Source organism: Meles meles, chromosome 2, assembly GCF_922984935.1.
Source record: "Meles meles chromosome 2, mMelMel3.1 paternal haplotype, whole genome shotgun sequence".
Taxonomy (NCBI): domain Eukaryota; kingdom Metazoa; phylum Chordata; class Mammalia; order Carnivora; family Mustelidae; genus Meles; species Meles meles.
Genome location: NC_060067.1, coordinates 158,300,990 through 158,434,197, shown reverse-complemented (window position 1 = coordinate 158,434,197; position 133,208 = coordinate 158,300,990). Strand labels below are relative to the sequence as shown.

The 133,208-nt window shown below is 43.4% G+C and overlaps 2 protein-coding genes and 1 long non-coding RNA gene across 4 annotated transcripts; 1 reads left to right on the top strand and 2 right to left on the bottom strand.

Moving 5' to 3' along the window:
- Window positions 1-14,887: 14,887 nt before the first annotated feature.
- On the bottom strand, window positions 14,888-53,168 carry LOC123937094. 2 transcript variants are annotated; one of them, XR_006817410.1, is made up of 5 exons: window positions 52,840-53,168; window positions 19,901-20,058; window positions 17,723-17,777; window positions 15,710-15,757; window positions 14,888-15,144 (listed from the first exon to the last, which is right to left on the bottom strand). It is a non-coding gene; the product is annotated as an uncharacterized LOC123937094 (long non-coding RNA). The 2 variants fall into 2 exon arrangements; XR_006817411.1 differs by lacking the exon at window positions 17,723-17,777.
- Window positions 53,169-61,255: 8,087 nt separating this feature from the next.
- HAND2 (heart and neural crest derivatives expressed 2) lies at window positions 61,256-63,537 on the bottom strand. The gene is made up of 2 exons (XM_045998299.1): window positions 62,970-63,537; window positions 61,256-61,598 (listed from the first exon to the last, which is right to left on the bottom strand). Exons 1-2 carry the CDS (start codon window positions 63,522-63,524, stop codon window positions 61,500-61,502), a joined length of 654 nt encoding a protein of 217 aa, XP_045854255.1. The 5' UTR covers window positions 63,525-63,537; the 3' UTR covers window positions 61,256-61,499.
- Window positions 63,538-64,448: 911 nt separating this feature from the next.
- Window positions 64,449-95,236, top strand: LOC123936926. Its single transcript, XM_045997428.1, has 7 exons — window positions 64,449-64,478; window positions 64,959-65,120; window positions 65,211-65,322; window positions 71,120-71,243; window positions 71,645-71,685; window positions 72,367-72,645; window positions 94,051-95,236. Exons 1-7 carry the CDS (start codon window positions 64,449-64,451, stop codon window positions 94,110-94,112), a joined length of 810 nt encoding a protein of 269 aa, XP_045853384.1. The 3' UTR covers window positions 94,113-95,236.
- Window positions 95,237-133,208: the final 37,972 nt, after the last annotated feature.

Sequence of the window (133,208 nt, the reverse complement as noted above, 5' to 3'; positions counted from 1 at the left end):
GCTTATAAACACATTACACTTGTCACAGAACATATACTTGTTGTAGACCTTCCAAAGGGGAATGAATAACACTTACCTAATGAGAAGGCAGATGTCAAGTGCACCAAGTTCCATAATTGAAGCAATATCATGATTGGCAATCTTTTCATAGGAAATCCCCTGCCCCTTGGCCACCTGGGATGTGTGGGCCACTGTTTGGGAACCACTGAACTTGGCAAAGGAGCAGTGATCCCTATGGCCTTATTCAGACCCATCATTAAACTGTTCCCTGAAAGTGAGACTGGAAGTTTTCACAACTAGTGACCAATATAAGACATCGAAACGAACTGGAGTACTATTGAGGGCTCATGTCAAGAAAAGCAGTCTGTCGTGGCACCTGGGTGGCTCAGGGGTTAAAGCCTCTGCCTTTGGCTCAGGTCATGATCCCAGGATCCTGGAATCGAGTCCCGCATCGGATTCTGCTCAGCAGGGAGCCTGCTTCCTCCACCCCTCTGCCTGCTGCTCTATTTGCGATCTCTGTCAAATAAATAAATACAATCTTTAAAAAAAAAGAGAAAGAAAGAAAAGCAGTTTATCATAAGTGAAAAAAGCCATCAAAGTGCCGAATTTTTGACAGAAAATTACTAAACCCAAAGCATTGTGTCTGACTGTGGATACCACACTTGGGGAGGAATATAAGCCAAAAAATGTGATAAATCACAAGAGATACATTCAACCAGGCTTGTGAGGGGACACAAAACCACGCCACATTTGGAATAAACAAAGAAAGAGGATTCATTTGGATGGGAGAAGACTCGAGAGAACATGCTAACACAGATACTCAAATATTCCTCAAATACTCTGAAGGTTGTCAAGAAGAAGGTTCTCCCAGGGGCACGGGAGGTAGACACCAGTGATTAAGGGGAAAGGCCATGAAAACAGATTTCAGGTTAAAAAAAATGGGAGATAAAAGGGGTGTACTTTCTGATAGAGATCTTCAAAAATGGACTGGATAATTTGGTAGATACTAAGTCCTCTACCATTTGAGACATTAACTGACTGAGCTATGTAGATGTCCTGGCCATGTTAAAGTAATAAAATGGGAAAATTGGGCTGCTTGGGTGGCTCAGTTGTTAAAGGTCTGCCTTCTGCTCAGGTCATGATCTCAGGGTCCTGGGATCAAGCCCCACATCGGGCTCTCTGCTCAGTAGGGTGACTGCTTCCCCCTCTCTGTCTCCCTGCCTCTCTGCCTACTTGTGATCTCTTTCTCTCTGTCAAATAAATAAATAAAATCTTTATTTAAAAAAAGAGTTTCTCATAGTTCAAAAGACTCAGGGGAGTGAGCCAATTCCTTATGTTTCTTTGTGATTATAGGAAGAAATATATATATTACTTTTGAGTTGAGTTTGTCTCTGGTTTTCACGGAGAGACAAAACATTGTGTAACCATCCTTATGCATTAAAAACATAACGAGGATACCTGGGTGGCTCAGTCGTTAAGCATCTGCCTTTGGCTCAGGTCATGATCCTGAAGTCCTGGGATGGAGTCTCGCATTAGGCTCCCTTCTCAGTGGGGAGTCTGCTTCTCCCTCTGCCTCTCTCTCTCTCTCTCTCTCTCACACACACACACACACACACACACACACACACACCTTAACTAAAATCTTTTTTTTAAAAGATTTTATTTATTTATTTGACAGACAGAAATCACAAGTAGGCAGAGAGGCAGGCAGAGAGAGAGGAAGGGAAGCAGGCTCCCTGTAGAGCAGAGAGCCCAATGCGGAGCTTGATCTCAGGACCCTGAGATCATGACCTGAGCCAAAGGCAGAGGCTTTAACCCACTGAGCCACCCAGGCACCCCTAAATAAAATAATTTTTTAAAAAAGTCATAATGATCCTTGGGTCCTGACCTATAGACCGTCTCCCCCTCTCTTCCCAGTTGAGGTGTCAGTCCTCCCAGTGGGGACCAGCAAGACTTGACACCTGTTACTCAATATTCTTTCAGTACTCCACCTTTAACCCAGGACTTATCTATGAGACCCTGCCATTCACAGTATCATGGGCATATATGCATGCTTAAAAAATAATCCTCCTCTTGTAGTAGTTAAGGAGTGTTTGATTCACAGGTTCTGCTCATCCTGTTTTTGCATCCCATTGTCCAGCCACAGAGGAATGGCCGAGCAAAATGTATGCACATACATTGGGGCACTATTCAGTCTTTAAAAGGAGCAGAATTCAGATATATGCTACAACACGGGCAAACCTTGAAAACATGCTGAATGAAATATGCCAGAGACAAAAGACAAATACTGTACAATGCCATTTAGACGACGTACCGAAATAGTGGAATTCGTAGAGACAGAAAGTTACCAGGAGATGGAGGGAGAGGAGAATGGGCAGTTCTTGTTTAATGGGTAACGAGCTTCAGTTTGGGAAGGAGAAAACGTTCTAGGGAGGGATGGTGGTGGTGGTTGCACAGCAATGGGGACGTACTTCATATCACTGAACTGCACACTCAAGGACATGGAAATAGTGAATGTTATGCAATGTATGCTTTACATAGTTTATATACTGGGGAGTGTGTGTGTGTGTATACTCAATGCACACAATGTCCTGAGTTACTTTTTTGTGCGTGGGACAAATGGTCTGTCTTCCCCAGCCCCGCAGACTCCTTTTGAACAGGGAGGAAAGTTAGCAATAGGGGAAGATTGTCACTAGCTTAGAGCCAGGCCCATTTCCCCTTTATTTAAACAACATTTAAGGATGAAATGGCCAATCTGAAGTTAAGAAACAAAAAAAAAACAGGGTGGGAGAGACAGGCTAAAAAAAGAAGAGGAAGGAAAAGGAGGAGAAAAATCTTGTGAAACTTCAGGGTGCTTATACTTGTGGTCGAATGGAACAAGTTTCTTTTTCCTTTGGTACGTAAACTTGTCCTAAGCAATGTACTCAAAGGGAAAAATTCCCCAGCAGCAGTGCTGGGCTGGGAGTCATTTGTCAAGTTAATCATGATATATTTTCTTGCTTTGAATGGCGTCAACATGAATCTGTTCCATTCCATCCTCGTACAGGAATCCAAGTGAGCAATTCCCAACAATTTTTCAGTCTACAGAGAGCAAAAACCTCATTAGTGTTGACCACATTTTTTCCACGATCTTCCAGGTGGGGAGACACAGTCAAATGGGAAAATGAGGACTGGAACCTTATAGAGAGTTTTGGAACCAACACAGTGTTGGGGTTAGAAGAGACGAAGATTCCAATCAGAAGGCAGTGCCGGGTTTGGTACAAGATAGTCACTTAGGAAGAATGGAAAAACTAGTAATTCGGGCCTGATAAATATTTGACACAAATTTAAAGAGTCCAAATGCTTACTTAATTCAGTCTCTTTTCAAGTACTTGAAACTAGTGGATCGTCTAATATTGACGTTTTAGCATTCAGCCATGTAATATTTGACAAAACAATGGAGTTAGTATGCCATCTGCAAAAAATTAGTTGATTATTGAGCTGAAATCAATTTGAAGACTCCAACTGATTTAAAATGTAAAAATCTATAATTCTGAGATGTTATGTTCATTTACTTCACTTGAAGAAAAATATGCCAATATTCCATTTGACTCAGAAAACTTGATATAGCCACCTTACCCGAGAATATCCACAGGAATAAAAAATAAGCTTGGCTGGAAACTAGTTTCCGTAGTTTCTGAATGTTCAGCTATGAGTTCTTCCCTCCCTCCTCCAAATTTAGGCTTAATATTACTACAATAGGGGATGTGGTATCTAGATATGAAAAGTAGGAAGCTGGGGATTCTCCAAATCATTTGGATTAAAAAAGCATTTCTCATGGAATATACGATGAATTAAAGCAATATTTTTAAAGAAAATGTATTTTTGGGGGCACCTGGGTGGCTCGGTCGGTTAACCTTCAGCCTTTGGCTCAAGTCATGATCCCAGGACCATGGGATCATGCCCCACATCCCTCTCCTGCTCAGCAGGAAGCCTGTTTCTCCCCTTCCTAGTCACTTGTTCTCTTTCTCAAATAAATAGACAAAATCTTTAAAGAAATGTATTTTTCTTAAGTACAATTTACCAAGTTAATTTCCTCTCTTCTCCCTTGTTTGAATGTCAGTAAATACTGATGAAAGCTATTTTCCTATGGTACTAAAATTTTTTTTTTTAAATATAGGTTTTGGGGGCACCTGGGTGGCTCAATCGTTAAGCGTCTGCCTTCAGTTCAGGTCATGATCCCAGAGTCCCAGGATCAAGTCCTGCACAGGCTCCTTGCTCAGCAGGGAACGTGCTTCTCCCTCTGCCTGCCGCTCCCCCTGCTTGTGCTCTCTTTCTGACAAATAAATAAAATCTTAAAAAAAATAATAAAAATAAAAACCCAGGGGTTTTTTTTGGCATTTGTCTAGAGTCTAGACATCTTCTATATTATGTAAACAGAATTACGAGAATTTAACCTAAGTGACTACTTGACATCTAGATTAAAGTGAATGAACCCACCCAAGAGACAAGCAAGCAAATGAGCAGAGCAGTCAACTCTTGACATATTGTTGCCATTTGAGCTCATGTGAATGTGGGGAGAGTGGAAAAGAGTGCATTTGTTGACAAAAATTGCTGGTCACCCAAGGCCAGATTTTTTTGCCTTGGATTGTTTTAGGAGAACATTGCCAACAATTTGGGAAAGATGATAAGTTAGACACTTGTCTGTGACTCGTATAGCCTCCCAGCTGGGGCTGACTATCAACATTAAAACACTCATGCTAAAAATGGTCCTCTGAGGTTTAGTATCTCCAGGATAACTTAATCTGCTTCCAGTTCCAGTTCACCTGAATCCTAAAAGCTACACGTGTTCTTATATTCCACGGATATTGAGTCGTACTGGGTCAGTCAAACCAGCAAGCTTTGGGAGTTGGAGGAGGAAAACATTTTGAAAGAGTCTTAACAGAACATGCTTTTTAATTATAAAGGGGTGGGAAGTGAGGAGATTTTTCTCCAAGTAATTGAACCCAAATGAAGACAAGGCTTTGCAAGAATGGAATTATTGAAAAATATCAGTTACAGTGATGTCTAGGTATTAAGTCAAACATTGGCTTCTTACATATTTTAGTTCACCTAGGTCCGCAAAATCCACCCATTTATCCATCCACTGGTGAAAACTTTTCCTGTCTGCTTACTGTGTGCGCCAAGGCCATGGCTGAGTCTTAGACAACACGTGATGTCTTCAGGGAAATAAGCAAAAGTCCCCCCCGGTTCTGCGAGGAGTGCCATTCTCAGGGATGACCGACTTATGGCATCTAGTCTACCACAGACATTTTCTCCCAATGCAGAAGGAGGAGATGGCAATTCAGACAGTCTTTCGAGACATTTCATTAATCTCCCCTTTTGCAATTGACCATCATCAGGACGGAGAGGCAAATCCATTAATGACACAAAGAATGGCTTGTAAGTGAACTCATCCATGTTTTGAAACCCAGTGAGAAAAGGAAACGTTTTGTCTTTACAGACACAAGGCACAATGACATCACAGTTCAAGAACCTATTCCAACAAAGACCATCCGTTCAGGACATGAGCCTGATTCACTTTTGTATTTTCAGCACTGTTTTGTTCAAGAAGGGGCTCAAAAACTCTTATGCTCTAAAGTGAAGGTAGTAGAAGCCTTCTGCCCCACAGCATGCATAGTAGAGGCCTGGAAGTGTCCCCTGTGCAGTGATCCATGTAACTTAATTTTGCCACCGTGTATAAACAAAGACTGCCCTGAGGTATTTTCATTTCATTTATTTTGGAAGTCGCTCAAGGCAGAGTTCAGAATTAAGAAACTGGATATTATCTTGGATACTGGTGATGGGCCATGAAAAATAAATTAGGTCCTTTAAATAGTAAGTATAACAAAACTTAGGAATTAGCCAGAGGGGGGAAAAAAAAACGAGAAAGCAAATTTTAAATAAATTTTTTTCTGTAACCAATTGAATCTTTTTAGAATTCAGACAATATAATGGACTCAGAACTTTGCCATAAAAATAAAATTGCCAAAATAATGATATGAAATAATGTAGAACACTTCATTTTTATGAATTTGTTTTTCAAAAGAAAACAGAGACTCTGCCAATTTATCCCTCAGTAACCTTCCAACTGTGTAAAGCATTAAAATAATATATGCTATTTAAAAAATTTTAGGGGTCCATTAAATTGGCAAGATCTCAGATTTCATGTATTGAGGGTTTTGCTTTGGTGGGAAGCAAATGCTATAAACTCCCTATTGGAATGAGATATTTTTGGATGTGAGTAGCAGTTTTCTTCTCACTGGAGGGGAAAATTCTGTATAAATAAGAGTGAATAGTCCAATTTCAACTGCCGACTTCTCCCTGCATCAGACAATAATGAAAGAAACTGCAGGAAGGATGAAGAAACCATCCACCCATCATGGATTCTTTCAGAGGATTTAGATACGCCAAGGGGAAGAACTGTTCTCCAGTGACTTCTAAGTTGATGGCTGCCTTCGGGGAGCCTTGTTACTGCTGGCTTTATTGCCTGCATGAGGCCACTGATTCTATAGGTGGCATAGCACATCACATACTACTATTCCGTAACTACCCAGGCTCTGCGCATGCGCACACATCTCTCCCGCCAAGGAATGAATAAATAGCCTTTCTGGGGTCTTACCTTCTGTTGGGAGGCTGAGCATCTGACCCTGCCCAGGTGGGGAACTCAGAGTCAGGAACAAGGATGTAATTCCTATCAGTGGTCTGCCCCCTCCATATCCCTTTCCCGCCTCCCATTCTCTCTCTTTCTCTCTCTCTCTCTTCCTCTCTTTTTCACTTATCATTGGTAAGCACCACAATAGATGTCTACCGGGTGGTATAAACTATTATAGAAACAGAAGGTAGTAAGACTTTTCATTGGTGTGGAAACCTATATTGGGCATCTCATAAGCATTCACCACCAATGTCATAAAGGATAGGCAAGATGAACAAGGCATAATCCCTACCTCTTGGAGTTTACAGTCTAAATGACTGACATCAGCTCCCAGGTGACTTGGTGTTTCCCTCATACTGATTTGTCCAATAGTCTCTGGTTGCTCAGAAGTAGTCGAAAAGACAGCAGGGGGAAAAATTCACCCTTCCACTGAAGCAAATTAAGCAACGAAGACCCAAACTGGAATCCTTACCGTTTTCTGATTTAAAGGCACTTTATATGAACATTTGCCTACTTAGATGAGTTTTTGTTTTATATACTATTAAAGAAGCCATATAGCTTTTTTCTTTATTTCTTTTTATTTTTTTCCTATTTCTTTTTAACACAGTTCAATGAAGTTATCTGCGTTTGATGCCTTGATTTGTTTTTTTTTAGCATTGTGAGACTCTCAGAAACAGTCATCCTAACTAAAAGCAGTGAAATATAAGTTTTATTTAATAGTTTTTAAAAGTTAGATATGTTCATAGTTTAGTACCCAAAGATGAATAAAATGAACAAATCTTATGAAATAACAGTGGGCTCTAGGAAATAAGACATTAAAAAAAAAATAAACCCTTTGTGAGCAATAGCCTTTAAATACATTTTCCCCAAAGATCAAAGAGTAAGAATTAAGAAGAAATAAGGAACGTCTTATCATTTTTAACCTTTGAAGTTTAAGTATTTATGAAGAAATAAAAACTGAAGTTGTTATATATTTTTTGAACATTAGAAGAAGCATAGTGGGGCGCCTGGGTGGCTCAGTGGGTTAAAGCCTCTGCCTTCAGCTCAGGTCATGATCTCAGAGTTCTGGGATCGAACCCCGCATCGGGTTCTGTCCTCGGTGGGGAGCCTGCTTCCCTGTCTCTCTCTGCCTGCCTCTCTGACTACTTGTGATCTCTCTGTGTGTCAAATAAAGAAATAAATAAATCTAAAAAAAAGAGAGAGAGCAGCATAGCAACTGGGTTATGTGATGAAATAATATTGGCTATGCACAAAGAGTTTTTAAAGTCCATTAACCCTGGATACTGAGCTTAGAAATGCAGTACAGAGTTAGAAAAAAGAAATCGCTTGGTAGATTGATGAGAATAAATGTCAAGTCTATTTGAAGACAAAGAATTGAAGTCGCCCTGTATAATGGCAACACAAAGTAGGTTCCTGATAAATACTGAGTGCATTTGGGAGAAAACAGTGCATTTTTGGCTTGGAGGGTTAAGAAAGTCTTCTAGACTCTTTGTAGGTTCTTCGTTGTGGTTAGCTTCCACAGAGCTTCACACACGGACTGCACTCTGGGTGAGAATCCCCCATCCCTGGGGCAGCTCAGTATAGAAATTGGCATAGTCCCCTTCTTAGGGGTCTTCCAACACTTTGCACACACACACACACACACACACACACACACACTCTCTTTTAAACTCAAATGCACATTTAATTCAATTTTTAAAAATTAAAATTTTGAAACAACCATTTCCAAGTAAAAATCAAACCAACAAACTGGGCAAACCAGTTTTTGGAGTGGATTGCCTCATCAAAATCATGAAATGGTCACTCTGGTAGCCTTTTGTAGCCCCCAGTCATGAAAGAGCACTAACTACTGAAGAAGGGGGGCGGGGTGGGCAATGAGTTCTGAGAGTAAGCATCACACTGACCTCTTACCACCTCTGCTTCTTCCTTTTCTTACCCTGTTGCTCCCTTGATTGTGGCACAAAGCTTTCCGCTGTCATATTTACCATGAAAGCCTTTATTTCTCATGGGATAAACTTGCTTTTTAAAAAAAGAAAACAAAGAAAAATAAAATTCAATATCTAACACGTGGCCATGCAGTAACTAATAATATGCAAGATGTGTTTACATATATTTTACCTTTATCGCGTACTATTTCCTTCACTGGTTGCATCTCCGGTACATTAACTTTAGAAGTATTATTTTTTATGGGAAACTTTATGATACTTCATGGCTGAACTTGACAAAATTAGATTTCCTTTTACACTTTCATTTTATAGAAATAGGCATCTCATATACATAGAAAGATATTTAGTATAATGGACTGGCTAACATGATTATGGAGGCTGAGAATTCACAAAATCTGCCATCAGCTCGCTGAGAACCGGGATAACTGATGGTGTAGTTCCAGTTGGAATCGGAAGGGCTGAGAACCAGGAACGTCGATAGTATATAGTTCTAGACTGAAAACCGAAGGCTTGAGACCCACGAAGAGCCAATGTTTCCATCTGAGTCCGAAGGAAGGAGAAAATTGGTGTTCCAGCTCAAAGGCATCAGACAAGGAAGAGTTCCCTCTCACTCGTGGGATCAGCCTTTCTGTTCTATTGCTCATCAGTTGATTAGATGAAGCCACACACACGAAGGGGGCAATTTGCTTTACTCAGTCTGCTGAATTAAAATGTGACTGTCACCATAACCCCCCTCATAGACATACCCAGAATAATGTTTGACCAAATGTCTGGGCTCCTTGTGGCCCAGTCAAGTTGACACAGAAAATTAACTACCACACCAAGTAAGATTCAATTATCTTACTAAAGATGGCTGATAGATTTACATGTATAAAATTATGTTTTATTTGTAAGTTCAAGCATTTGATTATAGAACATTTGAAGAACTTGAGGGTGCCTGGGTGGCTCAGTTAGTTAACTGTCTGCCTTTGGCTTGGGCCATGATCCCAGAGTCCTGGGATCGAATCCTGGGTCAGGCTTCTTGCTTCTCTCTGCCCCTCCCACCCATTCGTGCTTTCTCTCTCAAATAAATAATAAAGATAAAATCTTTGCGAAAAAAAGAACATTGGAAGACTTGAGTAGACATACTAAGGAGAAATTAGCCTTTATAGGATTATCTGCAAAGCTATTGTTTGAACAAAAACTCTTCTAAAACTATTAGGCACTATTTAATTAGTTCATTTATTCATCTGTCAATCATGTATGTGTTGGACAAACTTCCTTCGAGTATCTACTACGTGCCGCACATGGTACCAGGCAAGGCATTCAGACGCCAAAGGAGAGGAACTTGCTTCCTGTCAGCCAGGAACGAAATAAATTAGGAAATAAAGTAGGTTATTTATTTGTTTTCTAAATTGAGATATGATTGACCTATAGCATTCGGTTTCAGATAGAAAACATAATGATTCAATACACATATGTATGAAGTGTCAATGGTGGGAGAACCACACATTCTACCAGCCCAGAGCAGTCCCCCTTTACATCTGTTGTTGAGAAATACTACTTAAGAGCTCCCTGTTATTTAGGGCGCCTGGGGGCTCAGTGGGTTAAGCCTCTGCCTTCGGCTCAGGTCGTGATCTCAGGGTCCTGGGATCAAGCCTCGCATCGGGCTCTGCTCAGCAGGGAGCCTGCTTCCCCCTCTTTCTCTGCCTGACTCTCTGCCTAGTTGTGATCTTTCTCTCTGTCAAATAAATAAATAAAGTCTTAAAAAAAAAAAAAGAGCTCCCTGTTATTCGCAGAAGTGTCCTAACTTGGGCAATAAATTATGCGGCCACCCAGCTCTCGGATAGGTGATAGAAGTTTCCATGAAATGGGTGATGCCCATGAGGGACAGGCTGAGCTACCTGGTGAAGTGCAGGGAAGGAAAGTTCTCAACAGACCTTGGGATTGATCCTGATAAATGAGGATGGGTGTTTGTTGGACAAAGGGAGGAAGGGAAAGAAAGCTCTGGGCAGAACGGGCAAGAGTCTGGAATCAGTCGCCAGTGTAGGACCACTGTAAATATTTTGACAGATCTGGGACGGTAGGAGCCAGGGATTGGGAGGAGGCAGCAAGTCTGCAGGAGTCCACAGTAGCTCAACCTTGAAGTCCCCTCCGGGTTGTGCTGAGGGGTCTGAACACATTCTCTTGCTGAGGAGGACACACTGGCAGGGTCACGACAGATAACGGTTTAGGCACATTTGTAATTTTGAAAATAAACATGTCTGTTAAAAGTTGACTTTCTGGGAAAAAAAAGTTGACTGAGTATGTATCACATTGAACCAACTTTTGAAAACTGAGGTATTGGAATTCATGGCATCCTTGTCTTCACCATCACAATTTAGAGCTTTTTCTCAGATGATTATCAAGTTGTAGGCATTAGCTAAACAGGTGACATACACTGCTTCCATTAATCCCCACATCCTTACCTTTTGAGGTGAATGTTAGATCCCATTCCCCTTACCTCCCCAGGGAGAGTCGTGAAGAAATGCTCACCCTTTCAGAATATATAAGCAGTCATTTCAGGTTTACACTTTTGATAATGTTTCTAGAAACATGTTTACTTTCTCACTGATCATTCAGAACCACTAGCAGGATCCAGAAGAACGAGAGCGAGACTTCTTAGTTTCACGTCAGACCCCTCTCAGACAGCTGCCCCCTGTGTGTGGTCACCAGGGTTATGATATTCTGAGTGTGCTCCATGAATTCCCATGCTTCTTGAGGGACCATTTATTTTTAAATTTTAGATGAAACCATCAGGAGGAAATGTCATTTAGTAAATCAAGATCCCAGAGGAAAAAGAAGACGGGAAGGAAACTTTCCTGTTTCTGGTGCAGTGACTATTTTTCTGACTATTTTTTCCGAGAAAGCTCTAAGTCACACCTCTGTATAAAGAGCTCAACCTCCAGACCACACCTGTGTTTTGGACAGTGATTTACTCAGGGGCTCACCACAGCTGGGTCTCACCTTGGAAGCTGCAAGAGGTATGGACACAAGATAAGAGAGGAACAGGCATTGGACTGCAATCATCATTGCCCTTGCTGAAGGGACCTTGGCCCAAAGAGCCAAAGGAGGCAGGGCCCCAAGCTTGCACCTTGTACCTCCTATTCTTTTCAGTAAACTTACTTACCTGCGGGGATGCCCTCTTCCACTTCAAATTCTGACAGATGGGACAGCCGATTTCTTCCCTCTGGTCCAGGTAAAATAAAGAATCAAGAGACAAGGCATCACCCAAAGATGCGAACTGAAGTCGCGGATGATGGAGATTCTCACACAAGTGAACACTTAGCCCATTCCACTTCCAAAGTGGAAGGCCCCAAGTGACCCCAAGTGGATAGCCTTTAGAGGGCTGGAAGGAATGTCAGGATGGCTCTTCCTGTCAGGCTGGAGATTCAGTGTACAAGAAATGGAACTTCATGATGTGGCTACAATTCTATTTCAAGCCATGGTTTGGTCAACTCAGGAGCTGTCTTTGTCCCTAGTGTCACCTATGAATTCTGAGATGGCTAACAGAGCCAAGGCATTTGAGCTCATCTAGTTACTGGGTCATATGGTAATTCTGTTTAATTTTTGAGGAACTGCCATGTTGTTTCCACAGTGGCTGCACCATTTCACCTTTCCACCAGCCATACACAAGGGCTCCCGTTTCCCAGTATTCTTGTCCACTGGTGAGTTTTATAATGGCTGCTCTTGGTACTTGGGGTCAGATCTTCCTCCTTATGCAGGATTGCCCCACTCCTTGCAGAATGGTGGGCATCCCTGGCCCCATCCACTGTTCGCACATAAGCAATAATGTTTCCCAGTTGTTATATCACCCCTCACTACACTTTCAAATGTCCCCAAAGGGACCTAAGGGGTGGGAGGAAGATGCCCCCCTTGAAGCCCCTGGTCTATGCCTTTAATGTTTTTTTTTTCTTTTCTTTCATTTAAATTCAATTCTCCAACTTATAGTAGTACATCATTATTTTCAGATGTAGTGTTCAATAAATTGTCAGTTACATATAACACCCAGTGCTCATCACATCATACGACTTGAATGTTTTCTGACGCCTTAAGGCCTTGTCTTTGTAAACTCAAAGTCCTGGAAGAGGCCCCCTTTTTTCTCTGTCTTGCTGTCACATTACTTCCTTGATTCAATAAACAAAGAAAGGCCTAGTTTAATTAAATGGAGGGGGCAGTAAGGCGGGGGGAGGGATGAGAGAGAGAGAGAGAGAAAGAGAGAAAGAGAAAGGTTAATATTTCAAAATATGAACTCACCACAGAAGGCTTTCTCATCTGTTCACTTTCTTCTTTTGAGTAACTCTGAGTTACTCTGTCATTTTTATTTTCTTGTCAGACAAATTTAGATTTTCTAAAAAGGCCTAGATTCTAAACACACACATCCTTCTAAACACACACATCCTTCTGAAAAGCATATGAACTATATTAACAAAGTGAATGCAGTGACAAATAGCATTCTTGCCCCTGAAGGAGAAACACCTCTGTGTGTCTCTCTCTGACTCTCACACTCCTCTAACTCAGCCGCCTCACTGCTGACCCCCACACATCAAGCAATGCTGTGATTCCAGCCAGGCATCTTGCAAGTGAGCTCAACTCCAACACCTCTACCCAGAGAAAGCATCACATTCCACAGGTTAAGGACTCAGTCCCACAACACTGCCCCTTGCCTCACCATTTCAGATGCCACGGAAAGTCCAGGTTGTCACCTGTGTTCCTGAACAATTGGCTATAAGTTGGTGGTGCCCATGACCATCCCCTCCTTGGGTTTGATTAATCTGCTAGAGTGGCTCACAGAACTCAGAGAAAGTTTCTTTACCAGACCACCAGATCATACATAACTCAGGGACTGCTAGATGGAAGACATGTACACGGCAAGGTGTGGGGAAAGTTTGCGGAGCTTCCTTGCCCTCCCAGAGCCAACCTCTCTCCCTACAGCCCCATGCCTCCAACTCAAAAGCTCTCAAAACTCCTTCCTTTTGGTTTTCATGGAGGCTCCACTACATACGCATGATTGATTCAATCATTGATCGGCCACTGGGCCACTGGTAATTGATTCAACTTCCAGCCCCTCTCCCTTCCCCTGAGGTTGAGGGTTAGGACTGAAAGTTTCCCGGGAAACCAGTCACCATCATGAGGCAGATAGAGCTGAAGGGATTGAATTTGTGACCAGGAACAACCAGGTTGATGGGCAACTCAGTGTCCCTTAGTGGCTGGATAACATGGAGAACTTGTTTTTTTTTTTTTTTTTTTTTTAATTTGACAGAGAGAAATCACAAGCAGGCAGAGAGGCAGGCAGAGAGAGAGGAGGAAGCAGGCTCCCTGCGGGAGCTCGATGCGGGAGCACCGATGCGGTGCTCAATCCCAGGACCCTGAGATCATGACTTGAGCCGAAGGCAGAGGCTTTAACCCACTGAGCCACCCAGGCACCCCAGAGAACTTGTTTTTGTTTTTCTGTAAAGGAATGATGCTAAACTCTACTGACTGGATTTGGCTCCCCCAAACACTTGGATTTTAGTATCTGAAAATTGAAGCTAATTAGAAAAATAGAATTCCTACTTATTATAGCTTTCATCTGCTGCTATCCATTTAATATGATTATTCCCAGTGTTAATTTCAAGTTCTTAATATAGTTTCATGTCAGAGTTGGCTCACACAGCATCTCATCTCTCCCTTTTATGAATTCTACTGCAGATAAGTATTCCCTGGGCTACTCAGGCAAATTCCTGTAATCCTGGGCATGTGGTCCTTAAGTAACTAACCTCTTGCTGGAGAAAATACTACTCCTGGTCTTTGTCACATTTCTATACTCTACCAAGTCTAGGTTTGGGCAATTTCCAGTTTTCTTGTGTCTGGAGACTTCAGCTGCCTGTAAGACTTCTGATTTTTCTTGTTTTCCTCCCATGCCTGCTGGGGAGGTTCTCACAGTTTTAACTCTCTCTCTCTCGCTTGCTCTTGCTCTCTCTTTCCCCTCTCACCCTGGGAATTGAAGGTATGTGCTTTGCAGTCTCGGTAACGTTGGCTTTTAGTGAGACCACAGTACAAAATAATAAATGAGATTTTAAACAGTGTTTGAAGTGGGTGCGAGCCATGTTGTACGTTTCAAGACTGATATTTTTGCAGAAGCCATTGTGGAAGATGACGAAAGGCAAATGACTCACAGATGAGGGTGAAACAAAACCAATGAAACAAGGAAAATGAGCAGACACAGATTTTAGAATTTTTTTTTTTAATTCCTCATTAGGCTTGATACCACCATATTTGGTTACTGGTATGTTTTCACTCCCGTCTTCTGACCTTCTTAAAATAGGAAACAAAGAAGTTACTCCAAGGGACCAACATTTCAATTTCGATGTGAGGCACAGTTAGTTCATGGTAAGAGTCTAGTAGCCATCATACCTTCAGCCAATGCTCAGCTTCTTGGTACAGTGGGTGCTGCTGGGATCCCATTGCCTTACTCCTGGCAACATGACATTCATTTCCATAACACTACATAGTTCCATTTCTAACCTGGCATGTAATGATCATAAAATAAAATGAGTGAATAGGAGAACGACAATACATAACCCTGATAACCCACTAATGCCCGATTTACTAGCCCAGATGTGCATAACTATTATAAGCCAAAATGGTACCCAAGATGACAAAGATATGAACAGAGAATTTCATAATTTTAGGTTGAAAATACCCAGCTAAGTGAAAACTCTGAAAAACTGGGTAAAATTCTTTATAAAAACTAAAAGCACAATGAGTTATGTTTTATAAAACAGCACTGGGTGTGGTGCATAAGCAATGAATCTTAGAACACTGAAAAAAAATAAAATTAAAACAAACAAACAAACAGCAGCAGCAGCAACAACCTAACTTTAGGGAACTGAAGTTTTCATGGAGCCAAACTACCACCCCCCAGATACACTTGCTGACTGACGAAGAGAAAAATGCATCTTACTAGTGAGAAGAGCTGTGCTTGCCATCACATTAACTCAATGATCAAAGCTGATGTCCCCAACAGTGGGGCAACCAGACTTAATGCACGGCTGATGTCATGCACTATGAAGCAGGCACTCTCACTTACGGAATATTCTTCAAAATGTGTAACTGGAATCTCATCAAGACTTCAGATCTAAGGGATAGGCAGAAGATGGAAGAGCAAAAGAATCAAAAGTCCAGAATTGGGGCATTCGATAAGACAACTGACCTTTAAAAAGTCAACATAGGGGGCACCTGGGTGGCTCAGTGGGTTAAGCCTCTGCCTTCAGCTCAGGTCATGATCTTGGGGTCCTGGGATCCAGCAGCCCGCATCAGGCTCTCTCCTCAGCAGGGAACCTGCTTCCTGCCCACCCCCCACCCCGCCACTACCCACCTCTCTACCTACTTGTGATCTCTGTCTGTCAAATAAATAAAATCTTAAAAAAAAAAAAAGTCAACAAGACTGTGAAAAGGTATGTGTGTGCTATTCCAGTTAAAAAGACCAAAGACATAATAATTGTTGTATGTCCAATTTAAATATGGACCAGGTATTACATGATCCTAGGGAATTAATATTAATTTATTAAGTCAGATATATTAGAATTTGATTATGTAAAAAGATGTGCTCAGGGTGTTTAAAATAGTCCAACAACAGCAACAGAACATACAAAGCAAAGATGGCAAGATGATTATAACTATTGATTAAAGGTATTGGGTCGTGAGTACGCATTGTACTATTTTTTCTATTTCTCAGCATATTTGAACATTTTTATGATAAAAAGAAAAAACTTACTTTTATTAGTCTGAAAGTTGGACGTTTAAACTAGTTTCTGTCCATCTATGTGAACCAGATAAACTTGCCAATTTCACTAAAACAATTAAAGTAAATGAATATATAGATACTAATCATTTTTTAAAAATGTATTGTGTGGAACACTGGCTATGGTGCATAAACAATGAATCTTGGAAAACTGGAAAAATAAAATTAAATTAAAAAATAAAAAATAGATAAAAATTCAAAAAAAAATTAATAATACCTGCAGCCCTCACATGAAAAGTCATCTACTGGCAACAAAAAACAAAAAGACAATTATTTATTTATTTAAAGATTTTATTTATTTATTTGCCAGAGAGAAAGATCACAAGTAAACAGAGAGGCAGGCAGAGAGATGGAAGCAGGCTGCCCGCCGAGCAGAGAGCCCGATGCAGGACTCGATCCCAGGACCCTGAGATCATGACCTGAGCCGAAGGCAGAGGCTTAACCCACTGAGCCACCCAGGCACCCCACAAAAGGCAATAATTTAAACTAAACCACATCACTTTTCCTTTAGTTAACTTTATCTTATGAGGAAAAAAACAAAAACTTGAAAGGGCAACTGTCTGGTTTTTATGTAAGTTAAAAGCAGTGGAATTGATGACTTGTTGTTCTTGTTAATGAATGACTTTTAAGTAGATGGTTTAAAAGTGAAAACAAGCTGAGGGTTTCGGAGGGGAGGGGGTGGGGGTAGTAAGGAGGGCATGTGTTGCATGGAGCACTGGGTGTGATGCATAAACAATGAATTTTGGAACACTGAAAAAAATTAAATTAAATTAAATTTTTAAAAAAGTGAAAACAAGGGACGCCTGGGTGGCTCAGTTGGTTAAGCGGCTGCCTTCGGCTCAGGTCATGATCCTAGCGTCCTGGGATCGAGTCCCACATCGGGCTCCTTGCTCGGCAGGGAGCCTGCTTCACCCTCTGCCTCTGCCTGTGCTCTCTTTCTCTCTCTCTGACTAATAAATAAATAAAATCTAAAAAAAAAAAATTTTATCTAAAAAAAAAATGAAAACAAGTTTGCTCATCACAAAGCATCCATTGTAATCAATTTTTCAGTAAGAGTTACTTGAAGCATAGAGAGTACCTGTCAGTAAAAAGAGAGCCAGACTTCAGGAAATGCCCATAATTTAGAAATAACTGGAAACTCTGCCTGTTTGCATATTAACTAAATAATTTAGTCCTCATATATATTTTAATTATATATTTAATTATATATTTAACCGGCCTACTTTCCTATCTGAATGTATGTACAGAATATGCAAATTAAACAAAACATTCATATTTCCCTGCATACATTTGACTTACATTATCCTGATTGGGTAGTCAAATGGCCATTTATAACATTGCTGAAATCCATTCCCTGTAATAATAAGGTGATCAGAGATTGGCATAATGAAAACGGCACAGGATTGGTATTATAACACATACGTAGTAGCACACTTACGGGCATGTATACTAATACTACAGAAATAACTGTTGGACTCCGGGCAAGTGTTTTGGGGCTTTAATTTCCTTATTTAAATATGCAATGGTTAGAAGAGATTAAAGGCCCTTAACTTGGGTTGGAAGGATCCATGGATCCCCTGAATTAAAATATTTATGTATAGAAGCATTTTTGTGAGGAGACATAGGATAGGGTAGATTGGGTATATGAATTGCGGTACCTCTCGCCTAAAGGTATTTCCTATTTCCTGACCTTTGATCTGAAGTGGCCTTGTGACTTGCTCTGACCCAAAAGAATGAGACAAAAGGCTGGAAGCCTTGATCTTGCAGCTTCTGCTGTGTGTGGAGGGGGTCTCTCAGAATGCTGCCCTCACTATGTCCGCTCTTCCTAGGGAGACACGTGACTCAGCTGACAGCCAGCAACAGCCACCAAACATGTGACTAAGGCCATCTTGGGCCATCTAGCCCAAGCTAAGCTATACATGACCGAAGCCACCTAAGTGATCCCAGACAAAACCAGCGGGAGAACCACCCAGAGGGACACATGAAAACAGCTGAATTGTGAATGAGTTAATAGTAGTTATTTGGAGCCACTAAGTTTTGGAATAGTTTGTTTTACTATAATATCCAACTATTTCAAAAGTGTATTTAACTATTATCTAACTCTGAAGGTTTGCAAACTTCTGAATTCAAATTATTTAAAATTTTACCATGCCTTGTCTCTAGTCTCTTCATGAACTATGTCATAGGTAGGATTTTTTAAAATTTAAATTCAATTAGCCAACATATAGTACATCGTTAGTTTTTGAGATAGTGTTCAACGATTCATTAGTTGCGTATAACGCCCAGTGCTCATCACATCATGTGCCCTCCTTAATGCCTGTCACCCAGCTGCCCCACCCCTCCACCCACGTCTCCTTCTGCAACCCTCAGTTTATTTCCCAGAGTCAAGAGTCTGTCATTGTCTCCCTCTCTGATTTCTTCCCATTCAGTTTTATGGGTAGGATTTAACTTGGCAAGTCTTACATTCAAACTGCACTTAAAAGTAAATTCTAGGATTTTTGAACTGAAGAATCAACAGGACTTTGGGTCTATAATCCAAATAATTTTTCTACTTTCGTCTTGAAAAAATGAGTGGTTCAGTGGTTTAAGCCTCTGCCTTCGGCTCCGAAAATGATCCCAGGGTCCTGGGATGAAGCCCCACACGGGGCTCCCTGCTCCATGGGGAGCCTTCTTCTCCCTCTCCTGCTCCCCCTGCTTATGCACACGCTCTCTCTCTCCCTTTCTCTTTGTCAAATAAATAAATAAAACCTTTTTTAAAAATGTGGGACAGCGTTCAGTTACTTCTTTCATTTTCCATATGTTTTTTCCTTTTCTTTTTTTTCATTCTCCATATTTTTTAAAGATGAAAGCCATTTCATTTGAAAATTCTGATAATACTCTGGTCTGTTATTTCCAGCATTTGAATTTATTTAGGACAGCTAGCATTTGCTCCTAAGTGATCTTATTTCTCAATTCCTGCTTCCCAAACTTCGTTCTGCCCTTCCTCATCTAAAGAGTAAAATGGAGTCTGAGGGCGTAGCCACCTTATCTTTTCACCGTTGAAATAACCTCCACCTAACACCATCACAGCCCTGCGTGGATTCTACGCTTGCTTGCTTTTTTTCAAACAGCCCTCTTCATCATCTAGAATGTTATCCTCCTCCTGGATTTAATCTTTCTGACTTTTTCACATATTCCTGACAGAGTTTTTGCATCCATGCTTGTTTTTCTAGCTCATCTTTCACATGTTACATATACCATTTAAAAATATATCTGCTCTCAGCAGACGGCTTCCTGCATGAAGACACTAAATCTTTTTGGCTACCTCCTTCCTTTTTCTCTTCTCCTTCCCCCCGCCCCGCTGTCTAGGACCATTTACAGTAGTAGCATCCAAATTTTATTTTGAGGACTCTCCCCTGCTTCATTTTGGAATCTCAGATGGGGCAGTCAAAGTCAAGCTTTTATAATTTCCTGAGATATTTTAAAACTCCAACTAACCAAGTGTGTCTGGCAGTGACCACATCCCTCTGGAATTTTCTGATGGCCAGGTGGCTCTCTTCCAGGATTCCTGTCACTTCTGATTTTCCATGCAAGGCCTCCGAGTTGGCCAGAATTAGAAGCAGGGTGTTAATCCTCTTCATCACTTCCTCTCCCTTCTGAAAGATGAAATTATCATGTGGGTTAGTGATTCCCAACCTGGCTGCACATTCAAATCACTTGGAGGCACTTAAAAAAGAAGTCTGGGGGCCTACCCTGAAAGATTCTGCTTTAATTAGAAGGGTGGGGCCTGCTTATCTATCCGTCTATCTATCTACCTTTTTTTTTTTTTTAATTCTGGGATTATTCTAGGGTGCAGCCAGGACTGAGAACCTTAAGTGAGGCAAATTGTGGATTTATCAGATGTTCTGAGTTTAGAAATTGAGACATCTGGCAAATGCCTGGAGAGTGGAAGCTCCCATCATTAAGATTCTGGATGCTTTTCTTCTCTAGTCCATTAAGTTTTAACACAGGCAATCTAGTTCTAGCGTGTCTAAACAGGATAATGACAACCAGAACCATGATATTACTTTCTGATCGTTGATATTACTTTCTGATCGTTGATATTAATCTCAACACAGCTCTAACATCTTTAAACAAGATGAAGTTCACAGCAAAAGGTCCTTTGAAAAGTTCCGAAGACAGTTTGGGACATTGGCTTTTCTGAAATCCCAAATGAAGATGAACTAACTACGTTGCCCTTGATGGTTTCCCTAATTAATTAAGGGAGTCACTTGACAAAGAAAGTATACTTAAAATGACAAAATGAAACACAATTTTTTTTTTCTCCTTCTTTGGTCAGTTTTCAAGATGCCAGTTCTCGGTTAGTCAAAAGACAATTGAGATGTCAAATACATTAGATTTTTGAAAAATCTCCCCTTACCACACATCACACACAGCGCGCCTTTGGGCTTTTTTACATCTTCAATTCTAACTGTTAATTATGATCCCCGAGTTGCAAGTGCAATTTTCCATGAAGCAGACTATTCTTTCACCACGGAAATAGCTTTGTTTCTGGTTAGTGGCAGGGCTGATTTTAGTGTCATTCTCAGAGGTAGGCTAAATGTCAGCCAAACTGGGACATTTAAGAGTGAGCAACAAATCAGCCCCGAGGCTGCATGACTTGAGTGAGCATCTCCTCAGAGGTCCTACGGATGGCACGGCTGCATCCTGGCAACGACCGCACACGTGGGGAGTGGACACGCATAATTGTGCAACTTGGTAGACTGTGCCTGGCACTCTGGGCATGCGCGGGAATTCAGCGTCCCAGGAATTAGAGGTGACCGTGGGAGAACATGAGGATGCAATTTTCCTTAATGCTTGCTCAAGAAATAAAAGCCATAGGGTGTCCTAAAACTCTAGCTCTAATCTGTTCTGAGTTAGCTGTGTAGAAACGGCTATCTGGGGACACTGGAGGTCCAGAGGTATGTTCTATAGCAATCTAAAGACAGATAGACAACAGAAAGGATAAGCCACATTCTCATGTTGAAACACCGCAACTGCTTTCAATTAAGCAGGCCCCTTTGGAATCACATGCATTTCGTCAATAATTCAGTTTTGCAAATGTTTGGCAATATAGTTTCATCTGACAAATTCTCAATAACGTATTTTTCCACTTTCTAAAGAAAGGCACATGTAAAAAAGAGTGTCGAGTAACGTTAACGAGCGCGTTTCGAGACCGTGGACGCTAAGAAAACTAGTGTTCGTCCTCTCCAATTCTAACTCATGCCATCTTGAGCCAGGATTATAGAAATCTAAAAACAATTCATGAGAAGATGGTGGAATGAAACCGAATGCCTGCCAAAAGGAGACAGAGCTAACGGCGGAGCGAACGCAACTGACGCAGGATATCTTAAGATCGGAGGGTTTAACTCCAAGAGTTACTTTCATGTCTCTCTCATTTTATTGAGATAGATGACACCTAACACGCACGCACACATATTTCATCACCCATGCTCCAATATCGACGGTGAAAACAGTGTATACCCCACAAATTGCATATTCATGCACCAGTGTTTACAGAAGTTTAGAAAACAATCCAGTTACATTTCTGCTCCTACCAAAATTGTGCAATCTCTCTAAACAACTCTGTTGACTTTCCTGGAGGAAAGAGAAGAGTCCCACTGCTTCAAATTAAGGTTCACATATTAGCAGAGGAATTACTGGTTATGACTGATGGAAAACAGATTGGGTATTCTTTCAGTTAGAAGTAAGTACATTCATTTTATAAATGGTTTTCCTCAGGAAAGCAGGCAAGTTCAGAACTCAGGTGTACATTGTTGTTTACTCCTTCCGCTCTTTCCAAAGAAATGCAGTAAAAACCACACCTAGTACTTCGAATGTTTTGGTTTTGCAAGCAACACTGTCTCCGGATTTCATCCTAAGCTAATTGGCTGCTTTGGTACAGTTCAACGAGAACTGCACAAAGGACCAGGACCAAAGAAGACAGTCTACCTCTTCATTTGAACGGAGTCAGTGTGAATTAATTTAAGATGTCAGACTTGATTTCTTTAAAACAGGCTTGAAAAACAATACTGTTTGGTTAAGAAAGAGGTTAATGAGGAAAATATAATCCCCACTTGAATGCCATTGGAATGCAAAGCCACATTTATTTGCATGTGTGGTATCTGTAAAAGGTCCAAGGAATTTTGTTTTTGGTGTTTTGAATTGTTTATAATGTATTCTTTTTTTATTCCATCTACTAACAATTCCCAGAAATGATGGAAATCAAAAGTTGGAAAAATATAAATGCATTTGGCTTCTAAGAAAATTACCAGTTGCGACATTAGCTCCAGCCACAGTTCATAAAGCAGGTGATTATGGGGACAATAAAGAAAAATGTTATTAAATCAGTAAAAAAAGAAAATCCTCTAATCTTGCCAATTCTGTGATAGCGCCTTAAAGTCTGACACTCCAAAACAGTCCATGCCAAAATTTGCAACAGAATTTCACTAATAGTGATGCCCATTTGCAAGGATGTAGTTTAGATAGTTCAGGCTGCAGGGCACAAAACACACTGGCTAATTTCTTTGACCTTGTTGTGTTTTATTACAGCATTTACCAAAGTGTCAAATAAAACAAATCTATTATTTTAAAATCAACATTGGAAAGTTCACTGACTTTTCAATAGACCAGTTTTTCATCACACTTTCAGATGATTTTCTTGCACATTTCAGGGTCCGGATCTGCTTCATTAAGAACACTGAGTTTCAAAACAAGTCTTTTTCCCCTCAGGCCCAGCAGCCAGAGCAGAGCACTGTGCTAGGAGCCACAGGCCATCAATTAACAATGAGTCAAGCCCTTGGAGCAAGGGATGTCTTGACAGAAAGTCCGTCTTACTAACCTTCAAGCCTTGGTTCTCATTTACCACGGAGTTGCTTTCCTATCTCAGCTATGTGCTAATAAATCACCTCTATTTAATGTAACCATTAGGATTACCATTATCTAAACTTCTTTCAATGCCTTGATCTGTCACTTGGATGTTTCCCCCTGGCTTTCAAATATGCAAGAATAAAAATGAGACAAAAATTAACATCTTTATGGCCTCTCCTGGTATTTCTATTTCTGGCAAATTCTTTTAGATACGTGGAGTGATAAAATTCTACAGTAACAAAATCCCTTCAGAAACCTCTAGTTCCCTTGCCTAAAGTTTTCCTTTGGCACATCCCCTCCAGCCCCTGTGGGGGAGGAAGGGTGATTTGATTGGTGCCCTGGGAAGAAAGACCTGAGCATGCCCAGTCCAGGCCTTTGGGACCAAACTCTGGCCAGGACAAGATGTGTGATCTATTAGGTTTCTAGAATGCCAATTACTTCACAGAAATAAATTAACAAGTCCAGAATTCATATAGAAACATTAAGTTTGGGGCACCTGCGTGGCTCAGTGGGTTAAAGCCTCTGCCTTCGGCTCAGGTCATGATCCCAGGGTCCTGGGATCGAGCCCCACATCGGGCTCTCTGCTCCGCGGGGAGCCTGCTTCCTCCTCTCTCTCTGCCTGCCTCTCTGCCTAGTTGTGATTTCTCTCTGTCAAATAAATAAAATATTAAAAAACAAACAAACAAACAAACAAAAAACCATTAAGGTTTAGCAACGTGTCCACTCTGGATTCTGACAGCCCTGCTCCACTTTCTTTGCTCAGGGGCCCCAGGCTGAAGTCACCTGTATGTATCAACGTCATTGCTGACATGCAGACCAAAGACAGTCATTTCCACTCAGACATCATCGGTCATGGCCAGTCTCACGTGACCACTGCTGCAAGCCAGAGTGGGGATGTGCGTACCTCCTGCAGGGGGCAGTACCATGCGTTTGTGAACAAGGACACAGTGACAAGAGCAATCAGTTTCTTCTGAACAAAAATTAATTAATGACATATATTTGGTGTTGTCCCTGCTCCGGAAGAATTGATGAGTCAATGAATCAGCTCCTGCAGGTGCAAGGCCCTAAGCTAGGGTTTAGGCAACAAGGTGGGCAGAGGGGACAGCCCTACTCCCTGGGCTGTAGCAGAAATTTGCAACATCCACTCAAGTCCTAGATCACATTGAGTGAAGCTGACTTGCCCAAGTAACTCATCATTCATTCTCAGGCTGGAAATAGAAAAGTCACTCTCTTCCGTTAAATTGGTGATAACCTCATCAAGGAGTGAGTGCCCAGATATGAGAGCATAGCACAGGACAGTGAAAGTCAAATATCAAAATGGGCAGAGCAGACAGTCATTGAGCCTTAGTAAAAATGTTTGCCTGAAAGCTCAAAAAATTGCTGTTTTTCTTGCTTTACTGTGAAAATCAGAAGGGGGTGCCAGCAGAAGTGAGGCTTTCCTGCGAGAGGCAGAACAAGATGATAGCGGTTCAGCACGCTCATCTCTTTGCCCTCCCGATTTCTGGATGGCAGGCAGGCGTGCTGGGATCTGGCTTGGTGCACCCAAGTTGCCACCAGCTGAGGACAGTCATCTCACCACATGCAGGGTCTCTACTACACTCTCCGTCCACACTAATCCCAACCTCGGGTATAAAGCTCCCAAACAACCTTGTTCCCTGGATCAGTCAGGGTTTAATACAGAAAACAGAAGACAATCTAGATCTTTCGAGCTCAGGGGGATTTAATGCTAGTTATCGAGTGGAAGGGTTGGAGGAATAGAGATGGGGGAAGCCGTCAGAGCCCCCATAAGCACAAGGCTAGTGACTAGACAGTGGACCATGGAATGCAGCCACTGACCACACTCATGCCTTCCAGAGTCTTCTTGTGCACCCACAAGCTAAAGGAAGAGAGCGTGCTTGTCTTTTTGGCCTTTTAGTCCTATGTGATTGCATTTCAATTTCAGAACCTTGAATTCTAGCTGCAAAGGTGACTAGGAATTGGATTTTACGCTCCTAGGCCCCGTATTATAAGGAGGTAGAGAAACTTCAGAGTGGCGATCGCGTAGGCAGTAACTGGCAGTCCTACGGGGACTGTACAATGAATCACTTTACTTCGTGGTCTGTCCAAGAATAAGGTGCCCTGAACCCATACTCTCCTGAATCCCCCTCAAGATGTAGCATCCCCAAACTAACCATGAGAGTTGGCGTTGTTGCTGGAGTCAGCCTCCTCTGGATCTGATCCCCTGGCAGCCTTGGGTGTTGGGGGTTTGGCTTGTGGTAGGGTGTGGGGTTCATGGGATTAAGATGCCGTTAGGGTCCAAAACTCAGGAGTGTTTTCATCTTGCCCTGCTAGTCACCTTTCTACTCCACACCCTTCTCAGAATTTCATGGAGCAGTGGTTCTCAGGGTCTGGTCCTGGGGCAGCAGCAGCAGCACTTGTGAACTTGCTAGAAAGACAAATTCTCAAACCCCACCCTAGACCTGGTAAATCAAAACTGGGTATGGCACCCAGCTATGGGTGGTTCAACAAGCCTCCCAGGTGACTCTGATGCGTGCTAAGGTTTGAGAACAACTGCTATAGGGACATTCAGACATTTCTGAAACAACAAGAAATGGAAAACAATGGCTACTTGATTACTAGAGGCAAAAATGGCCTATGTCTCAGCACAGAGCTCTAGTCATGCTGCATGGAACCTGTGGTAGATCCATCTCCTCTGAAGTCCAAACCAACATCTCCTTTCCCTCTGGCTGACCATGGGATGCAGGAACCCAAAGCCACAACCAGCAGGTTTCCAGGTGAACAGAGAATAGGATCTTGGCTCAGCTAACTAGCCCTGGTATTTGGAGTGGGAAAAGGATGTCAACCCTTAGAGGTCATCCCTTAGGGCAGGCTGTACCTAATAGGTCCACTTACCAGGAACTAGGAGAAAGAGCCAAAGGGAACCATTGCCTTTAAACACAACATGACCTGGCTTCTAGTCAATATGGTCCAATCTGCGCCCTAAACCAGGGACAGTAAGTAGTACCTGCTCCTCTTCAACACTGAGACTGGGAAGAAGTGGAAGGACACTTACCCCTCCCCCCAACATCAATCATTGAGCTCCTAACTCCCTTCTCATGGTTCAAGGTTATTCTACCTGCTCCTGTTAAGATAATGTGTTCCCTTACCAAAGTATGTGACTCCAGTCACCCCTCTGGTAGGAGAGACAGACCACCCTCTCACACCCGGTTAGAATAAGGAGGTTAATGCTTTGTTTGGTCTTTGCTCCAGAGTTCCTGTAATACTCTTCCTTTCTGAGGCCGGGGCTCCCTGTCTTTCTTGCTGGTCTTTTCCCTGGGGCCCTAAGCCTGAGATCTCTTTTATCCAGTGTAACATTCAAAACCAGAAAAGAACCCACCATGATGAGATTTTTAAAACTGAATACCCTTGGGGGAGGGTTGGCGAGGTGATGGCTCGGTCAAGTACAGCATGTGACTCTTGATTGCCCAGTTGTGAGTTCAGCTCCACACTGGGTTTAGAGATTATTTAAAAAATAAAATAAAATAAATTTTTAATTAAAAACCACAGCTTTCAAACTCCTTTTCTTTTCTTTTCTTTTTTTCCCTCATTTTATTTACTTATTTGACAAGGAGAGAGAGAACACAAGTAGGCAGAGAGGCAGGCAAAGAGAGAGGGGGAAGCAGGCCCCCTGCTGAACAGAAAGCCTGATGAGGGGCTGGATCCCAGGATCCTGAGATCATGAGCTGAGCCAAAGGCAAAGGTTTAAGTCACTGAGTCACCCAGGCGCCCTTCAGACTCCTTTTCAAATGTAAACCATGATAAGAAAGACATTTTACCCTGTGATCTAGGACATATGTATACAAAAATGGGGAGAAAAAAAAAAAAAACGATTTGTGAAAGAGGATTTATTCTTACATCGTTCTGATATTTTTCATTATTTTCTATTTCATTAAAAAAAAATACTGCTCCAATCCCAGAGGGTCGATTTCATGGGTTACTAATGGTTGGCAACCTGCAGTTTAAAAAACACAGCCCTGGAGCACACACTGCAATAAACACACCACCAGCACCATATAAAAAGCAGCATTAATAGCACACCATCATCATTACTGATGTTGCTGAGTGCTCTATGTGTTTGTATGGATGTTACTGTCATTTCAATTAAAATCTTAAAATTGCTATAGGCCATAATACCAACTCTACTCTTAGTGCTCCAGGGAATTAAACAACAACAACAACAACAACAACAACAACAACAACACCCCTTACTTTTATTGAATTCATCTTCAAATTCGGTGATGATTTGCAAGAGCCACATGCTAAGGCTAAATTTTCAGTTACCAGATTAGTAGTTATTTTGTGAGTTTCAACAAACATCTTTTTATTCAGTGATGTTTGGCTTAGATGAAGTAAATCGATGTGCTCATATAATGGAGTTTCTCCCTTCTTCCTGTTAAATAACAGTAGCTCAAAGACTGGAAACATTTCAAGGATAAAAAATGGGGTTTGAAAATTGAAACGTGTGCCTTCCATAATAGATTCAGACCCTCAGCTGTCATAGGAGGGAACCTCAAAGCCCTCTCTTCACAGCTGGGAGGATTTCTACTTTTTTTTTTTTTTTTTTTAAATAAACACGCACCTACTCTGTTATAGGAGTAGGTAGGCCATCACAAACGACCCCCCGAGACCTGCTCCTGCACCCACGGCTCTGCGCACAGCCAGGCGCAACAAGCGTCATCTGCCGCACAGACAGATACAGGATGCTGGCAGATTGCAACCGGCCTTAACCTCTCCTCGCTCTCCTTCCCCAAATCAAAACCCACTGTAAACACCGCGAAGAGCCAGGAAACCTCTTGGCTTTAATTATTTCCGTTCCCCAAGCTCCATGTGGCACACAGGACACCTCGTTTCCCTTTGGGCTTGCCGTCATCCTGCGAGGCGCACGGAGAAAAGAAAAGCACATGTTCCTTTATGCAGAGCGGAGGGCGCAGAGCGAAAGCGCCCGTCTGGGGCCGGGCTCTTCTTCCATCTCTCCTTGCCACTCCGCGAGGACTGGAGGATCTGCCGGCTCTCGCAGGGGTTGAGAGTTGGCGCCACCTGGCTTTTTAAAGAAGAACGGGATCGGCAGGCGGCTGAGGTCGAAGAAGTACCGTCGCGCTCCTCTGCACCGCGGGCCGGGTTGGTGTTTAGCAAGCCTTGGGGCGCTCTGCACTTCAAAGCCCCCGGGGCAGCCGGGCAGCTGGCAACTGCGCTCTGCGGAAGAAGAGGCAATTACCCTGCTGGGAACTGGACAAAACCGGGAACTGATGTGAGAAGAGCGGATTCCACACTTAAGGCCGGTCCAATGTACAGAAATAACTGTGGCAACTCAAAGCGTTAGACATAAACACGGCTCAGTTTACACCTTGGTCAGCTGTGGCTCGTTTGCAGCAATCACTTATTCTGTGCAAACTTCCTACACTGACCCATGGAAAAAGAAAGAAGACAGGAGAAACGGCATCCGAGGGTTCTGATCTCCACCCGGCTGCGACACTGGAAAGAGGGCAGGTTGTTAAAGAAGTCTTCCGTGTCCCCGTTTGTTCACATGCAAGACGAGGAAAACAACGCCATCCGTCACTGCTTCAAGTGACCCATGTAAAAATAAAATAAGCTGGCGGGAAAGTGTTTCAGTGTTACCGTTGGAGTAGGAAGGTACAATAATAGTCGTAGTAAAAATAGTAATGGGCTGTAATTACCCGTTCAGTGCTCTATAAATTTGCACTGTTTGTGTATGTGTGTTTGGATATAATGATTCCACAGAATGGCTGCTAATTGGAGGACACTGCTACAAACTGCTTTATCCAGAACCTGGACTAGTTATCAAAAGTATTTATCCACCTATTGAGCAAGTCTTTCAAAGGCTAGAATCTAGAGAAAGGTATGTTTGGAAATTGTTTGTAAAGGTTCTGCAAAACTGTATGTTTTTCCATGTAACCATGCAGGTAAACAACACAGACATATGGATGCATACAATAGGTGCACATTAAGTGCACGAATGAAAACATATACATGCGCTGGAAATGTGGGTCTGTACTTGTAACAACTACTGAGGTACAGCACTACACAGTTTACAGAAGACTTGCATTCACTTTTCATTTAATCCTCACAATATTAGGGGATATTCTTAGTCCCCATCTTACAGATGAGAAGACTGAGGCTCAGAAAAATAACTTCCCCCAATTTTGATGATATGAAGCTACAGAACCAGTCATTTAATTCTGGGTCATTCTTATATTCAGCAAACATGTGATAAACACCTACTGTGGGCCAGGCATGAAAGCCTTGTGGCCACAAAGATTAAAGATTTATTCCACTGCCCTCAAGGAACTCACACCTAGTGGAGAAGAGAAAGCAATTATAATCCTGTAAAACTCAGGAGAAAAACCCTGTAATCAGCCTGAGGCTTAGTGAAGGCTTCCAATAAGAGAACATACAGGCTGAATTTTGAAGGGCAAGCAGCAGGAGTCTGATGAAGGAGGGACCTGGGTACCAGGCGAAAGACAACATGTGCAAAGACATGAAGGCAAAAACAAAAACAAAGCAAAAACAAAAACACAACCCACAAAGAAACTCAGTGTTGGGGCGCCTGGGTGGCTCAGTGAGTTAAGCCTCTGCCTTCAGCTCTGGTCATGATCTCAGGGTCCTGGGATTGAGCCCCGCATCAGGCTCTCTGCTCGGGCGGGGAGCCTGCTTCCCCTCTTTCTCTGCCTGCCTCTCTGCCTACTTGTGATCTCTCTATCAAATAAATAAAGTCTTTAAAAAAAAGAAAGAATAAGAAACTCAGTGTAGTTCAATAGAGCCACACAGGTGTGAAGGGAAAGTGGTGAGAAAAGAGGCTATAAAGAGCATTATACACTCAGCATTTGGGTTTTCCTGCCGTCTGTGGGGAATGCATAAAAGATTTAAAGTAGAGCAATGACATGATCAAATTGCATTGCATAAAGATCACTCCCGCTGCTGTGAGGACAGACTGGAGAGTATAATGTAGGGGAAATGATGAAATGGTAACAGGCAAAAAACTCGCTGTTTGTCATCACTAGGCAGGAGGTCCTGTGTGGATTTGAGCTATTTAGGAGCACCTGGTGACAGTTCCCAGGTCGCTGGCCTGAGCTCCTGACTGGTGGTGGTGTGGTCACGGAGACTAGGAGAACAGGCTCTGAGTGTGCAGCAGGAACTAGAAATCCAATCTGTTTTGAGCATAGTGGGTCTTACAAATAGAAGTCCATCTACATGTAAATGACCTCCAGTACAGGGTTGGACATTCAGGTCTAGCAAGCCCAGAAAAGATCTGAATTGTAGACAAATATGTCCTTACCACCAAATGAAATCATAGAACAGTTAATAATAATTGCTAAAATGCACTGAGTACTTGCTATGTATCTGGCACCAGGGAAAGCATTTTTAGTAGATTTTCTCATTTAATCTCCATCATGACCTCAGGAAGTCAGTATTATGATTATTGCTCAGGGAGAGGTTTTCATATAAGCAAAGGCCCAAAGCAGGATCCTGAGGATGATAAGAGGATCTCTTTCTACAATATTGCACAGCTATAGCCAGAGAGAACAATTTACATTACCAGCCAGATTTATTTATTAATTAAATATTTTATTCATTTATTTTTTTATTTGTCAGAGAGAGAGACGGCACAAGCAGGGAGTGCAGCAGGCAGAAGGAGAAGCCAAGCAAGGAGTCCAATGTGGGACTCGACCCCAGAACCCTGGAATCACACCCCCAGCTGAAGGCAGAGGCTTAACTATCTGAGCTACCCAGGTGTCCCTATCAGCCAGATTTAAACACAAGAGGCAACATGTCAACTTCCAGTTGGCTGAATTTTCAGCTCCATCCTTTCTCTGCATGCCTAGGACAACATCCTAGAGTGGCTGTCTGGGCTGGGCAAACCAATTCCACATGCCTAAGTCCCTGCTCAGGGAGATTCCCTCAAACCTGGTGCTATGTGGGGTTCTTTTAGCCCCCAAGTCATCAAGGTCCCAAGCAGGAAGGTGATAGAGGAAAAGTCAGTTTCAGTGCAGAGAAGCTTTCTGTCTCACTCCATACCCAGGGAAAACACATCACAACTGCTCCTTGAAACACTCTGGATTCCAACCAGGCAGCATCAGGCTAGTCAAGGTCAACCAGGGCCAGGCAGACAGGAGAAAGTGCCCTAGACTTGATTTTTCAATGTGGCAGACAGTCCTCAAGTTATTTTATCATCAAGAAAGTGCTCTCCCCAAACAAGCAAGAACAGCATCATCGTCTTATTCTTAACGTTGGATAATTTGTTAGCTCCTCTCGCAACTCACCCCAGACATTGATAATTTGGGAGTTTGTTGTGTGAGGGGAAAGGATCAGTTGAATATAAATATGAACATTGGCCTTATTCTATTATTTTGCTTCATTATTAAATTTGACTAGGGTTTATGTTGGATCTGAGACTCTAAAAACAAGTTAAGACCAGCTCCTATACTCCTCATTAGAGGAACCCTAACCTTTGTCCCAATGGGCCATGAGAGCTCAAAGTCTCCTGCAACAGAGCTGATCAACTTAAAGAACCACTGCCCAAGTAAAATGGTACTGACTTCCAGTTCTGCTTTAAATTCACTGTCCTGAACCCAAAACTATTATGCTCTAGCTAAGTTATTCCTGGTTTGAATGAGAAAGTGGGGGCAAGGAATGTGGATAAATGGGTAGTAGAAGGAAGCATCCTAAAGAATTGACCCATGCTAGAAGGCAGCCAGCAGCAGAGCTGGATGGCTCAGTCAGTACAGCATGCAACTCTTGATCTCAGGGTTGTGAGTGTGAGCCCCACTTTGGGAGCAGAGATTGCTTAAAAATAAGAAATTTTAAAAAATCTTTAAGAAAATTTTTTTAAAGAACCTAATTGATCCAGGCTCATTTAAACCTGTCATGGAGACTGGTGGACACCCCCCCCCCCCATTTGCAGTAACTTTCTTCAGGAAGTAGGAACTCTCTTCCTGAGCAGGAAGCTAACTTGAGCTCTCCAGCTGTACAATATCAGCATGGGGAAATCAGCTCTCAGCTCCAGAATGAAGGGGCAGAAGCATCTCTAAAGCACTTCACTAGTTTAATATTCACTCAGTACTAATGCAAGAATAAGAAGAGTTCTAGTGTTGACTCTTGTTTTTCCATCTGGAATGGGTAAGGTGTTCACTGTATGTTGATACATCAGAGATACAAGAATTGGATTTATGAACAGATTACCTAGATTAAAAATTAATATATATGTGTATGTATTATTGACACATAACACACACATACACGTGAGTGTATGTATATATATATGTGTGTGTGTGCATACATGACAGAGAGAGAGAAATAGATCCAGCAAAATTGATTGACTGGTCAAGATATGCAGCAGGTTGATGGTAAAAAGCCAGGTTTAAAGTCCAGATTTTTGAACTACTTGTCAGGTAATTTGCCCACTGCTCTCTCTGTATAAGTCGTATAAGGCATCAGAACACGGGAAGATACGATAAGATTCATGTTTAATCAGCTCCATGTGCGATGTATTTCATTCCCCCACCATCATTAATATTGCATTAGAAAAAGCTGAAGTTCTGGCGACAGCATGGTTCTTCTTTTAAATGGGAGCCCCAAGAATTTACCCCTGCTTTTAATACTTACCCTACATGTAAATTTGCTGAAGGAGAATATCATTTTTCAGAGGTGATGACAGGAATCCATTTAATAGGAGAAGCTAAAAGAGAGGAAATTATCCAGCCTTCAGGGTAATGTGAGGTAGTGAGCCCTGCAGGCACTAGGCAAGGGAAAGAGGGCTCTTTCCCAGCTCCCTCCCAGCTGTGTGCCCTGAACAAGTAACCACCTTTCTGGGTCTCAGTTCATCTTCAGAGAAATTCAGAAGTTGAACTAGATCAGATGAATGACCCTGACATTCTGAGATTTCTTCTCGAAAAATTCCTGAAGCAAACTGCCTGAACTTTCAGCCAGCTGTTTCCTGCCTCTCTCTGCTAAATACATAAGAAAAAAACTAGGATAGTGGTCTACATAGTAGTAATAGCAGCAGCAGCAGTAGTAATAGCAGCAAGTTAAAGAAGAAGAGGAACTTTGCAACTAACTCTTGTTTAAACTGAAGTTAAAAAAAAAAAAAAAGCAGTTTGCAGGCTATTGCCTTCATTTAGTACATTCAACATTCGTTCAATAAATATTTAAGTGCCCCCTGTTCGAGCACTGTACTAAGGCCTGGGGATTCAGCCAGTGTAACTTGACCACATTAAGGAAGCACTAACAGGAAAACGTGCTTTTTCAGATATAATGCCAAAAGCGACCTACAGCCTCTGCATCTGATAAGGCCTCACTCTGCACTGCCGGCTCTGGGTCCTGGTCGAGTCAAGGCCTCCCCAGCCTGGCTCCTGCAGCCGGCCGGCCCATCTTCAAGGTTCCTGTCCAGGGCTACACTCAGTTCCTGAAAGGCTTCATTGATCACCTCCGCAGAGCCGCCAACTGCCTCCTGTAAATGCTACACGTCCTAGGTAACCCGAGCCCACGGCTCCCTCCCATTTGGGGAGAAAAAAACAAAAAACAAAAAAAGATGGGGGTGGTGGGATCGAAAAAGGAAAGGAGAAAAATACTGAGAAACATGTTTTGGCAGGCAAGGCCTTCGGAGACTACCATATGTGCTCCATATTGAGCAGCCCCTGGTCTTTGATGTTTTTTCTGAAAGTAAAGACATTATTCTTTCTCAAACTGTGCCTAAGTACTACAGACATTAAAACAATGAGGCCAGAACGGGCGGACCGGGCCCTAAGTGTTTAATTCGTCCTTCGCCCAAGTGCTCGCCACCGATTCGCTCCCCAGAGTGCACCCCGGCAACCGGCAGGGCTGCCACCCCGACCTGGCCTCATCCCCCGTTCAGACCCCCGTTTGTTTGGATCCTAGAACACCTTCGCGCCAAGTTCGGAAGTAAGTAGTTTCCCAAACGCCCGGCGCAAATACCCAGATGTTTCCTGCATCACGGAAACGAGCCCAGGTTGGATCTGAAGCATTCTTACGACGGCGGGTCACGGGGCCCGCCCGGCGCCCGCGAGCCCGGCTCCCCCGCGAGCAGCGGGGTGCGCCCGGGGCCTCCCGCCCTCCCCGCGTTCGCGCCCACTGCGGCTCGCTGGGGCAAGGCCAACAAAGCGGGACGCTGGAGGGGTGGACCTCTTATTACTTGCAAAATTGTGAATCGCGAGGGAAGATGCCTGGTAAATTTACACTCTGACCTATCGGGAGCTTACGAGTCACTCAGGCGCCGACTGTAAATTGCTCCTCCTCTGTGCCTCCCTCTACCACCGCCGGACACAACGGGACCTTAAACGAGGGGCCTAAACCCACTCGCGGTTCTTCCGGGAACGGGGAGGCCCGGGCGCGCCAACAGTGAGATACCCAGAGGCGGGAAATTCCACACCGCGTGGCAAGAGGGTGACGCGAACCCGGGACCAGCTATCGCGCGACGCGAGGCTTCGAAAACTGGGGTCCCTCAAAGGTGGGCGGGACGAAGAGGGCTCCCACGCGGGCAGAGCAGCGCCCGCGCTCCCACTGCTTCCGGGTCTCGGGAAGCGCTTCCGGGGTGCGCGCCACGCGGCAGCTTTCTGCTCTTACGAATGATTACTAAAGGCAACGGGCAATATAACGCAGGAAGGGAACAGCAACGGCCGTGGCCGAATATGACGCCGGTTTGGATGACTTCAGGGCCCCTCTGAAGAGTCGTAGTCAAGCCCTAGTGCTCCAGCACGTCCACATCTGCTCTCCACCGACCACAGAAGGGGATTCCTAGGGGCTCGGAATGTCCCAGGCTTGCGTGAAGCGGGGAACCAGAGCGCCTGCCTCGGCATTTGCAGCCCCACCCGTGGTCGCAGGGACTCGGACACGGCCCGGGGTGCCACTTTACCCAGAGTAAATTCACTGGGTGCACGAGGAATGGCCTTTCTGTGCTCTGGCCTCCAGGAAGGTCTCAGCTCCTGGACATCTGGATTGAGTCTGACTCAGTCATGTGGGCTCAGCTTACCTTGACCCTCGAGGGTGAGGAAAGGAGCATTGCCAAGCAGAGGTCACAGGGGCGCGTGTCTGCAAATGGGGTCGCTGGAAGAGGCTCTCTCGATGGCAAGATTAGAGTTATCCAGGGGAAATCGGCTTGTGTTGGGGCGCTGGGTTGAGATGTAAGAGGAGATCCTCGAGGTAATCTTGTATGTGAGCCCGAAATTAATTGAATGGGCACAGGCGCGCTTTTACTTAGACTTGCTCTCAAATAATTGCCACCTTCCAAGCATCCGTTTTGTCAACCAGGATCTCTTGTCTGAGGTCCTGCTGTGTGCTCAATACCTTTACCAGACTCCGTGGGAGATACAAGGCCACAGGAGGCTACGTTCTGGCTCATGAACCTGGCTCAGAACTGGGAATTAGCGAAAGAAAGGGAGTTTGCCCATTAAAATTACTTCTTGTGCTGCACCTTTTTTTTTTTTTTTTTTTCTGAAATGATTCAAAGGCACCCAGAGGAGAATATAATAATGTATGCTTGGACTTCAGGCTCAGCTTCCTTTTTCTGACCCTTTTTCAACCCGGCCTTCCCTCCTCAAAAGATTTGGAATTCCCCTTAAGGAGGGTGGGTGGGGAAACTGCCAGCCCAGGTAAGTATGGGAGCCACATGGTCTCCTGAATGCAAAAAAAGAAAATCATCTCCAAATGCATCCGGGCTGGTGGGGGTAGATCAAATCTGAAAGGGAATGGGAAATCTGAATAACCCTCAAGGCAGCAGACTCAGTACCCAATAGTGAGGTGTGAGAAACAGTCAGCATTTGGAGCAGTGGAGTCTGAAGGGTTTTGGCAGCTGTTAGATAACTTCCTGATTCACAATAAAGTTCATGCAATGGAGAGGATGTTTTCTGCAATCCCGTTGCCTGGCTACCTTCCTCTCTCTCCAAGTCTGCAAGTTTAAGAGATTTTTCTGGGTCCCAGTTGAATGGTGGTGCTGGCTGAATGCACGCCCTGGAGGGGGGTCCTGGCAGACAGCATCTGCTCAGGTTGGACAGGTGCAGTCCAGGTCTCACTGATTTGTTGCCTCCCCAGCTCTCACCTGCAAGGTGACAGAGGCCCCTGTTTTGGAATGGGGAATCCAGGTGACCCCCCCCCCCCTGCCCCATTTCCAGCCCTGGGATCTATTTGTTCCGGACCCTACTCAGATCCTGCAAACTAAAGGTTTGTTTTTGTTTCCTATGTAAAGTCCCAAGTGCCTTACTCTGCCCCAGGGTCCTCAGGCCACAACAGCCAAGTTTCTGCAAGGCCATCTTCTATAATTATTAGTGCCTGACCACTGTGGAAATAGACCCAAGACATTTACTTTCTTAACTGAAAAAAAATGTGAAGGGAGCCCATGAGCTCTTCAAGACTCCATGGGAAGCATTGTGCATTGGGAGGGACCCAGACACGCGTACCTTGAACCTTCCTCTGCCTGGGCAAAGGGTGGGAGAAGGGGTAGTGGAAGGAAGGCCCATGAGACTTCCCACAGCCCAAATTCTCAGGTTCATCCTAGCAAAGGATCCTGCACCACCAGTGGGGGTGTTGCCCCTGGGTCCCTGTGACCAGCTAGTCCTCACATCCTTCCCATTCCCAGAACACCTAGTCATACACATGTGGACTGGCCTGCCCCACCCCCAGGCTGGAAGGCAGGGGGCAGTGCTCTTCTGGCATCAAAGGTCTGAATTTTTGCAGGGGGTTCTGGCCTGCTTTGAGGGACCATCTTTTGGGTCTGTTGAATATGGGCTTTCTGGAAGTATAGCTGGAGGTTATTAGAACTAACGAAAGAGTGATAAAGAGAATGCAAAAAATCAAACCTTGTCACTAGAGTCATAGAATGTAAACAGGGGCAAGATGTAGAATGCACTGGTGAGATGCAGAGGGAAGGACTTGAAAATTTCCGAGTTGCTAGTAGCTGGTGGTGGGTGGGGGAGAGGGAGCCTAGCAAGCCATACCTCCTGTGGGAAAGGGAACTGTTTTGTTACATTTCTGGAGTTTCTATAAAGAAAATGCATCTTCCCTCCCCCTCCCCCACCCAGGATGAATAAACATATGCACGACCTTGAGGACCGCCAGGGCTAGGAATGGCACTTTCAAACCCCTTATTGGGCAAATGTCCTGGTTTTCCAAACGCAGAAACAAACTCTGTGAGACAAAGATGCTAGCTGGAGATCACAAAACCAGTAAGTCCAGAAGCCAGGACCCAACCCAGCTGTACCTGGCCACAAAATGCACAAAGCACTTGCCTCTGACATGTCAAGAGGGATTTAGAGACTTAATTCTCCAGGAGTCCATGATCTGTCCAAACTCCTGATGGATGTTGGGGGTGGGGTTGGTCATCCTTAATGAAGGAGAAACTTACCTTAAACATACTGCTGAGGAGGAATTTGACGTAGTAAGTCTTAAGTATGCCAGGAGTGCACCCCATTTTCTGCCAGCCGTAAGCAGGCATAGTCTAGTTGTTTCCTATAACTGCCTTCCACCCCCATACAACTACAAAGCCTGGAGCTCAGAGCCCACCTGCATGTACCTCCTAGCCTGGCAGGGAGTGGATGCTGAAGATGCAGCTAGGGACTTGGTCAGTGGTGCAATCCCCTGGCTCACGGCCATCATACCGAATCCAAGCTGCCCTGGTTTCTTCATTTGGATCCATTTCTTTTTGGTCTTGGCTTTAAAAATCAGTCTGGTCATTAATAACTGTAATAAGAGCACTCTGGCTCAAGTCACCTGGGGTGACCTGGAGCCCAGAGGCTCCCCGGGGGTGCTGGGTGGCAACTGCTAGTGCCCTTCTGTATGGGTGGGGAGGGCCTCCACCTGACATACCCCACTTCACAGGGCTTTTCTCACCTCACTCCCTGCTGCCACCTCCCGCTGTCCCTACTCACCACCAGTGGATAGAGTCCTGCTGGACACCAAACCTACTTGAATGTGCCCTTCCCAGGCAAAAGTCCCCAGAAATACTGAGAGCAAGGGAACTGGGTTTGAGAAGCCAGTGGAGAAACCCAATGGAGACAAACAAGCTTTAGCTTCGGTCATTGGAAATTCAGGCAGAATTCCAAACACCCTCCCAATTTTGTGTAGGAATATTTTCCTATTCTATTCCCTCCCTTCCTACAGTTCCCTGTTCTTTCAATATCGCTCTCGAGTATATTGATTGATTTTTTTTTTTTTTTTAAGAGTTTCCAGACTGCCAGTGTCTCTGAGAGGAGAGATTTTACACCTGAGTCATGCCATTCTGGTCAAAGGAGGGAAAACCAAGTTCAGTTCAAACTGGCAAACTAGTCCTAGTCTCAAGGTCAGCCTCTTCCAGTTGGTGTTCCTAAAGTCCAGTGAGGTGCCACTAGCCATAAGCAGCAGCAGAAACTATGGCAGAGTGTGCTAGAGGAGAAATATGCATATGCGGTATAGCTTTCTTTCTTTCTTTTTCTTTCTTTCTTTCTGTTTTAGATTTTTTAAAAATTTATTTGACAGAGATCACAAGTAGGCAGAGAGACAGGCAGAGAAGAGGAAGCAGGCTCCCCGCTAAGCAGAGAGCCCGACGTGGGGTCATGACCTGAGCTGAAGGCAGAGGCTTTAACACTCTGAGCCACCCAGGCACCCCAGCGGTATAGCTTTCTTAACTTGATTTGTACTAGTTTGCCATCTGCCTTGTTTGTCACCACTGAGCTAGATAATCAATAGCTGTAAAATAAAACCATGGGGCGGAGGCAGAGAGACTTAACTAGTTGGCACTTAGGAAGTCACCATTGTTTCTCCCTCTCCCACCACACCACTCACAATAAAGTGAGTTAATATTCCCTGGTAGTTTTGTTTTGTTTTGTTTTGTTTTTTTAGTCCTATTCAATGACCACCCATTTAGCTGCCTCCAGGTTTGCAAGAGTGCTCCAGGGGCAATTAGGGTCCAGAGGTCCTAGATTAACCAGAAATTCAGGAAATGCCCTGATACCCCAGAAATTACCTTCCATGCTCAGTGGGAACAGGGCTCAACAGGATGGATATAGCTTTAGGGACTATTCACAACAATTTGTCCTCAATACCTACCTGGAATCTGTGTCCCATGCAGCAACTGACCAAAAGAGAAAAATGTGGATATCTTGCTCTGTAATTCTCCTCAGCCAGGCCCAACATAAGGAGAGTAAAGAAGAAGGAAAATGGGAAAGTACGTAGACAATGGAGAGAATCTAGACTAGGACTGTATCTGTGTAGGAGAAGAAACAAAAAAGTTTCCCTAATCAACTCCCAAATCACAGTCTCCTGCCCGCCCACCGCCAGGCCTGTACACTCTCCTTCCTTGCTTTCTGGCTTTGCCTGTTCTGTCTCACCCCTCCTACCTTCCGAGAATGCCTCAGATCCAAAGTCTAAGGCATTTTCGAGTGTGAGCAAACAGTCATCAGAAACCTCTCTGCAGATGGAAAGTCCGTGACACCAAGAAGCAAATACTGAACCAGTGCTGAGAGGTGGGTGCGCCAATAAAAATGTCTGGGTGGTGGAGCTCCTAGGGTTTCACTGGTAAAAGTTGAACCATGGGTGTCCAGAGCCCACACTTAGTCCTCCCCCAGCTTACGGGTAGGTGGTCTCTTTTTTTCCCTGGACAAACTCTGGTCCTGACAAGTGGAGAAAGGTCTAAGGTATCACTTGGAAGTTAGGAACCAAGGTAATTCCTTTGTTGGTCTCCCCAGGCTTCAAAGCCCCAGGCTGAAGGGGAGTGCTTTGGGACCAGTTTAATTGTTATTGGCAAGAACAGAAAGTCAGATCCAGTGAATCTGAGTTTAAGTCTTCTCAATGCTGGTGTGATGGAGCAAGAGAAGTGACAGTGAGGGACATGTGTATAACAGACTCTGGACTCCTCTGGGTGCGTAAGAGATTCCTGCTAACTTGGACATTGTCATGAATATTTTGGAGGAATAGGTATAAAGGTGTTACAGCTTAGAATGGTGTTCAAAGCTTCAACTCCTTAGGTCTGGATTTTCCATCACTTAAATCACTCCCTGAGAATGTATATGAGAAGCTCATGGAAGGCAGCTCATCTCCCTCTTCAAGGGCAACAAGAGACCTGGCCCAGGCTGCAGGACCCCTCATGGTGTCATCAACTCTCAAGACATTGCTAGAAGCAAGAACCTGGTAGTAAGGAAGCCCTGAGTTTGTTTGGATGCACAGATCTATGGCTCTGGCCAAGTCCTCCCTCTCTGCACCTCAGTTTCCTGGCAGGCGCACAAGGTGTCGAAATACTCCTCGTATGGTTTGTGAAGATTAAACATTATACAGCCTATAAAATGCTTGACACTTAATAGGCTCTCATTAAAAGTAGTTCTTTCTCCCATGTTCTAAATGTAGGAGCAGGCAGATTTCAAAAAAAAAATTTTTTTTTGAAGATTTTGTTTATTTATTTGACAGAGAGAGAGAGGAGAGATCACAAGTGGGGAGGAGGGGGGAGCAGGGTCCCCACTGAGCAGAGAGCGCAATGCAGGCTCGGGCTCTCCATCCCAGGACCCTGAGATCATGACCCTGAAAGCAAAGGCCCAACCCACTGAGCCACCCAGGCACCTCCCACCAAAATTTAAAAAAAAAAAATTTTTTTTTAAATCAAGTAGGCTCTATACCCAAGGTGGGGCTTGAACTCACTACCCCAAGATCAAGAGTCACCTACTGTATGGACCGAGCCAGCCAGTCACCCCTACCCCTCTTTTCTTGATAATAGAACTGAGGAGAGGTCCTGGAAGAATAGCAGAGAACCACCCTTAACTTCCCTGACTTTTTAGATTAAGCTCACAGCCACTGGCCTCACTCCTGCTGTGGTGGCAGATTCTCAGTCCCTCCCCGCAGGCGCCTTCTAGGAGGCCAGAACCAAGCCTAGGCAAGCCCCCAGCAAGCGGTCCCTAGTGCACCAAATGGAGCACAGTCTGCTGTAACCGGTCTCTGAAAGCGGCGGGTGGAGGTCTCGGCGTGAGTGACTCCAATTCATTTGACAGCCGAAGGGCAAGCAACTCTTGGTGTGAAGGGTGGTGACTTCCCCTGGCCAACCTTGCTACTTTGTGCTCTCCTCAAGAACGTTCCTTACACCGACAGGCTGCAGGGGTCTAATTTAATTTCCCCCACCCCACCCCCACCCCGGGCCCAGATTTATGGGGCAACCCCAGATTCTCAGAGCTGCTGAAGGCTGCCGGAGGGCGTGGGGTGGGGAGAGCATTGCGATTTGCTGTCTCAGAATCCCTTAATGTCCAAATGCTACCCGTTGGGCCCGGAGCTCCAGAACCGAAGGCGAAGAGGTGGTGCTTATTACACGGGACAGGACTTCGTCCTCGCTTAAGGCCAACAGGCAGGCCTTGGTTTTTAAAGAATCGCCAATCTAGCCTCACACAAGTACCAAAAGACAAAAGAGTCCTCAAATCTCCAACTCCTCCCCCCCACACACACACCTGAGGGCTTCCAACCAGGGGCCACCACCAGCACCACCTTACCAGGGTGTGGAGGTAGATCCCAGAGAGCCGAGAAGAGGCCGACTACTCCCCGCAAGATGAGAGAGCGATATCCGTTCCCATTACCGGTGAAGGTGGATGATCTGGACCGGTCGCGGGAGGGCTGGCTTGGTGCATGGAAGTATTTAGTAGGTCCAGTGCTATTACTGCCTAACAGGGTGTGAAAAGTAATATGAATGTGAAATAGTGTGGGAAAATGGAGAGGTTCCAAAGCAGGAGGCGAGGCCCTTCCGCCATCTGGCCTGGAAGGCTCGGAGTCCCTGCTCCCTCATGCGTGGCGCCAGGAGGCGCTGCTACCGGCCAGAGACCACGGAGGGAACTTGTGCGGGAGGCATAAGGACTGAACGAGGGGGCAGGGCGCACAAAGACTACTACGGAAGGGGTGGGGGTGTTGGGGGCCAAGCTGGCAGCATAGAGGAGAAACCCCAGTAAGAAATGCCTTGAGGGCTCTCCGTTCGTGGCAGCCGAGGTTGACACTAGGCATCTTCTCGGAACTTCACCACCTCTCTACTATTTATGCACCTATAAAGACCGACTTTTTACTTATTTTTTACTCGTTTTATGAAACAACCTATCAATCAACTAAGTAAAGCTGACAAGAGGTATGTGAAAGCTTTCCGCAGGAGGTGGGAGCGGAGGTGAAGCAACAAGGTCCTAGTTGATGGAAATTTCTCCAATCGATTCCAGATAGAAAACGCACAAACCCAACAAGCATCCCCACACACACCTTGTCCTGAAGACAAGGACTCCTGTTCGTGGTCTGACAATAATCCCCCCACCCTGGCACACGGAGGGATTGACTTTTTTCTCCGTCCCAGGTCTCAGCAATCCCTAATTGCAGGACGCCCAAACCACAGACCGGCGACAGGGGGAGACAGACCACAGGCCGAGCCCCCGCGTTAGGTTGGTGCCCAAGCACTTCGTCCTGGGCGATGGCTGCGCCCTCCAAGAAGGCACTAGAGGAGAGAAGGCCTGGGTCCAGGGTCTCCCCAGTACAGCATCGAACTACCTCTCAACCCCCACTCCAACCTCCATCCCCGGGAGCCAGGCTCTGGGCCGTCGCCAGGTGTCCTCCAGGCGCGAACCCTCTTTACTGCCATCAAGCAATGACCGCACGCAGGGCCCGTCTGGCTGGAGTAGCACTCGCGGCCCGGGAGGCCGAGGGGCGAATGCTTCACTTTGGGATAGGTGCCACTGCATTTGCTGGGCGCACTGTCAATTTGGAAACACGTTTGGCTGCAGTCTCACATTTTCTGCATTCAGGGCCTGGTGCCGGAGAGATAGCCGGCCTCCCTGTTGTGGACGTTTCCCCAGACCAGACTGTATGGAGCAGTTCGGTGACGGTGTAGTTGGCTACATATGGTACTAGATTTGGAACAGACCCCCGGAATATCCTAATTCACTAGTACTAAGGCGCATTCAAGAATTGGTGACCGCGGTTAGCCGGGTTTTCTCATGCAAATCCCAGTCGACGTTCTAATTGTAAAATCGAAGTTCCAGGACCTGGTTTTGAGAGGGGCGCTTATGAAAGAGAAGAGTAGGTAGGGGTGTGTGTGTGTCTGAGAGAGAGAGAGAGAGAGAGAGAGAGAGCGTGAGCGAGCGAGCGAGCGAGCGCAGGGACAAATGGAAGCAAACGCTCACACAGCGGGAGGGTGAGGAGACACCGGGATGGGGTCCTCGTCCATTCGCATAAAGCCCTCGCAAGTCTCCAGCCTCAGGTTTTTAGCTTGAACCTTCCAAGTCGGGCCCCGCGTCCTTCGTTCCCGGGAGCGGGAAGGACAGAATGTGCGGCTCCAGGTGGAGTCTTTGCCCTCGGCCCCAGCACTTGGAAAAGCCAGCCTCTGCCCCGGGCCTCCTCCGAGGGCGCGGGTGGTGAGACCTGATCCCGCAGCTCCTCCCCCGGGCTCCGCACGCCCCAGCCCTGCGCCTCGGGCCTGACGGCTGCCGGCCGAATCGCCCTTCTTTCCTGCCTTACCCCGTGAGCTCACTTCCTCCCGGTGCGGCTCCCTTGCGTCAGCCGGAACCGGCTCCTGGGCCCGCAGCAGCCGCGGAGCGCAAGGACTCGCGCGCACGGGACTCGGGCCGCCGTGCCTTCTACGCGCCCCTGGACTTTTCTTGGGGCGACGTCCGTGAGGGGAGAGAAGTCCTACTAGCAGGAAAGGAGTGGTTGGAACTTCTGCGAAGACAGGAAGTGGCTTGATTCATGGCCAAACTTAGAGCGCGAGCAGGAGCGCAGTGAGAGCGAGGCCGGGCGGGGAGATCCAGTATGATAACCCTTTGACTCCGGCCCAGCAGCCTCCGTCTCTCTGCTTTCCTTTTTTCTCTCCCTCTCCTTGTCCCCTTGTTTCTCCTTTAGTTTTGACATGTGTTAAAAAATTCATATGCCGGCACGTTTAAAAAGCAATTTCGCATTTTAAAGTCGGCAGGAGCAGAGGGAGAATTACAAATAGGATTGGATTTAATTAGCTGGTAATTCTCCTCTCATGCCCCCATAATTAAACAGAGATTCTAGAGCTGCTTCAGGGCTCACAAGTGATTATTACAAGCATATTTTACTTTTACATTAAAGTGCTGTCCCCGGGGTGTAATCCAAGATCTGGCTCCATTTATTCGGTTTTCGAACCTGAGCGCTGAAGCCAGAACGTTGCTCTCCAGCTATGTTGTGGGATGACTTGTGGGGGCTGTTGTTTAGTTTCCTTGGCTGATTTTTAATTTTGTTCAGTTCTGTTTCCGGGGCGTAAGGAGAGAAGGCTGGGGGAGCCCTCAACCTCAGATCCCACGGAGAACTCACGCCAAAAGTATTAAAAAAAAAAAAAACCAACCTTTTAAAAGTGTGAAATTGTGCAAAGCTCAGAGCCACCTTGGTGGTTACCCACCACGCACAGAGAGGGCACATCCAACCCAAGTACGCACGATCTTCAGCCCCAACAGCGGACCCGATCTGGTCACCCTATATGGGTGGACTCTTATTTCCCTGTAGAGATCCGGAAGTCCCGTTTCGTGACTATTCAATGTCTAATGTCTCTACTCCCGCGATCTCTTCTCCACCGTTTCATCTTTTTCTGTCGGGGCCATGTACCAATCTTCCTTCTAAGCGATACCCTGTGAATCGTCGTTAGTTCTCTAACCGAGCCACAGCCTCTGTCCTGGGATACAGCCCTCCCCGAACTCCAAAAAGGTACTGGAGAGGGCCTGGGACCTCAGTCTCACTACTACGGTGTAGAACTACCACCACCAACCACCCCTCACCCCACCCCCACCCCCGCCACACGCCAATGCAGCCTTCGAGCGCTCACCTTGGGACGCCGCGGTGCTAGCTGTCCCCCACCCCGCCTCCACCGCCTGACAGTTTCCAGGCTCCAAGCGAAGCGCGTGTCCGTGTTGTCACCAGATCCACGAAGGCTTTTGATGAGAGCTGCTTCCCTTTTGAAAACACCATTCCCTTTCCCCAAGAGAGAGGGATCTGTTCTCCTGGACTGGTTTAAACACACACATACGAAAAGTATCTGTGGTGAAAACATCAGTCTTTAATAATTGTCTTGGAGTCAAGTAAAGGCTTTCAGGAAATGATGGAGATAGGCCTGCTCAAGTAACCCATCCCCCAGATTGTCGTTTCTCTGGCTACCTCTTCTCTGGCCTGGCCCACTACATCATTTTTTCTTTTCTGAAAAGCTATTCTTAAGCGACCTCCTTCTTATTTATGCCTTTATTTTAAGAAAAAGATCCCTGAAAATAACAATCTAACCAGAGGAGAGGAACTCACCACTCCCAGTGTCACGAATTAGTGGCCATGTTGGCTAGGTACAAGGAGCATCTTTGAGCCCGAATCTTCTCATCTGGAAAAAAAAAATGGCTAGAACAGATAAACTCTAAAGGTCTATTTCCAGTCTTAAACTCAATACTTTCAAGACAAAAACTTTTCTCCTTACTTCTGAACAGTGTGTGTGTGTGCCTGTATGTGTATTTCCAGTAAGTGGTCTGTCCAAGATGCAGATGAAGAGGACATTTTAAACTTCTAATGTGCCCTCTTTGGCTGGTTCCTCCCAACCCAGCCTTTCTCGCTGGGCGTGGAAAGAGAACCGGAGGGATAGATCTTCAGAACACAGTCCACTTATGGTCACATGATTCATTAAGAACCTTAATCCTCATCTGACCTGGCCAATTCATGCACCGCCAGTGAAACCTCATAAACCCAGCCAAGAGGCTGGCCAACATATGCATGCTCTAATTAGAGTTATTGTGGGCCTTTGGCTTGTAGTCTGATGAACAGCTCCAGGGCTTCAGGGGGCAGAGGGTTGGAGGTCCTTTTCACCAACCAATGCCCTTTGGTCCTAAAAGGGCATCAGTTGAATTCAGTGGGTGATCTGAAAGCTAGCCCCCTGAAAGCTAACCACAGCCACTACTGACTGAAAGCTGTCAGTGGGTCCCTAAGAGACAGGCAAGAATCTGTCCAAAGGAGGTAAAAAGGGTATCAGCAGTGAGCTTTTCTTATTATTAGTGCATCTAGTTTTACTATGAGAGAGAGGAAGGAGAAGCCCAAAGTGAAAGAAGAGAAATTTTTAACATTTATACACTTAGCAACCCTTTCCCTGAACACACACACACTCAGAGTAATGACTACCATTTATTATAAAAAAAAGAAGTTGAAGATGCTTTCCAACCCCATTTACAAGGATAAGGGAAGGCGTGGTGAGGAGGCGCATGCGGGCTTGAGCCAATTTAGCAACCACAGTTCTGGCCAGGTACCAGAAAGTCACAGAGCACCCTAGATAGCAGAACTGGCTCCATCCCTGGCGGGGGACCTTGTGCAAGGTACTTTTTCTTTTCTTTTCTTTTTTTTTTAAAGATTTTATTTATTTATTTGACAGACAGAGATCACAAGTAGGCAGAGAGGCAGGCAGAGAGAGAGGAGGAAGCAGGCTCCCTGCTGAGCAGAGAGCCCGATGTGGGGCTCGATCCCAGGACCCTGAGATCATGACCTGAGCCGAAGGCAGAGGCTTTAACCCACTGAGCCACCCAGGCGCCCCGCAAGGTACTTTTTCTACAAAGGGTGTCACGGAGGATGGTCAAGGTCAGTCACTGCCAGCCATCAAGACCTTTGAGTCTCTCTCAGAACTGCTCTGATGTAACTGAAGGTATTTTGTATAGGGAGCAATCAACTCTGGCTTTATCTTCATCTCTCGTTGAACTGTAAAGGACAAAATACCTAAGGTCTCTCAGGTTTACATATGCTTACTTATTACATTACCAAACTTATCTGTTGTTTTATAATACCCGTGCATATCCCAAACCCTTTCCCTATTATTTATAACCCATTCAAGATATCTGCAGGCTAGAACATTGCAAAACCTCCCTTACAGTAGGAGAGAATTTGTTACTTATTTGATGCATAACAATGTAGTACTTTCCAATGTGTCCCAATGTGTTTGCTTCAAAAGATGAAGAACCATACCAAAAAAAAAAAAAAAAAAAAAAGGAGAGAAGCCACATCCCCACAACTCTAGAATGTTACAACCTCACTCTTTCTGCTTGCTTTCCTTCCTTCCCTTCTTCCCTGTTTCTTTATTCTTTGGACACAGCCACAGAGAAAAAAAACAACCCAGTTTGGAGCTTTAGAAATCGTGTGTTCTGCATGTGCCCTGTCTTCTTTTTCCCAGATACTTTTAATTACAATCAGGAGGCATCTTACACCCTGGCCAGATTGTATTTGGTGAGAGCCTCTTTTAAAATTCTTCAAAGCTTCCAGGAATCCCCCCCCCCCCAAACCCTCTGGACCAGCAAAATGGAGACAAAAGGAGTAATTTGCATCACTTTAGATTCATAGAAATTATGTTCCTATTGGCTTTTCTATGCTTAGGAAGCTTGGGAAGGATGTTCAAGAAATGAACAGTGGGAGAAGCACCTGGACAGATAATGAAAGAGAGACTATTCACACGTACATTTTGTAGATTTTTGAACCATGAGAATTACTGCCTATTCATTAGAATTAATTTGATCAGGATGTATATGAGAGATGTTAGATGCTAACTGTATTTAGAGATAATATCACCCATTAGGGAGGAGGAGCTAAAAGAGATCTAGAAAAAAACATGAAATAATCTTTGTTTGCTTAATTGGTCATAAGCTAGAACTATGATTAGAAAATAATATTTTATGCAGATTTATGCAGAAGTATAAAACTTCAGGTGAGGCAAAATGCACACGACTCCTCTCTTCCAATATCTCTCTCCTATTCCCCAAGGTGAATATATGTCAGTTTAAAGCTATTTGCTACTCAAGTTAAGTCAGGTATTACTGGGAACACAGACTGGCTGAGCCCTCAGTCCTAAGCAGAAAGGTTAAGCTAGAACACAACTGTAAAGGACTGATGTTTCCTAATAGACATTTGAAAATGGACAATTTTCCTCTTTGTATGAGGAGGACAAGATCCTTTCCTAGAAATGACTGCCCCTCTACACATATCCTTTCACTCCTCTGAGGGTGGGCTAAACACTTGGCCCTAGGACGTCTGCCCCTTTCCCTAAACTTTAACCAGGTGTAAAAAGTTTTTATTAGGCAAATTCTACTTAGGAAACAATGTTTTAAGTCTAAATTTTAAAAGGGGGGGTATAAATTCCTTTAGGGATGTTAATACAATCAACCCAATTCCCCAGCACCCCGAGGTCATTAGATACCCTTGAATGCCAAAAAGACTTGGAGGTTCAAACTGCTATGCCCTTTAAAAAGTAAGCAAACAACTCCACCCTACCAGGGGAGGCAGCTCTTCAGCTAACACTAGTGTTTACATCTCCTGCAGTTTTTCCTGTTGCGTAGTCCCTGCTAGTAAACAACCTAAACCGATCTCATGGCAAAGGTCAAATTGCAAAATTATAGGGACTTTCATATTTAAAGGTATGCTTTATATAGAAAACCACATGGGGGAATAATCTCAGTTCTACCCACTTGTGTTAATAAACGAATCCTCCCAAACACAAAATCAGATCACCTTTTTCTGAAAACAGGTGGTTAACTACGTGATTTCCAAAGATGTACTCTATATTGGAAAGTAGGAGAGATTTAAGAAGACGGACCAGAAAAGAGAACTGGCCAATGTTTGTGAAACCCCAAAAGGTGACATTTGGGGAAAAGGGGAAGGCAGGAAGGAATAGGAAGGGAGTTGAAAGAGCCCTTGGTTTCCCCAGCTGCTTGCAGAAGTTGGAACATATGGAGCCAGGGTTTTCCAAAGATGACAAGGGATAGAAGAAAAAAATTATTTTTTCCCCAAGGCATGCCTTCCCCCAAATAAAGATACACCTCCAGGCTGGAGACATTTTTTTCCTTCCAGAGGGAATGAGCAGAGGTCACTTAGAATGAATTGTCATCATTTAGTGAAAATAACAGTGATTATGGAAGCAACAGAAAGAGTCAAGGTGTTTGTGCTAAAAAAAACTTCAAGATCAGGCCTGGCCCAGAGTGGGGATATCCAAACAGGTTCTTCATATTTCACGTTTTATAGACAGAATTTTCCCTAAAGGATATACTTTCATTAGGTCATAAATGCACCAACAGAGAAGCGGGGAGAGAGAGGGGGAGAAAGGGTAGGAGGGGTGTGTGTATGTACCTGCATGCACATGCGACTGGCACGGGAGCGCCGGCGTTCGAGTACCTCCAGGGTGAGAGGTAGGGTCTAGGGACAGAGGTGTGTGCCACCCCAAGGGCAGAGTTCAGGGACGGTTGAGACCAACCTCGTTGAGGCTTCCTAGGGCTTCTGCTTTGCCTTTTTAGTTCTTAGATTTCCTTTGGGTTTCACCGAAGTGCCTAATTGCCCCACGTCCAAGTACTTACTTGCCTAAAGGCCACAAGAAGGGGGCTGGGGGAGAGAAACGTGTTTTTTCAAAAGTTTATTAACAATTTAACTCAGGGAAAACTTTTAGTTGGGGCCTCAGTACCTGAGCCTAGATGTCAGGGAAAGGGGTTGTTTGAAGACTTTCGGGACCCCATTCCTGGAATGGAGAAGTTTACCTCTCTCAATACCCAAGGGATGCGACTTAGTGCTCTCAAAGGCCAGTGCTCACTGTGTCTGGGCTCCCTGTTGATGCCAGGAGAGAAGGCTGCAGACCCGGAATCGCCCTGCCCCAGCTAGATAAGCCACGTTTGGCTTCTTTCAGCGCATTTCTTAAAAGTGAGTTGGAGTTGTGCAACCAGCATAGTTAGCCTCTACCGAGTCATGGAGAATATTTAAACCCGCGGCGCTGATTTCACACCTAGAAGTCGGTAGCAGTTTCGAAATTACTATAAAACACGGCGGGGATGATATATTGTCTGTCTAGGCCAGGTTAGCAAGACGCCCGCGCATACTCGACTGTTTAGATCACACGCTGAAAATGCGGAGATGTTTCTATAGGGATTTACACGTGACACAGAAAAACTGAACAATTCACTATTTCTCTTTTTTGATTATCTGTTTCTAAAGAAAGCATTGGCATCAAGGACGAGTTAGGTAATGTGAACTAAAAGGCACACGGATCGCCCAATTACAGTTCGTTGTAGTTCAAGGAAAACTGTTTTTAATTGACACCGTGTATATTCCTCTGTTCCTCTCGAGCTGCCCCCAAGAGTATTTATTCCTAGGGCTGGAAACAAAACTAACCCGGTCTGCCGCGTAAGAGAGCGCTCCAAGATGGACTGCCGGAGAACGGCATTTTGACCCCGATGGAAATCAGTCATATTGACAGACGCCCAGGGAAGGTAAATTACCCAGCGCGCTGACGTTATGCAGAAGCGCGCCCCGTTGCGACTCTGCTGCGGCGCCCAGGGGCCAGAGGCTCCCTGTTGGTTTCCCCAGATTCCGACAAAGCCCATCTTTGCTTCTCTGGGCCTGGGATTTCAGCATGAAGGCACGGAGAGAGCTGTAAAAAGGTGCTAGAGAGGAACAGGGCCAGAGAAAACCAGGAAAATTAGTGGGAAAGAGAAGTGCTGCGCCATAGCGCAGGCGAGCTGCTCGGAAGCTGCTCAGAAGAAAACGAGCAAAATACGCAGGGGAGGGAGTGAGGGAGGAGGCGGGAGTGGGGGGGGGGGTTGCGGAGAGGACCGAGCTGCTCCGGGCTCCCAGGTCCGCCACTTGGGAGGTCTCGGCCCCAACGCAGGCCGGGCCTTATGTCCCCCCGGGAGGCTCGCCGCTCGGGCGGGGTCACAATTACACCTCGGCTCCAGGCGAAGACTTAAAAACCAAGTGGTGGGGGCTGCAGTCTGGAAGCAAGGCCCTGCGGTCATCAGAGGGGGGCCGGGCCAGCTCGAAGGAACTTTTTACAAGGCATGTGGGTACAAGGGGGGGGGGGGGGATCAAAATAAACCACTTTCATCCAGCGTGGGCCATGAAAATAAAAGCTGCCTTATAAAGGGGGCGAGCGGGAGTTTTGAAATTTAGTGTGTGTTTTGCTTTTATATAAAGAGTTTTGTGGTTTTACCTGATAACTAAGGGGGAACTGTGGGGGAAATAACTGCTAGGTTTTTGTGGGGTTTTTTGTTTGTTTGTTTGTTTGTTTTTTCTGGAAGAGAGCTGCAATAGAAATTCACAGGTTTCTCCCAAATCAGCTTGTGTCCCAGGACTGCAAACAACTGCGCACATCCATATAGATCATTACAAACTGTGGACAATACGTGCCTGACCGGTTTATTGTTGACGCAAAGTGGGATCCAGTGGTCCCACCTTCATTTTAAAAGTGAGTCCTTAAAACTGAGTCTGCAGAGGAGGAGGAATGGAAAGGGTCAAATAGTGTAACATCTCATTTTATCAGCGACTGGACAGGAAGGCTTCTCTAAGAGTAACCGGCTCAGGGCGCAAAGACCAGGCGAAATTCGCCCGGCCGCTGCAGTGAGGGCGTCCAGCCAAGCCGGTGCCCTCAGCTCAAAGGAAGGGAACCCACGGTGGCCCCTCGAGGGCAGGGCAGGCCTGGGGGGAGGTGGCTCTGGCCTCCTGGACTGGGGCCTCCTGTCTGCGGTATTTTTAGCTTTTCTTTCTGCTCCCTAGATGCTCTTTTGTAAGCCGAATGGAGGCTCTCCAAACGGTCCTCACTGGGAGGGGGTGTGGGAGTAGGTGGAGGCGACTGCACCGGGATGTTGAAAGAAAAAAAAAAATTACTTGCGTTTAAATTAAAGCAAAACTCTCTAGGTTTTTGTCCTTACTGTCTTTTCTCTCTTTCGTTTCCTCGACCCTTGCCCCAGCCCAAGTCCGTGGGAACACGCCAAGTTCCATAATTAAGTAGACCATCGGGGTAAGGATGGGTGGGATCTAGATATAAGAGCAGAATCAGAGTGTCGGGTGCCTTCCTTTCTGCCTTTCATCCCCGCTCTCCCGGCCACGACTGCTCCCCTGGAGCCGGCCATCCCTCCGGAAGGGATGGGAGGAGGGGAGGAATCTCCGTTGCCTTCGAGGAAGCAGGGACACGCGGCATTTGTTTATTTTTTTTAAATAGAGCCTTAAGATAAGTCCAAATGTTTTTGCAACGGAGTTTCGAACCCAGTGTATGCGAACCAGGGATGCGAAACGGGACCCAGAGTCACAAATGAACAGAAGTTTCTTGCATAGAAAGCCGGGTCTCACTGCGCCCCCTCTCACCTGGGAGATGCCCTAGCGTAGCTTCCCGGCTGAGGCCGCAGCCAGGAGGACTTTCCCCATCCCGCTTCTCCCCATCCTGGACCGGGCTGGGCCCCGCTGGCTCCCGTGGCTCGCCTTCACCCCACTTCCCGATGCCCGAACGCAGCCCCCGAACACACCCCCACCCCCTTCTCAGGCTCGGCGCTGCCGCTCGAAATTGCCCAGACTGGGTGGATGGCGCGGCGCTGCGGAAAACGGGAGAGAAGCGCCAGCCCAGCGCCGGTGCTCTCTGCTTTCGCCTCGGGTTCAATCCTCTCTCCCCCCATCTCAAACCCGCCCCACTGGGAGAGTTGGGCCTTGCGATCCACCCCAGCTGCCTGGGGTGCTCCGCGTTGCCCCCGCATCCCGGACGCCGTGCCTCTACCCACCGGATTGCCTTCCCGGCCCCTCGGTGCTCTGTAGACGCCGCGGCGCTGTGGGTCGCGCGAACAGGAACCGCCAGGCCCGCCAGGTCCGCGCTCTTAGCAGCCGGGTAGCCCAGCGAGTCGAAGATGCTCAGAGGAGGAGGAAGTGCGGAGAAAAAAAAGGAGAGGAAGGAAAGGGGGGGTGGGGTTGGGACCTGACACACACACACAAGCACGCAAAACCAGCTTTGGTGATGGACTTTTTCAGTTTCACACGAAGCGACCTGTAGTATCTGGAGAAGGTTTTTGAAGACGTTTAGGAGGGAGGGTGAGTTTTCTGCTGAGAAACTCAATCTGCCATACAGTAGCGGCCCCATCTGGGATCTGTCACTGCTGACAGCACCACAGGGCACAGACGTGATCTTCTGCACAGCCTGCACTCCCCGAAATACCCTCCTTAATCAAAGGATGTCTGCGCGCCGGAGCTCAGCTGACCGCGCCGGGAGCAGAACGGCCAGAGAATTCCACCCCCGCCCCGCCCGCGCGCCCCCTCCCCACGGACACAGCCGTGGCCCCTCTCCTCTAACCAGCACATTAATTAAAAGCGGAAAAGAGACAGAGGGTGATGTCATTGCTCTCAGAAGATCATAAACGTAAAAGAGTCATCCTGTGAGAATCCCTGAAAATGACTTTAATGAATAATTTCAGAGACAGTTATGGCTTTGGGTAATTACTGAGCGGGAATATGAAAACCAGATTTGCAAAGCGAAGGCGATGGTCAGGCGGCCTGGGGGCCACTTTCTCCCATTAAAACTGCACCAGCTTTTCTTCACCGCCAAATTCTAGTTACAGATTTTGGATGTATTTTTTTCCTTAAAAATAAAAGCAACAACCACACGTTTTTCTTTTTCCTGTGTTTCTGCCTTATCCTAAAGACAAAACTGTCAGCTCAAAGCATCAACAGCCCACTTTAACTGGAAGTCAACCATGCACGGGCTTTAGTGGCCATTGGCTTCCATCTTTTCCGGAAGGAGATATTATAATGGTCACTTTGATTTAGAATGATGTCTTTTTTGGCCTCTTCTTGAGACAATGTACTTAATAAAGGTTGAAAACTCTTTCTGCCTCCTAAGAAATTGTTTGTTTTAAATCCTTTCCGCTGGTGAAGGAGCAAACAAGTGAACAGTGAATGACCCCACTTCTTACAGGAAAAAAATCTGCAGGTCTCCTTCACTCTAGTTCTTGTTCCCCACCATGATTTGGTTCTACAAAAAAGGAAAGATATTTTGAAATACTCCATCTGGTCACAGGGAAGCATCAGCTTGGGTCTGGCTGTTCATAATTAGTGGTGCACTAAATATACTATTTGAGAAAACTGGATTACAGACAGGAGGTTGCTGAGTACCCCATCTTTTATATGAACGGCTTAGCTGCTTGCAAGCCTATCTCCTTTGCTTGGAAATATTAACTGGGATTCTCAGATGTGTGGCCCATATGGATTCATTCCCTCTAATTCAAGTTAAAATTCATTTATGCCATATGCATGAAAGTATTGATAAAAAGTAATGTAGCAATGTGGGGTTTTGTTGTTGTTAGTTTTGAGTCTGTGTCATTTGGAAAACTGCCTTTTTGCCCAAGTAGACTCCATTATTAAGGAAGATCATGGAGAAGTCACTTACCAGCACTGTGGGAAACTACATCCTGCAGCTATTACCTGCCCCTCCTCCCCAAAAGCAGAGTTAGGCCCCTCCTTCTCCAGTCATCAGAGTCAGCTGTCTAAAGCCTTCTCTATTCCTAGCCCCCAAGCCCTCTCCACTGTTCCAGCTCAATTTTTCTTTCCCCTTCTGCTAGGGATAAAGGGTGGGTAAAAGAGGGAGTCAAGCTCTCTCAAATGTGACATTTTCACTGACTTGGGAGGAAATGATCCTCATCCGTTCTAGATTACATGAAGACACTTTGGAATTTGGAGTTTTGAGTTGCCTTAAAAACTGAAGAGAGGGGCGCCTGGGTGGCTCAGTGGGTTAAAGCCTCTGCCTTCGGCTCAGGTCATGATCTCAGGGTCCTGGGATCGAGCCCTGCATCGGGCTCTCTGCTCAGTGGGGAGCCTGCTTCCTCCTCTCTCTCTGCCTGCCTCTCTGACTACTTGTGATCTCTGTCTCTCTCTGTCAAATAAATAAATAAAATATTTTTTAAAAAACTGAAGAGAGGTGAACATTTGGGAAATTTTCTTCACTGGATTTCCTGTTTATTTTTGATATCTCAGGCCCCCCAAATAGATCTTCTAGTCGCTACTTTCAAATCACAGGCCACGAATTCTTTTCCCTCTAGTTAAAGTCACTGTAAATGCTGGCTTGGGCTTTGCAACCTGTGTGGAAGTAAATAGTTTTTTCCGAGTTTGTTTTGAGTCCTTGCATTGCCCAGTTAAATTGAGGTGTAGGACTGATTCGTGGGATGGTCACTTTTCTCCCTGTAGAGACTTTAAATAATGTAGGCCTTGCCCTACCTCTCCTCCATCCTTGATAAAACCATCCTCACCCTAGGGTCCAGTGTTCCACAGCAGGGGTTGACAGAGTGCCAAGAATGTAGGATCAGCTGAGGTGGGTGTGTGTGGCCTCAGGCAGTGGTTCCTAAATCTTGGGGTGGGAGGGCCAGCTTTTGAAAATTGAAGATTTCGTTTCTCCTACCTGACCTGCTGAACCAGGATTTCTCATAAATGGGTCGAAATGAGGAGTGAATTTTTAATTTTGTCAATTTCTTCAGAGATTTTGCATAACTAATGTGGTAACCTCCAACCCAAAGTATTCTGGAGTTGGACTCATCCCAGAGACCAGAACAGCGTCCCAGGACGCCAAAGTCGGAGGTCTAGAGTGTTCTCTTCTGGTCCAGGAATTACACAAATATATCTAGCCTCTGTTCTGGGCAATGAGATATAGTAGGGGACAAGAGGATGCCAGTCATTCTTGTTTCAGCCAAAGAGCACTCCCACTGGGGAAAGGGGGAGGATAAACAGAAGAAGGTCTAGCGCCTCCGTTCCTAAGGTCCATTGGGCTTTAATAGCAGGTGCAAGACAGAGCCTCCGAGAGAGGCCTATTCTGTAATAAGCGTCTGCCCGGCCATCTCATTAGGCAGAAACTCCCACTGTTGCTGCTCGAGGGCTGTGGGGGCCAGGCAAGGAGTGTGCGGGAAGGGCAGCCCTTAGCGCCGCCTCTCTTCCCTCTCCCTGCACGGGCACCGCGGCAAGGGCTGCAGCTGTTGGTGTAGGAGAGCAGCACGCCGGCGCTGGGGTAGAGGAGCGCCCGCAGGTCAGTCAGGGCCGGCTGTGGGAGGCTTTTCCAGGCTGAATGCACCAGGCGCAGCGAGTTGGAAAATTTAAAGTGAGGAGGGGGCCAACAGAAACTTTAACCGGCCCCGCCTTACCTCAAGCAAGAAAAACAAAAACGTCTTCTGGGCTAAAAATACATATTTAGAAAGTCCCTGTGCGCAAGCAGGCGGCGCGTTCCAGCTGCCGGCCTGGCCCGAGGAGGACTTGGCCGCACGGCAGCCGATTACACCCAACTCGGCTGGGATGGCTCCGAGCCGTCTGCCCTGACGTCAGCGAGGCTCCGGGCCCCGCCGCGGCGAGATAGGCAGAGCGGCCGGGCGCGGGCGCGGCGCTAATCACTCCCAGATGTCCCTAATAGCGGAGATAAAGACGGACGGAGCGGCCGGGAATAAATTTGTAATCAGGGCTCTACCATCTGATCATCAAAGCGGTCCAAATGCCGGGAGAATTTGAAGGGAATGTGTGTGTGTGTGGGGGGGGGGGGTGGTCACGTTTAGGGGAGAGGCGGGGGACTCGATCCTCGAAGGAAGCTGACTTGGGCAGGGTGGAGCGAGAACAGGGAGAGAAGTCTAACTTCTGTGCGCGTGAGTCAGATACGCAGTGCACTTTAACTTCCACTAGACTGGCCGAAGCCGCTGAGGTGTTACCGGCCACTTAGAGCCCGGCAGACTGTGGCTGTGCGGAGAGTACTCGGCGGGTAGAAGCTGGATGGTGAAGCTATGCGCTCGGAGCTGTCAGTCCCCTGGAAACGTCGGGCTGTTTCCTCTCCTGGAGTAACCCCTTCTCTCGTCCTGCCCTTTCTAAACAGTTAAAAAATACTTAGTTCTCCCACCTTCCCACCGCCTTCCTGCCACCCCGTAGACGTGAACCCTACAGCACCGCTGAGCTTCCTCAGGAAGGGGGCTACTGGCACCTCGAGCAGGGGTCTTGGGCCCCAGTCTGAGGGCGGCTTCAAGGTCTTTCTCTCCGAGGGATCCGCGGGCTGCGACAGGGCAGGAGTCCAGTGCGTCGCGGAGACTTGTCAGTGCCTCTTCTTCACGCAGGGGTCTGGACGCTAGGATTTGGGTTGGGTGGAGGGAAGGCGTTCCCTCAGGTCAGCAGATCCTGAAAAGACAGAGCCCAGGGTCTAGGTTCGGCCCTTTACGAGGAGGACGCCACAAGCCTCCTTTGCAGATCATCTCGGCTTGGCACCTACCACCAGTTCCTTTTCCAAATCCAGGCGCGTGGGTGGGACTCGCGCGCAGAGAGAACGAAAGGCGGCTGTGGAAGAGAAAATTGCGAGCCGCACAGGCAGCGTTAGACACAGCATTTCTTTAAAGCTACAGGAATAGCGGAGAGGTTTCCCGCGCTTTGTCAGACCCGCAGTACAAATGCAGTTCCAGCTGTTGTGGCATCCTTGGGCCAGTGTATTGTCCCCTGCACGCACAACTCAAGCGCTCGCAACTGGCTCAGGTTCTCTCTCCCAAGTAGCTCACAAGCCTGCCTCCTGCCGCTCCCTGGGGCTTTGATTTTGAGCTCACTCTCATCCTAGGCACCCCTTCCAGCGAAATCGGCGGCACGCAATTCACCCTTCCGCTTCCTTAACAATCCGTGGGATACCAGCTCTGTGATCCTCACCAGCAGCAGGCAGCGGCCAGCAGAGGCACAGGCCAGGGGGAAGGGATCTCGCTACCCTCCACGCCGACTCAGGCCCACTTGCTATCCTTCCTGGCGCCACCGCTGTCCCCACCGCTATCCCCACCTCATCGCAGGGACGGCCAGGCCACCTGGTCCTGAGAAGGGCAGCCTAGGCCGGGAGGCCCACCCTTCCTAGGTGCCCGGAGGGTTCTCTAGCCCACTGGGATGCTGGAGCTTCCCACCAAGCCTCCAGAGGGTGAGGCGGGATTTAAAAGGCAGGAAGAACCCCTAGTGATCTTGCTCTCTTCTTCTCATAGTTTTGACCTGAAAAAAAAATATCTTAAAGCTGTCGTTAGTGTCCCAGCTAGGGGTGAAAATCCTGGAAAATTGTGATTGGGAGCAAGGAGTGTGCTCTGTCCCGCTCTCTTGAGCTTTCCAGGTTACTTCCCAAGAAGCTGAGAATGGGTAGGTAGGAAGGAACACACACACACATATACACACACACACAGCGGCCAAGCCCTCTCCCCGCCGGTGTTTCGGGGTTATCAGGCCCTGGGCCTGTGCGGCGGTCTGGGGCCGGGGCACTGACAGCCAGATCTACCATCAATTTACCTTCCGCCGCCCCAGCTTCCCATTTAGCTTTTAACGTCAAATCCTGCATTTTTGTCGGCTCCGGCCTGTCTAGAGAGCTTGTGATTTCGCTGCAGGAGTGATTGCTTTTAACAAAATGGCAGCAACCACATTATCCGAGCAATTAAAACAGAGGCCTTTTAGCTGCTCCCGCAAGGCAAGAGGTTGGAAATTTTTTTTTTTTTTTTTTGAGCAAAGAAGAAAGGGAGTTAAAAGAAAAATAAATGTGTATTAGAGGCAAGCATGGAAGCTCAGAAGAAATGCCAGCCCAGCACACCACTCACTTCCTGGGAGCCGACAACTTGTGGCAGGGATGTTGGGTGGCTTCGAATGTTCAGAAGGTTGGGAAGTCCCCCGTGACCATAGAGATGCATAATCTAGGGTGTCTTATTCCTTAGGGTGTGCATCCAGTTAGGAGTCCGGCCCCCTGGGGTGTCAGGTCTGCTGGATGTCTGGCCAGTTGGGCTTTCACACAGGTTGGAATGATGAGATGGTTGAGGCCTCGGCCTGGTGCTGCTGGGCCAGAGGAAGTGGCTTGGCGGACAGGCAGGAGAGAAGGCAGGCAGAGCCTGGCCCTGGCCAGACAAAGAGGACGAATTTCTGCAGCGTGGGTTTTAAAGCATGTGTAGCCACAAGCCGCCCCATAGCGATGTTGCAGCTAGGCTCTTCGGGATCTCCTCTGCTGGTGTCTAGTAAACCAAAAAAGGGTTAGACCAGCAAGAGTGCATTAAGGCCGGGATGGTAAAGAAGACCAGCTACGAAGGCAAGCCCAGGCCCACAAGCATGATGTGGATTACTCCTCTTCAGTTCCTGGTTGTAAAACCTCACCCCTGCCACCACCATTCTCTCTATTATTTCAGTAAGCTGTTTTCTTCTACCACTGGGATAGGAAGTCTTTCTGCCGATGGGATTAAAGTAAGGATGCAAAAGGATGTTGGAGGCAGGAAAGGGAGAGAGCCACTCAGTCCAACCGACAGGAATCCCAAGAGTAATAGAAAATCAGGGCGCGCCTCCCTAAGCCCCCCAGTGCTATAAACAAAGGCAAGTGTCTGTAAACACAGCTCGCGCCCACCACGACGGCCCAGCGCCGCCTGACCCGAGGGGAGAAAGTTCAGATCGCTTTGGCCTAGTTGTTCTAACCCCTCGCCCTCGCGTTGTCAGCTGCCCGCAGAAGAAACCCGCAGAGCCACTCTCCCGTCTCTCCTCCAGCGCTTGCGAATTTGCCCGCTGCAGGCGGCAGGCTCAGTGTGGGCACCCGCGAACCGTGGGAACCCCTGGGGTATGGGGGAGGGTCTGTGCCTGGAGTCGAGGTGCGAACATCACCCCGAGGATGGGTTCCAAGATGGAAACCCTCTGGCAAGCCTCCCTAACACCAGATTTATATACCTGGTGTTTCATGAAACAAACCGCTTTTTAATACGTTTCACCTTTCTTCCTCCCACCCCCTCCACGCCATCTCTCCCCCTCCTCCTCACCCCCTCCCCGGCCTGCCGAGTCCTTTATGGCACTTCAGTTTCTCTGGTTCCTAGAGCAGAGATTCCGGCTCTAGCCAAGACTACGGGCAAAGGAGGCCTCCGGGACTTCCTTTCGGGATGTGCTGGGACTTGAGGAGACCAAACCTCAGGCGGGGTGAAGTCCCCAGCGGCTAGTAGCCTGGGAGGGAGCCGCTCGCTGGGCTGGGCTGGCCTGGGGCAGGGAAGACTTCAGACACTGCACAGTTAATATTGAGTTCCCTGTAACTCCTTGTAAATCTCTCCCCCCTTCACCCCCCCTTTAAATCCTTGGTTGTGTTCTCGATTTCTTACTTGAAGTAAAATTCCTTGACCTAATCATGGACTTTTCCCCAAAAGCTCTCCCCCGACTCCAAGGCCGGTTCTGATGAGAATCCCCCTGATGGATTACAAACAAAAAAGTCATCTTTTCCTCTTTTTCTTTTTCCGAACAAAAGCCCTACATTTTGAATTAAAAACTATAGACTATTTCCTGTGGCTGCAATAACTCCTGGGATCCTCCTCAAATCTCCTCCACCTAAAACACATTCCCCAAACAAAACCCAAAGTCCCCCCACAGAATGAAATCCGGTTGATTTCTGGAAAACAAGAACACCTTTCCACCTTTCTAGTGAACTGCCAAGCCCTTTCTCTGGCCCAGGTCCTCCTAATACTGACTCCTGGGCCTACTCCGGGGCAGGGGGTAGGGACAAGAGCGGGGAGAAGACAGAACTCCGATAGAACCCAGGTCCTTTAGCAGGATTTTCACCAAGGACACTTCCCTGTGGGGGCTGGAGCTCACCGTGAGGACTGATCCGAACTACTGACTCTTTAAAATAAAGTTAGAGGCAATCACGATAATTTAGTTTACTTCTGAATATTTTAAATATTATGAAAACAAGTATAACAGTTTTGTTTTCAAAACTCTTTTGAGGTATCAACTATTAAAAGATTTTTTTTTGTAAAAAAAAACACAGTGGTTTATTGAATACTTACAACGTTTACACCTTCAATATTAATTAAATTCCACTTAGTTTTAGAGGACGGAAGTGCACAAAACAAGTAGCTGTTGGAAACATCTTCGAATAGGGAACGACCACAGATGATAAGACAGCACTAGATACCGACCCCAACGGAAATGTTAGTGGCCCCGTTTTCTGCTTTGAAATAAAACTTTATAATCCCCAGGAATATTTATATCCAAAGGCCAAGTATTAAAGATACACTTCACATACACACTATTGTCCGCTGTCTTTATCTGGAAGGGGTTGGGTAAGTGGGGAGGGGGCAACGCTGGTGCCTACACAGCCGTGAGGGAACATTCACACACACAGAATCTACGAGACGACGGGATCCCTTACCACGCAGGAGTGTCCTCTTCATATTAAAATATGGAATGCTTTTCTTCAAATATCCACTCTTTTTTTTTTTTTGGAGGGGGAGGTGGGGAGCGGATGCCTCAAAGGGGGGCAAAGAGAGGGGAGGCAAATTGCACATAAATAAACCGGATGATTCCAAATGCAAGAAGTCCTCAGAGCGGAGCCTGGAGAGCTTGCCCGGAGTCCTGGGTCTGCTTCCTGCTCCTGGGCCCTGGCTCACTCGCGCTCTCCTCCTCCTCCTCCTCCTCACTGCTTGAGCTCCAGGGCCCAGACGTGCTGCGGCCAGCCCGTCCGGCCTTTGGTTTTCTTGTCGTTGCTGCTCACTGTGCTTTTCAAGATTTCATTCTGGGCAAAGGAGAGGCGAAAGGGAGAAAAGTGCAAAGAGAAATTCAGAAGGGAGACCTGGTTCCACGCCACCCCCTCACTTTTCCGGCGAGAAAAGGAGACAGTGAGAGAAGGAAAGCAAGAGATTAGAGGTGGGACATTTTAAGTCCTAGCTTCTGTAGAAAAATCATGAAGATTTGCGCAGCCCTAGCTACCCGGCCGGCCAGGCCTCTGCGCGCCTGCAAAGCTCAACTACCGGATAGGCAAGCTTATAAACAACCAGCCATTTCCAAGTCATTTATGGAGGAGCTGGGGGCCTTTTCTCTGACTCCAGATGTAGGGGCGCGAGCGGGGGGGTGGGCGCTAAATCTGGTTTCTCTGTTTTCAATGGCAGTCCCAGGTTCGCGCTCTGGGGAAAATGGGGATAACTTCCCTCTGCCTTGGCCTGGGCTGGGGGCTATTGGCCCCCAACGCATCCGTGCCTCTCCTCCGAGGCCTCTGAGATCCCTAGTTATTCGGAAGGTCACTAGATTATGCATAGACTAAAGCGCCACAGGCCCCAAAGAAGAAAAATGAGACGAATGGTATTATTTTCCAGGCCCTCCATGGCAACAGCCTTGCTCCGACCACCACCAACCTATGGGCACTTGGTAGGAACTTGAGATAACTAATTTTCAGTTATCCCATGTTACTGTTAATAATAACAATGGCCATATTAGTATTTACTGTTTCTCTTAAAATGCTCATGCAAATAAAACAAGAAATACCCAGAAAGTTCACTAATTCAGGAAGTTACGGTTTAACCTCATCGCCAAAGAGAAACTAGAGGTGCATTCTGAAGTTAAAAGTACTGATTTTATGTTTACCTTTACGTCTTCAGACCATTGTAATAACAACCACAAAACTCTCTTAGAATCTGTACTGGCCTGGTTCTCCAGAGAGGGATAGGGATCAATAGTGAAATAATTGCTAACTAGCGCTTCTGGGCGATTTATTTTAGAACCACCTGACAGCAAGAGAGGACTGGAGGCCAAATGAAGGCTCTAAGAGACGTAGAACACTTGGGCCAGGGCAATCGGAAGATCAGTGGGGACCCTGAAGTCCGCAAAGCTCGGCCGAAGTGCGGGTGGGAACAGCGATAACCCGGAGGGAAGATCAAGCGCGCGAAGCATCCCTCTTAACCTCCTCCTCCTCCCGTAGCTGCTGACATCCTCCCCCATCTCCTCAGCTTCTTGAGGACACCATCCTTTCCAGAACCTGGTTCAAACAACTGTGGCTTAAGATGCAGCCAAAGAACAAGGGATGTCATTGCTCAGCCCAATTGGAAAGAGTCCGGTAGCACGGGTCCCACGAACCCCACACCCCTTCTGGCCCCTGCCCCTTGGTACTGACCAGCTCCTTCTTCCTCTTCTCTTCTTTCACATCTGTCTTCTTGATCTCCGCCTTGAAGGCCTCCGCTTCGCCATTCTGGTCGTCCTTGGCCAGCAGGTCCATGAGGTAGGCGATGTAGCTGGTGGCCAGGCGCAGCGTCTTGATCTTGGAGAGTTTGGTGTCGGCGGGCACGTTGGGGATACACTCGCGCAGTTCGGCGAAGGCGCTGTTGATGCTCTGAGTCCTGCGCCGCTCCTTGCGGTTAGCGGTGCCCCGGCGCTTCACCGGGCGCGGCCCCCCTAGGCCCGGGGGCCCGGCGCCCGGCGGCACCCCCCCGTAATGGGAGTGGTCCAGGCCGGCGGCGCCGCTGGCGTACTCCGGGCTGTAGGACAGGGCCATGCTATAGTCGGGGGGCGACATCTCGGGGTGGCCGATGAGCCAGCCATGGAAGTAGGGGTTCTCCTCGTGGCTGCAGCGGCTGGCGGCGGCCGCAGCGGCGGCGGCGGCGGCAGCGGCGAACGGATAGCCCTCATGGTGCACCACCGGGTGGTGGGGGAAGCCCCCCACCAGACTCATATCGCCCTCTGCGCCCCTCCACGCGCCCCAGCGTGCGCGTAGCCCCGCCGCGCCCTCGGCCGGGGCCCTTGCTTCGGCGCTGGGCGGCCTCCCCCACCCCCCACCCCCCAGCCCTCGGGCGCCCGGGCCGGCCCGGCAGCCGCAGAGAGGGCTGCTGCAGCCCGGGCCGGGATCCCCCGCCTGTCCCGCGGGGCCCGCCTCAGCAGCACTTCGGCCGCCGGCTCCCCATAGGGTGCGGCGAGCTGGTCCCGGCACCGTGCGCCCCTGGCCGCAGCCGCCGGCTCCCTCCTTGCTCCTCGGCCCGCGCGCCGGCTCCTGCTTCCCGGGCAGCTGCAGGGAGGCAGAATCCTCTGGTGCTCATGCAAAGGTGCCGGGGCTCCCGCGAGGCTGCTCTGCGGAGTCGCCGGGCTCCACCGCGGCCGCGATCCTGACACCGAAGCTAACTCGGGAGTCCCAGGACGAGTCCGAGCCGCGGTTGGGAGAGCCGGCCCGGCTCTGCAGGGAGGCGGCGGGGTCGACTGCTCACTGTGAAGCTACCTCCATGCGACCCTCCCCTTCCCGCCCCTTCCCCTCCCCCCCACTAGCCCGATCTGGGTTCTTGGGCGCTTATTGTTTTAATGAAATTTTTGGTTGTTGTTTTGGTCCTTGAATGTGATTTTAGCAGCGAGTAACGTGTCCTCACTCCTCTCGGGCTCCCTCGGAGGGTTTTCAGAGAGGTCTCAGTGCATCCATTTTCTCAGATCCTTTCCTTCTTTCAGGGGAAGGATCTGGGGCCCTGCAGGCGCCTCGGAGCGCGAAGGCGGCGGCTCGGCTTCTCGGAGGGGTCTGCACGGTGGCCGAGGGAGCTCCCGGGTGGCAGCCGCGGCTGTTCTCCTGGGCTGGACGCCGTGAGGGGAGTAAGCGGATTTTCCCAGCAAGATCTCCATGTACAGCTACATCTTTAGGGCTGCTCGGGTTAATATATGTCGTCAGAGGCTCCTCACGCCAATCCCGGGGCGGCAGGGGCGGTGCCTCTCGCTCTCCGCAATAAAACTTTTTGATGTTCTCGTTGCTAATTGTCGAAGTCCTCTTCCAGGATTGGCTGCCCCTTCATAGCCATGAGATAATTAAAACGAGGGGGGGGTAGGGTTAAAAAAAAACTTTTTTTTTTTTTATCAGCCAGAGGTTAATGCAAGTATTTAGCAGATGCTTTACTATTAAATTATTTTTCCCAAGTCTCAAATCTTGAAGAATCCCAAACCAGGTATAGTATCACTCTGTTTTCTTTTCTCGTTAAAAAAAAAAAAAAAGGAGGGGACGCAGATATCTCTTTTCGAAGTGTTTTTATAAGTATCCGAGGCTAGAAAGTAAGCAGGCAGCCTCGTGCCATTTTTGTTTGGTGGGGGGGAGGGGAGGCGGGTAGCAAAGGCAGCACGCGGCGGGGCCCCCGCATAGGGGCTGCTGGGAGCCGGAGCTGTCTCCTGGCCCCAGCGGGCGGCGGGCGCGGCGGGGGAAGACTGCTGTTTTGACCTGGGCACAGGCTGGACATGCCCGTCTAGAGGTCTCTTTACTTACCCAGCACATTTTCCTGGCCGGGGCTGTCTGAGTTGGCTCCTGGTACCGTGACCGCTTTTGAAGATCCTGGTTGAGACCGCCCGGACGAACGGTCAAGCCGATTGTAAATACTCTTATTTCCATATTCTTCAGGGACAGCAGCCACGACGACGACCTTGGGCGAATTCAAAGCGCAGGCACCTTGATTCCCCGAATTTGTGGTGTGGCCGGTATCGGTGTTCTCCTGGTTTAACTAGTCTGTTTGGTAAGTAACTGAATATTTTTTACAGCGTGTTCAGAGCTTATTTTCCAGTTTTTATGAACAAACATATAAATATATCTCTGCATTCCTGCTTCTCCTATAAAAGCGGGCATCTGTGGAAAGCAGGTTTAGTTATCGGAGGGGAACCATTAAACGGCAGTTTAAGAGGCAGACCCGGAGGACGGCTCGTGGATGTTTAGACTGCTGGCCTTAGTGATCTTGAACGCATTATAACGGAAAATGGATCTCCATTTGTAAGTCACCGGGCCGCAGGGCACCGGGGCCATGGCGCCCAAGTGGCGTGAGCATTTTGAGAAAGTCGAAAGAGAGGTTGGGGCAGGGGATGGACAGTGGCAGGAGCTGGAATTTCCCCGGGGATTGGTTGGGAGTGGGGAAGGGAGACTGATGAGTAGATGAGGAGTCGGCCTGACGGAGTCTGGTGTGGAAAAAGTGTCAGCCAGGACCCTGCTAGCGGTAAATTAGTGGAAGCCCAGGGCAGAGAGTGCATAAGATTGGGTGAGGTGTGTGGGTCTGGGACTCATCCCTGGCCCTGGCTGGGCTCACCCAGAGGAGACCTTTGCCTTCACCTTGGGTATTGTCGTTTGGAAGCAGGCAGGGTCAGGCCCCAGGTCTCAAAGGGAGTCCCACCCCACAAACGGAGACCCACCCCAAGGGCTCTGTGAAGACAGTCCTTTCTCAGCCCCCTGGATGCTTTCCGTGGGGTCCAGAGTTGGGGTTGGAAGGCAAGGTCAGTGAGAATGGGGGCACCCAACTCCTCTGCAGCAGGGTTCCAGGCCCGGCTCCACCGGCCACTACAGCCCTAGGCAGCAGCACTGAGAAATAGTTTTTAGGTTTGAGGTGGCTGGGCGATAGGAGAGGGGAAAGAACTGAGAGGGGCTCGAAATAGGCTCACAAACCCAGTGTGGTGGTCTATTCAGGGCCCATCTGTCCCCTAGGCAAGGGGTCAGTTTCCCTGCATGCCCACAGCATAGCATCTTAAGGCAGAGAACAGGGTGTAGGGAGAAGCTGAAATTGTATTTGTTGGTAAAGTGCCATTTGGGCATGGAACAAAATAGTGACCTAGAGCTTTCAACCCCCAACTTGGATGGATCTGCGATTTTAGCACGAGTGGAATGTTTTAGAGCCCTCGTTCTTCAGGGAAAGAATATGGTAGTGTGGTGGGGTTCTGTTTACATTTTCACCAGGGAGGCAACCCCTGAATGTGTAAATACTGGTAGTTCAATCCTCTGACATTTGATACTTAAAAAAAAAAAAAGTCTGTTTATAAGAGCACATCTAGGCCTTGGAAGCAGGTAGACAAAGTTAAGCCCGTTGCACCCTAGCTGGAAACAGATAACAATTCAGGGGAAGGAGTTGGTAGGTTGCTTTCAGACCCAGAGGGGGTTTTGGGAATGGAAAGGAAGAAGACGCCAGGCAAAAGGCTGAGTGGGGGTCTGGGATGCTGTGTCCACCAGAGGCGAGTGGCCTCAGTGTTGAGGCCATCAGAATTAGCCACTTTCCATCTTCCTCATGTTCTTTTAATTGAAACAAAAAATGGGCAAATCGCTTCATGGTTCCAGATTTCATGGCATGTGATAAAGGAGATGGAGAACATGGAACAGAAAAAAGTCATAAAAGATTCTAATCTGAACATCAGTCCTCACTGACAGTGTCATTATCAGTTAATTACTGCTGTGTGAGGGTCCAGGGCTTCGTACAGCTCAGAAAGTCAAGCCCTGAGACTATACAGCCTTAGAAAGGCAGCTTGGAGGCAGGGGACAAATGGGTGAACTCTCGTGTTCTCAGCTGTAGTTGGTGACTGGCAGAGATCAGACTGGCTGCAGGCCACTCTGAATGCATAGCCAAAGGAGTCCCCTTTTTTCTGTCAATGTCCTCTTTTGTACATTTTGCTGCTGCGGTCTAGTGTGATGCTGGGTTAGTCTCTGCTTTGGAAGGCTGGGAGGCAGATGCCGTCTCTGGTTTGCCCCCAGTTTAGATGTCCTGTGCCTTCTGGGGGTGGGTGGGTGTGGGGTGGGGTGGATGATGAATGAGGGAAAAGAAAAGGGGGGAGATGAGTTTCCCACCTTCCATGTCAGCCCAGGGACTGTCCTAGTGTGGACTCTAGTGTGCTGCCCCCTAAGGAGACTTCGTCTGAGTATTCCAAGGGCCCAAGCAGCTGCTGAGATGATACAGGCTGTAGGCCACCCTGGGCGCCCGTAGGAGGGATCCTGGTGAGCGCATAACTAACTTGCCTCTCCTTTTCCAATGCCCTGTGTTGTAGAAATGCTCTGATTCAATGTCCGGTCTTCACTGTAGTTGGTGGTATACCCACTGTAGGGCGCATGACCTCTGCCTCCAGCTAAAGAGACCTAACCAGGTTCAACAATTTATTTTGCGCCCATGTCTCTTGGCTCTTTCCCTTCACTCCCACCCTTTCCCCTGGAAAAGACTCAAAGAGCACGGGAGAGGCTGAGCACTCCCTAGCAAACATTTTGGTCTTGTGAGATATTCCTTTTAAAATCAATCTAGTTTAAACTAAATATTTTTTAAAAAAACTTCAGTCTGTTTTTTAGGGAAAATACAGATCTTTTTGAGGTATTTATTATCACAAAGGCAAGGGCAGTTTGTATCTCGTGTTTTGCTCACAAGAACTCAAAATAAACTGGACCTGAAAAGAACCAGGCCAGAGGGCCATAAACACACATTTTATGTTTACAGGAATTATGGCTCAATTCCCTTCATCGTTTTTCAAGTCTCGTTTTACCTTATTTTTCTAACCAACTAAGTAGAAGTGACCCAGCATTCCTGTACATATCTATGACGCTCTTACATAAGGTGAGCCTGAGAATGTTTGCTAAGAACTCCAGAAAGAACATCAAACCCAGAAGGTAACAGAAAAAGCAACATGTTCCTGAAGGTGTAACCGTAGCCCCCCACCTGCTCCAAGATAGGTGCTTCTTATGACACCTTGATAGCTTTGCATTTTGTCTGTCTTGGGTTGGGACTGAGTCACTTTATATGCTCATCACTTGGTCCCAGAACTTTTAGGACATACAGAACAAGGCACATTGTCTGAGTGGTGGCAAGGATCTCCTTCAGACTCAGGGTCTGTAGTCCCTTCCTTTCTGGTTTGCCTTTTGGGGAATAGTTGTCCAGAGACAGGGCAAGTGACAGTGGTTCCAGAAACGTGGTGGTGCTCAAAGTGCATACACTTCTACAAAGCAGACTCAAGTTTGGTTGAACATCTTATGTCTGTTTCAAAAATGAAGAACTGGAATAGTGGTCTTGGGCACTGAGGAGGTTTTATTTGTTCTGAGCATTTTCCGTTTGCATTTTGGGGTGGGGGTGGGGTATTTGGTGAGTGATCCCTCTTCCCTCCTCTTTCCCATCAGAGCAGATCTGTGGAGATGGGGGCAGGGAGGGGCTGACCCAACTGCATTGACTATAGAGGGGCTGATTGCTTATGACTCCATCAGTCCAGTTTTTTTTTTTCTTTTTCCCCAGTCCAGCTTTGATGAGGAAACACTTAAGTAGGGGGAGAAAATTGGGACTTGCTTGATGCCTCCCTCCCCACCCCATTTAGCCTTTCTCGCCCCTTTCTTTTCTCCCAGACGTTCCTTTTTTCCCTCTCTCCCTCCATCCCCCCACCTTCTAATTTGCCTTTGAGCAATGCTTGGATTTTTGAGGTTTCTGATGTCATTGAACATGAAACTGAAGAATAAGACTTAAGAATAAGAATAAGAAACTGAAGAATAAGATACTAGTTTATCTTTTGTCTTTAATATATATATATATTTTTAGAAATTGAGATATAATTAACATATCACATTGCGCAAGTTTAAGACGCACAAAGTATAAGAAAAATCTTAATATCCGGTACTACAAGCAGTGGAAATTTGCATTTTCTTCTAATAATCAATGACTGGATCTTCATCTTAGCTGGCAGATGTGCTGTTGGTCTGGAGGGTTTTCACTGATGAGGAAGAATGAGATACTTTGCCAAGTATCCAAGCCAGTCTGTAAAGGTAAAATACGTATTCAGACTAAAGAGAACAAAAGGTAATGTACACGAAAGGGCCACTCTAGAGATAGCAGGGTGTGTACATGGGAGATGTTATTAAGGTTGTTATAATGGTCTTTAGAAGTAAGGTAGATCTGATCATTCCTACTTTCTAGTAAAATATAGATAGAGCTTAGAGCAAAAGCGGCATGAGAAAACACATCTCACAGGATTTCTGTTAAGTACTTTGTTTGAAGCAAATTACATACACACTGACAACATTTTCTTCCAAACCAAAAAGAAAGCATTCAGCATTCTGATGAGGAAGTAATTATAATTTTGCATACACGGTGTATGAGAAAATAAGTAGTAGTTAACTTTGACTAGTCTGCAATACAGTCGGGTTCAGAATAAAATACAAAAGCAAATGGCAACTTAAAATGTGAAACTTTGGACAAGCCTTAAATTTAAGTGACTGAAGGTTTTGTTTGTGACTTGAGGCCCCTGTAAATTCCCAGTTCTAACTGCGGGGTTGCTCACATTCCTAGGAAGTCCTGTTCTGAAGCCTCCTTTGCAAATTCGTGTAGATTTTTTTCTCTTTTTTTAAAGCCCTGGCAATTTCTTCCAAATCTTTTCTAACTTTATTCTAGGGCCTTTGCTTCTAGACATGGGACTTGAGGCAGGATGGTTAGGTTTCAGGTTAACAAAAAGAAACCCTTTTATTGTCAATATTAATGGCAAACCTCGATTTTTACAAGGCTTAGGTTTAGCAGCATGAGTAGATCAAAAGCAGCTTGGTTTGATTTCTCAATATTCTCTGGAGCTTAGACAATTAGCTGCAATTTTGCTTCTAACGAAACAACACAAAAATGTTAGTTACAAAAATGTGAAAGTTCGCCTTTCAGCAAGAGTTTTACCTGTGTACAACATGTCAGATTCTAATAAATATGTCCAGTGAACCTGAGTTGAGTTTTGGAGGAAACCTCCTTAAGAAAATGCGTGAGCAGAGTGTCTTCATTTGCAACGCCACAAGCCTGCTTCAGTGTGTGCATTCCACACTTGCCTTTCTGGCTGGGTAAGGATCCGGCAGACTGAGGTCCCCCCTGGTAATTTGGGTACACCGAGTCTCCAGTTAATGATAGATAATCAGCCTTTGGGTCATTCGGTCATTCTCTTATTACAAACCCCTCCTGCTCTCTCTGATCTCCTTTCAAACTAAATTTCACACAAACAAATAAAGCAAGACAGGGACAAGTTCTTTAAAAAAAGAGGGAGAAATATTAGAAACTCCTGATACAGAACTCTAAACAAGGAAAGGCAAGCTAAAAGAGGATAGGAAAGAACATCTTATCAAAATGAACATGTTGTGTACAAAACATTAGAAGAAAAGGCTCTGGTTTCTGTTAAAGTGACAGAAAATTAAAATAAAAATAATTGCAGACAGAGAAGTTATAATATAAACAGAGAAGGCAGGATGCTTGCTGGAAATGCGCAGCACAAGGAGGCTAATTTGTTGTTAGAGATTATATATCTGCACCGTGATAGGAGAGGCGCTACTTTGTTCTATTTTCCAGAAAAGAATGGCTTTCTTTTTAGTACTTGTATGAGTGCCCACTTAAGTTAACACAGGCCAAAACCTCTAGGAACAAAAAAATGGAATTGCGTTCTGCTTGTGAAGCATCCAACTTCAAAAGAAGGAATTGGTTGCATACAGGGGGAAAAAAAGCAGAATTCCATTCAGAACACAGTTAGAGGGTTCACTAAATCCGTATGACTGATGCTTTTTTGCTTTGCTGACAGGAGGTGCAGATCATTCTCGGGGAAGTACAACTGAAACCAGTCCTCCCCTGCCCTCTGGGGGTCTTCCTTTTCCCAGCCTGCATCTGCTCCTGACTCCAGAAAGACAGATTTCAGATTGGCCAAGGTACATCTCTGAGCAGATCCCTCTAAGCAAAACTCAGCACTGTGTGGCCCTCATTGTTCAGAACTCTGGTGAGAACATCCCCAGTGCCCCATTTCAGCCCTGTCTTTGACAATCGCTTTTGGCTCAAGTCCAGGGCTCCGGAAGGGTCAAGGTCTAGCTGCTGGTGTCTCTCCCCAAGCCTTAAATTTTCAGTCTTAAAAGAGATTGGAACTTTGGCTCAGGGCTTGATCAACCCATAGTTCTCCCAGTTAGAGGGGCAGTCAGGAGATGGCAGCAGGTGGTGAAAGTGTGACTCCCAGATTGTCCCCAGCCGTCTGTCATTCCTTGATTTGCCAGCAAAGCTGGCAAACGATCCATCTCTCTCTCTTCTTAAAGAATCCACACTTCTTTGTTTCTTCTAGGCCCAGTTTGAACTGCCGCCTCCTCCAGGAAGCCTTTCCAGGTATTGCTTTTCTTCTCTCTGATAGACCTTCTCTCTCCCCCAAATCCTCTTTCTGGTGTACCCCCTCATATTCTCTCTGCTGGAGGCGGCACATACCTTTAACCTCTGGTAACTCTGGGTTCCTTGAGCCCCCAATCAACCTACCCAGTAGGGGATTAAAGAGCTTGTGTAAGAAGTATGGCTTAGAGAAAACGGGTAAATTTCGCACACCCCAATTGCAACTATTTTGAAAGCGACTAGACCTAGTAGAGGAGGTGGACGGCTCATTAGGGTACAGACCTTCATCTCCAAGCCCTCCGGAGAACCAGGGAAAACTTCCTCGGGATGGATCCCGCTGGCGATGGGTCAGCGTCAGCCGGCCTTGGCTCGGAGAATGGAAAACCCAGCCGAGGCCAGGCCTCTCCGGGTGACAACCTAAGCTCCGGAGTCAGAGCTGGGTAGGGCGAACTCTCGGGCACCAAATACTCACTACCTGAGCTTGGACAAGATTGGCCACGTCTCTAAGCCTTAGTTTCTTCGTCTGAACAATGGGTTAATGACACCAACCTCGAGGGTGTGTAGGAGAGATTAAATGAAATCAAGATGCACGCGAGAGCAAGACGCCTGACAGACAGGCTGCGTTCAATATATATTTATGTATTTTCTCTTCCTGCCTCTTTCGTTTCTTCTCCTCCCTTACAGCCTGCTGGAGACCCAGCCCGACGGCGATGGCCCGGGTGGCGGCGGAGCGCACGCACCGCTTGCCTCAGTGCTCTGAGCCAAGAGCAACCGCGGCTCCGCGGGGGATCGCAAGGGCCTCAAGCCTCGCAGGACCTCAGTCGTCGGAGAGTGAGATGCGAGACTGCAGCGGTTCTCTGGGATGGTTTGGGAGCAGGGGGCGCGGCCAGAGCCGCCACCCCGGATTTAGGCCGCCGGCCCTCCGGCCGCTGCGTTGGCTGCTGGGCCGCCCCCTCCATCCTGGTTAAGTGTCCTTTTGATCCCCATCCCCCCTCTCGGCGTCCGCAACCAAGGAGGCCGGTTCCCCGCAGCTCAGGGCGGGGGAGGTCACCGCTCCGGGGCGGGATGGACCCCCCAACTTCCCCAGCTGGTGTCCGAGGACTTTTCGCCCGAGGCGGGCAGGAAGGGGTTAACCGCGCCCTTTCCCGCCCCCTCGCCCCCCCGCCCCCCACCCATTCCCGAACCCTCTGAGGCGGGCGGGCGAAGGCCGCGGCTTCCCTCCTGAGGTCTCATTAGGGAAACCCTCACCGCTATTTTCAACATTTCCTCAATCAAGTGCCTTTAAATAGAGCTGCACAAACAAATTGGCGGCAAAAGCGTAGATCTTGTCACGATTGAGACCAATCCAATATTTCAGCCTTGTTTGCTTTGCAATTACTGGTTGGCTTGTGGCTGCGGTGCCACCGGGGCAAATCTGCAGCCGCCCGCTTTCTCCTCTGCCCCCTCGGCGGGTGGAGGAAGCGACCCGCAGAGCCACTGGCGGGAGGAAGCAGGGGGGTGGGGGGCGGCGCTGGAGGAGGGGACGCGAGGGGGAGGCGGGCGGCGGAGCCCTTCCTCAACACGCGTGCGGAGGGCGCGGGTGATGTTAAAGGAGAGGGATTTCTCAGGTTCCCTGGCGAGCCCCTGAGATGTGTGCAGTAATAATAAAATGTGTGGTGCACATGCCGACCTCGATGTCGTGTCCTTATCCAGCTCCTTTTCTCCTCTCTTCTTTTCCCCTCACTTCTATCTCCATGACGTTTTTCTTCAGGATTTGTTAGCGGGGACTGGGTTCCCCTTCTTTCTTGCTGTTAAACTGCTAGCATGATTTGTTACGTTTTCCATAGCTTCTGCTTCTTGTTTGACTTTTTATGCAAAGTCACTTTAAATCGGCCGCAGGAAGACTAAAGCATACCCCTTTGGATGGGCTCCTGCCGGCGAGTGCAGGCCCCCCTGCCCTCCCTCAGTTCTTGCGGGACTGCTCTTTTGTGTGAGCCTGCCGCTGGGTGCGTGGGGCCACCGCGCAGGCCGACCGCGTTTGTGTCGGCAGAACAGTAGTGAACTCGAATCAGGTCCTAAGCCTTGTATTTCACAGACAATTAAATCTTGGCTGCTGTTTAACAAAATTGTAATACTTACTCTGCTCTGTACTGAGGAGCACTTTTAAAGTAAAAAACAAATACATTTCAAAAAGAAAATATGATAATAAATCTCTTTTTATGGATTTTCTCTGCAGAAGTGGAATCAACATGATTTAAATCCCGACGCCCTCAGCCCCTCTCAGCCCCCTCTCAGGCACAGCTGAGTAGATACAGTCTTTCAAAAGACATTCTTCATGCTTGGTTGGGGGTGGGGTGGAGGGAGGCACCTGCATTTGTTACATTCAGTTTAGTTTCTAAGATTTCACACCCCACCCTAACTCCCATCCGCAAAAAGCAGCAAGGATTTTGGAATAATTAGGTCTAGGATGTGAACGTTATTTTCATGTTGATTCAAGAAAGGTGAACATGACTTGGGTCATTATTTTACGATTTCATATTAACTTATAAATGACTACTCATTTTCCTCTCATGTTGACTTCAAGTTGAGGCAGAGAAATATTTTTGAGGCCCCCCGGGGGGGACATATTAAAATATACTTCTTTATTATTTAAAAATGTGTAAGATATGGATGGACCTACATTTGTATGCTGGTGGTCATAAAATAAATTCATAGCTGTTCTAGTCAATTAGCAATCTCTTTCAAGCTTTACGTTTTTTTGGTTTATAATCCCACCTGGATTGTAGCTTCATTCTTCTGGATCGCATTCCTATTGTAACATTTTGGTGTTCAGTTTTATTTAAAGCAAACCTCAGAAATAATGGTTTCATAAAACTATGCAATGTCAAAACCACAGCATAGTATTTCAAGTTCATATGTCATGCACACTCATGTATATCTCTCAAGAAATAGGAAGCAGTAGCTAGAAAGGGTACCATTTCATGAGAATTCTCTCTTCACCAGAAAAATTGGTCTGGCATATTATTCAATGCACAAATTGTAATGTTACTTTCATGTGTGTTAATCTGTTTAGTATTAAAACTGCTAGTGTCTTAATCATTAACATGTTTTACCACACTGCTTTCAAATGGGTGATCTCAGATAATTATGAAGATTTTGATGTTAATCCCATGTTAAGTGAACAACTATGAAAATAACCTTAAAGCATTATTATTATTCTATAAATGCCAACAAACACAATTGTGGAGGGAACATGGTTACTTTTTATCTGGCATTATCCTATAAGGATATGGCTACATTCATTTCTCTTAAAATCCGGGCAGTTTTCAACTACTTTTTTAACAGAATTTTTTTTCCACACAGCATTTTGTAGTATCTATAAACCACAACAACTTTGTATTGACAGATACATATTTTTTCAACATTGTTATTCATTAGCTTCTTTGCAAACTCACAAAAATAGAATAACATACAAAAATATCAAAATATAGAGAACAATTATTAGGTTCTACATATTTATTTAGGTAAGCCAATGTTATTAAAATTAAAAACATGTGCTTGGCATATAAATGTTTCTTTAAGAATTCTTTTTTGGATGCACTGTTATTATTTTTTAAAACCAACTCAGATTCTCAAGTACTGATTTTTTTCACTCTAAACAGGCATTGCATTGTTTTAAACAGTAGCTCCTGGAACAATACTACTCTTAGTATTTTAGACTTCCAAACAATTGGAATTGGATAAATGCTTTCAGCTGGGAGCACTTTTCTTAATACCTTTGTAGGTAATAGGATTCCCTGTTTGTGTAGGGGTGACAAATGGACAGTGCAGTGGACAGACTGCTTACCCTTTACAGAATCTACCAGAAAATGAAGTTTTTCTATGAGATTGTTTGTAGTCCATCTAAAAGAAATTCTTGGGGTACCTGGGTGGCTCAGTGGGTCAAGCCTCTGCCTTTGAACCAGGTCATGATCTCAGGGTCCTGGGATGGAGCCCCTCATCAGGCTCTCTGCTCAGCAGGGAGCCTGCTTCCCCTTCCCTCTGCCTGACTCTCTGCCTACTTATGGTCTGATCTCTCTCTCTCTCTCAAATAAATAAATAAAATCTTAAAAAAAAAAGAAATTCTGTTCAAATGTGAAATCAGGGAAAATGAGCAAGTGCTTTTTCTAACTGTAGTTATGACTGAAGTGATGACTGGAAGAGGGGGATGGAAAATAGAAGACAGAAGGAATGTAGAAACATAAAATCTGAAAAAGATAATTTCCTTAGGTAGGATCTGGCTCTTGGTCTACAAATGGGAGAGTGATGAATTGGATCCATATAATCAAAGATATTGTTTTTGTTTTCTTCAATTCAGTGATTTTTTAAAAATAGATTTTTCACTGGGTGAAGAAGCCCAAACAAGGAAAAATATGGAAATTCTTATATATGGAAAAATGCTGGCTTCCATGATATTTAAATATTGGTTTAAAATATAAGGACCTTTAATCCATTGTACCATGGTTCTTTCTAAATGAATACATTTATACACAATGTATATTAAATTAGTACACAATATTTATTAATACAATGTGTATTAAATTAATACAATCAAAAAAATAACCTTGTGTTAAATGAATACATGGCAAAAAGCAATGAACTTTTTCAAACTGGTGAAATATATCCATGTGATAATTTACATACGCTCCAACATGCTGAGAAAAAATTTAAAAAGCAACTTTTTTCAGGAATAAAACATGGAACTTTCTTATTATTCTGGGATGAATAAAGTAATAAACTGCCTTCTTACATTCTTAGTAATTCTTTTCGTTTTTCCAAACATTGTTAAATTCTATGCATCTTTTGCTATTCAAGTAAAAATGATGTCAGCAATAAAATTACAGAATCTAATCAAGTGATTATTTTTGCTTTTTTACAAATAGAGATTATATATGGGCTGTTGAAGTGTTTAGCTGTTTGAATGCTGATTTTTTTTTTCGGATAGACTGTATTTAATGAAGTGTTCATGAAGATAAATACGATGGCTCATCAAAGGTAAAACAGTCATGGGAACAAAGCAGTATTTGAGTCTGAGGTGTGGGCTACACTTTGTAAACGGTTGTGCTTTTAAATCATGACCTAGGTATTTGTAATGAGGATATGTGGGAAGGAAACCTCAAGGGTCCTTAACATATACACACAGGAGCATACAATCCTGTAGAGGAACTTGCCCTCAGAAGGACATTGCCATTCCCACCCGACATCCCCAGCCCCCACCCCTGCCATATTTCCACTTGCTATATTTTACTAGAAATCACAGAGGGGCGGCGCCTGGATGGCTCTGTCAGTTAAACACCTGCCTTCGGCTCAGGCCAAGATTCCAGGGTTCAGGTTCCAGCCCCTCCTCCGGCTCCCTGCTCAGAGGGGAGTCTGCTTCTTCCTCTCTCTCTCCCCTCCCCCACTGCTTCTCTGGCTTGTCATGCTTGCTCGCTCTCTCTCTCTCTCTCTCTCTCGCTCACAAATAAATAAATAAAATCTTTAAAAAAAGGTCACAGAATCAAGAGCGCCTGCAACCCAATGGGCTTTTCTCTCCTTAAATACTGTAATATCACACGGTATTAATAGAGCTATATTAACGATTGAAAAGTTCACTTGGCTGTTCCTCAGTTTGGTTCTCATTGTTAACTGTCTGCATATGAGAAACAACTGCATCAAGCATTGAATTTTTCTTATTGTTTCCAGTGCTAGTTCAGGTTACAATCTCAGATACATTTGACTAAATCATGGGCCGTGCACATTTTATTGGGTTATTGTTTATGCTCTGCTTTGTGTCAGAAAGACTCTAATGCCGTTTTTTTTCAACAACTGGTAAGATAAAATTTTAAAAATCTATAAAAATAATCCCTGTAAATCTAATTGTAATTTATTTTGACACTTATTACCAGATCAATGATGTGTTCTGGCAAATCTTTGATCCTAAGATGAAACAAAGTCACATTTGAAATGAAACAAATTTTTAAAATTAATTTCGAGTGTGTTATGTTATTAAGAAATCGTCATCATAATACATGGAAAGAAAGCTACGACTACGCATGTAAAGTAGCATAACATCTATATTGAGAGCAAGTCTCTGGAGTCAGAGGCAGAGTTCTGGAGTACATGCCCAGACTACAGCACGTAGCAGCAAGTGATGTGGGGAAAATCGCTCTTCTCTGCGTCAATTACCACATCTACAGAAGGGAGATAGTAAGTGAAGACTTACAGTATCCTGAGGAACACTTTTTTAAAAAAATTTTATTTATTTGACAGAGAGATCACCAGTAGACAGAGAGGCAGGCAGAGAGAGAGAGAGAGAGGCAGGGGGAGGGGGGAAGCAGGCTCCCTGCTGAACAGAGAGCTGGTTGTGATGGGGGACTCAATTCCAGGACCCTGAGATCATGACCTGAGCCGAAGGCAGAGGCTGAGATACCCAGGTGCCCCATGAGGAACATTTTTTGAGACGATTCCCACAAGGCTCTTGCTTGAGGGTCTGGCATAGAGTAAAAACTTAATAGGAAATCCACAGCGTAAAAAGTGGCGTGCCGCAGTTACCTTCCTGACAGCCACTAAATGTGGGGATGTTGACAGCCCACAGATTTCATGGAGTTGGGTATGAGAAGCCTACACTGGCTTCCAGACCTCAGTGTTGACAGGGTAAAGGAAATGGCTTCTGTCTGTCTGTCTTTTTTTTTTTTTTAAAGATTTTATTTATTTATTTGACAGAGATCACAAGTAGGCAGAAAGATGAGGAAGCAGGCTCCCTGCGGAGCAGGGAGCGGAATGCGGGGCTCGATCCCAGGACCCTGAGATCATGCCCTGAGCCGAAGGCAGAGAGAGGCTTTAACCCACTGAGCCACCCAGGCACCCGGCTTCTCTCTGTCTTTAGAGGCTCCAGAAAGGAATATGGAGATGGTCCTAGTGATAGCAACCTTCCAGATTGGCAGTGGAAATCTAGTTTCATGCCATTTCCCCACGTGTAGTGTGGTCTGTTGTGCCTGATGCTATGGTCTAAATGGAGGAAAACGACACATTAAAGAAATGAAATATGTTACGGCAATGGTCCCTCCCAGCGTTTTAATTGTGCACTCCAACAATAAGACATTTTAGGTATATATTTGTTGGCAAATTATAATCTGCACTACTTTCCTGATATGATACATACATTATAAGCCCATGCAAAAAATTAACTAAAAAAGGGCAAGGGAAGGAAGACTTAAGTAATAGGTGAAAATAGTTTCAGATGAGACAAATTTGGTTATCATCAGCAGTGAATGCAAAGCCACCTTTTTTAATGGTCTTGGTCATTTAAAAATGTTTTTTAATTGGTTTACTGCCTGATTTGTGTTGTCATCGTTTCTGCCTTGTTTTGTGGCTGACTAAAGCTCTTCAGTAGGACAGTGTCCTTTCTGCCATTTTTGTGACTGTTTATGCCAATATTTGAATGACCTTTTTAAAAAAATATTTTATTTATTTGACAGACACACACACACACACACACACACACACACACACACACACAGAGCGAGAGAGGCAACACAAGCAGGGGGAGTGGGAGAGGGAGAAGCAGGCTTCCTGCTGAGCAGGGAGCCTGAAGTGGGGCTTGATCCCAGGACCCTGGAATCATGACCTGAGCCGAAGGCAGATGCTTAATGACTGAGCCACCCAGGTGGCCCTTGAATGATCTTTAATCTAAGGTTCACTGTAAGGCTTTTTGTAAAGCCCCCTGTCCATTTGGTGAAGGTTAGTTTAGTTAAAACTTGATTCCATCATCTGCTTCCACTGAACTGAGCCAGAGAATCCATAACGAATCTCGGTCCACGTGAGCTCATGCGAGGGCTACTGTCAGCCCCTCCCACAGCTGAGATGTCCTCCTTCCCTAAGGATACCATGTGTGTCTCGGGCAACTTGACTAGGACCAAGCAAGGGTGTTGGTGAACTCATTTCTGGTTGTTTACATAAAAACAAATATAAAGAGAATTTCTGGGTCACCTGGGTGGCTCAGGCGGTTAAGCGTCTGTCTGGGGCTGGGGTGGTCTCTGGGTCCCGGGATCAAACCCCAGGTTGGGCTCCCTGTTCAGTGGGGGGCCTTCTTCTCCCTCTCTCTGTGTCCCTCCCACCCTTGTTTTGTGCACGCTCTCTCTCTCTCGCTCCATCTCAAATAAATAAATAAATAAATAAATATTTTTTTAAAAGAGAATTTCTAACGTGGTCTTCTTGGATCACATTGGGGCCACTGTTCCAGACTCAGACATAATTAGGGTTCCTGGCATTTCTCTTCCTTGAGGTTCTACACAGCAGAATGAATGAGACCTTTAGGTGCACTGGACTTTGTTTTCTATAATTTGTCTTACTCCGTTCATGTAGCTCTTCACTGTTTATGGATCACTTCCACATATTTCTGTCACTTGCATTTAGCATTTCTGTAGGAGTGGCAAAGCAGGTCTGATTCTGTTCATCCTATCGATGGAAGAGATGAACTATCAGTGACATTGGCTGGAGAGGTGAAAGAGCTGTCCCAGTTCACACAGTTGGTAGGACTTGTTTTCTGAAAGCAATATCCTGATGTTTCTCATACATCTTTTAAAAAATATTTTATTCATTTATTTGAGAAAGAGAGTGAGGAGAGCATGAACAGGGGGAGGAGGGAAGGGAGAGAGAGAAGCAGGGGCTCTCTGCTGAGTAGGGAGCCCAACCTGGGGCTTGATCCCAGGACCCTGAGATCATGACCTGAGCTGCAGTTGGATGCTTAACGGAATGGACCACCCAGGTGCCCATTGTTTCATCATCTTAAACAACTTTAAACTGTATTCATATTTGTCTGAACTGAGGTGAGATGGAGCTACGCAATCGAACAGAAGGACTGGTTCTAGGTGGTGCTGGGAAGGGATTAAGAGGAAGCACGCATAGTAGGACATACAAGGATCAAATGGAATAATGTGGAGGAAAGCAATTAGCATTTATTGAGCACTTATTTTACCCTATGCTCTTTACACACAATGCTCCTTTAATATGCTTCTTAAAAGGGGTAGGTTTTTACATGTAAGGACATTGAAATTCAGAGGTGTTAAAGTAATTTGTCTCAAGTGCACAGCTTTTAAGTTGTGGGGTTGAAACCAAAGGGAGCTGACATTAAAAATATATACATTTTCAGTATCTAGGTAATGTTAAAAGAACAAAACACATTAAACTTGAAAGCCTTGCAAGCAGTTTTTATCCCAAATTGGATCTCTGGCTTTGGCTCAAAATCAAACATGACAACACCAAATGCTAGCAAGGGTGGAGAGAAACTGGATCACTAAGACACTGCTGGTGGGAACTAAAATAGTACAGCCAGTCTGGAAGGCAGTTTGGCAATTCCTTAAAAAGTAAACATGTAACTACCAAGTGATTAAGCAATTGCACTCCTGGGCATTTATCTCAGATGGATGATGATCTAAGTTTGCATGGAAACCTGTACAAATAGCAGCTTATTCATTATAGCCCTAAAATGAAAACAACTCATGGATTCTTCAATGGATAAACAAACTGTTGACATTCTGTTGACAAGTAAGCAAGTGTTGCTGATCATAGTATAGCCGTACCATGGAATACTATTCAGCAATAGAAAAAAGGAATACATTATCAATTAGCTCAAGAATCTGAACGCATCTCCAGAGAATTACACTGGGGGTGGGAGCGAAGTACTAACCAGGATGAGTTCTAGACTGTATGCTCCCACTTATGTAACATGCTTGAAATGATAGAATCACAGAAGTGGAGAAGAGGTTAGTGGTTACTAGAAGTTAAGGAGCTGTGGAAGGGGCGTGCGTGCAGCTACAGAAGGACAGCAAAAGGGATGCCTGTCGTTTTGGAAATGTTCTGTATCTTACCTGTATTCATGTCCATATCCTGGTTGTGATGTTTTACTCTAATTTTGCAGGATGTTACTACAGGAAGAAACTGGGTAAAGGGTGCAAGAGGTCCCTATTATTTGTTACAACTGCATGAGAATCTATAATTACATCAAAATAAGAAACTTAATAAGAAAGTTGATTGATCTTTACTGACTTCCAGAACTGACCTAAAAAGAGAGGAACATTGGGATTGAGAATAGAGTTGTGAACATTAAGAATTGTTTTCAGTGCACCACTCAAACTGGGTCTGAATTTTCTCCTTCTGATTTTTATTAGGAATTATAATGCATTTGTACTGCTATTTTGGGGAAGAAAAAAATGCCACCTCTTCATTATAGGACTTCCGTTTTTGCAAACTACAGTGATTTTTTTAACTCATCAGATGACTGATTCACACATTAGAAGACGAAACCAGACTGGTGCCTGGCTGGCTCAGTCGGAAGAGTGTGTGACTCTTGATCTTGGGGTTGTGAGTTCGAGTCCAATGTTGGGTGTAGAAATTACTACAAAATAAATACACTTTAAAAAAAGAAGATGAAACTAAATTGCATTGGACTTGACTGTACATCTGTCTTTTTTTAAGATTTTGTTTTGGGGTGCCTGGTGGCTCAGTAGGTTAAAGCCTCTGCCTTTGGCTCAGGTCATGATCTCAGGGTCCTGGGATCAAGCCCCTCATCGGGCTCTCTATTTGGCGGGGAGCCTGCTTCTCTCTGTCTCTCTCTGCCTGCTTCTCTGGCTACTTGTGATCTCTGTCAGTCAAATAAATAAATAAAATCTTGAAAAAAAAGATTTTGTTTTGAAGTAATCTGTATATCCAACATGAGGCTGGAAATCATAACCCTGAGATCGAGTTACAGACTCTACCAACTGAGTCAGCCAGGTGCCGCTGTCACATTTATTCTTAAAGTTAGAGAAGAGGTTTTTTTGTTGTTGTTATTGTTTAAAGGTTTATTTATTTAGGGCACCTGGGCGGCTCAGTTAGTTGAGTGTCTGCCTTCAGTTCAGGTCATGATCCTGGAGTCCCAGGATCTAGCCCTTCTTGGGGCTTCTTGATCTTTGGGAAGTCTTCTTCTTCTTCTGTCTCTTACCCCACTCATGTTCTCTCTCTCTCATGTTCTCTGTTTCTCTCTCAAATAAATAAATAAAATCTTTTAAAAAATGATTTATTTATTTGAGAGAGAGGGCACATGTTCAAGTGCGTGCCTGCATCCGGGGAGGGGCAAAGGGAGAGACTCTTCAAGGGACTTCAGGCAGAACACTGAGTCCTTTGAGGCAGCGGGGAGGGGTGGGGGGGCTCAATCTCAGGACCATGAGATCATGACCTGGACTGCAACTGAGAGTCGGTTGCTAAACTGACTGAATCACCCAAGCACCCCAAGAAAAGTGTTTTCATTACCCTTCTTTTTCTTTGTCCTTTTAAACTTATTTTTTAAAAGATTTTATTTATTTATTTGACACAGAGGGAGTCACAGCGAGAGGGCGACCACAAACAAGGGGAGTGGGAAAGGGAACAGCAAGGGAAGGAGTAGTCAGAGGGAGAGGGAGAAGTGGGCTCCCCACTGAACAGGGAGCCTGATTCTGGGATTAATCCCACGACCCCGGGATCATGACCCAAGCCAAAGGCAGATGCTGAACGCTTAACGACTGAGCCACCAGACCCCTATTTTTCTTCTTTTCTCCATCATCTTACTTGAACTCATATTTTCCCATACTGCACTATTTAATCTAAAAACCAATAAGTGTCCCTATTGTAGATGAAATTAGGAAAGTCTTTCTTTCTTTTTTTTAAATATTTTATTTATTTATTTGACAGAGATCACAAGTAGGCAGAGAGGCAGCAGAGAGAGAGGAGGAAGCAGGCTCCCTGCTGAGCAGAGAGCCGATGCGAGGCTTGATCCCAGAACCCTAAGATCATGACCTGAGCCGAAGGCAGAGGCTTAACCCGCTGAGCCACTCAGGCACCCCAGGAATGTCTTTCTTAAAAATGCAAAATATAAAGATATATTAAAATGCATACAGTATGCTTGGATATTCTTATTTTTGGAGAGGTCTAGTGGAGATTATAAGTGTAATTAAAAAAAATCTAGTGATGGTTTATTGAGAAAATAAAGTGGCAGCAGGATTCCTGAGGGTTGGTCTTGGTCTTCCCAGCCACCCGCGTGGTCATGCCCCCCCCCCGCCCCCCCCCCAAGCACCTGACAATGGCAGAGAGTGATTTAGTCATTGCCGAGGAGCTGCCGTCATGACAAATAGGGGTTAAATTGTGAGAATTTCAGGACATATTTTGGGGAAGGATTAAATAAATCAGGGGACTTGCTGACAGCAAATTGTATCTTTGAGTGGCTGATTTGAAACACAGCAACAGAGAATTGAGATGAATCCCAGGTGGTCTTTGGGAGCTTGAAAAAGTCCCAATGAGTTGACCGAATTCCGCCTACGCTTCCTTTCAGCATCATTAAACAGTCTCTAAGTGATGGCTTATCAATTATCACCTTAAGAAAAGATTGTGCTAAATACAGCGGTGGAATTAAGATACCTAATCTTTAAAATATTTATAGTTCATTGGAATTATTTCCCTTGTTGCAGTGTTAGAAGGCCTTCGAACTGCTTCTTTTATGGTATTTTCAATTCTATCACTGTGTTACTACAACATACCTTTTTCAAGGAATTTAAAGTGCATTAAATGCTTTCTTAACTGTCAGACTGAAGAAGAATGCATGTAAGCTCTTACTCATAATAGTGAATGATAAATTCTATTCAAGGATGCCAAGTTGGATGCAAAATGAAGTCTTTCAATTCAACTAGCTCTCAGTGGAATGAGAAATGTCAAAAAGAGTGATTGCTACCACATAGCCTGAAAAAAAAATCCTGGCACACAGCTGCTTGCTGGGAGGAAGTGCCATGGGGGACAGGGGCTGTGAAACAGGTGAATGCCAGGCAACATGGAATCCTCACTGCATGTCTGTATGAGAGAATTTAGCATGGCTGGTCCACCTTGGTTTAGTGTTTTGTCAGACCAAACAGGCAAAGAAAATACAAGCAACAGAAAAGATGAAAATCTCGAAACCGACAATAACACAACAAAAACTTTAATTTTTTAATTAAACAAAAATTAGGCTTTTATGAGGTTGACTTGAGGTCAGGAAAAGAACGGTAAACTTTTGAGAGGAAGAAAGAAACCATCAAAGCTGGGGGAAGCTCAAAGTGGGGTTTAATAGCAGCTATCATATTCCTCCCAAGCCTTGGCTATTTCTGACGCAGCTGTTTTAGCTGTTTTGTTTTAAGATGTTCCCAGTCCTATTCCACTAACACAGCCTTCCACAGTGACCTGAGTGCACAAACCCAGGCACTTGGGCCATTCTAGATAACTGTATACCCCTCAGAGAATTGCTGCAGGGGCCGTGTAAATGAAAATGATGAAATCCAGTATCGCATTTGGCATTTAACCTTGGTTGTCTTCTTCCTTCTGCTCTTCATCTGAGTGGATAGGAAGGTCAGCTCACTTAGACGTGAACCCTCAAAGTCAGGCATCTTCACTATATCCTGGTGTGTCTCTTGGGTCACAGGCTAGGTGGGCGGGTTCCCCACTGGATGTAGCTGTGCCAGTAATAGTGACAGTAGAGGTGGGACTTGGGGGCGCTTGATCTTAGTAGAATGCATTTCTGTTAAGTAGGCTCCACGCCCAGCATGGAGCCCAATGTGGGGCTTGAACTCATGACCCTGAGATCAAGACCTGAACTGAGATCAAGAGTCAGACACTTAGCTGACTGAACTACCCAGGCACCCCTCAATGCATTGGTGTTAGCCCATTTTTGGTTTGTTTTGGTGGATAGCCATATAACTCTGGAATATGACTCTGGGTTCACCAATTTCAGGATGGCCTCCAGAGGGGATTCAGGAGAAAACTCTGAGGTTCTCTTTTTTCATACAATGGAAGGTCCAAGCAGCTTCTTCTAAAGATACAGTCACATCTATTATCTTTGAGTTCTGATTGACTAATTTTGACTGGATCTTTTGGAAACCTTAAAATTATTTCTTCCTGGGATTCAAACTCAGAATTACATGGAATGAATTACATGAAGTGGATCTGAGCCTTGTTTTTGAGACTTTTATCTTGAATTCCTTCTGGGATCTCTTCTAGGGTACACCCTTCTGTGACTCTGGTTTGGGTTCCCAAGTTCATTAATTCATTAATGGGATTAATTAATTAATAAATTAATTCTTCCATAAGTGTTAATTGAATGCCTACTGTATGCAAGACCTAAAATAAATCAGGATTGAGATCCTAGAGTTCATTGATTTCCTTAAAAATTCTAAAGTCAAAATTGCCAACTTTACATTTATATGAGGATTTAGGATTAAAGGAAATAAGTAAGTCACAGAGTGTTCAGGAAATAATGACTTATTTTGCTCAGGAGGAGAATATTCAATTCTAAAACATACTGATACATATAAACACATTTGGTAATAAAACAATAATTTTTACAGGAACATATCTAATCATGAACACTGAGATCCACCCTCTTCCAAATGTATAAAATAAGTTAGAGATTTATTCATACTAATGATAGTGGGAGTTACATATGTGCATACAGTGAGTTCATGGTTGAAGGCCTGGCTGATTAGAATCTGTGTTCTGTGGTTTTTGTCACTTGTGTGTGTTTAAACCCTATAGAATAGGATCTATCCCCATGTATTTGGTTTATGAAGAAAACTGGTAACATGATATTGAATTAATGATCCAGTTTCTCAAAAGGGGAGACTATTGGCCTAACACCTTCCTAAATTGTAGCTGTCAACATGTTTAGTTTGGTTCTAATGGGAGCTGGGTTGGAGAAAGGAAAAGTTTTATAGGAAAGGTTATGTGATATTAATAAGAACCACATTCTGTTTGATGTTCTCTCAAACTGTATGTCTTTATCTTACTAAAAATCGAACCATTCAAAAATAATAAATCTTCTTTTTCTACGGCCCACAAATGATCAACGTTTTGGATGATCAAAAAATTTTTGTCCTAAAGATATCCCCACTTCTAGCTCAGCTTTATTTTCTGAGCCTGATTTATAGCTAAGAGCACCACTTCATATTTTTTCAAGCATCAAAGTCATAATGTATTTTACAAATACTCAAAAGTGCTTAAAATCCAGGAACCTCTGTATTCCTATTTTTTATTCTTTTATATGTATTCAAATTGGTTAAACAGATGGCTTCCTATTTTTGAAAAAAAAAAAAAAAAAAAAAAAAAAAAAACCTGCTAAGAATATTCACCTTAAGATGGAGAACTCGTAGGTTAAATTTCATTCTGGAGTGCACTTTTACAACCAAGTCATTAACCTTTGGAAACAAGGGTATTTGGGAAAAACATGGGAAATCTTAACAAGATGATCTCACAAACACTGACTTGGTAGACATCTCAGAAGCAGAGATGCTCCAGAAGGTTAATGATGATAGACCTTAAAATGTTTTGCAGACATAGCTATTTAAATTTTCCAAATTTTCTTATTGTTTCTCTTTATTACAATAGCCTTAAGAAATAAATACTTCAAGGAGTGTTTCATCATAACTATAGGAACTGACATAAAAATTCTTGGTGGGAGGATGGAGATTTTGCCATTAGTCCCTTTCAGTCAGTCCTATTTGTTGGGTTCTTACCACATGCAGAGGTCTTTTCCATGCTTGTGGAGGGGTACAGCAAATTATAACATGTAGAATCTGCCCATTGAGCTTATGGTTTCGTTAGGCTGAAAGGACTGGATTCGTGAAAACTGAAAAGGCTAAATAGAAGGAATAGTAAATGAGGGTGTTGAAGTGGTCTGCAATTGTTATTGGAGACCCTTTGTTAATAACACGATGTTAAAACAATGAAAGGTCATTATGGGATGGAGTTCCTCTCTTTGCAGCTTTCACTAGACCTTGAGAGAGACACCAATTTTGGAAAGGCAGAATTTGGGTACCTGAAGGCAGACAAATATCCTAGATGGGAGAGGAGTTTCTTTTTGAAGCCAGTCAGGATTTAAATCTGGGTTCAAATCTTAGTTCCATTGTTTTGTAGATGTGTAATCTTGGGAAGTTACTCAGTTTTTCTAAGCATCTTGTAAAAAATGGATTTCTTTTAGGATTAAGTGAGATAAAATATATAAAATGATGCACAATAAGCACTAAATAAATGCTAATGCCCTTAGTTAGAGAGAAGGTCCTCAACAAGAACAGAAGAAGGAGAGGGCCAGCTATGTTTGTGGAGCAGTGGAAGACTAGTGGAAGACTAGTATGAGTCTTGGAGGGAATGATTAAGTAAGAGAAGGGGAGTAAGATGATGTGGAAAGATAAATCAGGATCAGATTATCAGATTTAGTCATTCAATTGTTTCTTCATTTAATAATTTATTGACCTCATTTTATATGGGAAGTCCTCTGCTAGAGATGGGGATGCAAAGACAAAGAAGACTTGGCTTTGAATTTCTGCTGGATGGCAGGATAAGGAATTGGAACTTAATGCTGAGGGAAATTATATCTTTCAAAAGGGGAGTTTTAAATGGCATTTTTTTAAACTTTTTTTTTTTTTAAGATTTTATTTATTTATTTGACAGACAGAGCTCACAAGTAGGCAGAGAGGCAGGCAGAGAGAGAGAGGAAGGGAAGCAGACTCCTTGCTGAGCAGAGATCCTGATGCAGGGCTCTATCCCAGGACTGTGGGATCATGACCTGAGCCGAAGGCAGAGGCTTTAACCCACTGAGCCACCCAGGCGCCCCTACAATGGCATTTTTGGCACGCATTTCTTGTGACCCAAGATATGACTTTGGTTGTCGTCTCTTAGTGGTTGGGGGTTCATGCTGTGCCTCTGGTCTTGTTGACCAGGTTCCTGATGGAAGAGTCCATTCAAATGAATGAGGAGGAAGAACTTCTGGGTGGAACTTTATTTCATCCCTTAACATGAAACCTTGGTAATGAAATTGCTCCTGTTTTACCTGTGGTTAAATTTCTCATAAATCTGGGATTTTTCATACTCAGTGAGGATTGCATTGGGTCAACAGTCATGGCAACCCATAGGACTTGGTACCAGTATAACAGTCTATTTAGGGTTAAGGAGAAACTGGATAATCTAGACTTGGTGACTTTTTCCATGAGTCCCCCCACTGTTAGTAGATTTCTATAACCAGAGGCCCTGTGACACACAGAACACATGGACACTCAACCACAAGTTGTAGACTGGCTGAGTACAGATGTTTTCTTCATGAAGATTTGCCTGAATACACAACTTCTGTGTCTTCTAATCACAGATTATAGGATCATATTCTCACCTCTATCTCTGCCAACTATCCTTATTATTTACTTCCCCTTTTGGCCCAGGGCTCAGTGGAACACAAATCAGATGAGTTGAGGAATCTGTTGCTTTCTGGGATCTTCTAGCACATTCCGGGTAACTATTATTTCAATGGCCAATTTCTTCATTTCAGGGTTTATACCATATTGAATTGTGGCACAGAACTGAGATAAACTTCCTTTTAAGGTGATTATATTTTGGTTCTCAGCTTGGAAGTTGCCACTGGGGCATGGATTCCAAGATATATAACTTATCAGAGGATGTAATACCCCCCTTTAATACCTAAGCACCAGGTTTATGCCCATTGCTGTATGTTATTTTATACCTGACTTTGACACTCCCACACAGACATCTATCTATACAGTGCTCAAGCTTCACTTTCTTTTTTTTTTTTCGTGGCTGTTTAGCTCAGGTGACTAGGGCATTGAGCTAATGAGAACAAGGTCACAGGTTCAATCTTTGTGTGGGCCAGCAAGCTTTGCTTTGTGCAATGACCACAGACCTGGTCCAGCCAGCTGTCTAGCATATGTCTGCCCCAGGTCATAAGAGGACATGGCAGGAGGGTGTGGATGGACAAGAGCAAATCCATCACCACCATTAGAGAAAGCCAAACCAAGCACATGTCCTACTAATGGGGGTCAATAATGTCTCATTTAAATAAGGTTGACATTTTAATATCTCTAGCTGTGAGGGCCTTTTGAACACCAAATTTAAGCATTGTTGCTTTTTTGGTGTGAATTCATTTTTAATAAATGGAAGGCTGTACAAGACCTCAGATGATTTCCGAATACCTAAATAGTTGGCTGGGTATTTAAAAAATTCAGTATGGTTATTCAGTTACCATCCTTTTTTCTTAAAACCTGTTTAAGCTAGTGACATAAATAAGGAGTTTCTCAGCAAGTGTTTGATAATCATTATCTTTGTTTAAGAATGAAAATATTTATATTCAACTTTCTGATAATTAGACCATTAAAATGTTAGCAAGATGCCACTACAATTTTGTATTATTCAACATGTTGGCCATTACCCGGACCACACATCTCCTCTTTCATTTCTAGGCAAACGTTTTCCCCAAATTATTTCATTATTAAGCATCATGTCTTGGATCAAAATCTACTCCATTCCAAAGTGCTCTGCCTCAGGTGTTTCCCCCAGCCAGGTCTTTACGAGCACTGAAAAGCCATTTTATATGGAATAGGGGAGGGCAGAGTACAGAAGGAAATTTAGTGAGAGAAGAATGGAGAATAATATATTGAAGATTCTCTGAAAATTCATCCGTTCATTATTAGACAAACACTAAAAGAATGATAATGGAAATGTGCATTTACAATTTTTGGAATAGGTAATGTAATTCACAAGGTTAAAAATAAAAATATATAAAATGGTATGTTGTGAGAAGTTTTGCTCCTTCTTCTGTCTCTCAGGTACCCAATTCTATCTCCCTTGTACAGCCATTTTTACTAGTTTTGAGTGTACTCTTCTGGAGTTATTTTATGCAACTGTATCTTAAACCCTTCCCTCTTTTGATGCAAAGGTTAACACCCATCAGCATTGTTCTTAATCTTGCTTTTTTTCACTTAACATATCTTAGAGACCATTCTGTGTATGAAGAATAGCCTCATTTTACATAGTTGTATACTATTCTGTTGAATAGATGTACTATAACTTATTTATCTAGTTATCTATTGATGGATTTTGATGTAGTTTCTCATATTTTCTGTTACAGACATCAATGGAATAGTTGTTTTGGAATGTATTATATTGAAAACATTCTTATTTATTTGATTATTTTCCATTGAATGGATATATCATAGTTTATTTTTCTAGTCCCCTATTGGTAGGCAATGAGATTCCAGTCTTTTTTATTTTTTATGGACAGTGTGGTAATGAATAACTTTATACATGTATTATCTAATATATGTGCAAGTACCTATGTAGACTTAATCCATAGAAGTCAGATTTTAAAGTGAAGATGAAAATTTTAATGAAATCAAAATAATAAAAAATTATCATATTATACAATTCACTATTTTCATTTTCCAAATCACCTCTATGCCTAAGTCATTTTTTCCTGGTTGTAGAATATAAGTTATTTTGTCTTTACACTTGACATTATAATATAGACATATGAAGGATATGGATTCTAGAGCTATAGCAAGAATTAAAGAATTGAGGGAAATCCAAAAAAGAAGAAACTTTCATGGATTGGTGGTTATGGTTGTCTTTTAGGCAGTGTCAGAGCCATACAACAAATTTAATTTAGAAAAGTCTATGTAGCCTACTTAAGATTATAGAAAATGATGTACATAAGAAGTATGAACCCATGATAAGTGCATGAATGAAATGTTTTGTTGTAAAAAATACTTTCATTTATGGATAATTTTTAGATACTATTAGCTTTGGGAATGGTGGGGAAAAACTCTTCTGTCACTGAGTTAGAAATTTTGGGAGAAAACAAGTTAGTGCTATAATGATTGATATTGTCATGTACCATCTCAAGAATGTACTATATCCAGGTAATTCTATTTGATATCTAATTAAGTATGAAATGAAGAATTCTTTTTTTTTTAAAGGTTTTTAATTTGAGAGAGAGAGAGAAAGTGAGTGCAGAGGTTGGGTGAAGGGCAGAGGGAGAAGCAGACTCCCTGCTGAGCAAGGAGCCTGATGTGGGAATTGATCCCAGAACTCTGGGATTATGACCAGAGCCCAAGGCAGACGCTTAACTGACTGAGCTACCTAGGTGCCCCTGAAATGAAAAATTCTAACAGTTATTTTATATGAAGAAATAGGAAGGAGAAAAGAAGGTAAAATTCAGGGAATGTGGCCAAAGAACATTTTCCTAAGTACTTCTCAACCTGCTCTGTATATGAACAACATAGCATTGTAGTTAACATTTTGTTGGGCATTTCTTGTTAGGCATGACCTTTAAGGAGAAGGAATTTAAGAAAGCCATTGATGGAGACTCTTGGGTGGCTCAGTTAAGCGGCTGCCTTTAACTCAGGTCATGATCCCAGGGTCCTGATCGAGTCCCACATCTGGCTCCTTGCTCAGCAGAGAGCCTGCTTCTCCCTCTGCGTGCTGCTCCCCCTGCTTATGTGCTCTCTCTCTGACAATTAAATAAAATCTTTAAACATAAATAAGTTTAATTAAGTCATTGATGAAAGACTGGGTTAAGGTAGGACAGTGTATTTTTGGGCAATACCAATAGGGTTTGCTACAGGGTTTTCATTCATTCAGAAATCAGTTCACTTATTCATCTATCCCTTGTCACATTCCATATTTATTTGTGTATAATCATCACGCTAAAACTCTGGAAAATACCTTACAGCTTTGTAAGAGAATTAAGAAATGGAAAAGATACAATGAAAACATTTAAGTACCTCAAAAATGACATAAAATGCTATGGCAGTTCCAAAGAGGAAGACATCAATTTCTTTCTTTAAAAGATTTATTTATTTATTTATTTATTTATTTATTTATTTATTTTTCTGGGGGGGAGGAGCAGGGAGAAGGGGAAGGGGCAGAGGGAGAGAATCTTTCAAGCAGACCCCCCCCCCCGCCCCTAATGAGGGAGGAGCCTGAGGTAGCCCTCTATCTCACAACCCATGAGATCAAGACCTGAGCTGAAACCTAGAGTCAAACACTCTCTGAGCCACCCAGGTACCCTGGAAGACATTACTTTCAATAGTCAAGAGACAGTGGCATTTGTCTTGGAGAACAAGACAACTGGAGGAACAAAAATGCAATATAAGATCTTACTGATGATGCTGTGATTTATTGAGAGTCTAGACTGACTGGATAAACTGTCAGTCGCCCATGCAGGCACTGTGCCCCAGCCAGCTGCCCACCTTTCCTTAATCCTGGGGCTGATACTTAACTCACTTGCATAGTTTGGCTCCATGTTGTCCAGGGGGCCAGATGGACTGTTTTAGGTATTTCTCCAGAGGCACACAGGAGCTGACTGCCGCAGGTGTACCTAATGACCCAAAGATTCTGCTTTCATGGTTGATTCTATCCCATCATTTTTAGCATATGTTTTGGTGAGCTGAGCTAGCACCTTCTCAAGCTGTCCCAGTCTCAGCAGATTCTCCAGGAAATTAGTATATTTGACAGAATTGAGGGATGGAGCAGTACCAGGCTGCTTCAGCATGGTCCTGATGTGACCTCTTTAAACTAGCCAATCCTGGCCCCTCCTGCTAGCTATCATGGCTGCATCTCAAACTGTTCTTTTGAGCTTTGCCAAAAATAACTCTGGAAAGGGTCTCGATGAATTTGGACCTAGGGAGGGGTGTGGGAAGGAAGAGAAATCATTCTCAGTGGAAGAAACACGACAAGCAAAGGTATGCACACAGGAAATTGCCAAGTGTGAGGGGTGGGGAAACAGTTCAGTGTAGCCAAATGAGGGAATTTAAATGGGAACTGTGGATCTTAGACTCCCGTTTTTGAGCTTGCTGCTCTAAGGTGACATTTGTTGCTATGTTTTTTTCAAGAGAAAGGAGCATTAGTGATTGTTATTTAAGAAACGTACATGTTGCATTTGTAATGTATGAATTGCAATTGGGATTAAAGCTGGTGATGAGATGAGAGTAATAAAGTTAATTGGATTTGTTGATAACCACTAGAAGGACAACTATGATAATTATTATCACTCTAGATCAGATTCGTTCAGTCAAACTTTTGGCAGTGACGGAAATGTTCCCTATCTCTGCTACAGTAGGCACTAGTCACATATGGCTATTGAACACTTGAATGGGGCTAACGCAGATGAACAACTGAATTATTTATTGTGTTTGGTTTTAGTTAATTTAAATTTAACTGGCGACATTTGAACGAGTGGCAATTGTATAAGACGGTGGAGCTTTAAACTGTTCTTGGGTATTCTGAACACGTAGAATCATAGCGTTTAAAAAAAAAGAGATTTATTTATTTATTTATTTTAGAAAGAGAGGGAGAGAGAAAGAGAGAAACCCAACTGGACTCCCCGCTGGGCGTGGAGCCTGATTCGGGACTTGAATCCACAATCTGGCCATCACAACCTAAGCCAAACCGAGAGCTGGAGGCTCAGCCAACTGGGCCACCCACACACCCCAGAATCATAGCACTTAAGAGCTGGAATAAACCTCCTCATTTACCTAGTCTAACACTTTTATGTTACAGATGAGGAAACTAAGGCCCAGAAAGTGAAACATCTTGTCCAAGAGCTTGTCCTTGGGCTGTGATGAGCAGCTGGAACCTGACCTGCTTCCTCGGCTCCCAGTTTATTGGACTTTGACCGCACTATTCTGCCTCCCCGTTTATGACAGTAGGACTGCGGCTGCACATAGCTAAAGATGGTTGATTGGTAGATGAGGAAGCGAAGTCAAGTGTAGTCCTTCAAATCAAGCAACCAAAAAATATGTGTAGAACATGGCGCCAGGCACTGAGGTTATTAGGATAGGGAGCTGAAAAATGGCATAAGGAACTCACAATTAACTTGAGAAAACAGGAAGTTGTGTGTGAGTGTGTGTGTGTGTGTGTGTGTGTGTGTGTGTGTATCTGTCACTGTACAAGGTAACCTACATGAGCTAGCTGAACAAAACCCCGGGCAGGCCTATGAACATTTAGGGAGATTGTCTTGGGTAGGTGGGTTTCAGGGACAAGACTTGATCTATATTAAAGTTTCTAGCACAGGGGGTAAAAGATAACATTAATGTCATTTAAACTTAACAGTGGTTGACATGAAACAAATTTCTGATTCATAGTTGTTTTTGTATTCTTGCATTCTATATGAATTATACATGTTCATTTGTGACTGCAGCCAGAATGAAGAGCTTAAAATTGGTCCTGGAGGTTTAAAATGTAAAAGGAAAGTGGTTTGTTTCAAGATGATTTTCCTATAGAATGCTAATTATATATAAGTGTTTAGCATTAAGGCATATTGTTAGATCACAAATAATCATAAAAGACTGTATATCTGAATCAGGAGAAAAGTTTTGGCCATTATTGTCTTGTAGGGATAGCTGGGAGAGCAAATCCTCACTTTGCTTATTAAAGTCTTAATGTAGAACTACATGGCAACATTCCTAGATTTATTTTTCCCATTGGTAGGCAAAACAAATGAGACCCGAGTCCTCACAGAACATTCCAGAGAGTCAACAAAGAGAAATGGAAAGTGTTTAGAAACATTATTGTGTTTGGAAGGCAGGCATAAATGTAAAATAGGGAATGAAAAATCATTTATTATCCAAAGTCGAAGTCCACATTATGGATATTTCTTAACATTTTTGTCTGAGGGGTGCCTGGGTGGCTCAGTGGGTTGGGCCTCTGCCTTCAGCTCAGGTCATGATCTCAAGATCCTGGGATCGAGCACTGCATCAGGTTCTCTGCTCAGTGGGGAGCCTGCTTCTCCCACTCTCTCTGCCTCCCTCTCTGCCTACTTGTGATCTCTGTCTGTCAAATAAATAAAATCCTTAAAAAAAAAAACAAAATATTTTTGTCTGATTTTTATGAAGGTTACATGTGCTTCTTGTCTTTAGCTAGGAAAAAAGAGAAGATGAAAATGCAAATAAGCATCACTTTTAATCTCGTTCAGAGAGGGCCATTGTTAATCGCTGTTTTCCTACTTTGCAAACACCTAGTTTCAAATGTTGAGGCAGTTACAATCGTAGAAAGCTGTGTATTCTAATTTTTCACTTTGCCTTAACTGAGTTTTGGATGGAGAATTTTTTGAATGAGAAGTGTTTACTGGGGAAGCCCATACAAGATGGGAAAGCTCTTCTGTCCTGCAGGTCTTTAAGGACGTTAATAAATTATGTTTCGTAATCAGTTGTTAATGACTTCCAAAAGTTTTCTTTGTTGGTGTGCTTTGGTAAGTGGGTTAAATAATCTGGCTTGGTATCTCACTCACCGATCAGTGGTTGATATAAACCATCCATCAATCTGCACCAAGTTTTTTGAATCACCAGAGGCTGACAATTTAGAAAACATTGAATGTCTTCGATTGGCAGGACCTCAAAATCCCCGCCTTGTCTCCTTGGCTTATAGAGATCTGAGCTAGTCTCTGGGGCTTCTGGAGTGGACTTCAAGGGCCATCTCTTTCCAGTGAAACAAATACATGTAATGATGTTGTATTTATTATAAGGTTGTTTCCCATTTCTATGTAAATGGATGAAAATAACTTCACCTGCTCTTTTGTTCAGCCCCCAGAAGGCATCCCTGATTTGGCATTTGGGTAATTTTTTAGTTTTTATTTTTCTTTCTTGCTGCAAATGATCTACAAAAATACTGCTGAAAATGTTTGATCCAACTTGGGTAACCCAAAATGATGCTCAGTACTTACTAATCTTGAACTTTATAAATCAGTTTCTCATCCTCAGAGGAATTTTTTAAAGATGCTGTTTCCTGCGCAATTATTGCCTCCTTTGATCTCATACTACATTTGGTCTTTCAGATAAGAGAGACCAATAATTCCTCAGCTATAACTTCAGCAGCACAGATAACTATCATGCATTGTGTGACATGCAATTCATTATTCAGTTGTGGATAACCACCATGGTCCTATATTAAATGTTTTACAGCTCTTCTCTTCATGGCTCCCTGAGTTAATATAACACTTATGACTATTTTCAGGTCCAGGAGCAATAAAACAACTCTTTATAAAATGGCATATAATATTTAAATTAAAACATTTTAAGACCTCTTAGAGGAAGAAAATAGCATAGTGAAGTAAATCTCCATATGTAGCTTAGTTATTTTATTTTATTTTATCCAATAAAGGGGCCTCCTTCCTTTGATGTGTCTAGTAATTCTCATGACTGCCTTCTGGATAAACTAGATAAGTGTGTTGAAGCAAGATTTGGCCTTCAGAAATCTTATGATCAGTCTTTACTGATGTTCCATCAGCCTTCTTTATCCACTTAATAATGTACTGTTGAGTTATTTGGCCCGCATAAAGACCTCTTTGGAATGTAATAGAAAACAAAAGATTGGTTCAAGATCTGATCCCATATTTACGGACAATCTTCCTACAGTTTCCTCTTTGCCAAATCAAGAGTTGGCAGTCTGGAGATGGCTGGAAGAGCAGTTTCCTAATTTTGAGTCTTTGGCAAGCTGGAATTCCACCTGCTAAAACTGAACAGTGTAGAGATTGTTATCCAGTGGGGACATTTGCAACTTCTGTTTGGTGCGCCAAAGAGCAGACTGCATTACTGGGCTGGAAAAATGTAACTTGCTGTTCGTTTGAGTATTAATCTATCAAAATATTTCCTGGACTTATTTTACAGACCAACAAAAGAGCTATTATACATTTACCATCAGAAAGTTCTTAGTTCATATTGATATTTTTAATTCCTTAATTGAATGGTTTTACTTCCTAGCTTAATGTAGACATTATTTTCAGGTTATTAGTGAACTAAGAAAAAGTTAATTTGTAAGTTGAATTGGATTTTTGTTGCAAACTGAAAAGCCTTTTTGTAGCCCTAGAGTGTTTTTTTCCTGGACTCTGATTCTCCCCACCACTGCTTAGCCTGTACCCCTCTGCTCTCAAACGAGGGTCTCTCATTTCTTCATTTCTACTTCTCTGCAGAGAAGTGGCTGGCTACTCTGTCAGACAGGATTTGCTCACTTTTTAGGAGACATTGGTTTCTAAACATTCTAGGAAGGGTGGAGATTTCCCAAAGTGATGGATCTAAAGTTTCTTACTAAAGTTTTCTGGCATGTCAGGATAAAAGTCTAGTCAGTGGACCATATAAATTTGAACCCACTACAAAGGACTTACATTATTGTTTTCTGAAAAAAAAAAATCATTTGAGATGACAATATACAGTAAATCCTTTTATAATTTAGCATATAATTCCAGGACAAGACCTTAATTTTTTTTTTCCTAAATGATTTCTGGGGCTGTATTTTTTTTTCCTTCATTTTGGGTAAGTTCAAGTTTGTTAAATTTAAAAACAAATTCAATTTGTTTGTTTGTTTGTTTTTTTTTTTGATTATTCAAGAAAGATAGACTTAAAAATTTAATCTGGACTAAATCCTACCTTAAAAACACAAAATAAGAATTGTTTTGAATTTTAATGTTCCTCCTTCCTTTTTCTCAAATCTAATTTGTCCGTGTGTGTGTGTGCATTTAAAGTCTGTAGGTATGCGTGAACTACTAAAAACAATGTTTTTAGACTTCAATGGAAGGAATGACATAGTGAATAAGACATTGTCTACACAAACAAAATTGAAGGTCATTAATAATTATTAGGTGAATTTGGACTATATAGAATGACATGATGTTTGACTGATCTTGGTACCAAATTCCAATTCCTTCAATAAGAATTTTTAAATTATGAAGATAAATCTTAAAGTATCTAGACACTGGGCGCTACCAACAGGAGTAAACTGAGCTGACTTAAGCAAGGTTTTGTCAGAATAAAAATCTCTAGTTGATAATGACCTTTTCAAAACCCCCTTCTTTGTTCCTGCACCCTGTGAACTGTGTGCTGAAATGGAAATGGCAAGAATTTTAGAATCAAAAGGCCCCAGTTCAGAGTCTTGTAGCTTTGGGACTTCGCTAATGTCATACAGTTTCCCTGAGATGCAATTGTTTTTTATATAAAGGGTGTTAGGGACTGCTGAGTGGCTCCTTTCATTGAGCATCTGACTTTGGCTCAGGTCACCATCTCAGGGTCCTGCGATCGAACCCTGCATCCAGTCCCGTGTTGGGCTCCACACGTAGTGAGAAGTCTGCTTCTCCCTGTCCCTTTGACCTTCTCCCCACTCATGCTCTCTCTCTTTCTCTCTCGAATGAACAAATAAAATCTTTAAAAACAAAAGGAGTCTGGGCACCTGGATGGCTTAATTGGTTCAGCATCTGCCTTCAGCTCAGGTCATGATCCCAGGGTCTTGGGATCAAGCTCCATGTCGGGCTCCCTGCTCAGCAGGGAGTCTGCTTGTCCCTGTACCCCAGCTTGTGCTGGCTCTGTCTCACTCTCAAATAAATAAATTAAAAAAAATTTTTAAAAAGGAGTTAATAACATCACCTACCTCACAGGTATGTAAAAAAAAATTGTAAGTAAAAAAACTGAATATGTGAAAGTGCCTAATAATTCCTGACACATAGGAAGTACTCAGTATACTTCATGTTCACAGAATATAAAGGATTAACTATTACTGATTAAATACTGAACTGTTTTTTGCAACATAGCATCAATCTCATGGTGTCTTGAGGTTATCTCATTAGTAGTCAATGTAGCCCCCAAACAGGTATCTAGGTTATTGTTTATGTGTGTCATCTGATTGTACTTGAATGAAAAAAGGAATGGATGGTACATCTCTTTTCAAACTTAGTGGAGAGGAGCCTGGCTGCCCTCAGATTTTTCTTCCTGGAGATCTTGATGTGTGTCTAATTCCTCGCCTTACAGTGGCTATTTGAACATATTTTTTTGTGGACCCTCTGGGGCCTCATGCAGCCTTCACATACCACCACACATCTATAATCCTGAACACAGCCAGAAACTCATTTCTCTTCCAAAATTACAGTCAATCTTAAAGGCTTGGGAGATGGAAAGAGCCAGAGTAGAAAAATGGCTGCTTCCTCTTTGGTATCTGGCCAGCCAGTGTCTATCATTCCTCTCTGAGACCTTTAAGAGGCCCCCAGTATGGTCCTCGTGACCTCCTCTGCCATCCCCTTGGTCCTCTTTGTGGTAGGAAAGGCTCTACCTTCTATTTGAAAATCACTCCTGTGGTATATCCAAAACTCTAAAGAGAAAAGGGCTATGTCAAGTTTAGACACTGTTCCTGTTTGGAGGTTGTTCAACATCTTGAATGGTGTGCCCATTGGGTGTCCCAGGGGAGGCTGAGACCTCCCATGCTACAGCCGCTTGAGCCATATAACCCCTTGTCTGTGGTGGGCCATTCTTTAAGGGATAAAGCTCTGTGACCTTGAGATCTTTGGCCTTTTCCATCTCTGCTGGCCACTCCATTTATGGAGTGGAGTTGAGGGGGATGGGCCTGGAATCAAGTAACCTTTGCCATGTTGTGTGACCTTTGGTCTTATTTCCATTATTTAAGCAGGCATAATAAAAGTAGCTAGCTCACACAGTTCTGTGAACATTCAGGGAGATGAGACACTGTGGCACTGGGCACATGGTAGGTGCCCAGATGCATGTACTTTACTACTAATAATAACAAGGATAAGTTCTAACACAGATGCTGAGAGCTTCAGAACCATGTGCCTTCTTGTGGTTGAGCAAAGACTAATGACGTGGGTGGATGGAGACACAGGGTGAGCTTCCCTGTCCTGGTTCTGCTAGTCTTTGCCTTTGGCATGACGGGTCCTACACTTATTCCGGGGGTTGAAACCACTGGGGGTTCTGGCAATTGCAGGGAAACCTGGGTTGGGGGGAGGTGGTCAAGAGTGGCAGGATTTTCTTCATTGGCTTCTCAATGAGCCATAACTCTTTCAGATTCACTGCTCACATATGGCCTCCAAGCAGATCTGGCAGTTTCCATCCATGATGCAGGCTGGGAGAGGGAGGAGAGGGAGGGTCTGGAAAACTCATAAAAGCAGACTGAGTGGTAAAGGAAAATCAATCTTCTCCTGCTTTGGACCAAGTTGATGAGAATCATTCTCCCTGATTCTCCATAAATTGGAACAAGGCTTAGGACACTAATCCTACTGTAATACCATTTGAAGACGAACACTGACATTTGTGACATTTAAATAACAGTTCAGGTCTGCTCTTAAACCAGGGCCTCCAACTGTTTAACCTTTGCCCTTGTGTACTATTACCCTTCGTCTAGGGCATGCAAATGCATTTATTAATGCATTTCAGCTTTCTGATGACACATGCTTATTTAGTGTTGCTGGATACATTGCATAATGTAAACTATACTGCACCAAATACCACATTTATCTGAAAACTTTTAAATATGCTGTATTCCAAAGCGCTCTCTCAGATTGCTTTCATACAGTTAAAGCTGAATAAAAATTTATCCAGAAATTTTCCTGGGGGTGGAGGAAAGTGGATTTCTTGAACTGAAATTATCTCGGGAAATCTGAAGTCATCCATTTGTTCAACAAAATGTCTTAAGTACATTTGATGCATCACATGGAGTGTTAGATCCAAAATAAGAAAGACATGCCTCCTGTCCTTAAAGAACTGTAGCTGTGTGATTTTATGGACCTGCTCACATAGTTCTACACCTTAATTTATATGTCTCTTACCTTAGTCTTTGCTTAATTGCACAGCCAAAATCTTTACTGGTTTCAAAATCTTTACTGGTTTCAAAAGAGCAGTTTCTCCCGGCGTGTGGGTGGCTCAGTCGGTGAAGCGTCGGACTCTTGATTTCAGCTCCGGTCATGATATCAGGGTCATGAGATCGAACCCTGTGTCAGGCTCTGCACTCCACACAGAGTCTGCTTGAGATTCTCTTTCTCTGTCTCCCTCTGGCCCTCCACCTCCTCTCTCTAATAAACAAGTAAATCTTAAAAAAAAAAAAAAAAAGAGAGAGAGAAGCTTTTCATTTAGTTTGAATGAATTAGAGGCTGGGGGTATGGATCTTCCCACTCAGATATGATGTTTTTATAAAGATAGTGTTGGTATTAAAGTCAGGAATAACCTTTTCATCTCTTGGATATTTTCCTAAACAGGAGAAAACACTTCCTGTTATATTCCTTATCATCACATACCATTTTCTGAGTATCAGCTGACTGGCTCTGTAACTGACAGAGACGTGAATCAGGTTACCTTATTATTAGAGTCATACTGATGGCCGAGATTCTCATTTGGCTTAGTAGTAACTTAGCGCCAACTTGACAGACACATGACAGACCCGTGCTGGATGACTGGTTCTGCCAGTTTCAAGACAGTGTGAAATTCAGCCAGATGTTGAACTTCACAAGCCTCGGTTTCCTCATCCATAAAATGGGTTAATAATACTTACATTACTGAGTTGTTGGGAAGATCCGAGAAAATAATTCTGGGAAGATAGCCAACACAGAGCATGGCACCCCACAGCCCTTGTTCTGGTCCCCGTGCTTTAGAGAACCCCTCTCCGCAACTTCATCCCAGTCCTTCTCCAGCTCTACCACTTGTCAAGCACACAGGCTTGTCCTTTCTAGGTCAGTGGCTCTAAACCAGGAGCGATTTTGTCCCTAAGGAAATATTTGGCCATGTCAGGGGATTGTTTTGGTTGCTACGATCTGGGGGGCAGGGGTTGCTAATTGCATTTAGTAGGTAGAGGCCACAGATGCTGCTAAACATCTTGTCATGCCCAGGAAGACCTCCTCCTTACCTACCACAAGGATGACTTATCCAGGGCCAAGTGCCGATAATCTCAAATTTGAGAAACCTTGCTCTAGATTCCTAGGACCCTGAAATTCTCTCCGTAAACAGCTCACTTCCAGGGGCTGTGCTTCACTTGGCTAAAAGAGGGGGCTATTTGAGAGGGATGTGGGCAAAATATGGATGTGGGATGGGGCACCCACAGAGGCTTGTCCACACCACCCTGTTTCAGGGTGCAAGTCCGGGGGTCTCAGCATTCTAAACTGGAACCTGGGGGTGTCTGGGTGGCTCAGTCATTAAGCATCTGCCTTCAGCTCAGGTCACGATCCCAGGGTCCTCTGATCGAGCAACGCATCTGGCTTCCGGCTCAGCGGGAGGCCTGCTTCTTCCTCTCTCACTCCCCCTGCTTGTGTTCCCTCTCTCACTGTGTCTCTGTCAAATAACAAAAATTGAAAAAAAAAAAAAACAAAACGGGAACCTGGCCTTCTAGGTCATTTTGAAGGTATTACTCTTCAAGGTCAGAGAGTAAAATCTCTTTTATTTAAAAATAAATATTTTTAATTTTTAAATTAAATTTAAAATTTTAAAAAAATTTTAAATATTTACACATCTAATACGGGGCCTTTGTGCTCTTGCTCTGGGCCCCACAAATTTTGGGATGGGTGTGCCAGTGAGACTTCCAAAGGGGCAACATTCCCTCTCCATGCCTGGGGTCGCCCAGTCTCCACCCTTCAGGCCCCGTTTTAAGAATTCACTTTTACGAAGGCAGATGCTGCCTGGATGGCTCTCCTTCCATGTGCCCCATGTGCTGAGTCTCTGCACATTTCTTTCAATTGCCGGTTTGTTCCAGAGTTTGTGATCCTTTTTTTGTAGCTGAAATATTTATGGTGACCATCCTCCCCGTGACCTCTTTTCCTGAGAACTTCACTCGAGCGCAGGCATGGGCCTCTGGCAGACGTGTTAGTATCATCTGATCCAAGCAAAGGCCTTCGGGATCCTTTCCAGGGAATCGTTTTCTGCAAATGGCTGTAAGTCAGTGCTGTAAATGGAGAGCCATTGCCCACCATGAAGAAAGGCAGCAGGCAGAGAAAGGAAGAGGCTGAAAGAGACAGAGAGAGGACTGCCTGGGTTCTTGCTGCTTTTCCAGCCTTGGAAAGATGTCTGGAATGTCTGGAAAGATGCCTCAGTTTCTTCTAAGAAATTATCTTGTTTGCTTAAACTGGATTGCATTAGTTTCTGTTACATGTAACCATGAAGGCCTCAACTAAGACCCCATCTTTCAAGTCCATCTTTTGGTAGCTTGCCCCAAGTTTCGGTGTCTTACTTGCACAAATCTGGCCTTGTTCTTGCCAGTCTACTGACTGACTGTGTGGAGGGTGGAGCCCATTGCTGGATGTCAAATTTTGCCTGTCCCTTTTTATCATTTATAGATGGGGATTGACTCCCAGGAGCTGTCCAACATCAGTGGGTAGATTTAGAGTCTCTCTCCTAGTTGCAAGAAACAAGTCTGTTAGGCCATGTCCTTCAGTGTGGGACTCCTTATCCTCTAGTTTTCAGCCTAATGCCGTGTCTACATGCTTCCAAGTAAAACTTCCTGAGCAAATGGATAACGCACTTGCAAAATTTATGAACGATAGATGAGGAAACAAATTATCATCTGGAGTGTGCAGTTTATCGAATGTAATCTTGGATCCACACCATTGTGGAAGAGCTGATAGGAGAATATTCAAGTGAATATTAAGATAGCAGTGGAGGGGCGAAGCTCAGAGGACGGGGGTGGGGGGGCGGAGTTGTGGATGGAGCATGCGTGCTTGTGAGTGAGTCAAACTTCTCCTTTCCGATGTCTTTATGTATGTTTTCTCACTTCTTCCTCATTATAACTACATGTCGTAGGTATTATTTATTACCTCCATTTTTACAGATAAGAAAACTGAAGCCCTTGTTAATGATGAAGGTGAAGTTTGAGTTCAGGTCTCTCTGATTCCACAGGTATGAGGGTAGCAGTAAGGAACCCAAGTTGGGAGATTCAGAAACCAGCGGTTTTCTTGTAAAAGAGAAATTTGGGAAGGACTATTTTTTTTTTTTTAACTAGTTGTGTTATACAAAAAATGGGTTCTGAGAAATCAAGTAGGATTTCTGTTATGTTACATGACAATCTGGGACACTTCTTATTTTTCTCTCTCTGTTCACCTGAGGATTTAGGTCAACTTCTGCAAGAAGCTCTTGGTTCATTAGTTCAGCCAAATTTTTGCTAAGGGCAAAAAAAAAAAAAAAAAAAAAAAGTCAGAATGGCTTTTAGATGTAGTGTAATTCAGACAATTAAGTGACTGGACTGCTCACTCCCTCTTCTGCTTTTTTTTTTTTTAGATTTTATTTATTTATTTAAGAAATTGAAAGAGAGAGAGAGCCCGCGAGCAAGTGAGAGCACAGGAGCAGGGGGAGGGAGAAGCAGACTGGGAACAGGGAGACCAGGACCTGGAAATCGTGACCTGAGCTGGAGGCAGCTGCTTAACTGACTGAGCCCCCCAGTGCCCCTTTCCCTTCTCTTCTTGCTGAGCTTCTTTTAGTTTCATCCCTGGAGTTTTCCATGTTTTTATTTTTATACATGTCATTCAATCAGTGTCTGCCAGTTTATTTGGATGGATTTGTCTGAAGTTTGCTTTTGTATAGACTCAGGATCGTTGTCTGGCTAATCTGATCATCTATGCTAATATTATTAAGATGACTAACAACAACAAAAAGCCAATTCCAAAAATCAAGTCCTTGACATCTGAAACATTCTATTTGTATGCTTCCAGGCTTAGCCTGGCAGTAATTTTAAATTCAAGAACTAAACCCAATTATAGATCTGTATATAAAAAAGATGTTTATTTTTTTTGTAAGTTTATCATGATCCAGAAAATTTGATGCCAACAGTTTTTCTGACTTTGGTCTAATGCAAATTTTATTTGTGAAATTCCTAGTCTAATGGACACATCCAGGTCCAGGATTATTCAATCAGGACAGTCTTACTATAACTGTTGAGTAATTAGATTTTTTTTTTTTCAAAATTACTTTGCCATGTATTTTAATCAGTAGCCAGCAGAATTCTACAGGTTATAGGAGAAAAATAAAGGACTAATTAAAGACCCATGTCCACAGTAGAAAAATATGATGAATCTTTTCATCACTAGCAGTCTGGGATACTCCAAATACATTGTTTTTTTTTTTCCCCCCTTGGAGTTATTTATTGGCGAGAGAGGAGGGTGGACAGAACTTCTTTGAAGTTAAACATCTTGCTTGGATGAGCAGATATGTTGCATCAAATCAAAGTAATAAAAAGACAAAATGCTTTATTAAATCTTCTTTATCACTATATTGTGCTCCAATAGGATGATCTAATTAAAGGCACTGTTAAGCCTCTTTTCATCTGAAGAGGAGTTCAGAAGCTTTCATTATTACAAGGCTTGCACAGAAACAAATACATTGTTGTAATGCTTCCAAGTTTCTCAGGGGTGCCTCCTTCCTGTTTTGCTCTAATTGTTATGGATGTCTTGGCTGCTACTTCATGACTTGATGCTAATTAGTCCTTTTCATCTTCAAAGCACCTGTATGACATTAACATGACTAACATTCATAATACCACTCTGAGGTAGGCACTGGAAGCCCTATATTCTTTTTGGAGATATGGAAACAAAAGAAAATAATTTAAAGTGGTATTTATTTGGATGTTGATGAGCACTTTGCTTTCTGGGTCTGAGCTCCCAAATGCCTCAGCTGGCTCCTTCCTTACCTTTGTGTCTCTCCCTGCCCAGCTCCGTCAGATGCTGCCAATTCATTCTGCATAACATGAGATTTCTTCAAGTAATCTATCTAACCACCATCATTAGCTTGAGAAAAATGTATACCAATCAGGGAGAACTCAATCAGTGGTGGCCCATCAGTTGGAGTCTCTCTAGGTTGCTTGATTTAACAAGTGTTCGTGAGATACTGATTCATGTTTTACTTTAATCTTTCTATAATATACAATATCATTCTTGCATAAAAGTACATTTTGGTTGGACTAAATGGGATCCCAAACCAGCAGCTGATCCAGATCTTAATTGGCCAAATTGTTTCATAATTTTCATTTTTTAGAAAATATTTTATTTATTTATTTGACAGACAGAGATCACAAGTAGGCAGAGAGGCAGGTAGAGAAAGAGAGGGAAGCAGGCTCCTCTCCTCCTGCTGAGCAGAGAGCCTGGTGGTGGGCTCCATCCCAGGACCCTAGGATCATGACCTAGGCAGAACACAGAGACTTAACCCTCTGAGCCACCCAGGCGCCCCCAATAATTTTCATTTTTGAATTTGCAAATTTTTGTGGTGAAGTTCGTGCTTCCAAGATCATCATAGACCCCAGTGCCCTCCATTGCTTTCCCCAGAGTTGAATCTGTGTGATTTCTATTACTTGCTTAACTGGTGAAGACATTTGAGTTTACTGACTAAGCAGAGAAGGGAAAGATTGTCTTTTTCCCCCAAATGAAGGCAAAGTTGGGAAGTTGGCAAAATGGGTAAACTGCTGAATTTCTTGGCTATCACGTCACCCCTGCCCAAAGGTGATCTCTCTCCTTTCCCTGTCGAATTCTTATTCATTTATTTCATTTAGCATTCTCAGGGGAAAATAATCTAATAAAGGAATCAACACGGAGTTGTAAATGACTGACACTGACACCAGTTTGATGTTTTACCCCTCTAGAGCTACTGAGAGTTTAAAAGAGGATAGTAACCACACCTCCATCTCTGGTAACTGCCAAACCTAGAGAAGTGGTTTTTTTTTTGTTTGTTTTTTTAAATAACAGCATGATAGAATCTCTCAAGTAACATTATATACTTGTGATTGTTGGCTTTTATGCTGTGTATATATAAGATATGTCCTACCCAAAAGCCTGTAGTTTTTTTCTTTTTTAATAATTGGAGCTCTATGTCAGAATCTTAAACATTGGAAGAAATCAACAAGGAAATGTTGAAAAGTAAATCTAAGACATTGCTTATTATTTAAGCTTCTCCCTCTAGTAAAGCGAGAACAGGAAGTTCTGGAGTAAAAGTTGCAACGAAAGCCAGGCAGACTCTCTTAAGTTTTTATTTCCTTTCTGAATTTGATGCTGACCTGCCTGACTCTGAAAGTTTCAGACACAGATAGTAGGAATTTCCAGCGATGATGAATGATCTTAGACAGAGGAGTCAGTTGGGTAATGGCCACTATTTGTGAGAAATAGGAAACATTCTAGTTGGGACCTATTCCAGAATGGACCTGCAGGCCTTGGGGGTGAAAGCCTGGAACACAGCCTGACTGTATCACTCTCCCCTGTCTTCTGTAGCTTCACTTTGCACTCTATCTTGACCTCAGTTGAATTAACTCAACCTATGTCCTTGAAGGACCAGGCAGTGAAGAAGCAAATCACTTCCTAAGACGTGTACATCTCAGATCATTCCTTTGGCCTTCTGCTTTTAATTTTTACAGGTTCTCAGCTTTTGCTTAACAGTAACTTGTGATCAAGGTTAAATTAAAGTTTTTTTTTTTTTAAATTTTTGGTGACATTTTCGCAACTAATTTGAACTTAGGTCTCTTTAAGGAGAAATATTTACAAAGAAATAACATCAAATTGCATGGTGTAAATGCCATGCCATTCTATTATGTAAATAGCAACTGAGATGTTTCACTGAAAATAAAACATTGGTGGGACACCCGGGTGACTCAGTGGGTTAAAGCCGCTGCCTTCGGCTCAGGTCATGATCCCAGAGTCTTGGGATTGAGCCCCGCATTGGACTCTGCTTTGCAGGGAGCCTGCTTCCTCCTCTGTCTCTGCCTGCCCCTCTGCCTAGTTGTGATTTCTCTCTGTCAAATAAATAAAATACATATTAAAAAAAAAAGAAAAGAAAACACTGGTAAAATGTAAACATCATTCTTATTCCAGTTGCTTCAGTGGCACAAATGAATTTACTAACTGTGGTGAAAGTTAAAATTTGTTATAGGGTCCGATAACTCCAATGTGTCTGGAAATCTTTTTAGCAACTGCTATCTATATTCTTCAGTAATGCTCAGTCCACCTCTCAAAACACATTCATTTGTTGTCGTAAATATTGGCTGTTTGAGACTTGCCACACTGGCATTTTAATGAGCAATTCAGTGTACTGTTGTGGGTTTTGTTTTTTTCTGTCACTTGTCTCAACTGACTTCTCTCATTGTCTCAAGTCACTAAAAATACACTGGGTATACCAAAGCATCAGATGATTAGTGCTTTGAATGTGTTTGCTTTTTTTATGAGCTGGAACTCTGTATTGTCCAGAGCACTCCAAGCAAAACCCTTACAGATCATATCTTGCCAAGCATATTATTGGAGGAAACATACATGCTTGGTTATAGGATAAGGAATGTACCTTGGAGAGAGCTGACCATCACTACTTTTTGGAGATGGTCCTTTATTCCAGATTTGGAATATGGACTCTAATATGTGAAGATGAAATTGTAACAGCTTTTGATCCAAAATTTGATGGAAGATCTTTTCAATGATCCCAACCAATTGCATATTTCATCTTTAAATTAGATTAGTGGGACTACATTAAAATAAAAAGCTTTTGCACAGTGGAGTAAATGATCAACAGAACAAAGAGGCAACCAACTGAATGGGAGAAACCCTGGTGCACTGTTGGTGGGAATGTATATTGGTGCAACCACTATGGAATACAGTACGGAGGTTCCTTAAAAAAATAAAAAAAAAAAGAAATATTATATGATCCAATAATTCCACTACTATTTACCTAAAGAAAAGAGACAAATTAATTCAAAGAGATATGTGCAACCATATGTTTATTGCAGTATTATTTATGAGATCCAAGATATGGAAGCCACCCAAGTATCCACTGGTAGATGAATGGATAAAGAAGATGTGGTATATATACACAATGAAATATTACTCAGCCATAAAAAAGAATGAAATCTTGCCAATTGCAGCAACGTGGATGGCCTAGAGGATATTATGCTAAGTGAAATAAGTCAGATGGAGAAAAAGAAATACATATGATTTCACTTATATTTGAAATCTTAGGACCAAATGGACAAAGAAACAAAAAATAGAAGTAGACTTGTTAATGCAGAGAACAAAATGGTATTGGCCAGAAAGGAAGGGGTTGGGCAAAAGGGGATTAAGAAGTAGAAACTTCTAGTTATAAAATAAACAAATCATAGGGATGAAAAGTATAGCATAGGGAATACAGTCAATAATATTGTAATAACATTGTATCATGGTGGATGGTGACTACACTTGTTCTGAGCACTGTGTAATGATTGAAACTGTTGAATCACTAATATAACTGAAACTAATATAACACTGTATGTCAACTATACTTTAATACTAAAAATTAAAAAAATAAATTACATTAATGGAAGAACTTCCATTACCTTTCTCTAATAACTGTATTGAGAAAGAAATTACAACTTAACTATTAAGAATATAGTCTTTGGAGCCAGACCCTGGGTTAGTTGTGAGACCCTGGGCAAGTTACTTAACTGTTCTATCCTTCAGCTTTCTTATCTGTAAAATGGGTATAAAAATAAGAACTGTTCATTAGGCTGTTGTAAGGATTAAATGAAGTAACATATGTAAAGTAGAACAGGGCTTAGTATAGTGCTATATGACTGTAGTTATTATTCATTTAATTAGTAAACATTTATTAAGAGGTTTTATTTAGTATTTATTAATACACATCAACTTTCTATATTGTTATTATCTTTCAAGGAAAATGATTATTTTATTTTACTGATTTATTTTATTTTATTATTTTTTCCAGCTTTATTGAGGTGTGACTGACAAATCAAATTATATATATCTAGTTTGTACAGTGTGTTTTTTTAAAAAGTTGTGCAACATGATGATTTAATGTGCATATATATTGTGAAATGGTTACCATAGTCGAGTTAATTAACATATTAATTATCTCACACAGTTACTGTTTTTGTGTGTGTGTATGGTGAGAAAATTTAAGATTTACTCTTCGAGCAGATTTCAAGTATACAATACAACATCGTTAACTATAATCACCGTGCTGTACACTGCATTCCCAGAACTTATTTATCCATCTTACAAATGAAAGTTTGTACCCTTTACCAACATTTTCCCATTTCCCCTGCCTCCCAGAGAAATAATTCTTTAAGGAAGTAAATCCGATTAGAGATTCTCACTACTTTATTCCCCACAGTGAAGGTCAGGCTTCGAAGAGTTAAAGCCTAATGAAAATGTGCTCGTATCTGGTAAAATTCTTGGTATGAACACTTCTTCTTTCATTTAAAGGGCAGCATCTGGACTTTAGTAAGCAAATATGCAATAAAATATTATTTTGACCTTTTAAAAAGTTGATCTTTATTTTATTCAAATGGTAAAAATATTCCAAAGAGTAAACTTCTATGTTGGATGGTGTTTTGCTATTATTTAGTGAAATGTTTATGTACAAATCATGCTTTTACATTCCATATTTTGTACAAAGAAAAGGAGAGCATAAGCTGACAGAATTACCTAAGGCAAAAAAAAAAAATTTTAGAGATCTGACTTAGGCTCACCAAACATGGGAATCCAATCTGAAAATACCCTTTTTAGTTGCAGAATGGCTGAATTTTGCTAGCGTAAGGGTCAAATATCTTAGGATAGATTATTTTTTTCCGTGTTACAGCCAAGTCTCTCTCTGTCTGACTGGTGTCAAGCAAAACCCAGAGATCATTTTATAAGCTCACTCACCACAGCAAAGACGTTGTTTCTCACCTGAGACATATAATTTCTAAAGCTCAAAATGGACTTTGTCAGAAACAGAAAATTATTTCCCAAATGCAAAGGCTTCTAAAAAACAAATCAGGGATGCCTGGGAGGCTCAGCGATTAAGCATCTGCCTTTGGCTTAGGTCATGGTTCCAGGGCTCCTTGCTCAGCCGGAAGCCTGCTTCTCCCTTGCCTGCTCTGCTCTGCCTGCTGCTTTCCCTGCTTGTACTCTCTCTCTCTCATTGACAAATAAATAAAATCTTAAAAAAAAACAAACCAAAAAAAAACCAAATCAAACTAGCGCTTTTATAGGATATCTCTGGTGTGTGTGTGTGTGTGTGTGTGTGTGTGTGTGTGTGTGTCCTACTTTCCTTTTATTAGTTTCCAGTTGCCTTTTGGTGAAACCTAACAGTGTGGAGTCCTTTGGAGCCGAACAATAGGGGAAAGGGCCCAAACCCTCTCTCTTCTTCCTCTCCAGAGGTAGCCATGAGATTTGGGCAATCAGACATTGTCTTCTGGGGCTTTGGATCTTGAGCAGGTGAGTAAGCAGGCAAGGACAGATGGAGACACATTCTGGCAGGGACGATGGGATTGGGGCTGCTTGCCCTGCCAGCCTGCTCCTTGGGTTCCGGCTGCCCAGCTCTGTTGGACCCCTGGGTTTCTGACCCTTCTTCCAGACTGGTCCTCCAGCCTTCTCTCAGTTTTGCAAGCCTCGATATACTTCCATTCATTCTCCTTCTCCACAGGTTTTTTTTTTTTTTCTTTTCTTTTTTCCTTATGATAATCAGAGGTTTCTATTTCATGCAAACAAGAACTTTCATTGATGCAACAAGCTTCCAAGCCTGGTTGGATATAAATGCTGACCTTTTACACTGAATTATCAATCTAACCAATGGTAAGCAGCCTGAAGGCGACTTACTTTTTTTGGTGGTTGTTGTTTTATTTTTTTTTTAAGATTTTATTTATTTATTTGACAGACAGAGATCACAAGTAAGCAGAGAGGCAGGCAGAGAGAGAGAGATGAGGAAGCAGGCTCCCTGTGGAGCAGAGAGACGGATGCGGGGCTTGATCCCAGGATTCTGGGATCATGACCTGAGGCGAAGGCAGAGACTTACTGAGCTACCCAGGCTCCCCAAGAAGGCGACTTACTTTTAAACAATGTTTTCTGGAATCTATAGCTATTGTGAAACTGTATCAGTTATATGCATCTGCAGGACTGCACAAATAATATTTTGCCCAAATGTATTTTGGTTTGGCGGTCATCCCTAATCAGGCGGCGATGGCTAATCTTATTTCAGCTGCTCTTTTGGAACTGGAAGTTTGACGTTATTGGAACAAGCTTTGCTACTGTCTTGGGGAGGTGGGTTAAGGTAAATCAACAGATGTGTAATTGGTTTCAAAACTGTGCTTTCCAAAAGTGAAATGTCTGGAGTGGTGTTATTAGCTGACATACTATAGATAGTCCTACATGTCAGGAGCAATTGACACGTATCCTGTGGGTCTGATTACTAGCGCTAAGGAAGTTCTGCTCTGCATAAACCCCAAAGCAAAGCCTCCAGGAAAATTAAAGGTCCCTGTTCCACCATTAAAATGGAAAAATAACGTGCTTTTTCTGGATTGACTATAAACGTTGACTTGCGGGACTTTGTTCTTAAAGGTGAAAACAAACATGAATAGGAGGCAAGTCATTTTCCTTGGAAATTCTTAAAACTTCAGTTGAAGCCCTTTATCAGAAAATTTCTCAAAATAAAACTAAATCAGTATTACCTTATGATCATCACAGAAAAAGAAAAAAAAAACAAGCTAAAAAGCCAAAGTAGACATTTTCCTTAAAATATAGCACAAAAGAAATTTTATATGTTTAGGCCATTTCCCAGAAGAGTGATAAATTTGATATTTGAAATGTGAAACGTTGTAGGGATAGCATAAGGAGTTGTATTTATAAAAGATTTTAGGAGTAATTAAATGATTGAAAGCAAATTTATGAGACATCCTGATTATTACATATGGTAGATCTTTGAAATCTAAAAGTAATTAGGTGAGATTCACATGCACACAGTAAATTAAAGGTATTACTAGTAATGCCCAGTAATATGCATATTCTCAATTACATGAGAGCAGAGAGATGGCAGAGACAAGTCATAAATCATGCCTTCTGCCCCCAGCTTCTTCACTAGCCAAGTGACTAACTTGAAGCCAAGCCAGCTCAACTGTAAAGTGAAGGATGCCTATTGTAGGAGTTCAAGCTACCTATCAGCCCTGAGATTTCATGATCCCAAAATCATGCTTAATTCTTTTTTCTTTTCTTTTTCTTTTTGCTCATTAGATTATGTTTCTCTTCTCTCTGGATGAAGGAGAAAAAAAGCGGAAAGAAATGTGATGTTAAAGTAGACCATATAAACCCAAATGCCTGGCCGCGGGATGGTTTTGGGAATGAAGATCCCCCCAGTTCATATGTTCCCAGTCCAAGGAGGAGAGTTGGAGCTGGTGTTCGACTGACTTGACCATCAGCCAAGACAAAGAATTAAGTCTTCCTGCCCAAGGGAAATCTTGGTGTCAGGTGCTGAACTGAAGAAGCAGTTTCTGCCTCTGTCACAAACAACCCCGTGGCTTCAGATGAATGATGCAGCCTTTGCCCACGTCTTATCTTCAAAAGAGGAGCTAGGATAGACCATCCGCATTTTTTTCCCGCTCTCCTATTCTTCGATTCAAAGAAAGCCATGTTTTGGGTATCAAGTAATGATGCTCTTTATCTACTAATTTGAGGTTAAATGTTCCTTATTTTGCCTCAAACATTATCACTCCAAGCTGCAAAGCAGAGATAGCTCCCAAACTGAGGCTGGCTTTCCCTCTTAAATTAGAGCAGGCCAATTTGGGACTTTTCCTTGAACGAAGGAAATAAAAGAACAAGGCACATGGTCAGGAAAACTGTAAAGCTGTGGGAAGATAGAGAGATTAGACCTTTTTCTATCAAAGGCAAGAAAGCTGTAAGAGGAAAGTGGAAAAAAAGAAAAAAAAAAAGAAAAAAAAAAGAGTAAGAGCGAGAGAGAGCAAGCACAGGGGAAGAAGTGGGGGAGGAAGGAGGAAATAGAAGGAGCGCAGCCCCTCCCGGCTGCCTGGGCTTTGAAGTGAGGCCAGAACTACAGCAAAGGATTGTGGGATAAGAGGTCAAGAGAAAAAGTAGATGGAGACCCTTTGTTCAGAGGTTAATAGTTATGTGTCAGAAGTGCTTTATCAGAGTAAAAGGCCCTGTGCATTTTAGATACTTTTTTTAGAGGAAAACCAATTCTGTGGAAGTTTCCCAAGGTCTTAAGAAAGCCTTCCGTTGGTTTCTAACCTAAAAAAAAAAAAAAAAAAAGATGTTCTGCCATCAGAGGCTCTGTTTTAATTAGAAATAACCAATTGTGGAAAAGGCTTGGTGTTTCATATTTAAAATTATCCAAAAGAAAGGATTTTGCTTTTATTTCGGGGCCCCTGAGCTGCTGAGAAGGAGCTGGAGAGCCTTTTAATTGCGCTCCGAGATCTGCATTGTTTCTGCAGGTTCAGTGCCATGCAGGGTATTATGAAGGAGGGAGACACTCCCAGTTCTTCTCAGGCATTCTGATTCCGAGGTGATTCCAGACAAAGGTCAAAACCGAGTTAATTCAAGTTTGCTTTGGCAAAGACTCACCTTCTCATTCAGACAGCGGAGCCCACGATTGTGTAAAATTAGCCAAGGCTACCCTGGGAGCATTAAGAAAGTTTATTGAAAGGGTTGGGTACAGCAGCACAGAGACGTTTCCTCGAATGAGTTATCCGAAGTGCATTAAATTAGTAATATTAGTAATATATATCCCTGGAACTATATATATATATATATATATTTGCTAAACAAGAAGGCCAAACAGTTTCCTTCATGTTTGGTAGTTTTCTTTGTGTGCAAGTGACATGGTCAAGCTTTTATCTGTAGAGCTCTCGTCAAACGTGCAGTCACGCAGCCCTCTCAGATGATGAAGGAGGCTCACGGGAAACCTCCACCTCTGACTGCTTAACTTACCAGGACTTTTAAAAGCAAGTCCGATAAAGTTCATAAATTTATCACATCACTCGCGGCTGATGACACTCCCCAAGTCCGCTTCTGATACTCTTCAGTTCTGGGCTTTCGTGAAGCCGGGTCAGGGATGACAAATCTAATGCAGAGCGATCAAGTCGTAACTAACTTTTAAGTGTTTCCTTGAAGGTTAAGACCAGAGGATTGGAATAAAAAGTAGCAGGATCCTTGCTCTGATCTTTTTCTGACATTTCCCAAATCCACAAGGCAGAGGGCATGGTGCAGGTTGGAGTGTAAACTGTTCCACACTCTGAACCCTCACTGAGGAGTGCAGGCGACTTGGTTTTTGCAGCAGGGAAAGGAATAAATGCACACACATTATGCAGCTAATATTTGATTTGACTGTAGATTAATTTTTAATAAACTTATTAAACACACTTACCTGCAAAGAAGACCTAGGAGCACAGATGTAATAGATTAGAATATAATCACAAAATACTGAGGTGCAAATTTCTTTTGTTTGATGTTGAGGGTTTTGCTGTTGTTCTCTCATTTTCTAGGCCCTTGGAGGACAGTTGTTAAAAAAAAAACTGATTTAATATGTCTCAGTATTTAAAAAAAAATTGTTTAATCCATGGAAAAGGATTACATTTCCTCCTCCTTTAATTGTTAGTCAAAATTTCAAATAGAATGCAATGTTTTATTTATACGATGACAGGCGAACTGCGTGTTTCTTATAGGATGGATGGTTAGTTGTCCTTATATAACCAATATCACTCTCTGAAAAAGCTGGTCAAGTAACGCTAGACTCAGTAATAGCTGTGGGTACCTTGAGCACGTCTCAAATCAATAATGACAGAGGTAGCCTGATAGCAATTTATGAACCACAGTCCTCTTGGGAAGCATATTTCAAACCATAACTTCATCTAAACTGTTTATCGGCTAAGCTTGCTCAAATGTATGAAGTGTCAAAAAGTTTCTTTGACATTAGGCTTGTTATTGCCCTTTGATTTATGTACCCAAGCAAAACGTAGTAAATAAAAAGATTGTTTGGTGGTTTGGTATTTGAAGGAAATGATTAGAAACATTTGCCAATGCTATTCATTTTATATGTTTTTTTTTTCTTTCAAATAAAAAAAAAGAGTATTTCCGTCTGGTGAGTGACTTCACAGTAATGGAAACTTGAATGATCGTTAAAGTAAGCAGAAAAGCCAGTTGGAGTTGCCATGAAATATTCAGAAAACTCTGAACTAAATATGTGATATACATATAAACATCTGTCCCTCTCCTTGAATTGTGCATGCCCAACAGTTCACAAAATGTTCCATCTGAGGCACACTTAAGGTGGTAAATCTGACTTATTAAAAATGTGGTCATCATATCTTAGTTAGTTTTTGTGGAAACTTCCACATGGAAAATTCAAAGGACTATTCTTTTGAAAAGCATCCTTCAAGAAAATTCTTGGGTATACACAAAGCATTTTTATTTGCTTAGGAATGGAAATATTGACTTCTTAAGATTTTTTGATGATGGAATATTATAAATGTATAAAAGGCATCAAAGACAAACTATAAGACAAATCCCTTGAACAGCATTTCATTTAAATATTTTAGTCCAGGATTTGCATTTTATTTCAGGTTGAGGCTTTCTACTCTTACAATTCCTTAAGCAGATTTTCATACTAGGCAACTCTATGGGTAGAGTGTATATAAAAAACTGAAACATAAGATTATAAAAGTTGGCCAAGAGTTACAAAGGGTTGCATTATGGGTTTTTAAAAGATGAAGTTTTAAACAGTTTTTACATTGATATGAATGGAATTCACTTTCACCTTAAAGGGAAACAAGAAACCTAAGGGGGGAAGGACACATTTTATTGTAAGGGTTGTTTAAATGAGGACTATTTCTGTTTCTTTTTTTGAGTGGTTAACACTAAGTTGATGGGCACCACAAAAAGGAAAAAAAAGTCATAGACATGGGACAAATGAGGACACAGATATCTATACCAGCATGGTTAACTTGTTAGAGAATCTGTTTCCTTGAAAACAGGATACAGTGAATCTGTGTATATTTAATGGAGAGTGGCCACATTTACTGGAGAATTAGGAGAAAACACTCCCCAAAGGAGTCAGAAGTTCTGATCTGCTATCCTTCAAAGAAAGACTGTTTCCTAGGCTGCCCAATATTCCGATGGAGCAACCTATGCCTATTGATAAGTTATCGGATTCCTCTCCGGAATCAGCTGGTCAGGAAGGATACAGAGGGGAGGGAGAGGAAGGGAGAAGGGATTGTGATAGTGATTTTGTCTGATCGCCAAGGTAGGAAGGGGGTGGAGGACTGAGAAAGGAAGAGTAAGAGAGGTGAAAGATAGGAAAAAGAACAGGAAAAGGAGGGAAAGAAATCAAACAGAAACAAAGTAAAATACAGCAGGAAGGTGATAGCTAGAAAGGGGGAAAAAATAAGATAGTTTTGCAAATAGAATCTTCTTCCAGACCTCTAGGCTCTTTAGAGCAGGGATTCCTAACGTGGATCTATAGACTTCTCCAGCTCTGCGAACCCACTGTGAAATTGTATGCATGTTTTGTGAAGATGGGTATGTGCATTTTTTTTTTTTTGGAGGATGTGTTCTTTTCTCTAATCTGCTTCTCCAAGGGATTCCAAGATTTAATAAAACCCGAGAGCAAGTACTTCAGTGGGATCTTGTGCACTCTGTAAAGATACTTGTCTTTAAAGGAGTCTGAATGCTTGGGATGGACTATAGATTGTCAAAGAATGTTACTTTTTAGTATTAAAAGTTGTGTAGTCTGAGGGTATTCTTATTTTCAAGACCTTTAGAAAGCTAACTATTCAAACACTACTGATTGACTTTTGCTTTAAATTAAGTCAATGTTCTTCAAATTGGGTGTCCTGGGAGAGTGGGCAAGCAGTGCTGCTCAGGGAAAAGGGTACTAACTTGGAGGCAAATATTTCTGGGACACAGATACTGTATGGAATGCTAACTAACAGTATGAATCTGGGCTGATAGCATCTGTTCCTCAACTCTCTATCCTCCTCTATAAATGAAGATGAAGATGAAGATAATGATGGTGACTTAATAGGGCTGTGATAGAGATGAACAGAAATGTAATACTGGCTGACATTTATTGGGTGCTTACTATCTTCCATGTGCTGTGATAAACATCTCTATGCTTTCTACCACTTAATATTTCCAACAATTTTTATGAGATTGCTGTTATGTCTTCATTTTCTATGTGGGGAAATTGAGGCAGAGAAGTCAAAAATTTTCTCAAGATATGAAAGAAATAAAAATAGGCCCAAATATTAACAACACAGGAACCAACAGTGTTGACAAGGATGTGGCAAGGGGAACCCTGTTCCACTGTGGGTAGGAATGCAAGTTGGAGCAGCTCTGGAGAACAGCTAAAAAAAGCTAAAAATAGAACTACCCTATGATCCAGCAGTTGTACTTCTAGGTATTTAATGAAAAGATACAAAAGTACATATTTGAAGGAGTGCATGAACCCCGATGTTTATAGCAACATTATCAATAATAGCCAAATTATGGAAAGAACCCAAAATGCCTGTTAATGAATGAATAAAGAATATAGTCCATTATATATATAAAAATATATATAATTATATTGAATATGTAAATATATATGGAATATATGTAATTATATATATTTATATATATATATAATGGAATACTACTCAGCCATCAAAAAGAATGAAATCTTGCCATTTGCAATGAAGTGGATGGAACTAGCACATATAATGCTAAGTGAAATAAGTCAATCAGAGAAAGATGAATACCATATGATCCACTCATGTGGAATTTAGGAAACAAAATGGATGAACATATGGGATGGGAGGAAAGAGAGAGAGAGGGAAATAAATCATGAGAGACTCTTAATGATGGAGAACAAACCGAGAAGTGATGGAGGGAGGTGGGTGGAGTTGGGTTAGATGGGTGATGGGTATTAAGGAGGGCACTTGTTATGATGAACACTGGGTGTTATATGTAAATGATGAGCCATTGAACTCTACTCTTGAAACCAATATTGAACTGTCTTAACTAACTAGAACTTAAATTAAAAAAAAAAAGAAATAAAAAAATACATGGTAGAGCTAGTAGGTGAACGTAGTATGGGCCATGCAAGCCCATAGCTGATGCTCTTGGGCCATTAGACCAGAGCAAGACACCTGTAAGACAGTTGCTGAGCCCCAACTTCAGCTGCTGATGGGAGAGGACATTGTTCCTTCTGTGGCGTGGGTACCATGGTAACACGTGCATGGAGGCTGCTCCTATATCTGAAATATGTATTGTTATCTTATTTCCTTCCATGTTGAACATCATCCTCTTCTGTTAGGACTTGTTCTTCTCTTCTCCCCTTCCAAATGACTTCCTGGGTTCTTGTGGTTCTGTAGTTCTAGGGGAGAAAGCATTGCAAGAATTTGATGTGAGTTTCAGAAGAAAATTAAATTTCCATCATCTACCCAAAGTTGTTTCCCAGAAGTTCTGGGAGAAACTGCGTCTCCCCAGATACCTGGTTTTCTACCAGAATGAGATCCAATGCTTGTAAAGCATTATCTCAGCAAGATGGACCCCACCTACCATACGCACCATTAAAACAAAACAAAACAAAATGAAACAAAACAAAACAAAGCTTTGGAGATGTAACACCTTTCTTTTTTTTTAGCTAGCCAACTTCTTGTGGACAATTACATAATGTTAAGTTGGCATTACATAATTTGGTACTTTACATTCAAATGAAGTTCAGTATTTTTTCCTCTTCGGAATATTTTCCTTTTTTCCTGAGGGATCTGGGTACTCATCAATGTGTTTCGTGTACTTAAATCCTAGAAAAGCATACATGTGAAAATGTAAGTTTCTTTTTCTCATAATCCAAATTTCCTTTCTTTTTTGTTCTTTCTTAGTGCTGTTAATCAACAAAATGGCCAACATTGGTCTTAAAAGAATCTTATTACCCAGATTTTGGGAAGATTTGGAAAGATATGTCCTGTTGAAAGAGTTTTTTCCCCCTCTCTTCTAGGAGGAAGGACACATATGGAAGGCCTTAGCTTATCTTTAGTGCCTCATACGCCCGTTTTGGACTCCACAGAAGGGCCACTGAATGGGATTAGGCCCTGGAGATAGCATGTCAGTCATCATGAAGGATGAGCTAGAGCATCCTTAATTTTTTCCTTTGGGTCACATGTGAAAAACAATTTACTAGCATTGATGAGTGTTATTAACAATGAGATAGGATATAGTCTCCCCACCCCCTTTGGGTGTGCTTAAAAATAGAATAGTTATCTTTTCTCTTGAATGATTTCAGTAAAGCTCTGGGGAGCGAAAGGTGGTTTGACAGATATCTTAAAGGAATTTCCTATGCTGTAGTGTAAGTTTTAATTCCTCGACTCCCTATATTATCCTAGTTTAAGTAATGATCTGAGTCATTTTATTTTTCCTAAAGCCCAGATTGATTAAATTAAAAATCAAATAAATCTTTGTTTTCCACTGAGTGGTTAAGTTGATGCATTCTTTGGTTCTCTACCCTCACAGCCTAGAGTATATGATAGACATCCCTGGGATTTTTAAAATAAAGCCCCTTTGCATATTTCTTTCTCCAAATGAAATTTTCTTCATTTCCAAATATCACCTCTTAAAATCTGAGAAAATAATGGTAACTCACTACCTTCCAAAGCTTTTTGGCCTTCATGTTGAAAATAAACAATTTTTAGCAAGGGAGTTTCCCTATCACTTTATTTAAAAATGAGCTCTCGATTCGTCAGAAGCAAGTTTTTCACTGTAGGTACAATAGGTCTTCCCCGTTTGAGACCGGGCATGAATAATTCTTCTCTGAGACTCTGGAAAGGCAAGGAGTGAGGTTTCCTGACCTGTTATTCCCTCAACATCCTCTCTCCCTCACCTCCCTCCTTCTCAGAAGTAGTGGACAGCAATGGGCTACAACACTGGTCTTCTCTGGTGCCTGGTAGAACCTTAATTCCTTCCTGTCAGCACATGCCTAGGCCTCTCTCCTGGTTAGGATAAGGACTGGATAAGCAGTTGAACTTCTGGGTTGTTTTCCAAATGAAATTCAACCTCTAGACCTTGTGAGGCTTAGCCAGTCTTCCTCACTATCCTAAGATGAGTTTGGAATGAATTTTCACTTAATGGATTCTATTTGTGGGTGCGAGAGGTAATGATTGCATTGCTCAGAGTCATGAGCATAACTTCAAATCAGGGAAAAGAGCCAAGCAGGAATGTGAGAGTGGACGTGAACCCGAGGAAGTTGTGCTGAGGAGGTGCTGGGAGATTCTGATCAGCTGTTGAATGGAAGCACCGAATGTCACGTGACAGAGCTCACCTCCCAACGTCAGGGTCGTGTTGATGTGGTGATTTAAAATATGATGTTGCTGATGAAGAAATATGAAAAGCACTGTTTGCAATATATTGAAACGCACATGCAACATTGAGGATAAATGACTGAGTATTGATTAGCCAGATGAGAGGCAATAAGACATGAAAAATGAAATTTGTAGTAGTAGTAGTACCCTGAGGAAGTGGGACTGTGCCTCCTGTTTGCTGTGAGGAATTTTCTTCTGGGAAAACCCTGTTGAATTCCATGATATGTGAATCTGGTTCTAGGGTCTATGAATCTTATTTAAAAAAAAAAAAAGAGAGAGATATTTTATTTTATTTTTATTTTTTTAGAGATTTTATTTATTTATTTGAGAGAGAGAGAGAAAGGGAGAGAAAGGAGCAGGGGGGATGGGTAGAAAGAGAAAGAGAAGTAGACTCCTTGCTGATTGGGGAGCTTGGTGAGGGGCTTAATCCTGGGATCCTGAGATCGTGACCTGAGCCAAAGGCAGACACTTAACCAACAGAGCCACCCAGGTGCCCCAGAAGAGAGAACTATTTTAAAATACCAAGAGAACTTTAAAAATTCTCATTTTTAGCCCAGCTACCTTTTATTAAAAGAAATGGTCACATTTCTATTTGTCCAAGTTACTGTTTTCAAACTGGGGCTAAAATGAGGGTGAAGCCAGTGTGGCACCTTCATGGCCCTATTTTGTACCTATTTTATATATCTTTTCCTTAACTGCGTAGGCCTCAGAAATGTGTGCAAACGGGCTGTGCATCTTTATACTGATTTTAGGAATGTTTTAAATAATGGAGAGAATACATTAAATTTTGACAAAAATACTCCTTCGAACTAAGTCAATTCTTCTTTGAAGATGAAACTTGTTTCTCATGACAGAAAAATGTTATCACTAAGAACTTCAACAACAAGCAATTATATGGGAACATCCCTTCTACGATTGGTGAAATTATCAAGAGGTAGAAGATTTCATCTTATCATCATAAAGGTAATTGTCTAGTCAGGCACACAAGACAGAGAAGTGGAGGGGCGCCTGGCTGGCTCAGTTGTTAGGCGTCTGCATTTGGCTCAAGTCATGATCCTGGGGTCCTGGGATGGAGACCCACATCCGACTCCCTGCTCAGCGGGAAGCCTTCTTCTCCCTCTTCCACTCCCCGCTCCTTGTGTTCCCTCTCTCGCTGTCTCTCTCTGTCAAATAAATAAATAAAATCTGGAAAAAAAAAAAAGACACAGATAGAATATGATAACTTGTTATTTGTGGTAGCATAAACTAAGCGCTAAGGGTGCTGTACTGATGAGCCGCGCTCCAGGAAGACCAAGGGCTCTTTAGATTAGACACGTGGATAAACATGGGACTTGAACCAAGGCTTGAACTGAGGGGGGACCTGTTCACAGAGGAGAGAAGTGGATGATTCAGGAAGTAGAGTGGTTTTTTTGTTTTGTTTTGTTTTGCCATTATTAACTTCCCTTCTTTCCTGTAATAAGATTATACACTCCTGCCAATTGGGGTGTGATTTTTAATGTCCACTTAGAGCAGAAGTATATATTCTTGGTCTATTAATGTTGGGCTTGCTGTTGTGACTTGTTTTGGTCATGAAATATGAGTCAATCCTGACATATGCCACATCGGAGCAGAAGCTTTATTTATTTATTTTTCATTTATTTTTAAGGAGTTTATTTATTTATTTGACAGAGTGGGGGAGAGAGTGAGCCCACAAGCAGGGGGGAGCAGCAGAGGGTGAAGGAGAAACAGGCACTCCTCTGAGCAGGGAGCCCAACGGGGGGCTCCATTCCAGGACCCTGGGATCACGACCTGAACCAAAGGCAGATGCTTAAACCACTGAGCCCCCAGGTGCCCCAGAGCAGAAGCTTTAAATATGACTGTGTTTTGCTTCTGGTTTCCGCCAGGACCACTGTCTGTCCCGGAGAGTGTCTTCTTCTCGGGTGTGGGTTCCAGAATGAAGTGATACACAGAGCAGAGTTGGAACCTGGAGCAGACCTGCAGCCCACGGAAGGCCCACATGTAATATGAATGAGAAATAAATGTTTGTTGTTGCAATCCAGAGATCTGGGGGTTGTTTGTCCCTACAGCACAGCTGACCAATATAGGGAGGGGTCACCATTAGCACAAATGTATAGAGACAGAACTACATGGATGAGGGACAGTAAAAGAAAATCTACTTTGGTCTAGTCAAGGGATTTGTGTAGGAGAGAAATTAAAAAAAAAAAAAAGAGGTTGGGCCATATTACAGAAGCCTTGAATAACAGGCTTGAATAACTTGATCTGACCTTGTTCTAAAGACAGTGAGAAAGCACTGAAAATTTTGAGTCCAGGAGTGAGGGAACAAAGGGAGAATCTGGGGAATATTTGTCCAACAGCAGTGTTAGGATAAAGTGGAAAGTGGGAAAGAAACATGTTCTTTTTAAAAAAATTTATTAAATATTATTTATTTAATTTTATATAATTTAATTTATTATTATTTTTAAAAATTTATTTATTTATTTTTTCATTTTTTTTCAGCGTAACAGTATTCATTGTTTTTGCACAACACCCAGTGCTCCATGCAATACGTGCCCTCCCTATTACCCACCATCTGTTCCCCCAACCTCCCACCCCCGCCCCTTCAAAACCCTCAGGTTTATGGACATAAGAGTCCATAGTCTCTTATGGTTCGCCTCCCCTTCCATTTTTTTTTTTAATAAACATATAATGTATTTTTATCCCCAGGGGTACAGGTCTGTGAATCTCCAGGTTTACACACTTCACAGCACTCACCATAGCACATACCCTCCCCAATGTCCTTAACCCCCTCCCCCTCTCCCAACCCCACCTCCCCCCAGCAACCCCCAGTTTGTTTTGTGAGATTAAGAGTCATTTATGGTTTGTCTCCCTCCCAATCCCATCTTGAAGAAACATGTTCTTAAGCATGTGTTTAAAAAATGTTTCTGAATAGGGGTGCCTGCTGGCTCAGTCAGTAGAACATGTGACTCTTGATCTCAGGGTCCCAAGTTCAAGCCCCACATTGGCTGTAGAGCCTACATAAAAAGAAAAAAGAATTTTTTTTTCCTGAAGAAAAGTGATTATTTTGTTAAAAGAGGATGGAGTTCATATTTCCACATATAAAAATGCAAGGAAAACAAATCAAATGAGCAAAGCAACTTTAAGGTAAGAAAAAATTGATACCGCCAAGATAGCACAAATGTTTTCTTAGGCCAGGGAAGCAGGTCAATCTGCTCTGTTTGTCAATGTCTTTGTCAAGCTAAGGCTTTGTGTAACTACCTTAATTGTCTGAGGCTCATAATTCAAGCCTTCTGTTTGTCCATACATCCCAAGGGACACGCAATTTTTTCTTTGCAGATATGTTATTAGTGTTCTGCTCACTGTGGTATGTATCCTGTGAGATCATGAAGTGCAAGAGAAGTATTTAAGGCACAGAAGACCTGTATGCTTGGGGCACCTGGGTGGCTCAGTCGTTAAGCAAGTGCCTTGAGCTCAGGTAATGATCCCAAGAGTTCTGGGATCGCGCCCTGTTCAGCGGTAAGCCTGCTTCTCTCTCTCCTACTCCCCCTGCTTGTGTTCCTTTTTCTCTGTAAAATAAATAAATAAAATCTTTAAGGAAAAAAAAAAAGATTCTCTTAAAAGAAACCCAAACAAACCTGTACGCATGCTGGTCTGTAACTGGTATGCGCAGAAACTACAAGATTTCAGTGCAAGTGATCTTTACCCACACATATGAACATACTCATAAGTATCTTTCATATTTAAGCAGGACAAATTTTTACATGGATTGGATGGACTATCTTGCATTTTCCTAGGTGATGTGTCATTTGATGAATTGGTTTATTGAGGGCAGATAAGAAATTCATGCAGGCAACAACACAGAGCGAAGGTCATTTAAACCTTGCAGTCCTCACCTGTGCCCAGATGTGAGTTTCTCCCATTCTGAATTCTTCAGTAGAGTTTTCTCTCTTGGTTGCCCTGATACATTTTTACTCACCTCGATCACAGTGTTTGCCTCAAATCTCTCGGAGTCTTACTACTGTTCTGCAAGTCTCCTGCTGTGTGAACGACAAGGTTTGATGAATTGGGAATATCCACACACACTGCATTCACTTAAAAAGAGAAAATTCTTTTAAACAGCTATAGCCACAGAAATTCACAGTCTCATTTATTTAGGAGGAAATGAGAAACTTGGATTGTAGGTGTGGAGTCCCACAATTTCTCAGACTGATAAAGCTTGGTTTGGGGGGTGGTTGGAACAGTATGGGATTGCTTCAGCCGAAATAATTTTTGTGAGCACATTTCCAAACTTATAGACCATGTTTTGATAAGAAAAATCCCCTTTCTCCACAAGTTCTCAGGTCCCACTCACTGGCCCCTCTCCCTCAATTCTGGAACCTATGTCAGGCTGTTATGTGGCTCGATTCTTGGTGATATGTTTTCAATTTGAGTCAACTTGATGAGAGAAAAATTACTAAAAAGTGGGAATGAGCTGTGAGGTGAATAGGGTTTTCCTATCAAAGTGGAGGTATTTTTAAAAGCATTTATTATTTCAAACTAAAACATTTATAGAAAGCCGTGAGTGTGAAGTGTATGGTTACCAGTTGTGGCTTGCCGTATTGAAAACTTCAAGTTCATAGGAAATATTTACTGAGGCTCTGGCTAGCAAGGAGTTTGTTCATGGGAATAATCTGGTCCAGAAGGCATGTCAGCTTAAAACAATAGTTTACTAACGTAGTAGTAACAGGCAATTAGGATTCATAAATGTTGCCATGATTGAGACATAATTTGGGGGTCTTAGATAGAAGCAATTCTGTTTTTAACAGAACAGAACTTAAAGGCTGTATGGCCAGGTCTTCCACGTGACACAAATGTCAGAAGTGAGAAAATAAGCCCTCCGTTTTCAGTATTTTATGGGCTCTGATGTAATATGGTTTTTTTTTTTCTTCTGTGTTGAAAATGATGAATATCGTTTTTGGCACATTTGTTCCATAGTAAAGAAGTATTTAGCTTACAAGTGAAAAAGTCTGGCTTTGACTGTGGATTAAAGAGATGTTGTAGAGTGAAGTTTACTTTTGCAGGAAAGGTCAGTTTCGCGTTCTCTGGAAATTTGGTTTTGGAACATATAAAATTCTCTTGTCATGTGAATTCTGGAGATCTGATGAGGGCAATATGTTGAATCACATTGGGTGAGAATATTCCTTTTTGTGTACGTTCTTCATAAGCTCACAGTGTTTTTTCTTTTCTTTCTTTCTTTTTTTTTAAATAAATCTTTTTTTTTTTTTTGGTTAAGATTTTATTTATTTATGTATTTGACAGGACAGAGAAAGATGCAGCGAGAGAGAGAGAGGGAACGCAAGCAGAGGAAGTTGGAGAGGGAAAAAAAGGCTTCCCGCCCAGCAGGGAGCCTGATGTAGGGCTTGATCCCAGGACTCTGTGATCATGAGTGGAGCCGGGGCCGAAGGCAGACACTTAATGACTGAGCCACCCAGGCATCCCTCACAGTGTTTTTTTCTTAGTTTTTGTGATGGAGTTCATATGCATATTGTGTATTGTTGAATACAGAGTAGGCTGCAGGAGACTCAGGTGGCAGAGCTCATTAAGGATCTGAATCTTGGTTTCTGCTCAGGGTGTGATCTCAGGGTCATGAGATCAAGCCCTGAGTTGGGCTCCTTGCTCAGTGTGGGGCCTGGTTGGGATTTCTCCCTCTCCCCCTGCCCCTTCTGCTCATGCTCTCTCCATCTTTCTCTCTAAAATAAATTAGTAAATCTTAAAAAAAAAGAGAAGACAGCAAACAGTATTGATGGCATATCACCTCACACACATATGTAAAATTGTGTGTGTGTGTGTGTGCGTGTGTATAAACAGAAAGATATCTGTTCATATTTGACCCTGGGTGGTGGGTTTTAGGTGATTATTATCTTCTTTACGTATATATTTTTTCAAGAGTGCTTGGTTTTCTTTTGTTATTATGAAATATACCATACATTTGAATGAGGACATATGTACAGTTTAAAGAAGAAAAATATAATGAATACCTAGAACCCAGCTAAAAAATAGGATGTTACTTTATTTTGGCCTTCCTTCTGCCCCTGCTTCTTTCATGGAGGCAATTACTTGCCTAAATTTTGAATTTTGAGCTAATCATTTCTTTGCTTTTCTGTATGGGTTAACCACCTATAAATGTATCCATAAACTATATATAGTTTCTTTTCATTGCTTTGAACTTTAAATAAGTGGAGCCATACTGGATATATTCCTCTGTAACTTTCTTTTTCTTTTTCTTTCCTTTTTTTGACTCATTAAGGTTTGAGATTTATTGATGTTGATGTGTGCCATTGATTTTTTCTCTGTGAGTGGATAATATCATTTCATCGCAAAAAATCAATTCAATTAAAGTCATTTTGAAAAGAAAAATCTCCTCTTGATCTTTTAGAAATCTGTGTGCTGAGGAGTGCTGAATTACAATGTTCCTATGAACTGAAAATTGTTTGTTACTGTTCGTCTATGTCTCTATGTAGATGGTGCCCATAGCTGCCCACAGGATGTGACTTCTGTGATCCCCGGATGTACATCACAACAAATACCACCCTTTCCTGTCCCAGTCACAGAGTCTGAAATTCGACCATCAGCTATTCTTTTTCTTAGCACGTTAGGAACTATCTCCCCAAAGGAAAATTGATGTCATTTACCATCCAACATGAACGAGTATAGCCCAGTAATCGCTTTAGGACCTGGCAAACAATGGCCAGGTGTTGGGCAGAGGAAAGGAATAGTTCTAGACCTTGAGATGTTTGGAGGACTGGCTTCAGTGGGACATTTAAATGAAGCCCTCTGGCATTCTACCAGCAATTGAGAGTGAGAGGCAATACCAGGTATGTGAGCTACAGAGAAAGGAGGTGGAAAGGCAAACTTTTATCCCCTTTATAACGTTGCTCATGTAGTGACAAGCAATTTTTGAGTACCTAGTGTGTAAGGCTTTGTGTCAGACATTCTGATTCAAAATATAGCTAAGACCCAGTCCTTGCTTTTTTTTCATTTTTAAAATTAAAATTCAATTACCAACATATAGTACATCATTAGTTTCCGATGTAGTGTTAAATAATTCATCAGTTGCGTATAACACCCAGTGCTCATCACATCACGTGTCCTCCTTAATGCCCCTCACCCAGTTACCCCATCCCCCCACACCCTCCCCTCCAACAATCCTCAGTTTGTTTCCTGCAGTTAAGAGTCTCTCATGGTTTTTCTTCTTCTCTGATGACGTCCTCTTCAGTTTTCTCTCCTTCCCCTTGTGATTCTCTGTGCTGTTTCTTATATTCCACATATGACTGAAACCATATGATAAATGTCTTTCTCTGATTGACTTATTTCACTCAGCATTATACCCTCTAATTCCATCCATGTTGATGTAAATGGTAGGTATTCCTCCTTTCTGATGGCTGAGTAAAGAACTGTCTTTAAAACAGCAATAATCTTTGTAGCATGTCCCAGAGAATACAAAAGAAGAACCGACTGACTGCCTGGAGGACATCAATGAGGAGGCCATGCTGTGCTGAGACTTGAAGGGAGTCAAGGAAGGGAGACCATTCTTAACTGAGTAAGACCATTTACAGAGGTTAGGGATACAGGGGCATGGACTCCAGGAAACTGCTAGTACATAAGGCTGGAGTATAGGGTCTATCCCTCACCACTAACGTGATTGATGGTTCTAGAATCTGGCCACATCGTCCGGCCATGTCGCCCAGCTATCAGAAATCACTCTCTGCTTCTCTAGCACTAAGCCTTGCATGGCACATGATATCATTTGCCCCTGCGCTCAGTCCTCCTCTCCCTCCTTTCCCTTTCTGCATCACACGTTCCTAATCTATAAAAACAGAGAAGTATATCAGTTACTTGAACTCCGCTCTGCTTCTTTCTACAGAAAGCCTGATAACAACCACCACTTGCGAACTACGAAAGAGAAGATTTCTCTTCATCGCTGCAGTTGAGTGATAGAATTCCAGAAACACCCAGGTTCCAGTGAATGTAGATGATTTGCTTATGAAAGTCCAAGGGCAGGGGTGTATGAGAACACCAAGTAATCACTTATCAAGTATTTGAATACCTACTGTGAGTGAGACATTATATCACCATTTTTCCATGTGCTCTGTTGAAGAATCACAGAATGGAGAAATTCCCCATCCCTCTCCGACCGCCAACTTCCCAAATCATCCTTCCTATAATTTGACTCTGTTGCACAGGAAATCCATACAAAGCTCACCATCCCTGTGATTAACCAGAGCAGGCGGTGAAGAAGTAAAGTTATCATGAGCACAGTCAGATTGAACTAGATGAACTAGATGTTGGTGTCTGCACTTCCCTCCAGAAACCAGTAGTTTCCTTTCCTCTCCACTGTTTCCTTTTATGGCCAGGTTTAATGTTACCAAGCTAGAATTTCTGAAACTCCAGAGAAAACCCTATGAGATTTGCATATGGCTCTCAGTCCCCATTCTTTTGAACACCACCCCTAAAGCCTCTCTTGGATCCCTCACAAGGGGAAGGCTGCTGAATTGCAGCAAGCTTTATGTTTAAGCTATTTCCCTGTTTCTTTCCAGGTCTCCTCTAGGATGGATACATTGAGGGGAATAAATAGGAACATCTCTACCGCTACCATCTTGGTCTGAGCCACTGTATATCTCACCTAGTTACTCTAATGTTTTCCGAACTGGTTTCTCCACTTCAATCCTTGACTCTCCTTTAGTCCATTCTTAACACAGCAGGTAGAAAGACCTATTAAAACATCATTCCTCTGTTAAAACCCTTTAAGCTACTCTGTCTACTTTCCCTCCCTGCCACTGTTTCCTCCTCCAACTCTCTTACTCAATATCCTACTGCTCCCCTTGCTTACTATATATGGGACATCCCAGCCTCCTTTCTGTTTCTCCAACACAACTGTTTCTCTAGGCACCCTCTCACCTCAGGGCATTTGCACTTGCCATTCGTTCCCTCTGCCTGGTCCACTCTTCCCCCATATCTGGCTCATTCCCTCACCACCACCAGGTCCATACTCACATATTACATTCTAAATGAGGATTTCCCTGGCTGGCTGCTTTATATGAAATTGTAACTCTCAGACCCTGTATTTCCTACTTTCCTTCCCCTCTTTATTTTTCTTTATAGTACTCCTTGTCATCTAATCCATTATATATATATATTTTTTTCCATTTTATTTATTTTTTCAGCGTAACAATATTCATTCTTTTTGCACAACACCCAGTGCTCCATGCAAAACGTGCCCTCCCCATTACCCACCACCTGTTCCCCCAACCTCCCACCCCTGACCCTTCAAAACGCCTGGGTGGCTCAGTTGGTTGGGCGGCTGCCTTCGGCTCAGGTCAAGATCCCACCGTCCTGGGATCGAGTCCCACATCGGGCTCCTTGCTCAGCGGGGAGCCTGCTTCTCCCTCTGCCTGCCACTCTGTCTGCCTGTGCTCCCTCTCTCTCTCTCTGACAAATAAATAAATAAAATCTTTAAAAAAAAAAAAAAAAAAAAAAAAAAAAAAAAAAACCCTCAGGTTGTTTTTCAGAGTCCATAGTCTCTTATGGTTTTTTTTTAATTCCATTATATATTTTATATATTCCTTTGCTTATTCTTTGTTTCCTTCCACTAGAATATAAGCTCTGCAAACTTTTTCTATGTTTTTTTTTAAATTTTATTTATTTATTTGAGAGGTAGAGAGAGACAATGAAAGAGAGACAGCATGAGAGGAGAGAGGTCATCGGGAGAAGCAGACCTCCTGCTGAGCAGGGAGCCCGATGTGGGACTCGATCCCAGGACTCCAGGATCATGACCCGAGCCGAAGGCAGTTGCTTAACCAACTGAGCCACCCAGGCGCCCCTTTTTCTATGTTTTTGCATCACTGTATTCCTTGTCACATAGTATGTTGTGTGTGTGTGTCTGTGTGTGCATGTAATAAATGAATGAGCATGAAAAAATAAAGGATTATGACTACCTTCTATTATTTTTCTTAGAATACTTTAGATCCCATCTAGAATTTAGTTAGAACCATACTTGTTTTTCACTTAAGCAAAAACATTTGTGCATGGTATTTTCTTCTTACGTCCCACAACTTTCACTATTTGAATTTTGTCTTTTCCCAGCTGAAGAGAGTAAAAGATTGAGGGCAAGGTTAATCATTTCTGATTGTTCTCACATTTTGGAAAAAAGTGATTTGTGTTAGAAAGTGAAAAAATTTTTAAGCTTTCAAGAAATATATATATTTTTAAAGATTTTATTGACTTATTTGAGAGAGAGAGAAAACTTCAGCATGAGAGGGGAGAGTGGCAGAGGGAGAGGGAGAAGCAGGCTCCCTGCTTGGGGTTTGATTCCAGGACCCCGAGACCATGACCTGAGCTCAAGGCAGATGCTTAACCAACTGAGCCACCCAGGTACCCCAAGAAATGTTCTCTTTGAGGAAATGTCTCAGAAATAGCATATTTATTTGTTTGTTTATTTGAAATAGCTTTTAAATAGAGCTTTGTGTGATCTACATATTCAATGAAAAGACACATTTGAACAGCAATACTTACTGTCAGATTAAGGCAACTTTTATAGTTGAGATGGGCGATCACATTTCTATCCTGATTCTTCATTTTGAACTTCAGATATTTGAGACAACATTTGGGTCAGGTGGTCAACAAGTGCATAGATTCCCTTTTTCTTCTTTAACTTAAGTTAGGGGTTAAGCAGAGAGTTTTCTTTGCAGAAGCAAGATGGAGGGCTGTGTTGACAGATCTGTCCTACCACTTGTTTTTACAAGGTTGTGCTGGGACACAGCTACACCCACTTGCCTATGTGCTGTGTCTGGGTATCTCCTCTGCTCTCTGGCCCTGTACAGAAAAGCCACAGATCCTTCGTGGATCCCTGATGTTAGAGCATAACCTATTCAAGTTGAGGAAGTCAGCCAAAAGGCAGGGAGCCATATAGAGGAGGATTAGACAAAGGTGTTAGACAAGCCACAGAAGGGCTACTCGGTTCTTAACTAATTAATAGGTAATCACACATTGTCTCAGTTTGTGCAATTGCTCAACCCTGTTACATCATTTACAAATACACATTTTCTAAGTAAAACCACATATCCTCATTGATATATTGAAATTCAGAACTTTTTTTTTTTTATATTTGGATTGTTTTTCATGTAGTAGTTACTCTAGGGGTCCCTGGGTGGCTTGGTGGGTTAAGCATCTGCCTTTGGCTCAAGTCACGATCTCAGGGTCCTGGGATTGAGCCCTGTGTCAGGCTCTCTGCTCAGCAGGGAGTCTGCTTCTCCCTTTTTCTGTGCTTATGTGCCCTCTCTCTCTAAAATAAATAAAATCTTTAAAAAAAGTAATAGTGACTCTTGCCCTTAATTTGCAATTCTTTTACATTTTTATTTTAGATCAAATGTTATTCTGTGAGCAATACAGCTTTTTATAACAGAAATTATAGTCTAATTTATCTGTTTTTTTTTTTAAGATTTTATTTATTTATTTGTCAGAGAGAGAGATCACAAGCAGGCAGAGTGGCAGGCATAGGCAGAAAGAGAAGCAGGCTCCCCACTGAGCAAGAAGCCCGATGTGGGACTCAATCCCAGAACCCTGGGACCATGACCTGGGCCAAAGGCAGCGGCCTGACTGAGCCACCCAGGTGTCGCTAATTTATCTGTTTTATATGTGTCTGTTAACACATGATTGGCATCTGTTGTATGTAAGTTAACCCTATTGCAGTGATTAGTTTTAATGAAACTCTTTCTCTCTCTCTCTTTAAAATATTTTATTTATTTATTGGACAGAGAGAGAGAGAGAGAGACAGTGAGAGAGAGAATACAAGCAAGGAGAGTGGGAGAGGGATAAGCAGG

Bases quoted from the DNA above. Each gene is read 5' to 3' on its own strand.
- HAND2 (XM_045998299.1), bottom strand. From the start codon at position 63,524: ATGAGTCTGGTGGGGGGCTTCCCCCACCACCCGGTGGTGCACCATGAG. The intron at 61,599-62,969 runs GTCAGTACCAAG...TCCTTTGCCCAG, and splicing joins AGAAGAGGAAGAAGGAGCTG to AATGAAATCTTGAAAAGCAC.
- LOC123936926 (XM_045997428.1), top strand. From the start codon at position 64,449: ATGTACAGCTACATCTTTAGGGCTGCTCGG. The intron at 65,323-71,119 runs GTAAGTAACTGA...CTTTGCTGACAG, and splicing joins TGGTTTAACTAGTCTGTTTG to GAGGTGCAGATCATTCTCGG. The intron at 71,244-71,644 runs GTACATCTCTGA...TGTTTCTTCTAG, and splicing joins CAGATTTCAGATTGGCCAAG to GCCCAGTTTGAACTGCCGCC.